A 144,179-nucleotide genomic window follows, 5' to 3' on the forward strand; every position below is an offset into this window, starting at 1 on the left:
TAAAATCACCAGTAGGTATGGAGCAGATCCAGAATGAGAACTCACACCTCTTGAGCTACCTGGTTGGAGGCAAATGAACTACAGGAACAAGGACAAAGGAAAAAAGGAGCTCAATGGCATATAACTTGGGGCATGGCATGGTGGGAATGAGATCTCCAACCACGCTTGAAAAAAAAAAAGAATCAGTGAATCAGTGTACACTGATTTCAGCCATCTGCAGTCCACTACTGTAGCCATGAAACAGAAAACGAGCCGGAGCAGAAATACCTTCTCTGAAAGAATCTGTGCATTTTGGAGCAACTAGTCTTCCAGTCAACTCTCCAAACCACTGAAAACACTGATCCCATTTGAACAGTAGCACATTATTCTTCCAAGCACTCCAGAGTCATAGAGAAGCAGTGTGTTATAAGTGGATAGGGCACGGGCCTGAGAGTCAGAAGGACCTGGGTTCTAATCCCAGCTCTGCCACGTGTCTGCTGCATGACCTTGGGTAAGCCCCTTTATTTCTCTGTGCCCCAATTACCTCATCTGTAAAATGGGGATTAATACTGTGAACGCCATGGATTGTGTACAATCTATCTTGTATCTACCCCAGCACTTAGTACAGTGCTTGGCACATAGTAAGCGCTTAACAAATACCATAAAAAATACACAAATACTTAGACTGTGAGCCCCATGTGGAACCCGATGATCTTGTTTCTACTCCAGCACTTAGTACAATGATTGGAACATAGTAAGCAATTAACAAGAACCACAATTATTAATACTTAGACCATCTGCCTCCTGAGCCACCATGAAAAAATTAATGTCACCCACCTGACTCTACAGAGTCAGTTCCTCTAGTTAAGAGAGAGAGAAGGGAAATGGGATGCAAGGAACTTGGATGTGAAAGGGTGGGGAAGCTCATTTATAAATAAGAAAAATGTCCTGAAAGGCCTCACAGAGCAATAAAATCTAGTAGGTCATTTCAGATCTGATGTACATGAGACACGAGTATGCATACTACATGTGTGAGCTATGTGGGAGAAGCAGCATGGCTCAGTGGAAAGAGCCCAGGCTTGGGAGTCAGAGGTCATGGGTTTGAATTCTGGCTCCACCACTTGTCAGCTGTGTGACTTTGGGCAAGTGTCACTTCACTTCTCTGTGCCTCAGTTCCCTCAGCTGTAAAATGGGGATTAAAACTGTGAGCCCCATGTGGGACAACCTTGATTACCTTGTACCCCCCCAGCAGTTAGAACAGTGCTTGGCACATAGTAAGCGCTTAACAAATACCAACATTATTATTACCTCTGGTCAGAATTACATGAGTAAAGTCTTATGTAAACAACTTAAAATAAATCACCTTTCCTAGGTAATAGGTCACCATAGTTGCTTTCTAACTGGAATCTTCCCATTTGCTCTAGCAACTTCCAGAGACACTGTTCACTTAGTTTTCTGAAAGAAGTTGTAATTGATGTTTTAGAAACCTTGGATGGGTTTGGTGTCCTCCATTTTAAGCTACTCAGAAAATAGGTATGCTGATATTTGTCCCTAGCAATTTGGAGAAATAATCATCCTCTTTCTAGTCTGTGTCCAGGGCACTAAGGAAGCTTCCCCAATTTACATGCTGGCCTCTTTTGTGTTTCCATCTTGACAAATATCCAAAGTGCCAAGCCTGGAAGTTGCACCTCTTGGTCAAACTAGCATTCACCATAATGTCCACTGAGCCCAGAAACTGGATCTGTTGTTCTAACCAGAATCCGTCTCAGCCTTGGTTTATTATTCCATCCGCCAACCGTCGATGCCACAAAGGGAAGGCTGCAACTGGGGGATTGTCCTTGACTTGTTCATATTTCATTCGGTTGCCCAGATCATTTTCTAAAAGTCACTGTTCGCATCTCACCAATTCCTCAAAAACCTCAACAGGTCATCCACTCCTCTCTGCATCAAGCAGACCGCTGGCTTTAAGGCACTCAGTTGGCTTCCTTCCTCGTACTTATCCTCTCTCTTTTTGCCCCACTTCCCACCAGCTCGCACACTTCAAACCCCTCAAGCTAACCTACTCACTGTACCTCAAGCTCATGTTCATCTCTTGCTCATCTCATGTGCCTTATGCTCATCTCTATCTTCTAGCTCATGCCCTCAGCCTTCATGTCCTACAACTACAAGTCTTCCCATTTTCAAAATCTATCTGAAAGCACATCTCCTCCAGGGGACCTTCCCCAGTTAATTTCTAGTGTCCCCAGGGCATATTCTACAAAATGTAATTTCAGCACTTCTACGCAGCCTATGCACTTAAGTACTCACATATCCTATTACACTATTTCATATCTGATTACTTAAGCTGCACCCCCATTTCCTTCCTCCTATCCATATTATATTTTAATGCCTGTCTCTGCTAGACCGTAAGCTCCTTGAGGGCAGGGTTCATGTCCACTAATTCTATTGTACTCTCCCAAGTGCTTAGTATAGTACCTTAGAACAGTAGGCACTCAATAAATACTAAGGTAACAGAATAAAATCTGGAACTGTATGCCTCTGTTTAGCAAAGCCCTAGTAACATCTAAGATGGCTAACTGCCAAAAGGATAATTTGGTTCTCATTAAAAGCTCCTGCAAGGTGGGGACTAAGAGTTTTTAATTATTTCTACACAGTGGTCAAGATAGTGCCACGCTTATATGGAGATTAAAAAATGCTATTTGAAGATGAGATTTTTTTTGAAAGATTCACCATGATGCAGGTGAAAGACTCACTCTTGGGAGAAGTTGGAACTGAGGAGCAATCAAAAATTGGATCAGTGTCATAGAGAAGCCATTTTCACAGAGGGAATTCTGTTGATGGCAGAGAACTTGGAGCCTGAACTATTAAAATAAACAAGAGATCATGACCAGAGGGTGATGGTTGTGGCCAAGATATAGGAACAAACTAGGAATGATTTATCAAATACTGATGTTCTAAAAGAAGATGTACATTCATTTCATAATTTTATGGCAAAATTATTTTTCTGTTTGTCTTGAAGAGTTTCTACTAAGTTGTTAGTAGAGCGGTTTTGTCTAGTGGCCTGGGAGTCAGAGGATAATAATAATAATAATAATAATGGCATTTGTTAAGCACCTATGTTCCAGGCACTGTTCCAAGTGCTGGGATGGATACAAGCAACTCGGGTTGGACACAGTCCCCGTCCCACATGGGGCTCACAGTCCCAATCCCCATTTTACAGATGAAGTCACTGAAGCTAAGAGAAGTGGAATGACTTGCCCAGGGTCACACAGCAGATAAGAGGCAGAGCCAGGATTAGGGCTCATGACCTTCTGACTCCTAGGCCTGTGCTCTATCCACTATGCCATGCTGTTTATCTGGATTCTACTACCACCTCCACTTTGTGCCTGTTGTGTGACTGTGGACTTGTCATTTAACTTCTCTGTGCCTCAGTTACCTCATCTGTAAAATGAGGATTCAAAACCTCTTTCGTCTCCTACTTAGATTGTGAGTCCTTTGTGAGACAGGGACTATGTCCAACCTCATTATCTCGTATCTTCCAGAGTTTAAGAAGAGTGCTTGGCATATAGCAAACACCTAATATCACAATAATTATTTTCTGACCTCTACAAAGTAACAAAATTGCAGTTAAGATCCCAGAAAAGCGGTCTGCCCCCTCAAATTAAACATCAACTTTTTCACTGTACTTCAATCTCTTCTGTTTTACCACCAACCTCTTCCCCATGTCTCCCTCTTGCTTGGAACTCCCTCCCCGTTCCTATTCTATGGATCACTACCCTGCTCATTCAAGCTCTCATCCTATCCCGTCTGGACTACTGCACTAGCCTTCTCTCTGATCTCCCATCCTCGTGTCTCTCTCCACTTCAATCCATACTTCATGCTGCTGCCCGGATTATCTCTGTCCAGAAACGCTCTGGACATATTACTCCCCTCCTCAAAAACCTCCAATGGCTACCGATCAATCTGCGCATCAAGCAGAAACTCCTCACCCTGGGCTTCAAGGCTCTCCATCACCTCGCCCCCTCCTACCTCACCTCCCTTCTCTCCTTCTACTGCCCAGCCCGCACCCTCCGCTCCTCCACCACTAATCTCCTCACTGTACCTCGCTCTCGCCTGTCCCGCCATCGACCCCTGGCCCACGTCATCCCCCGGGCCTGGAATGCCCTCCCTCTGCCCATCCGCCAAGCTAGCTCTCTTCCTCCCTTCAAGGCCCTGCTGAGAGCTCACCTCATCCAGGAGGCCTTCCCAGACTGAGCCCCTTCTTTCCTCTCCCCCTCGTCCCCCTCTCCATCCCCCCGTCTTACCTCCTTCCCTTCCCCACAGCACCTGTATATATGTATATATGGTTGTACATATTTATTACTCTATTTATTTATTTATTTATTTATTTATTTTACTTGCACATTTCTATCCTACTTATTTTATTTTGTTGGTATGTTTGGTTCTGTTCTCTGTCTCCCCCTTTTAGACTGTGAGCCCACTGTTGGGTAGGGACTGTCTCTATGTGATGCCAATTTGTACTTCCCAAGCACTTAGTACAGTGCTCTGCACATAGTAAGCGCTCAATAAATACGATTGATTGATTGATTGATTGATCACCACTCAGTGTTTGGCACATAGTAAGCGCTTAACAAATACCATCATTATTATTATCTCCTTCAAAGCCTTATTAAAAACACATATCCTCCAAAAGGCCTTCCTCAACTAAGCTCTCATCTCCCCTACTCCCTCTCCCTTCTGTGTTACCTACGCACTTGGATCTGTACCCTTTCAACACTTGATATCACCTTCTCTCTTCCTCTAGACTGCAGGGAATGTGTCAACCAACTCTGTTGTATTGTACTCTCCCAAGTGCTTAATACAGTGCTCTGCACACAGTAGGTGCTCAATAAATACCATTGATTGAATGATTGATTACTGTGTGCAAAGCAGTGTACTAAATGCTTGGGAAAGTACAATATTGTGTTAGAATATTAGAAGCAGCATGGCATAGAGGATAGAGCATGGGAGTGGAAGCCAGAAGGTCATGGGTTCTAATCCCATTTCCACCACTTGTCTGCTGTGTGACCGTGAGCAAGTTACTTAACTTCTCTGTACCTCAGTTACTTCATCTGTAAAATGGGGATCGAGACTGTGAGCCCCACTTGGGACAGGGACTGTGTCCAACTCAATTTGCTTGCATCCACCCAAGTGCTTAGTACAGTACCTGGCACATGGTAAGTGCTTAACAAAATACCATTATAATAATATTGTGTAGTTGAAGGACACAATCTCTGCCCACAAGGACGATACAGTCTAGAGGGGGAGACATATCAAAAGAAGTTACAGCTAGGGGAAATGGCAGCGTTTAAGGGTATGTACACAAGTGCAGTGGGGCTGAAGATGAGGTGAGTGTCAAGTACTTAATGGGTACAGCTCCAAGTTCATAGGTGATGCAGGGTGAGGGCATATAGGAGAAATGAAGGCTTAGCAGGATTAAATACGACTGAATGAATGAAGAAGACCGCTTGGAAGAGAAGTGATTATAGGAGGGCTTTGAAAGTGACCATTGTGATGGTCTGTCAAATATGAAGCAAGTGAGAGTAACACAAAGGTCCTGGAAAAATGGGCTGAGTCAGAGCACCTTTGGAGAAATGCTCTAAATTTTGGGCATCAACCAAGCTTCTACATGACATCACTGTTCTGCTGTGGCCATGAAGGGTGAAGTGGTGATGTCCTATAGAACAAACCGAGCACATGTGCAGTAGAAAGTGATGACATCTTGTGAATGGGAAGGGGAAGCAAATTTTTCCTTTCTTTACCTGATCACATATCTGAAGACAGTGAAAATTATTGATTTACCATGGGCTGCTTCTCCTTTAGGGAGGGGTTTAGATACACAAGGCGAGATCTAGTGGAAAAACCACAGGTCTGGGAGTCAGGAGAGCAGTTTTCTAATTCCAGTTCTGCTACTAGGCTGATGTGTGCCCTTGGGCAAGTCACTTAACTGCTCCATGCCTCAGTTTCCTCAACTGCAAAATGGGGGTAAAATGGCTGTTCAATTACCCTTTAAGACTGTGAGCCCCTTGAGGGAAGGGATTGTGTCTACCCTGATTATCCTGTTTCTATCCCACGCTTAGCCCATGGTAAGCACTTAGCAACTGCAAAAGTTGTTATTATTTATCGTTATTTTAGTTCTGCCTAGTTCTTTGTTTTTGAATATGTGATCATGACACGTTCACTTTTCAAGTTGTGAATTTGAGGAATATCACCTTTTCTTTTCTTCTGGGTTTATGCTTCAATCGTAACTAATAGGACATAGTCCACATGTAGAATTCCCTGGCATTTATTTCTCCTTTGCCTATGCTTCATCATTTCAGGTTATTTTTCTGTCTCTATGGCCTTGGGTTGGAAGTGAATTATATTTTCAAATAGAATATTGGTAGCTTTGATGAATGCCTTTGAGTGTTAGAATGATGATTTGTTAATCTTAATTTACATGTACAATGCATGTTTGTGTCCCCCTCGTTATGGTAATGGGAAAATAGCTCCCTGCTTTGAGAGTTCACTATTTTCAACCAATACCTGGAACTTTTTGAGATGCTTTTTTTTGTGAAGGTTTTTCCCTCTTAATTATTAACCAATCACTCTATTAGCTTCTAAAGATTGCGTAAGTGTTGACAAGTTCTTTGATTTCTCAATTAATCGATCAATAGTATTTACTAATCATTCATTATATGCACAGCACTGGACTAAATGCTTGGGAAAGTACAGTACAATAGCCTTGGTAGATGTGATCCCTGCCCACAGGAAGTCTACAGTCCACAGGAGACTAAAATTGTAATAATAATTAGTATCATTGTTATTATTATTATTGACAGATTAATAAATGTGTGCTTAAATAGTAGAGTGTGTATATCAACCTGTATACAAGCAGCATGGCATAGTGGATAGAGCATGGGACTGAGAGTCAAAAGGTCCTGGGTTTTAATCCCTGGTCCACCACTTGTCTGCTGTGTGGCACTGGGCAGGTCACTTCACTTCTCTGGGCCTCAGTTAGTGCATCTGTAAAATGGGGATTGAGACTGTGAGTCCCATGTGGGACAGGAACTGTGTCCAACCCAATTTGCTTATATCCTTTCCAGTGTACACTAGTACAGTGCCTGGCACAAAGTAAACACCTAATGAATATCACAATTATTATCATTATTATCATCATCATCAAAAGCTCTTTGGGTGGTTGAGAGTGTTTTCATCTCCTGCTCTTCTAAGACCTGCAGCTCTGGAGTCATCCTGGCTTTTTGGAATTTTCTCTCCAATTGTCTATTCCTGGTAGCCTGAGGATTCACTGCCAGGTGTTGTCATCCTAATTCTGAGGGACCCCCAAGTCAGACCTACAGGAAGACAGGAGAGCTCTCTCCTTGGCTCTTGAAGAAGTGGTTGTAGAAATGGATTCGAAGGATGCAGAGGTCTGGGTTGGGGGGACCTGTGAGAGATGGTTCTCGAGGTGGTTCAGGCTGATGAGGCAGGGGATGTTAAGCACAATAATTGTGCGTTGCTCCCCATGGTTTCGGGGGCAACTCTCGGGTTCTTACCCTCTCCGGGTCTTCGGACATCTCCGGACGCGGCCCGCACGTTCATACCAGGAAGAGTCAGCCAGAGGTTCAAAGCTTGGTTGCCGTTTATTTGCTATCAGCGGTTACATGGTTGAAAGAGAGAGAGAGCGAGAGAAAGAGAGAGAGAGAGAGAGGGAGAGAGGCGATAGAGAGCGGGTGCGTGAGAGAGAGAGCTCCCACCTTGTCTTGTTCGTCTCTTATACCCCCCGTTGCCCGGGGGATGGCGTATCGAGGCTTTGACCGCCCTCCAGCCACTAGCCTAACAACAGCTCTGTCCAGTCACGAAGGGTTTGCTCTGGCTCGCCCCCAGCCACCCATTGCCAACCATCGCTGGCTGCGGATATGGCCTTGAGGTTGCCTCCGAGCCTTGCAGGTGCAAGCTTGTTTTTCTTGCCCTGGTCTCTTTATCTCCTGTTGTTGAGTCTGTTTGGCCTTGAGCCGTTGGGTACGGTTTGTGTGCACATACTGCCTGTCTCATCGCCTTCCCCCGCTCCCTACGATTGTGGTAATAATAATAATAACTGTGGTATTTGTTAAGCACACATCATGTGCTAGGCACTGTATTAAGTGTTGGGGTAGGTACAAGATAAGCAGTTGGAAACGGTCCTTGCCCTACCTAGGGCTCACAGTCATTTTGCAGATGAGGTAACTGAGGCACAGATTAGTTAAATAATTTGCCCAAGATTACACAGCAATCAATCAATCAATCAATCAATCAATCGTATTTATTGAGCGCTTACTATGTGCAGAGCACTGTACTAAGCGCTTGGGAAGTACAAATTGGCATCACATAGAGACAGTCCCTACCCAACAGTGGGCTCACAGTCTAAAAGGGGGAGACAGAGAACAGAACCAAACATACCAACAAAATAAAATAAGTAGGATAGAAATGTACAAGTAAAATAAATAAATAAATAAATAAATAGAGTAATAAATATGTACAACCATATATACATATATACAGGTGCTGTGGGGAAGGGAAGGAGGTAAGACGGGGGGATGGAGAGGGGGACGAGGGGGAGAGGAAAGAAGGGGCTCAGTCTGGGAAGGCCTCCTGGAGGAGGTGAGCTCTCAGCAGGGCCTTGAAGGGAGGAAGAGAGCTAGCATGGAGGATGGGCAGAGAAGTGGCAGAGCCGGGATTAGAACTCAGGTCCATCTGAGTCCCCAGCCCGCGCTCTATCCACTAGGCCATGCTGCTGAGAGTGTGTAAGGTGGGCTGTGAGGCGGCAGCTCTGGTGGGGCCTGGGTATCCAGCCCCAGGACATCCAGGTAGGAAATCCCATTCATAGAGACATGGGCTTTTCAGGCCACAAATCACAATTTTGTTAATCCATCCTAATAGCAATAATATCATAAGAAGCATTGTGTTTCAATCCCTGGTTCATTCCTGCAAAAGTCCACATTTTCCATCTGTGGGTTCCAGATAATCATAAGGGTATTGCTCAAGTGGTTGCTTTGTACCAAAGCACTGTGCAAAGTGTTAGGATGGTTACAAGATATAATCAGTTTCCTTTAAATTCCCTGTGAATTTTAACTATTTTATTCTTTCCCAACTTTCCTTTATGTGAATCCTTTCAAAACTCTGCCACCATTCCTTCATTTTACAGCAAAGGAGCTAAGTACATTTCAGCACTAAAGTCAATGGTGCTCAGGAAAACAATGATTGAGTAGAGTCCAGGAAGTTTGCTTCTCATAGCAACGAGTTGCCATGATACAATCTGGGGGATGTTTTCATGAGTGCCTTCATTCTCCAGAGAACAATCTTAAGGGATCACAATCTGACATATTGCTGGTATGCCCCACCATGGCTTTTAAAAGCAAAAAAAAAAAAAAATGGCTAGCCTTTGATTCCCAAATAATCATCTTCCAAGAGATGAAATTATTTTTAAATATTATACCAAGTTTTGTTCCCACTGAATGTTAAAAAGGAAGCTTCTTTGATGTTCCTAGACTGCAAATTCTATTTGGGCAGGGACTGTTTCTACCAAATCTGGTTATCTTGTACTTCCCAATCACTTAGGACAGTGCTCTGCACATAGTAACTGCTCAATAATTACTACTGATTGATTGATAATAATTGTGGTATGTGTTAAGTGCTTACTCTATGCCAAGCACTATATTAAGTTACTGAGATATATACAAGATAATCAGGTCGGACACAGTCCATGTCCCACATGGGGCTCACAGTCTAAGGAAGAGGGAAAACAAGCATTGAATTTTATAGATGAAGAAACTGAGGCACAGAAAGATTGTGACCATTTTGCTTATTTACTATTTGAGAAGAGAGCTTTTCAAACATGAATCAATGAAAAGTTCAATTTGAGGGGGCAGATATTGTTGTTCTGAGATCCTAACTGCAATTCTGATACTTTGTTGAAGTTGGAAAGTAATAATTGTGATATCTGTAGGTGCTTTACTATGGGCCAAAAATAATTCTAAGCACTGTGGGAGATACAAGATAATGAGGTCACATATAGTCCCTGTTTGACAGTGGGCTCACAATCTAAGTAGAAGGGGGAAGAGGTACTGAGTCTCCATTTTACAGATGAGGTAACTGAGGCAAAGAGAAGTTAAGTGACTTGCCCTAGGTCACAATAACAGGCACAAGACAGAGGTGGGAGTAGAGCCCAGACCCCCTGAATCCCAGGCCCATGCTCTTCCCACTAAGCCATGCTGCTCTTCTACTAACAACTTAGTAGAAATTCTTCAAGGCAAAGAACATTTAGAATTATAGTTGATGTATTTTAGAAAATCAGAGATTTTATCCATTCTTTTACCTCTTCAGTACAAAATTGGTTTAATGAGATATTTCATTTTCTATTAAGTTTAGTTTTGCTAAGAAATCTATTTGAAGGAAACACAGTGAATACATTCTCTGGAAGGGCTAACTCATATCAAAGTGTCCTGGTGAGCCCTTAGTGTTCTGGAGTGCCTTTACCTGTAGGCCATTAAATATTTTAGAAAAAAGACATTTGCCAGATTGTATCTCTCTAAGGAGCTAATAGCCTCATGGAACTGAAATTATTTTTGAGTATCCAAAGATTATTTGCTTCATCCTCCCTCACCATAGATAGTATCACGGATCTATGAATGAATTATGTTTGTACCGTACTCAGTGTTACAGGAGTATTAAACTTCATTTGAGCCTGGACAGCATGGACAATTTCCGTAAGCAAATCAATTTGCCCGCAAACCCCTGATCAAATTAAAGAAATCTAAGTAAAAACAATGGTGAGGGAGACCAAAGCAGCACAGTAATATTTTCAACTGGAGCTATGTCAAAACCATGGCATAATAGAGAAGCTGTGTGGCCTAGTGGAAAGAATCAGACCTGGGAGTTGGAGGACCTGAATTCTAATTCCAACTCTGCATCATACCTGCTGTGTGACCTAGGGCAAGTCACTTAGCTTCTCTGTGCCTCAGTTACCTCATCTGTAGAATGGGAATTAAGACTGTGATCCCTATGTGGGACAGGGAAGTGTCCAACCCTAAATCCTTTTTTTGTGGTATTTGTTAAGTGGTTATTATGTGTCAGGCACTGTACTTAGCACAGGGGGGTCTGACCAGGTTGAACATAGTCCATGTCCCACGTGGGGCTCACAGTCTTAATCCCTACTTTACAGATGAGGGAACCAAGGCACGGAGAAGAGAAATGAGTTGCCCAAGGTCACACAGCAGGAGTGGCAGAGCCAGGATAAGAACCAAGGTCCTTCTGACTCCTAGGCCTCTGCTTCATCCAACTAGGTCATATTGCTTCTCAAATCTATAACTACCCCAGTCCCTAGTAAAATGCCTGATTTATAGTAAGCACTTTACAAATACCATAAAAAAACCCACTGATACTAGAGCCCAGCCTCTTTGCTAATCATATTGTAAGTTCTTTAAGGCTAGGTACCCTGCCTACTTTATTGCACTCTTCGAAGTGCTTAGTTCAGTGCTCTGCACACAGTAAGTGCCTAATACAGACCACTGATTGACTACCAAACTCACTCTCACCTTCTACACCCATCAGGCATTCTTCTCCATTCTTATTTAGCCCTGTGCCCACTGCCCATACCATTCATTCAATCGTATTTATTGAGCGCTTACTGTGTGCAGAGCACTGTACTAAGCGCTTGTGAAGTACAAATCAGAAACATACAGAGATGGTCCCTACTCAACAATGAGCTCTAGAAGTCTAGAACAGTCTAGAAGGGGGAGACAGACAACAAAACAAAACAAGCAGACAGGTGTCAATACCAGCTGATTCAAACTTTCAAATCACTTCTCCAACCTCTTCTCCCCCTCGCATATCCCATCTCTTGCCCTTAACGACTTGTACACATGCTTTGTCGATAAAACTTAAACCGTCAGGCATAAGCTCCCTAAACTTTTCCCTGCACCTCTACAGTCCCACCCTCCTCCTACCTGCCTTTTGTCTCTCCTATCCTTCCCAGCAGTATCTCAGGAGATCTCCCACTTCCTCCTAAAATCTATCCCCTCCACCTATGCCTCCAACCCCATCCCTCTGCACCTTATCAAAACACTTGACCTCTTCCTTCTTCCCTTGTGACCACAATTTTTAACTGCTCAGTCTGCATTAGCTCCTTCTCCACTGCTTTCAAAAATGCCCATGTACCTTCTATCCTAAAAAAAAAGCCTCCCTCAACACCCCCAACCTTGAGCAAGTTATCTACACTCACTTCCTCTAATCTAATTGTCTCCTCAGCCCCAGGCAATCTGGCCTCCCCTCCTTTCACTCCATGGAAACAACATGGACTTGTAAGTAAGAGGATGTGGGTTTTATTCCCAGCTCCGCCACTTGTCAGCTATGTGACCTTGGGCAAGTCACTTAACTTCCCTGTGCTTCAGTTACCTCATCTGTAAAATGGGGATTAAGACTGTGAGCTCCACATGGGACAATCTGATTACCTTGTATCTACCCCAGCACCTAGAACAGTGTTTGGCACATAGTAAGAGCTTAATAAATACCGCAAGTATTATTAAAGTCACTAACCAATGACTTCCTTCTTACCAAATCCAATGGTCTTGCTCAATAAATACTATTGATTGGTTGACTGTTGATTTCAAAACTCTTGTTTGACTTCTCCTTCCATGATCATGGAATAGCTCCTCCACAGAATTCCAGAAGTTTCAGGAACATACTCACATGGACCCATTTTTTTACCCCAAACTCCTTATCGAGTTTAGACACACACTATCTTCACGACCTGGAATTGGCCCCCTATGAGGATAAAGCATCTGCCTGGTAACTGCTAATATCAGAAACAGAACTTGATTTTTAGGGGAAGGTATGGGTTTTATCCTGCCAGGAGAAGACTGCAGAACGTTAAGCAAGCATTTTTCTAGTCTGACTGATGACCTTCCTTAATACCTACTTGTGGGGAAAAGCCTATATGGAAAATACATTTTCCTCTCTTTGTTACTTTACTTGGTCCGTTATCACTAAAGATGAAAAATCAATCAATCAATCAATCATATTTATTGAGCCCTTACTGTGTGCAGAGCACTGTACTAAGCACTTGGGAAGTACAAGTTGGCAACATTTAGAGACAGTCCCTACCCAACAGTGGGCTCACAGTCTAGAAGAAAAGACTAAGAAGAAAAATATTTATGTGTCCCCATGCCCCAATGTATACGGCAGATGTACCATTCCATAATACGGACTGCCACTTGGACCATTCCATAATAAGGATTTCCACTTGTAAACATTATGTTGCAGGCCCTCTTTCATCATTTGTAATCGTACATTCCTTGGCTCTGCATCCCCTCTTGAGCCACAGGGAAAAAGGATTATCAATACCTATTTGTGGGTCTCTCTGCTTTCCTTCAGATGGTGTGTGCCTCAGATATTTAGCCCTGTATGCCTCTTTATCTGTTCTTCACAGGGAAGTTCATAACAATGAGAACATTAATATTTATTAAACATTTACTATGTTCCGAAGCACTGTGTTCTGGGATAAGCACAAAATATTCAGATCGAAAACAGCCTCTCCTTCACGGGGTTCATATTATAAAAGGAATCACATCCTCATTTTCAAAAGAAGCAGCATGGCTCAGTGGAAAGAGCACGGGATTGGGAGTCAGAGGTCATGGGTTCAAATCCCTGTCTGCCACTTGTTAGCTGTGTGACCTTAGGCAAGCCACTTAACTTCTCTGTGCCTCAGTTACCTCATCTGTAAAATGGGGATTATGACTGTGAGCCCCACGTGGGACAACCTGATCACCTTGCATCCCCCCAGCGCTTAGAACATTTCTTTGCACATAGTACGTGCTTAACAAATACTGTCATTATTACTATTATTATTAAAATAAGAAAACTGAGGCCTCAGATTACTCAATGGGCCCGAGCTGGGATTAGAAACCAGGTCTGAGAAGCAGTGTTGCCTAGGGGAAAGAGCATGAGCCTGAGAGTCAGAGGGCCTGGGTTCTAATCTTGAATCCACCACTTACTTGTCTGTTGTGTGACCTTGGGAAAGTCACTTAACTTCTCTGTGCCTCAATTACTTCATCTGTGAAATGAGGATTAAGATTGTGAGCCCCATGTCGGACATGGACTGTGTTCAACCTGATTATCTTGTAGATACCCCAATGCTTAGTACGGTACCTGGAACATTTTAAGTGTTTAACAAATACCTTTTAAAAAAATTCCAGTTCCAGGCCCTTTCCACTAGGTCACAAGATGCTCAGAGTTAAAAACAATCAACCAGTCCTGCTGACTGAATACCAACTATAGGCAGAGCACAGAGTTAAGCATTTGAGAAAAAAAAAATCAGAGAAGTGGGATGATTCACTTTTGGTCTTTTCTGCTCAGGCTCTGTAAGGGAATAATTCAAATAATTCATACAATCGCTCTCTGCAGGAGAAAAGAAGGAACTCCTGGTGTACAGGAGAGAAGAAACTTGATTTTTTAAAATCTCCCCCATCCTTTTCTTATAGATTTAGTCTTAAAGCTAAGTATTTTCCCCTCATTTTGGGATAATTTTTCTTCTTTAAGGTGCAATCATTGAAATAAAAAATAGGCAATTACTTGCTAAAATATGGTGGTAAACAAAAGTAGTCCATGTAGTAATTTTGACTTTGTTTCCTCATTATAAATGCTGCATTTAACTCCCAATGTATTTTTTTATGTTTTCACCTGGAGTACTTTCTAATAATAATTATAATTGTGGTCTTTAAGCACTTACTTTGTGCCAAGCACTGTACTAAACTCTGGGATAGATACAAGATAATCAGATCCCTCATGGGGCTCACAGTCAGAGTAGGAGGGAGAACAGATATGGAATCCCAATTTGGCAGATGAAGGAACTGAAGCCCAGAGAAGTTAAGTGATTTGCCCAAGGTCACACAGCAGATATGTGAAGGAGTGAGGATTAGAACCCAGGTTGTCTGACTTTCAGGCTTGTGCTCTTTCCACTAGGCCATGCTCCTTCTCTGTGGCAATTCATCACAGTAGGGATGGAAAACTCCAGCTAAAGTTCATGCAGCTGAAATTTTAGCATTGGATTGTGGTTTTGAGAAGAGAAGCCCTGCTAAAATGGAATCCACCCTTCATTCTACCCTGCATCTTTGGGCTTGTTCTAAAGTTACTAAAGGCATCAGTGGGGTGGGAGAATTTGAAGCAGTGTGGCTCAGTGAAAAGAGCACGGGCTTTGGAGTCAGAGGTCATAGGTTCAAATCCTGGCTATGCCAATTGTCATCTGTGTGACTTTGGGCAAGTCACTTAACTTCTCTGTGCCTCAGTTCCTTCATCTGTAAAATGGGGATTAAGACTGTGAGCCCCACGTGGGACAACCTGATCACCTTGTATCCCCCAGTGGTTAGAACAGTGCTTTGCACATAGTAAGCACTTAACAAATACCATCATTATTATTATTATTATCTTGGGGGAGGAAAAGTCTGAGAGATGTGCCAAGATCAGCGTTTCTGGGTGGCTTCATCCATCTCACATGCAGGAACCTATCCCTGCTCAAATCAAGTTGATGAACTTAAATGAGCTTTTCTTCTGAAAAATAAAAACTATGTAATTGCCCCAAGCAGAAAGCACTCACAGTTTGATGTTGATAACATGCAAATTCACAAACTAAGTTGCAAATGATTGTCATTCTCTAGGTCCATCGACATGTAAAAATCTTCACTGGGAAAGCAGAAACAGTAGCTTCACAGTTTGAAACTCATCACCATATAGGAAACAACAGATATTTTAGGTCATCAATTTCCTGAAAAGGAGTGTGCAATATCCCATACCACTGCTGGATTTAAAGCTGAGCCAAATCTGTGAACGATGTTTTCAAAAATGAATATAAAATGTGTGGTTTTGCCATGTCTTTTCATCAGTTTAAGCTATTCCACATGCACACACACAGCTAAAGAATTATTTACAGGGCTGCATGTACTGCATCTGAGTATTTTCCGTTGACTTTTATTAATTATTGAATTGAATAAATTATTCAATATTTCCCTACCACCTAGGTATCAAAGACTCTTAAGTAGAAGAATCAGTCATTCCACTACATTTTTTTCTATGGTATTTATAAAGTGCTTACTTTGTACTAGGCACTGTACTAAGCGCTGGGATAGATACAAGCTAAGCAGGTTGGACACAGTTCCTGTCCCACACGAGGATCTCAGTCTTAATTCCCCTTTTACATATGAGGTAATCGAAGCACAGAGAAATGAAGTGACTTGCCCATGGTTATACAGCAGACAAGTGTCAGAGCTAGGAATAGAGCCCAGGACCTTCTGAGTTCAGGCCCGTGTTCTGTAATAATAATAATAATAATGATAATAATAATAATAATAATAATAGCATTTGTTAAGTGCTTACTATGTGCAAAGCACTGTTCTAAGCACAGAGGAGGTTACAAGGTGATCAGGTTTTCCCACTGGGGCTCACAGTCTTGATCCCCATTTTACAGATGAGGTAACTGAGGCACAGAGAAGTTAAGTGACTTGCCCAAAGTCACACAGCTGACAATTGGTGGAGCCCGGATTTGATGCACTAGACCACACTGCTTCTCTACATCGTTCCTGAATCCTGTGTAAACGAACCCCAAGGCACTCAGATACTTTGTGATGGTTCACCAAATGGTTAGGAATTCCAGTTGGTGTCAAAGACATCCTGTTCTATGACAACAGACTGCATCAATTAATCATTCCTACTGCAAATACAACTCGAGTAAATTTCTGGTTCATAGAGACATTGTTCGCCTCCTTGGCAAGAGACCAAAAAATAAACATTGCTGAATTTTCTTGGATCAAACCTGCAAGTGTGCAAAAGAGTCTCTCTCAAAGACACTCACTCATAGATGCCATCTCAGGAAAGACAATGTCATCTCTGGACTGAAAAACGACTGTTAATGTTAATAATTATCATCATTATCACCATCATCAATCAATCAATCATATTTATTGAGTGCCTACTGTGTGCAGAGCACTGTACTAAGCGCTTGGGAAGTACAAGTTGGCAACATATAGAGACAGTCCCTACCCAACAGTGGGCTCACAGTCTAAAACGGGGAGACAGAGAACAAAACCAAACATAATAACAAAATAGAATAGATATGTACAAGTAAAATAAATAAATAGAGTAATAAATATGTACAAACATATATACATATATACTGGTGCTGTGGGGAAGGGAAGGAGGTAAGATGGGGGAGATGGAGAGGGGGATGAGGGGGAGAGGAAGGAAGGGGCTCAGTCTGGGAAGGCCTCCTGGAGGAGGTGAGCTCTCAGCAGGGCCTTGAAGGGAGGAAGAGAGCTAGCTTGGTGGAGGGGCAGAGGGAGGGCATTCCAGGCCCGGGGGATGACGTGGGCCGGGGGTCGATGGCGGGACAGGCGAGAACGAGGTAAGGTCAGGAGATTAGAGGCGGAGGAGCGGAGGGTGCGGGGTGGGCTGTAGAAGGAGAGAAAGGAGGTGAGGTAGGAGAGGGCGAGGTGATGGACAGCCTTGAAGCCCAGGGTGAGGAGTTTCTGCCTGATGCACAGATTGATTTGTAGCCATTGGAGATTTTTGAGGAGGGGAGTAACATGCCCAGAGTGTTTCTGGACAAAGACAGTCCGGGCAGCAGTGTGAAGTATGGACTGAAGTGGGGAGAGACACGAGGATGGGAGATCAGAGATCAGATTCCACTTTCTCTTTCATAAATACCAGACTTATAAAACAGAGCTCATGTTTAAATACATCTCATAGTATGTGCTCTTCTGGGGATGACCCAGAAAAGTAAAGGAGTATTATGCCTGAAAATAAAATACTAATCTCCAGATCTTTTTCTTGATCCTAGAAAGGAAAGGGTTGGGTAACAGCCCAACTAGAAAAGATGCAGAGGGGTAGTGGATGGGGTTCGGGGAAAGTCAGGAAACTGGATTGTTTCTGGTTTTGTTTCTGACATGGGGACTTAGGTAGCCTAACTTTGCCTTGAGCTGAAGAATCCCAAAAGGGGGGTGGGGCAAGGAACAATCAGGGGAAAACAAAGCGTCCCCCCAATCATCCAGTCTGAAAGCACAGGGTGCATTTCAACTATCCTCCCCTCCCTAGAAGGTGGAGGGGGAGGGATACTGAGGAACGGACTTGGACTTGATGGAGAAAATTGAGCCCATTTTGTTAGTAGAAAATACCTTGTTATTTTTTATTTTTTAATGGTATTTTATAAGTGCCTACTGTGTGCCAGGCACTAATCTAAGTGCTGGGGTAGATACAAGGTAATCAGGTTGGACACAGTCTGGGTCCCAAATGGGACTCACAATATTAATCCTCATTTTACAGATGAGGTCACAGGCACAGAGAAGTTAAGTGACTTGCCCAAGATCACACAGCAGACAAGCAGAGGAGCTGGAACTAGAACCCAGGTCCTTCTGACTTCCAGGCACGTACTCTATCCACTAGGTCATGCTGGTTGCTAGCAAAAGAACTAGTGCAAACCCCAAACAAATGCAGTTCAAGTAGATGCAGCAGTCTCAGTGGCCTCACTGAAAATATGAATGTTCAGACTTCATTAGTAGGGGGGATTATGGGTCTAAGAAATGCAGTGAGGGACATCACCAAGGTCAAACTGAAACTTAAGAGTTGTGATGAAAGATGATATTCCCCCTCCATGTGAAAGGCATTATCCCTCAGGGTGAAATTTCTGTCGGTTTCTAAACATATTCATATTCCCCTTCATATTTCAGTTAAATGCTCCATTGTCTCTCATCATTCCTGAGAGTAGAAGACTAGATAATTTGATTTTGAAAAAAAAAGAAAAACTCGAATGCCTAAACTTTTAATTTCATTGAATGTATCCAGAAATGTCATTAATAATTCACAGAATCTGAAGTGACAGCTTCGGGGCTATAATGGTTAACAGATTGCTCTTGAAATGTGGCTACCTTAATTTCTTTCGATTCAAACTCTAGCTAAGAGCTATTTTATCCCCTTTCATGGTATTTGTTAAGCAGTTACTATGTCTCAAATATTTTCCAAGATCTGAGGCAGATACAAGTTAATTGGGTTGGACCCAGTCCCTGTCTCGCAATGGACTCACAGGCTAAGTAGGAGGGAGAACAGAAGAATTGAGGCACAGAGAAGTTAAGTGACTTGCCTAAGGTCACACAGCAAGCATCCTAGGCCCATGCTCTCTCCATTAGTTACTGCTTCTCAGGAGGACTTCAGTGCATGTCTATAATCATTCAACCAATCAGTGGTATTTATTGAGTGCTTGCTGTGTGCAGAGCACTGTCATCAGCACTTGGGAGAGCTCAATAGATTTGGTGGACATGACCCCAGTCTGCAGGGAGTTTACAGTTTAGAGTGGCTTCATCCTCAGACAGATTATTATATTGATTTTAACCGATGAAGTAAATTCACCAAGATGCACCTATATAGGCTGATGCTGATAAATAATTCTCATTTTTAGTTATACCAATAATGTCAGGCAGTTTAATGATCAGATTTCCTTTCTTTTCCTTGCTTATCGAAAGGCAGCCAGGTAATGACAATTCACCACAAGTCCAATATTTAATCACTAAATTGGCACACTGTTAATCTTTCCCATACTAAATACTCTACTACCAAACAGTAGAGTGAAGCTTGTTTTGGACAGAACTGCTAAAGGAGAAGTGAACGAATTTAATTTTTTTCCAGCAAATAAGAATACTCCAGGAAAGGAAATTGAGACACCAAGTTATGAAAATAGCTTTCCCAAAGTCAGGATGATACATGGAAAAATAAACTGGATAACTGACAATCATTCAAGAGGAAAAAGACTATCTCTCAAACTGTCTCAGCTTGGCTCAGTGGAAAGAGCACGGGCTTGGGAGCCAGAGATCATGGGTTCTAATTCCGGGTCCACCACTTGTCAGCTGTGTGACTTCAGGCAAGTCACTTAACTTCTCGGTGCCTCAGTTACCTCATCTGTAAAATGGGGATTAAGACTGTGAGCCCCACATGGGACAACCTGATCACCTTGTATCCCCCCCCCCAGCACTTAGAACAGTGCTTTGCACATAGTAAGCGCTTAACAAATGCCATCATCATTATTATTATTATTATTACCTCATTAATAAAAATATATTAAACACAAACGGTTGCAATAGTTTGTAAATGTCTCTGTATGACAAGAACTGTGCTGAGTTGGGCAAAACACCTTCTCTGAGCTCTCTCTACCCTCTTTGTTCACAAACCTACATGAAGATCTTGGCAGCTACGCTTTCAGATCTTGAAGTTTTAACCCACTCTCCATGTTTCTAACAGCATGATGGCTTCCTCCGAAAGATCTGCAGATCGCAATTCAGATTCCAATGGGCAGGCTTTTTTGACAGCACCAGGAGAAATAATTGATTCCTTGGCTCATTATGGGTAGGGAATGTGTCTACCGATTCTGAGAAGCAGTGTGGCTCAGTGGAAAGAGCCCGGGCTTTGGAGTCAGAGGTCGTGGGTTCAAATCCCAGTCTGCCACTTGTCAGCTGTGTGACTTTGGGCAAGTTACTTCACTTCTCTGAGCCTCAGTTACCTCATCTGTAAAATGGAGATGAAGACTGTGAGCCCCACGTGGGACAACCTGATCACCTTGTAACCTTCCCAGCACTTAGAACAGTGCTTTGCACGTAGTAAGTGTTTAATAAATGCCATTATTATTATTATGCCCTCCCTAAGGCCAGTGCTTTGCATAAGGTTAGTGCTCAATAAATTCCACTGATGATGAGGCACTTAATTCTTGGATTCCCCAACCCCTTGCATTACGCCAGTCCTGGTGGTGTTGGCTAACAATGCACACCTGATAAGATGAATTATGAAATCTCTATTCAATGGAAATGGCAGTTGGGGGTCTCCTGCTTTGATAGGGTAGCTGTACTGTCTCAGAGTTTTTTAAAGTTTCCTTAATTCTTCAGGGACGGCCTGGATTTCTATAGCATGTCCCAGGCAACCCTAGAAAAATATTAAAATGTCCTATAATAGTTCAATAAGGAGCAGTGAGACCTTGTGGCATGCACATGAGCCTGAGAGTCAGAAGACCTGTTCTAAACCTGGTTACACCACTTACCTGCTGTGTGATTTGGGCAAGTCACTTAACTGCTCTGATTACCTTCTATCTCCCCTAGCGCTCAATACAGTGCTTATGATAGGCATTTATCTAACACCACAATTGTTGTTATTGTTATTATTAGTATTACTAGTATTATTATTATCAATACCAATTATAACCATAACAATACTGTGAAGCTGTCTGGAAAGTTTTGTGACACTTTTAACGTTGGTTGACTCACAAACAATAGTCAGACCAATACTTAACACGGCTAAGTGTTCATACCATAGTTCAACCTCACTATGCTATTTTGATATCTTCTTTGAAGGGCAATAACATGAACAATTTACAAGTGATACTGCCGCACAATGGTTAAATTTTGGGAGTCTCCAAATTGTCTTTCACCTAATCAATAAAAAATAAAATGATGTTGGTTTTGAATTGGTTTCAGGTCCATTTACTAAGGAGAAAGTAAGCGAGAATGCAATATGGTCTAGTAGAAAGAGCATGGGACTGGGAGGTCCTGGGTTCTAAATGTGGCTCCACCACCGGTCTGCTGTGTGACCTTGGGCAAGTCACTTACCTTCTCTGTGTCTCAGTTTCCTCAACTGTAAAGTAGGAGATTTCAATATCTGTTCTGCCTACTACTTAACTGTGAGCCCCATGTGGAACAGGAACTGTGTCTCAACTGATGAACTTGCAGCTACTCACGTACTTAGAACAGTACCAAAACATAGCAAGTGCTCAACAAATACCATAACAAATGCAGAAGGAGAATATGTTTTGCAAATATATGACCAAATAATAAAGAGGTAGTGTGGACTAATAAAAAGAGCATGAGTCTGAAATTCAGTCTTCCCAGCTCTATCTTTGGCAAGTCACTTAACTTCTCTGTATCTGTTTCCTCATTTGTGAAATGGGGATAAGATACCAGTTCTCTCTACCTCTTGGTATGATAGTCTCCTGTTGAACATGGTCCATATCTAATTTCATATCTACCACATTTAACTCCCCTCTCAGGGTCACACCTGGAGGGTTTCCAGTACTCTACCAGTCTCGACTACAGGAGAGAAAGTCAAGCAGAGGCAGACTCATTCCATTCCTAGCTTGGGCAGTGGCTAGTGAGTGGAAAGCAATCTGCTTCAAGTCAAAACTCACCTGTGCTGGGCAGCAGCAGCACAGGAGAGAGTCAAGTGTGGAGACTCAAATTTACTGCACGCAAGGAGGCATTGGTAAGCCACTTTGGTATTTTTACCAAGAAAACTCTATGGCTACACTACCAGAATGATTGCAGATGGACGTGGGGCATTCTGGAAGACATGTGTCCATTGTGTTGCTATGGATCGGAGATGAATCAACAGCATAAGACAAGACAAAACAACTTTTAACACGGTACTTGACCCATATTAAGCACTTAATATCATTATTAATTAAATAATTCAAGAAAAAAATCTTCGTTAACAGTAACTAAGAAAAAAAATGAAGTGTTTTGCCCTGTTAACTGGAGATTTTTCTAATTTTGCCACTTTGCCAGTGCACATTTGGCCATTCTTTCAAAAGCCTGGAAAATGTACACAGATGGTTTCATTTGTTTTTTTCTGTACTGAGACCAGGGGCTACAATACTATTAGGGAAAACTTGAATACCTTGCAGTCTCCCGTGACTCTGGTTCTGAAGAACTGTAATTGAACAAGCATGCCACATTATCCACTGTTTGTTGAATTTAAGTATCAGGGAAGAGGAGATAAGCTCTATTTATTTCTCCATCAATAGTTCAGCTTTGTTAATTATGGAATTATTACAGACTGTCCTTGCAATCATACTTTCTTCTCACATAGGTAAGACTTTTCACTGGGATGGTAGAGCATTTCTCTTTTGAGGCTGTGGCTTATTAAGTGTGATTTTCCTCTTAGAACCTGGCAGAAAGGATGCCCGAGGAAGACAGCTCTCCCACCATCCATCCATCCATTCCCCTTGTCCTGGATTCCCCCAGGTAGCTGAATTGAAGCCCATCTTTCCCCAGGAAATTGCTTGCCATTCCAAACGTGCTTCCATGAGCTGATATTCAATGAGCACAAATGCATTAGAGAAGCAGCATGGCTCAGTGGAAAGAGCACACGGGCTTTGGAGTCAGAGGCCATGGGTTCAAATCCCCACTCCTACAATTGTCAGCTGTGTGACTTCGGGTAAATCACTTTACTTCTCTGTGCCTCAGTTATCTCATCTGTGAAATGAGGATTAAGACTGTGAGCCCCCTGTGGGACAACCTGATCACCTTGTAACCTCCCCAGCACTTAGAACAGTGCTTTGCACATAGTAAGTACTTAATAAATGCCATAATAAAAAAAATACAGCCTTTGATAGTGGGACTTTTCAGAGGGGAGGAACACATCCCCAAAATCAACCCCAGTTTCTCCTGATTTGGTTCTCTTGTGTCCCTTCACTGTCCATGCATAGGCTATCTAGGGGAAATTATTTCCCCCTACATGCTCAGGGCAGGTGCCAAAAAAGAAAGGAGAAATTGAGCAGCCACTGGAGTTTAGGCACTTACTGGAGTGACTTTTTTTGTGTGTGATATTTGCTAAGCATTTACATGTGCCAGTAACTGTACTTAAGCACTGGAATAGATATAAGATAATCAGGTTGGACACAGTCAGTGTCCCACATGGGGCTCATAGTTTTAATCCCTATTTTACAGATGAGGTAACTGAAGTACAGAGAACTTCAGTGACTTGGCCATGGTCACACAGCAGACTCATGATGGAGTTAGGATTAGAACCCAGGTCCTCTGACTCCCATGCCCATGCTCTGTCCAATAGGCCACAGTAGGCCCTTTAGTTTTTCACCTTCTTTAAGCATTTCTAAAATGGGGTTGGAATTGAAAAGTCTAATGTGAAAAGCAGAAAAAATCCAAGAAAAAATATTCACTCATGTTTTGGGCTCAGAGGCAGTTTTTGGGACCTGAATAGTCTCTGTGTACCTCAGTTCTTAATACAAAATAAGTGCTCAAAAAATACCACTATTAGTACTGATATTATTTTAGTTAATTGAGTAGAGTTTACAAATGCTAGAAAAATTGAAGAGGACTGACTAATTTATTTTCAAAATTCTCTAATATTCATTGTATATTTGGGGCTCTAGTTTTAAAGAGAACCATTAGGCTAAAATACAAATGGTGGTCTGTTGTTATTTCTTTAAATAAAGTTTAATAGACTCTCTTGAAATTCAATAAACAATTTTAGCAGTTTGCTGAACCTCTTACATATGGTCTCCTGGAGTTCTGTTCATTACCACACACAGTTGAAAAATATTCTTTTTTTTTTTCGATCTCTGGGTTCTATTTCTCAATCGTAATGAGTGGATTGAGCAACTCTTATAATAAATGTTCCTTTATCCTATCAACTTCAATTTAAATGGTGTTAAATTTTTTTTATGGTATCTGTGATGTGCTTACTATATGCCAGGCTCTGTACTAAGCAATGGGGCAGATATTAGATAATCATATCAGACAAAGTCCATGTCCCCTATGGAGCTCACAGTCTTAATCCCTGTTTCATAGATGACGTAACTGAGGCCCAGAGAAGTGAAGTGACTTACCCAAGGTCACAGAGCAAACAAGTGGTGGAGCAGGAATAGAACCCAGGCCCTTCTGACTCCCAAGTCCATGTCACAGACCTCTGATTCATGGATGATAATAATAATGATGGCATTTGTTAAGCGCTTACTATGTGTGAAGCACTGTTCTAAGCAGTGGGGAGGATAAAAGGTGATCAGGTTGCCCCATGTGGGGCTGAGTCTTAATCCCCATTTTACAGATGAGGTAACTGAGGCTCAGATAAGGTAAGTGACTTGCCCAAGGTCACACAGCAGACATGCGGCGGAGATGGGATACAGAGGTCTGAACTGCTCCTGTGTATCTCCTGCCCCGCTCCTCCCTACAATTGTTCTCCAATGTTAAAATCTTAATTTAAGTCTGAATTCTGCCGGTCCTACCAGCTCCTATTTTTGCCAACTTTTTCGGCATCCACCTTCACCCATTGAATTAGGAGCATCTTGTGGGTCAGGGGCTGGATCTGAACCATTTATCAGTAATTTCCCCTAGCTTAACACGTTACTCAGCACATAGTAAGTGTTTAATGAATACTATCACCATCAGAATACTCCAAAGTCCATCCACCATCAGTCAATGACATTTATTGAGCACTTACTGAATGCAGAGCATTGTAAGTGTTTGGGAAAGTACAATTCAACAGAGTTTGAAGATGTGATCCCAGGTAAAATCCCACATTCAGGAACAAGTAGAGGTCATGCAGATCTGCCTGTAAATACAAACTAAGATCCTAGCTTGAAATCTTAAACTCTAGGAGAGAGTTAAAAGTCCTGAATTGCTTCACTGAAATCGCTAAAGAAAGCACTAACTGCAAGATTGAAGATTCCCTGTCTTCACTAAGTCTAGAGCCAAGAATGAAAACCTTAGGCTTTGAATTAAACCGCCATCAGTCAAGTACAAAAGAATGCTGCAGAAAGCATATGGATTAATATGGGAAGTTAAGGTCTTAATCTGTTTCTAATCTTGCAAGAAAAAAGTTTTACAACCAAGCACGCAGCTCTCCACTGTTGAAATATGAGTATGGTGAGTCTTTCCTTATACCCCAGGAAACATATATGAAACATAAATTTCCCATTTCAGAAGTGAACCTATCACTAATTTAGCACACATGCAAGTCACCCTATACTAGGCCCAGGAAAAATACATTGAAAAATTTTAATGGACACAGTTCCTCATCTCGTGGCTTTTACCATCGAAATGGACAATCAGTTAACACTATTTAGCACCTATTGTTTGCAGAACACTGTAGTAAGAGCTAAGGTGAGTTAAACGGAGTTAGAAATGATCCTTCCCCTCAAGAAGCTTACGGGAAACTACTTCGGCACCCAGGAAAGCCATGCCAGGGTTCACCTCTTGGAATTGAATTTGGGGGCTACTACCCTATATTCCTTTAAATTGGGTATAGAGTCACCTTACTAAATTCAACACAATCCAAGGCAGATAAGAGAATTCAGAATTCCCACCCGCAACCAATGGATAAGACCATTTGTTTAGACCCCAGGGGCCACAACTGACATGTACTTCCAAACCAGGAAAAGATTACAGTCAGGACTTAATAAGTAATGCAGGTTGAAAGGCCCTAACCCAGAATGGAGAAGGAGAAGTTTTCAAGTCTGCTTTTTATAACACCTGAATGGTCTGAAGCACGAATCACAGTTCCTGGGGCTAGACTCGAGTGGAGAATCCAGAGAAATGGCTTCAGCTAAAATCACTGGCTAATTATGCTCCTGGTGGAATTAATCCAGACTAATTGTCTTTGTTTTTTTCTAGATGCTGCTTGGAAAGAGAGAAATAACTTACCATACACAATGGTCCTGGCTGGGTCTCTGAGGACAGGGAGCTAGAACTGCAGTTTCTCACTTGACCAGTTCCAAAATACCAAGCCTCTGCTCAGCACTCTCCAAAGTTCAACTCTGGCCACAGAGGGTGGAGTCTTCTATTCTATTGCTTAAAAAAACAGTCCCACACAGCTTGGCCTAGTGGAAAGAGCAGGGGCCTGGGAGCCAGCCAGAGGAGCCCGTTGTTGGGTAGGGACCGTCTCTATATGTTGCCGACTTGTACTTCCCAAGTACTTAGTATAGTGCTCTACACACAGTAAGTGCTCAATAAATACGATTGAATGAATGACCTGGGTCCTTATCCTGGTTCTGCCATGTATTTGCTGGGTGACCCTGAGCATTTTGCTTAACTTTACTGTACCTCTATTACCTCATCTGTAAAATGGGGATTAAGGCTGTGACCCCTTAATATGGGATATGGACTCTGTCTAACCTGATTAGCTTGTATTTACCCCAGTGCTTAGTACAGTGCCCAGCACATAATAAGTGCTTAATAAATACTATTTTTTAAAAAGTGGCCTGGTGGATAGAACACAGGGCTGGGAATCAGAAGGACCTGAATTCAAATCCAGGCTCTGCCACTTGTCTGTTGTATGACCTCGGGCATATTGCTTAACTTCTTTATGCATCAGTTTTCTCATCTGTAAAATGGGGATTAGGACTGTGAGCCCTATGTGGGACATGGACTGTGTCCATTCTGATTAGCTTATATCTACTTCAATGCTTAGTATAGTGTCTGGCACGTAGTAACTGTTTAACAAATACCATTAAGAAAAAAAAAACACTCAAGAGTTGGGGGAGATCTAACCTGAATCAGTCAGGTGACCAGGCTATTGAGAATGACTGATTGAGAAATTTAATACTGCCCTAGTGAAGGTGAAGGTCTCCTTAAGAAGGCCAGGCTAATTTGATGTGATTTCCCACTTCTCAGTATTAGGAATCCTGGCTCTCCATCTATCTCCAGCAGTCCCTACGATCCCCAGTCCCCACTAGCTCACATGGCCACCTTCACCCCACCTATCTGCTCTGGTGGGAGAACAGAACACCTGTTTCCATAGTGTTGAATGAGAGGAAAGAGGACATTCCATAGGCAACATTATGTTGCCAAATTGTACTTTCCAAGCACTTACTACAGTGCTCTGCACCCAGTAAGTGCTCAATAAATACAATTGAATGAATAAACATCGCCAAAGCCATCCCATAGCCATAATGTACTGGATTTTTCCAATGCAACCTGTTTTCTGGCCTGAATTGATTGGGTAATTACCTTAAGACTCCACCTCCTACCTTTGTCCCAAAGGAAAGGGATTTTGAACTAGAAAAGAAGAAATTAAAGAAGTTCTTCCCAAGACAAAATAAGTGCTCCAACACGATTCACTTCCAAGGCTTGTAACAAAACTCCCCCTTTAAAATTGGCTCCTCGGAGCAACTGTCATGCCAGTCTGGGGAAGGGAGAGGTTATGGAGCCATATGACCAGCACAGTGTGGCTCTTCTGACAGGAAAATGTTGGCAGTTGGAGAGGTTTCCAGCTGAACACGATGCTGGTTTGATTTTTCTTCATGGAAGCAATGCCCAAATAGGGAATCAGTTTGGGCTCGTTATGAGCAGGGAACAACATGGCTGCTAATTCTGCTGTACTCTCCCAAGTACTTAGTACAGTACTCTGTACATAGTAAGTGCTCCATACATGCCATTGATCAAGTGATTGATTAGGACCTGGCCCTCAGGACCCTCAGAGGCTGACCTCCAGTCTGCCCCCAATTCCACCCCTCCTTCTCCCTGCAATGTTTGGAAGGGCTATTCACCTTGTCGTATTTGTGCTCTGCCAGCACTGCTGCCTCCTCCCTTTTCCTCAGCAAGGAGTCGACAGTTATAGGACTTTGTCTGCCATCTCCTTGTAAATGTGGTGTTTGTTATGTGCTGCCTCCTCTCTTTTCCTCAGCAAGGGGTGGACAGTTATAGGACTTTGCCATCTCCTTGTAAATGTAGTGTTTGTTATATGCTATGTGCCAGGACTACACTAAGCACTGGGGAGGTACAAGATAATCAGGTCAAACATAGTCCCTGTCCAGATGAGACTCACAGTCCAAGTAAGAAGTTTTTAATCCCCATTTTACAGATGAGAAAACTAAGTCAATCAATGACATTTATTAAGCACTTGCTGTGTGTAGAATGCACATAAGTACATAAATGCTTTGGCAATGAGGGTGGCCTGAATAAAGAGTGCAAATCCAAGGCCAAGAGAAGTTAAGTTACTGAAATGAGGTCATGCAGCAAGCAAGACACAGAGCACATATTAGAATTCAGGTTCTCTGCATCCTGGATCCCACACTTTTTACATTACATTTACATCTCCCCCCCTCGTCCCCCTCTCCATCCCCCCCCATCTTACCTCCTTCCCTTCCCCACAGCACCTGTATATATGTATATCTGGTTGTACATATTTATTACTCTATTTATTTATTTATTTATTTATTTTACTTGTACATTTCTATCCTATTTATTTTATTTTGTTGGTATGTTTGGTTCTGTTCTCTGTCTCCCCCTTTTAGACTGTGAGCCCACTGTTGGGTAGGGACTGTCTCTATGTGTTGCCAACTTGTACTTCCCAAGCGCTTAGTACAGTGCTCTGCACATAGTAAGCGCTCAATAAATACGATTGATTGATTGATTGATTGATTAGCCCGTGCTGCTTCAGGCCTGATTGCCCTCTCCTTCCTAGAAATGTTCATTTTATCCATTTTGCCCTTCATTTTGGATTCTTGCATTTTTAAATGCTCCTGTGGTCTATAACTTATTTATCCCTTCTATGATCTTCCCTCCTCCATCAAGATGGTAAGACGGAGACTGGGGGTGAACGGCTTATCTTGTGTTCATGCTAACACTTAGCACAGTGCCTGGCACGGAGTAACCAATTTATCACGACCAATTTACCTAACCCCCTGCTAGTCCAGGGGAAGGGTGAGCTTGCCCTCTGCTGATCAGGGGGGGAGATGCTGCTTTTCTTGGACTGTCCATCCTGGATCCAAGAAGCAGCCGCATCAATGCTTGCTGGTATGTCTTGGATCCGGCCCAGTATTGCTCCCTCCTGTAATCTCCCTCCTTCTGCTACCACCCTACCTTTGTCTCAACCACTTCAGCTTCCCCCATGTCCACCTCCATTTCTGTATTCCAGGGACAGTCAGGGAGGAACACTCCAAGTTGTGGTTCCCCCGCAAAAAACTTTCCCCTTTAGGTCAGTTTCACATCTGCCACTAACAAAAATGCCATTAAAGAGGGGAAGAGGTTGCTGGCTCTGGGCATATATCCATTACAAAACCCTAACCACGGACTAAGGGGTAAAACACAGGTCTGAGGTTGCAGGGACTGGGTTCTAATTCCGTCTGTCATTTGCCTGCTGTGTGACCTGTTCCTCAGTTTCTCTCTTTCTCAGTTTCTTCATCTGTAAAGTGGGGATTGAATACGTGTTCTCCTTCTCTTGACTCTGAGCCCCATGTGGGACAGGGACTTTAATGGATCTGATTAACTAGTATCTACACTGGTTCTTAACAAATGTTATAATAAGAATAATGGCCAAGCCTTTACATGTATTGAGAGAGGAATCATTTGAAGTTTGTCTTCCCCTGAAAGAGTAAGCTCCACCTCTTTCTTCTGTACTTTCCACATGCCTAATGCATAATACAATAGTGGGTGTTCAGTAAATACTCAGACTAGTTCCAAGGGAGAGAAGCAGGCAGGGTAAACTGGGGAGATAATGGCAAGCAGGGAAGCTCAAGAATTCATTCATTCATTCATTCAATCGTGTTTATTGAGCACTTACTGTGTTCAGAGCACTGTACTAAGCGCTTGGGAAGTACAAGTTGGCAACATGTAGAGATGGTCCCCACCCAACAACGGGCTCACAGTCTAGAAGGGGGAGACAGACAACAAAACAAAACATATTAACAAAACAAAATAAATAGAATAGTAAATATGTACAAGTAAAATAGAGTAATAAATCTGTACAAACATATATACAGGTGCTGTGGGGAGGGGAAGGAGGTAGGGTGGGGGGATGGGGAGGGGGAGAGGAAGGAGGGGGCTCAGTCTGGGAAGGCCACCTGGAGGAGGTGAGCTCTCAGTTGGGCTTTGAAGCAGGGGTTTGAAGGCCCATGCTCTAGCCACTAAGCCACACTGCTATGCCTTCTCTTATCCTTCTTGCCTTTGAATTCAAAGCAGCAGTGTTGCTTAGTGGATAGAGCATGAACCTGGGAGTCAAAGGATCTGACTAATCTAATCTCAGCTCTGCTGCTTGTGGGTTGTGTGACTCTGGGCAAGTTATTTAATTTCCCTTTGCCTCAGTTCCTCATCTGTAAAATGGGGATTAAGACTATGAGCTCTATGTGGGAGAGGGACTGTGTCCAACCCACTGCTTTGTATCTACCTCAGCATTTAGTGCAGGACTTGGTACCTAGAAAGCACTTTACAAATACATTTTAAAAAAAGACACACGGACGAGATGATGATGGTGGCATTTCTTAAGCGCTTACTGTGTGCCAAGCACTGTTCTAAGCACTAGGGTAGATACAAGATAATCAGGTTGTCCCACGTGGGGCTCACAGTCTTAAGCCCCATTTTACAGATGAGGTAACTGAGACACAGAGAAGTCAAGTGACTTGCTCAGAGTCACACAGCTGGTCAGTGGCAAAGCTGGGATTAGAACCCACAACCTCTGACTCCCAAACCCGTGCCCTTTCCACAATGCCACAGGATGCTGCCAACACTCTCTGCCCCTGCCACTGACCCCTCACCCGAAAGTTGAGAAGGCAGATTGCATAGGCAGGAGGGAAAGGGATGGATTACATAAGGGCAGGGGAAATGGGCCTTCTCCCATCTCTTCTTGCCCCCTCACACTTTCTAAGCTCTTTCCTCTCCTTCTTCTTCTTTTTACCCTTCCCCATCCTCCTCCCCCTTCTCTTTTCTCCCTTGGATGAGAGGGGCAGGTGCCACAAAGATGGAGCAATGTTACACACATAAGAACTGCAGATTCATACCTCCTTTTCCCCTCTTTATCTCTGCTTTCTCCTTCCACTCCATTCTCTTCACCTTTCCTGATGTGCTAAGGTTTGCTTTTAAAGTCATTGACTCCAAAACACGCAGGTGCCAGGGCATTCTTGCCGCAAGTTCCAATCCCAACAGGAGATCATTTCATCATTAGGGAAACTACAGTTAAGTAAACCCTGCATTTACATTGCAGGCCATGGGGTTGGGATGTTTAGACAGGCTTGTCTCTCATAACCTGGCTACTGAAAAGATTCTCTGGCTGAGTCTTCACCACCCAAAATGAAATGGAGAATTCCCAATATCAAGGAAATTTGGACAATGCACACTCTGGATTACCCAGGCCCTATTTTTTCCCCTACATTAACAGTATTTAAGACCTGGAATATCCATATTTGTTAATATGTTTGGTTTTGTTCTCTGTCTCCCCCTTCTAGACTGTTAGCCTCCTCCAGGAGGCCTTCCCAGACTGAGCCCCTTCCTTCCTCTCCCCCTCGTCCCCCTCTCCATCCCCCCATCTTACCTCCTTCCCTTCCCCACAGCACCTGTATATATGTATATATGTTTGTACATATTTATTACTCTATTTATTTATTTTACTTGTACATATCTATTCTATTTATTTTGTTTTGTTAGTATGTTTGGTTTTGTTCTCTGTCTCCCCCTTTTAGACTGTGAGCCCACTGTTGGGTAGGGACTGTCTCTATATGTTGCCAATTTGTACTTCCCAAGCGCTTAGTACAGTGCTCTGCACATAGTAAGCGCTCAATAAATACAATTGATGATGATGATGATGAGCCCACTGTTGGGTAGGGACCATTTCTATATGTTGCCAACTTGTACTTCCCAAGTGGTTAATACAGTGCTCTGCACAAAGTAAGTGCTCAATAAATATGATTGATTGATTGATTGAATGCTTACTGTGGGCAAAGCGCTGTACTAAGCTCTTAAATCTTTGCTTTGAGTCTCCATTTCACTCAATCTGGATAGCCTAAAATTAAGGCTGCAGGGCAAAAAGACATGGGGTATTTATTTAGAAAACCATTCCAGGGTTTTCTTCCTTTGTATTTTACTAAAAAGCCCTCTTCTGATTATAGCACTCTTTTCAAAATTGCATCTTCACTGAGGATCTCTAGTCATTGACCTCCAGATTCTTGAAACTTTACCCACCTGCAGCTTGTCTCCAGTGAAGCCAAAGAAAGCACAATGAGGGCTTGAATGAGCAGCCAGGACTGGTGTTTTGAACACCATAGGAGCTCATTAAATACTATTATTTAATGGACTGAAGTCTGGTGTTCAAAAGAAAGCCTCCAACTAAAAGAAAAGAGAGGAAAGTAAGTTTACCATGGTACAGTGCATCTGCTCTGATTAGTAGCACACAAAAAACCCTCTATTATAATTTGCTCACTGAGTTACTGAGCATTCAGAACATCTTAGATTTCGACCACAACACCAAAAGACTTGACTCATGTGGGCTAAAACATAATGTGAAGGAGACCAACACCAGCGGCATTTATTGAGAGCTAACTATGTGTAGAGCACTTCACTATGCACTTGGGGGAGTACAACAGAGTCAGCAGACACATTTCCTGTCCCAAATGAGCTTACAGTCTAGGCCAACTGGACATGTATATCATAGGTGCTTGTTCTATGGTGTTACCCTTCCATTTGAATATATATATATATATATATGTATATATATATATATATGTTCTAAATGTATTTACCATTAGGTATGGACAGCAGCAGGTGAGGGAATGTTATCTGATGCTTGGGACAGATGGGGAGAGCATCTTATTTGTAGGTTGCTGGGAAGAAAACATGATTATTGGGAAGACATGAGGACTGAAGTAAGGACAGCTTTGCCTTAGAAAGTGATGATGGGGTCAGACAGGAGAAGTGCTCCCTTCCAACTGGAGATCCTAGAAAATTGGACTGGGATCTCCATTCATTTTTCTAAGAATCTGGTGCCTGGAAGGGGACTCCCTAGGGCTGAATGGGGTCTAAAGCATGAGCTCCGGAGCCTTGGAAGAGAGATTTCACCAAGACAAGGAGGGAGTTTTAATCCTCCTTAACTTTCAGGACCATTCTCACAGTGTTGAGTTGACAGATGGATTCGCTAGCCCCTTGGCTTGAGATTTGGACGATAAATCACCTGTTATATTCAGCTCTGCTTTGGACCAGAGGCTTGGGGAGGAGGGACGTTGAAGCAGGGCAGGGGAGGAAGAGAAATGACAGGAGATTGTGGAGGCCAGGAGAAAGAAGGAAAAAGAAACAGTTCAATTCCCAACCTCCCCTGGTAAGTTTACAGAGGGAAGCAGGAAAGACCTGAGCCGCCCAAGTTGAGGGGGAGATGGTGTGTATCATCATCTCTAGTTGGAAGAATCCAAAAGAAGGGGAAAAAAAAAAGCTCAGAGCCAAAGCCAGATACACAATGGACTCGTTAGATGGAGATGAAAAATCACTGCAGCAGCAACCGCTGCTACGGGAAGGGAAAGATCAGTCACAGGCGGGAGACAAGTCTCTGGCTTTGCTCACGTCGATTTATTTTTTGTTTTTGTTCCTTATGGGTGGGGGCGAGCTGGGCTGTGTGCGTTTAATGCATATGCAGCAGCCCCAGGGGTAGGTCTGGCCAGTAACAGCTCACCATGGCCGTTCATAAAATGCAATCATGTCTCTGTGGCTTCGCTCCGTGGGGTTTTGGGGGCTGGACAGCTGAGGCTGTGAGCCGTCCTCCCCCTCCCCCGTCACGCCCCTCCTTCCTCCCCAGCCCCCCGCAGGGACTCGCCGACCCAGCCGACTTTAAAGGGAGGGGAAGCGGGATAGGGGCTGCAGAAGCTGGGGAGCATCTTTTAAGGCACTTTCTCCCTACCCCATCGCAAGGGCTGCAAGGAGAGGTCTCTTTCTCCTTCCCCCAGACCGTTTTGGGGCATTTTCCACCTGGACCAAGGCCCTTTTTGGTTTCCTTTGATTGCCTGGGGGTAGTTGGGGGGTTTTTTTTGTTAATTTTTTTTTTTTTTTTGCTTTGCGCCCTTTTGGATTTCTTCTGGGTGGTCTACCGGTTCGGTGGCCGGGAGACCCCGTGGGAGAGGCAGCCCAGCCCCGGGGCGACCCCCACCCCAAACTTTTGTAGCTGGCCGGCGCCCCAGTATGTGACAAGGAAGGCTTCGAGAGACCACCCCCCTGGCCGTCCCCACGGTGAGGAGGGAGACCCCGGCCTGGGAGGGGGATGGTTGGCACGTGGTGGGGGGGGGAGTCGAGAAGTTGGGCTTGGGGGGGTCTGTGGGGGGTTTCATCCCATTTGGACATGCCCCCGGGCACTCGGGACGGCGACTGCGTGTTTGGGTGGGTGTGTATGGCTAGGGGGTTATGGGGAGGGGGTGTGGGGTCTGTGGGTGTGTATGTATAGGTGTGATTGTGTGTCTGTGTACGTATGCGCGCGAGCCTTGCTGTCAGGACTGGTCCGATGGAGGTTTGTGCTCTGGGTTTGCCCAGTGAGTGTGTATGGGGGGTCTTGGGTTGTGTGAGTTTGCCCAGTGAGTGTGTATGGGGGGGTCCTGGGAGGTGTGGGTTTGCCCAGTGAGTGTGTATGGGGGGGGTCCTGGGAGGTGTGGGTTTGCCCAGTGAGTGTGTATGGGGGGGTCCTGGGTTGTGTGGGTTTGCCCAGTGAGTGTGTATGGGGGGGTCCTGGGTTGTGTGGGTTTGCCCAGTGAGTGTGTATGGGGGGGTCCTGGGTTGTGTGGGTTTGCCCAGTGAGTGTGTATGGGGGGGTCCTGGGAGGTGTGGGTTTGCCCAGTGAGTGTGTATGGGGGGGGTCCTGGGAGGTGTGGGTTTGCCCAGTGAGTGTGTATGGGGGGGTCCTGGGAGGTGTGGGTTTGCCCAGTGAGTGTGTATGGGGGGGTCCTGGGTTGTGTGGGTTTGCCCAGTGAGTGTGTATGGGGGGGTCCTGGGTTGTGTGGGTTTGCCCAGTGAGTGTGTATGGGGGGGTCCTGGGAGGTGTGGGTTTGCCCAGTGAGTGTGTATGGGGGGGTCCTGGGAGGTGTGGGTTTGCCCAGTGAGTGTGTATGGGGGGGTCCTGGGAGGTGTGGGTTTGCCCAGTGAGTGTGTATGGGGGGGTCCTGGGAGGTGTGGGTTTGCCCAGTGAGTGTGTATGGGGGGGTCCTGGGAGGTGTGGGTTTGCCCAGTGAGTGTGTATGGGGGGGTCCTGGGAGGTGTGGGTTTGCCCAGTGAGTGTGTATGGGGGGGTCCTGGGAGGTGTGGGTTTGCCCAGTGAGTCTGTATGGAGGGGTCCTGGGTTGTGTGGGTTTGCCCAGTGAGTGTGTATGGGGGGGTCCTGGGAGGTGTGGGTTTGCCCAGTGAGTGTGTATGGGGGGGGTCCTGGGAGGTGTGGGTTTGCCCAGTGAGTGTGTATGGGGGGGGGTCCTGGGAAGTGTGGGTTTGCCCAGTGAGTGTGTATGGGGGGGGGGGGTGTCCTGGGAGGTGTGGGTTTGCCCAGTGAGTGTGTATGGGGGAGGTCCTGGGAGGCGTAGGTTTGCCCAGTGAGTGTGTATGGGGGGGATCCTGAGTGGTGTGGGTTTGCACAGTGAGTGTGTATGGGGGGGGGGGTCCTGAGTGGTGTGGGTTTGCACAGTGTGTATTGGGGGGGTCCTGGAGTGTGTGTCTGTGTGTGTGGGGGGGGGGGCCCTGAGGGGTGTGGGTTTGCCCAGTGAGTGGGGGGGGGGGGTCCCAGGGGTGTGAGTGAGTGTGTATGGGGGGGGGGGTCTTGGGGAGTGTGGGTTTGCCCAGTGAGTGTGTATGGGTGGGGGTCTTGTGGGGTGTGGGTTTGCACAGTAAGTGTGTATGGGGGGGTTCTGGGAGGTGTGGGTTTGCCCAGTGAGTGTGTATGGAGGGGCGGGGGGAGTGCGCAAGGAGACGCGGGGAGCCCTGGAAGTGTGCGGGGGCGGGGGGTGAGGCTGGGGAGGGCATTTTTACGCGGCCTGGGTTGGTAGGGGGGCGGCGGTGCCCGTGCCCTTGGCGTGGAGGGGCTGGGAGGGCCGCGAGAGCAACTAACGTGGGCGCCGTGTCCCGGCAGCTGGGCCCCGGCCGGGAGGACAGGATTGGAGAAGAGAAGAGAGGAGAGGAGAGGAGCGGGGGAGCCGCCCGCGGAGCCGGGATGCGGATCCGGGACTGGCTGCTGCCACCGCGCCGATGCTGGCCCTCGTTGCTGCTGCCCTGGGCAATGCACCCGCTCTGGGGCTTCATCCAGGTGAGGACACCGCTCCCCCGGGACTGGGAAAGGGGCTGGCGAGCAGAAGCAGGGCGTCACCCAAGTCGCACGCTCCCCCACCTGTCCCCGTCTCCCCCTCTCCATCCTTCTGAGAAGCAGGGTGACCTTAAGCTATAATAATAATAATGGTAGTTAAGTGCTCACTATGTGCAAAGCACTGGCGAGGTGATCAGGTTGTCCCATGTGGAGCTCACAGTCTTAATTCCCATTTTACAGATGAGGTCACTGAGGCCCAGAGAAGTTAAATGACTTGCCCAAAGTCACACAGCCGATAAGTGGCAGAGCTGGGATTAGAACTCACGACCTCTGACTCCCCAGCCCGTGGTCTTGCCACTGAGCCACGAGGCAAGCCACTTCAATGTTTAGAACAGTGCTTGGCACATAGTAAGCGCTTAACGATTACCATCATTGTTATTCTCTGTGCCTCAGGGGACCTCAACTGGAAAATGGGGACTAAAAATAATAATGGTATTTAAGTGCTTACTATATGCCAACCACTGTTCTAAGCACTGGGGTAGATAGAAGATAATCAGGTTGTCCCACACGGGCCTCACAGTCTTAATCCCCATTTTACAGATGAGGGAATTGAGTCACAGAGAAGTTAGGTGACTGGCCCAAAGTCACACAGCTGACAAGTGACGGAGGAAGGATTAGAATCCATGACCTCTGGCTCCCAAGCCCGGGCTCTTTCCACTAAACCACACTGCTTCTCAGCGTGGGACTGAGACTGTGAGCCCCATGTGGGACAACCTGATGACCTTGTATCCTCCCCAGAGCTTCGAACACTGTTTGGCACATAGTAAGCACTTAACAAATACCATAATTATTATTATTATTCTCTAGATGGTAAACTCCCTGTGAGCAGGGAATGTGCCTACTAACTCTGTACTCTCCCAAGCGCTTGGTACAGTGCTCCACATGCAGTAAGTGCTCAATGGAAACCACTGCCTAATGCCAGAGATGATCGTCCCAACTTGGGATGCTAGAGGAATAAAGTAGGAGGGGGGCAATCAGTGCCAATGTTGAGCTATGAAGTAATTACTCTTTTCTTTTTTTAATAAAAGGGAAGTCAGATTTTTCAGGGGTGACTGAAGTCCTGGACTGAACACCAGGTGTGCAGCCTCAGTCTTAGAGTCCTGTTGGCAGTAATGACTAAGCCTTGATGGATCAAGCATGGGCATGGGAAAACTTAGAGAAATGTAAAATGCTCTTTTTGATGGATATTTGCCTCTTGGCAAGGCTTATGGTAATCGTGTTTCAAGATGTCTTTTACACTATAGGGAACCATAGAGACCTTTCTGTATGAGTAGATTAGAAATCCTCTGTATTCATAGATCTGCCCTGCTTGAAAAAAAAAATGCACTCTTCTTTCAAGCTATCTGATCTTTAAAAAAAAAAAAGTGTTTGAGAACTGTGTAACAGAAAACTTGCCCTAGCTACCTCTCAGCTCACCTGCAGAGAATTTAAGTGACCTACCCAGGTGAGGCTAGTTTGCATGCACACCCAGCTCTGCCAAGCCAGATTCAGGTGACTGCTAATGTGTTGGCAGTGATGGGGTTGTGGGCGAAAAAACTGGGGAAGTAGATATGGGAACTACACAAATCTAATTTTATTAAAGATCCATGGCATGCTGTAATTCTGCCTTGAGTAATAATGGAGCCAAAGCTGAGTCAGCATTGTCCATTCCAATGCTGATGATAATGTGGTGTGGGTCTGCCTGAAAGGCAGAATGAGCAGTGACTATCTTACAGCTGGAATTAAAACAAGAAGCAATGGTTGCTGCAATTGGCAATCAGAGCCACACCGAACATCCCCTTTTTATGACCCCTCCTCTCCTTCTCCTTCACACCTTCCTTTTGGAATGGACAATTTAAATGTGTGAGACTCTGTCTCCTGCTGCAGTATCTGGATTCATCAGGATAAGGGCTGAGCCTGTGATGGGATTGTGTCAATTCTTGCACGGCACATTCCTTCAAGCTTTATCTTTTTTCCTTTATTATAATCTTGTTGGAAGATTGTCTCTATTGTTAAATTGTACTTTCCAAGCGATTAGTACAGTGCTTGGCACAAAGGCATTCAGATATGATTGAAGGAATGAATTTCTGAGTAAATTCTTTAGGGGCTTGAAATTGAGAGAGCAAACCTAAAATCAGTAGGGGTAATTGCAAATAAATGTATATGAATATTAGCTATGCCATTACTGGGTCAGTCTAGTGGCCCATCCTTTCTCCAAAAGTGAGAATCAGACACTTGAGGAGCATGTGATGAAGCCACCTACTACTAATCCTGCTCTGACATAAACTTGCCCAGATAATGAAGGTTGAGTATCTTGGTTTCCCCACTGTCTGGATCTCTTTGTGTTATGAATCCGAGGAGGTCTCCAACGGCTCTCCTGGTTTGTGGAGATGGGAGATGTAGAGCCTGTTTACCTAGGGTCTAAAGACCCACGAGTCAGATGAAATATAACTGATTTTAATAGAAATCTGATAGATTTCTCACTCTTTGCAATTAGGAAGGGATGATGGCCTTGTAAATTAATAGGATTGAAGAGAGGGCAGCATACCAAATTACAATATTTCCAGATCAGTCATCAATTTAGGTGCCAAAATCAGTCAGGTTTATGGATCTTCTCATAAAATGTTAGAGGTAATATTGCACATGATGAACCTCAGGCAAACTGTTAGCACTCCCCAAAGCTCCCAGGGCTACTTTGGAAGAGTCAACACAGTGCTGTGGACTGAAAGAGAACAAGGTCAGACAGCAGCCTGTGCCATGGAAACTCCACATGTGGCTGATTATCATATTTTTAAAAAATCAGCCACATGGAACCAAAAGTTGAGTTCTGCTAGCCAGGCACCCTACTGTCCAACTGTGGGGTGATGGATAAAGAAATAGAAAACTTGATAGTGAAGGAAGGCAGCATGTTCTTCTAGAGCAGACAAGGAAGAGGATCACACCCAGTCAGTGTTAAAATTAAAGGTCCTTAGAACAGCATTTTTTTCCAATCTTTTATGAAGAGCACAGGTCTGGGAGTCAGAGGCCTGGGTTCCAATTTAGTACTGCCACTTCCCTGCTGTGTGACCTTGGGCAAATCCCTTATCTTCTCTGTGCCTGTGCTGTCATTTGTAAAATGAGGGATAAATAACTTCTCTCCCCCTCACACCCATTAGACTGTGAGTCACAGACAGGATAGGGATTATGTCTCATCTGATAATACTGTATCTCTTTTGGAGCTTGACAGATAACCTCAAGTAACATCATTAGAACTATCCTATGTATCTTGTTCCTCCTTCATGCTATATCCCCCAAATAAACCTAATGACTTGGGTGGACTGAGGTACAGGACAGATGGTGGTAGTATATACTCTGTGTATAGTGAGTTGAAGTGTGTTTATGGTAAGGATGACATATAAGCCACCCTCCTGAGAGCTGAAGGATTGTTCTGGTCTTCATCTCCCCCTCTAGGCTGTAAGCTCATTTTGGGTAGGAAACATGTCTGTGAATTCTGTTGTATTTTACTTTCCCAAGTGCTTAGTACAGTGCTCTGCACATAATAAGCGTTAATACATACCATTGATTGAATCCAAGAGGACTTCCCTGATTCACTCCTTGTTTCCCCACAGTATTCCCCCTCCCCTCTTCCCTTGGGTATATAACCCTTAAGCACTTTGATAGTCTCCTCATAACATTTATGTACAGACCCCATGCTGTTTTCCCTGTCTCTACCCATCTTAATAGCTGCCTCCCGCTCTAGACTGCAAGCTCCTTGGGGACTGGGATCATATTTACTGACTCGGTTGTACTCTCCCAAGTGCTTTGTAAGTGCTTGGCACATTGTAAGCACTTGATAGTCACCACTGATTGAGCAAGGAGGACAGGCATTAAAAATGTGTAGGTGCCCCAAATAACAATTTCAAATGGGGCCCCGAGTTAAAGAGGTGGGAAACGGAGGTAAAAGAGGGGGCCCTATGGCATGGAGCCTTCTACAGTGACAGTTTCTTGTGGGGAGGGGGCTGCGTTGGAGTAAAATCAGCATTGCAAACAGCAGCAAACCAAAGGGAATGGAACTCTCTCTTTGACAACATAAATGCTGCTTTGGACTCAGAAGGCAGATAATGTGCAAAAATTTGTCCTTGGCAGTGTCTGGGGAGGTTCTTAAGGTGTTAATGAGACACCAGTTGGCCTGCTTTTACTAGCTCTCCAGTAAAGGTCAGTGTGAATTCAAGATCAAGCTCTTTTGATGTGGAAGAGATAAAGGTAGAAAATCTTAGGAAATGAAGGCTCCAGACTCATAACCATTCCATGTTGAAAAGCCATTAAAGCCACTCTGCAGCCTAGAGAAACAGGTCTTTCCAGGATAGGCTGTGGGGTCACTGTTGTCAATATGAAGTTGTCTAATTTACAGCATTATGCACGTTGTAGTAGTTCCCTGAATAATTTTGATGAGGATATCTAAAGCTCGAAAGTAAACCCAATGTTGGGGAATGGAACTGAAGCTAAGTGCAGGGCAAGGAAAGTCCAATCTGAGAGGGATCTTTCACTCAGGAAAAGAAAAGCTCAAGGGAACGTCTTACCACAGATCTGGGAAACAAAATCACCATCTTATGGTCCTGTTTAGAATTGTTAATCAGCAATGACCAGGAAATGAAACCCTAAAGCACACATGATCATGAATTATTAAACACTCTCTGCTATGTCCCACCCTTCCTTCAAAGCCCTCCTAGAAAGCTGCCTTCTCCAGGAGGCATTTTCTGACTAATCCCATCCCCTGCCCCCCACCACCAATTCTCTTGGTTATGCCAAATGGCCAGCTCCCTAGGGAGCTATGCATTTCTCTTTTCATTTATGTATTCACACAATTATTTGCCTGTAGTCTTTCAGTGCATTTGTATGTGTGCATATGTAGATATACATACATATCTTTATAAATTAATATCTGCCAACAAACCCCATTAAAGTGTAAGCCATACTTGTGAGGGCAAAGGTAGTCCAGTTGACCAGTTCTGGCTTCAAATCCCAAAGACCAAATATCAATGCACACCAAAAGTATTGTACTCCCCAGGCACTTACTACAGTGCTCTGCACACAGTAAGCATTCAATAAATATGATTGAAGTGGGTCCAGTCTCACTTTAGGAACATGGGCAGCCTTTGCCCATGAGGAGGGAAAGCACTCCGGGGATAGTGATGTGGGCAGGCTGAGCCTTCCTGAAATGGAACGTGTGCACCTTGTTGTTATTCTCCAGGTCCAGTCCATGTGGCAGACCTGTGCAGAATTCTCTCCAGATGTACAATTAATTGTAATGACAAGTAGACTCCAGATAATGATCCTTCTTGCCATTCAGGAGGTGATAATGCCTTATGAGGTTAGGAGGACTTCCAGGTGGTGCTGCTAAGCTGTCTTTACCTTGAACTCATATTTACCATTTCAAGGAAAGGCAGCAGGAGAGGCTTTTATGAATGAGCCTAGAAGTTTTAGGTCAATCAGTCAATCGTATTCATTGAGTGCTTACTGTGTGCAGAGCACTGTACCAAGTGCTTGGAAGAGTACAATATAATAATAGATACATTCCCTTCCCACAATGAGCTTACAGTCTTAGGAGGAGACAGACATTAATATAAATAAATTACAGACATATACATAAGTGCTGAGAGCTTTAGGCTCTTCTTGGGTTGCTTCATGTAATTCTAGCTTGCAATTTAGCCTCAATTTTCCTTTAATTTTTGTCAAACCTCCCCCTTGGTTCTCCCACAGAAATAATTTCCAGGCTTTTTCCTTTCAAGTTACTGTCTAGCCAAAGGAGATAGATTTGCCACTTTGAGGTCTGTCTCACAATTAACAGAGAAGCAGTGTGGCTCAATGGAAAGAGCATGGGCTTGGAAGTCAGGTCATGGGTTCAAATTCTGGCTCTGCCAATTGTCAGCTGTGTGACTTTGGGCAAGTCACTTAACTTCTCTGTGCCTCAGTTCCCTCATCTGTAAAATGGGGATTAAGACTGTGAGCCCCACGTGGGACAACCTGATCACCTTATATCCTCCCCAGCGCTTAGAACAGTGCTTTGTACATAGTAACTTAACAAATGCCATTATTATTATCATTATTATTATTATTATTCAAGCACCTAGTACAGTGCTCTGCACACAGTAAGCACTCAATAAATATGATTGAATGAATGAATTAAGCTTATGAACAGAAATATGGTCCCATTGCTCTAAACTTACAAACCCTCAATGGAAAGCCTGGGTTGAGGAGAAGAGAAGGTGAAATTAGCCACCCAGCAGTCATTTTAGGATACCCCCAACAGCTTTCTGAACAATATCAGAAGGGATCCTGGGAAATAAGATGACAGTATCTAACATCTGAAAAAAAAATGAGAGTCAAGCAGTTCAGAGTTGATCTTGTTAGCAAAATAATTGAAGAAAATGTCCGTAGGATTTCTCAGGGCACGTTATTACCAGCACAAGATAAGATTGCCTTTCAGAATTTGAAAGGCAGTCAGTACTTTTAACAACAGAAAGACAGTAAAGTACAAGGCTTTTGGCCCCAGTTGAAATTAGGTTGAGTTGTAAATCAATCCAGAATCCCTCGTACCATCGCTGGAACCCTGAACACAAATCTTTTTTTTCTGATCTGAAACCTGAGATTGAGTTCTAAGTCTTTCTAATAATTTTTCCTCTTGCTTTAGAGTTAGGAAAAATTGGACAGAGGTTCTACCCTATAACAGTGGGGAGCAACTAATGGCATGGGGTTTCATAAGTAAGAGCAGGGTCTATAATGTGAGAATCTCTTTAGTTTGGGCAGAGAACTGATGCTTTATGTGTTTCTATTTGCAGGTAATGTATGCCCATTTGTGTGTGCCTTTACAGGTCACTCATGGGGAACTCCAGAGATCATGTTCCAAGGCAGTAGTGGAAAAAGTTACCGATAGCTGTCAGCAAATCTGCCAGTGTAGACCACCTCCTCCATTACCTCCGCCTCCCCCTCCACCTCCACCTCCCAGGCTGCTCGCGTTGCCACGTGAGTAAACACTTGTTTAGCTTTAGATTTGTTTTTTTGTTTTTTCTAGATGGGTGGATGAAAAATGAAAGAAAGAGGGGTCAAAATTTTGTATACTTAAGGGAAAGTTGAAATTCTAATGGTGAAACATTCTGCAAAACACATTCCAACACCACATTAGGTTTCTAGAAAATGAAGTCGCATGTGTCCTCATCTGCACACGGGGGGAAAGTAAAATTCTATTGAATGAGTGACTCTCTGAAAAGACTCTTCAGAAGGCTGGTGACAGGGTGTGGCTCCTCTGGACCTAGTTCATAAATGGTTTTTTTTTTTTTCAAATTTATTTCCCATTCACCTGTTTCTAGTTCATATTTAAGACTCTGCCAAGTTAGACCACTGACTGGAAAAATTCATTTGAGACACACTTCTTGCCTATGACCGGAGAGGTCTGAGTTGAGTTACATTGAGAAGTAAGGTGTTTCAGTGGAAAGAGCGTGAGATTGGGAATCAGGAGACCTGTTTCCTTGTGCTGTCTGCCACTTACCTACTCTGAGACCATAGGCAAAATCATTTAACTGCCCTGTGCCTCAGTTTCCTCATCTACAAAATGGACATGAAAGTCCTGTTTTAGCTCAATGTGTGAGCAGGGACTATGGGTGATCTGATTTCGTTGTATTTACCCCAGTGCTTGACCCATGGAAAACACTTAATAAGCACCACCATTTGTTTTATGTCTGTGACTGATGAATGCTAGCCAGAAATCTGTTGCTCTGCTAAGTTTCCTAAATGAAATCTTCAATCTTCCTTTCAATTGCCCTTGCTAATATTTGGTGCTGCCTCATCAAATGCCTCTCAGTTGAATTCTTCCACACATACCTGAAATAACCTTAAATGAAGGACATATTTCCTGGCAAGAGGCCTTTTCTTCGTTTAATAAAGGTAAGAAATATTCAGAAGAAATTTTGCATCATTTCCAAATGAGTATTAGTCCCTCATGAGAATTGATCAACTGTCATTCCTTAAATAAAATCTCATTCAAGCTTTTAATGAATTACAATACCTTTAGTGAAAGATGGTTTTTGTGTGTTGTCCTTCCACAATTCCTTGACTGAATAAATCTGAGTTATTATCCAGGAGCACCTAGAATGGCCATCAATAGCCCTAGCCTGTGGCAGAGTTGGAAAGCAAGGCAATCAATCAAGGGTTATTTATTGATGATGTACTGGGTGCAGCACACTCAGCTAAGTGCTTGGGAGAATACAATACCACAGAGTTGGTAGACACATCTCTTGATTATCTCCCCATCCAAATTGTATGCTCATTGTAGACAGGGAATGTGTACACCAACTTCGTTGTTTTGTACTCTCCAATAATTTAGTACAGAGCAGTGAGGGCTCAAAAATAACACTGATTAAGACTCCACGAAGACTGTCAATGAATCATAAAAGGACCTTGGAAAATGCTAAATTAGAAGTGTGAGAGGACAATCTCTACAATGTATGTGTGAATATGCATGTGGCAGTGTTCTGAATGGAAGCATTTACCCTCTCTAGGTTGTAAGCTTGTTGTGGGCAGGGAATGTGTCTGTTTATTGTTATATTGTACTTCCCAAGTGCTCAGTACAGTACTTTGCATACAGTAAGTGCTCAATATATATGATTTAATGAATGAATACTACTACCACTATTAGTGGAAAGAGCCCAGGCTTTGGAGTCAGAGGTCAGGGTTCAAATCCCGGCTCCGCCAATTGTCAGCTGTGTGACTTTGGGCAAGTCACTTAACTTCTCTGATGGCACTTCTCTAACTTCTTGATGGCACTACCATCCTTCCAGTCTCACAAGCCCGCAACCTTGCTGTCATCCTCGACTCCGCTCTCTCATTCACCCCTCACATCCAAGCCATCACCAAAACCTGCCGCTCCCTGCTCTGCAACATTGCCAAGATCCGCCCTTTCCTCTCCATCCAAACCGCTACCCTGCTCGTTCAAGCTCTCATCCTATCCCGTCTGGACTACTGCATCAGCCTTCTCTCTGATCTCCCATCCTCGTGTCTCTCCCCACTTCAATCCATACTTCATGCTGCTGCCCGGATTGTCTTTGTCCAGAAATGCTCTGGGCATGTTACTCCCCTCCTCAAAAATCTCCAGTGGCTACCAATCAACCTGTGCATCAGGCAGAAACTCCTGACCCTCAGCTTCAAGGCTGTCCATCACCTCTCCCCCTCCTACCTCACCTCCCTTCTCTCCTTCTACAGCCCAGCCCGCACCCTCCGCTCCTCTGCCGCTAATCTCTTCACTATACCTCGTTCTCGCCTGTCCCGCCGTCGACCCCCAGCCCACGTCATCCCCCGGACCTGGAATGTCCTCCCTCTGCCCATCCACCAAGCTAGCTCTCTTCCTCCCTTCAAGGCCCTACTGAGAGCTCACCTCCTCCAGGAGGCCTTCCCAGACTGAGCCCCTTCCTTCCTCTTCCCCTCGTCCCCCTCTCCATCCCCCCGTCTTACCTCCTTCCCTTCCCCACAGCACCTGTATATATGTATATATGTTTGTACATATTTATTACTCTATTTATTTTACTTGTACATATCTATTCTATTTTATTTTGTTAATATGTTTGGTTTTGTTCTCTGTCTCCCCCTTCTAGACTGTGAGCCCACTGTTGGGTAGGGACTGTCTCTATATGTTGCCAACTTGTACTTCCCAAGCTCTTAGTACAGTGCTCTGCACACAGTAAGCGCTCAATAAATACGATTGATTCTCTGTGCCTCCGTTCACTCATCTGTAAAATGGGGATTAAGACTGTGAGCCCCACATGGGACAACCTGATCACTTTGTATCCCCCCAGTGTTTAGAGCAGTGCTTTGCACATTGTAAGTGCTTAACAAATACCATCATTATTATTATTACTGCTACTAATAATGGTACTTGTTAAGTGCTTTCAATATGCCAAGCACTGTAGTAAGCACTTGGCTAGATACAAGATGATCAAGTTGGTTATCAGTCCCTGGCCCACATGGAGCTCACAGTCTAAGAAAAATGCATTTATGACCAGTGACCAATCATGCCAATGCAGGCCATAGCACCCTAGGTCAGCAGCCAGTTGCCTTAGTAGCCACTGTGCTCTTCGATGCCAACATTAGTCAGCTACTTTGGGGGGATCCTGCTGGGCCTGCCCATAGCATGAGTTGCACAAGAAGGGTTTTTTTTTTATGGTATTTGCTAAGCACTTACTATGTGCCAGACATTGTACTAAGCACCGGGGTTGGTACTAGCTAATTAGGTTGGACACAGTCCAGGTCCTACAGGGGCTCTGTCTTAATTCCAATTTTACAGTAGTAATAATAATAATGATGGTATTTGTTAAGTGCTTACTATGTGTGAGGCACTGTTCTAAGTGCTGGGGAGGCTACAAGGTAATCAGGTTGCCCCACGGGGGACTCACAGTTTTAATCCCCATTTTACAGATGAGGGAACTGAGGCACAGAGAAGTTAAGTGACTTGCACAAAGTCACACAGCTGACAGTTGGCGGAGCTGAGATTTGAACCCATGACCTCTGACTCCAAAGCCCGGGCTCTTTCCACTGAGCCACGCAAGCTGCATCCACCCCTGTGCAGTATGTGTACTCAGTCCATTGGCTAGTTGACCCCACTAGCCTGGTCACCTCTAAAACAGAACCATCAGTCCACTCATTTCCTTTGCTCTGGGCCCCTTAGCTAGATATTGTGTCCATAGGGCCCCTCTTCAATTAATCATATTTATTGAGCGATTATTGCCTGCAGAACACTGTACTAACTGCTTAGGAGAGTATAATACAACAGACTTGGTAAACACACTCCCTGCTCATTACAAGCTCACAGTCAAGGGGGGAGACAGACATTAACATAAATTATGGATCTGTAAAGTGCTGTGGCACTGAAGAAGGGGTGAATGAAGGGAACAAATTAAGGAGACACAGAAGGGAGCGGAAAAAGAAGAAATGAGGGCTTAGTTGAGGAAGGCTTCTTGGAGGAGATGTTCTTTCAATAAGGCTTTGAAGGTGGAGAGAGTCTTTCAGATATGAAGAGGGAGGGTGTTTCAGGTCAGAGGCAGGATGAGGGGGAGAGGTCAGTGGCAAGCTAGATGAGATCGAGGTACAGTGAGTAGGTTGGTATAAACTGAGATAAATGTGCAGGCTGAATTGTAGTATGAGAGCAGCGAGGTGAGGTAGGAGGGGGCAAGGTGATTGGGTGCTCTTCCCAAGCCCTTAGTACATTGTTCTGTGCATATTAAGTGCTCAATAAATATGATTGAGAGGGAAGAATTAATGGTGAAAGGCATTGCAACTGGCAGATACAGTGGAATAGTAATCAACTTTACTTTCATGTTACCTGAGGTGGTTGGTTCTAAAGGTCTTGTGAACAACACCCGCATGCCTGGATAGGAGCTTCCTGTCAGAATTCTCATCTTTGAATTTCATTCAATTGTATTTACTGAGTGCTTACTGTGTGCAGAGTACTGTATTAAGCACTTGGGAAGTAAAATTCAGCCACAAATCCCTGCCCACAATGGGCTCACAGTCTAGACTAGGCAGGATGGGAGAGAGAGAGAGAGAGAAAGATTGAGAGAGCAAGCACCCTCAAAGTGAATCCCTGATTTCCAGGGGCTCTGATTCTCTTAAACCTGTAAATTCCTTAAGACTGCTAATGCTGAACGAGTGGGTTTGGAATAACTGTCCCCTCTGTGAATGAGGAAACGCAGAGCTTGAATCTAATCTGTAAAAGAAAAGGCTACTGGACTCGCTGCCCAGCCTTCTGGCTGGGAACGTTTAATCAATCAATCATTTATTGAGCACTTACTGTATGCAGAGCACTATCCTAAGTGCTTGGGAGAGTTCAGCACAATACAACTGATGTTCCCTGCCCACAGCGAACTTACAGTCTAGAGGGGGCAGTTTAGATGGAGCACCTTGAATTTCCCTGTTAATAATAAAAAAAAACTGGTATCTGTTAAGCACTTACTATGTGCCAGGCACTGTACTAAGCACTGGGATGGATACAAGGAAATCGGTTTGGACACAGCCTTCGTTCCACATGGGGCTCACAGTCTCGATTCCCATTTTACATATGAGGTAACTGAGGCTCAGAGAAGTCAAGAGGCTCACCCAAGGTCACACAGCAGACAAATGGCAGAGCCAAGATTAGAATGCATGACCATCTGATTCCCAGGCTTGTTCTCTACTTGCTATGCCAAGCTGCTTCTCAGTTCTGTTAGCATCAGTTTTCAATGGAAGGGTTGAAGAGTGCTTCTTAGGGCTCTCCAAGTTAAGGCAAGAAATATGTTCAATGACTTTTTAAAATGGAATTTGTTTATAATAATTATGGTATTAAGCCCTTACTATGTGCCAGGCACTGTACTAAATGCTGGGGTGGATACAAGCGAATTGGGTTGGACACAGTCCCTACCCCATGTAGGGTTCACAGTCTCAATCCCCAATTTACCGATGAGGTAACTGAGGCACAGAGAGATGAAGGGACTTGCCCAAGATCACACAGCAGACAAGTGGCAGAGCTGGGATTAGAACCCATAACCCTCTGATTCCCAGGCCTGTGCTCTATCCACTATGCCATGCTGTTTAGCATTTATCATGTGTCAAACACAGTTCTAAGCACTGGGATAGATACAGATAAATTTGGTTGGACACACTCCCTCTTTCACGTGGGGTTCACAGTCTAAGTAGGAGGGAGAACAAGAGAACTGAGGCACAGAGGAGTGAAGTAACTTGCCCAAGGTCACAGAGCAAGCAATTGGTAGAGCTGGAATAAGACCCCAGATTCTCTGATTCCCAGGCCCATGCTCTTTCCACGAGGCCACGCTGCTTAGTACCCATAGTGCAATGCATTATTAAAAACAAATAATGTGCCCTACAGTTTTAGGTTTTCAACAAGCCAGAATTAAAGCTGTTGACTGGGATGACTTCAAACTCATCCTGAATTCATTGTCATATTTATTGAGTGCTTACTTTGTGCAGAGCACTGTACTAAGCTCTGAATGCCTTCATTTTTAGTTAGACCTCTCCAATAAATTTGAGGATGTTACAGTTTGGAATGTGTGTGTGTTGAGGGGCAGTGGGGGGCAAGGTCCAATTTCATCTAATTTTAGAAAGAGAAACTCAGGTCCACAGAGATTGTCATTGTTCATCAGCATTAGAGCTCCAGATTTTTTTTTAATGGCATTTATTAAGCGCTTACTATGTGAAAAGCACTGTTCTAAGTGCTGGGGAAGATACAAGGTGATCAGGTTGTCCCGTGGGGGCGCTCACAGTCTTAATCCCCATTTTACAGATGAAGTAACTGAGGCATAAAGAAGCCAAGTGACTTGCCCAAAATCACACAGCTGACAATTGGTGGAGCTGGGACTTGAACCCATGACCTCTGACTCCGAAGCCCGTGTTCTTTCCACTGAGCCATGCTGCTTCTGCTCCTATGCCCTGTGAGACAGTTTTGAGGAATCTGAATCAGGAGCTAAACATGTCAGGCATCATGCCTCCTCTGACGTCTTCTATCCTGGCTAAATACTGGATTTGGGTATATTTGGTCTAAACATCCAGAAAGAGGAGCACTTTGTCATTGAATTGCTGCCGCCCAAACTACACATTTTCCATCTAAAGTCATGAACGTTGAAGGGCTAGAGTGGCTTTTCCAAGAAGCGCCAAACAAGGGCATTTACAAGTTCTTTATATTTACAAGATAAGAAGTCCAAACCCTCAGGCAAGATTTATATCTGGACTCTCAAAGCTTTTTGGTCAGTGCTTCTTTAGAAAGGTCACAGATGGCCAGGCACGAGTCTCAAGATTCTAAATATTCTTTCCTCAAAATTTAGAAAGCTCCTGGTGATTTTTGTAATTGCTGTGGCATATTGGGACTAATTGTCAAGGGGCTGAAATTGTTGGGTTGGAAGTTGAGTTCATTTTACAGCTGTAGTTTCAGACCTCAACTATCTTTTAACACATAATGGTGTGAGTTTCAGAGAAGGGGTTATGGGCATATAAAAGCAATTAGGGTCTGCACAGACATTTTGCTTTTAACACCAAAGCTAATGTGCTATTATGGGGCTCTGCTTAGTATTTCTTGTTATTGTAATTACATCTCAGGGGGAAAACCTCTGGTTAGTTATCAAGCACTGGGAGTTCATTTTCTTGTAGAAGTCCTGTTTTGACAGTTCCTTACAACTGTTTTAATGACAACCAGATTATAGAAACCAATCTCAAGCTGCAACTCGGTTTCCCTGAACTCAGCACCTAAAGAACCAGGTGTAGTAATAATTGTGGTATTTGTTTAGCATTTACTATGTGCCAGGGACTGTATTAATGATTGGGGTGGGTACAAGCAAATTGGGTTGTCAGTCAATTACATTGATTGAGCGCTTATTGTGTGCACAGCACTATACTAAGTGCTTGGTAGAGTACAGTATAACACTAAGCAGTTACACCTCCACAGTCTTAGAGCCATATGGTCTAGTTTTTCTAATTTTTTTTTTCTTCTACTACTGGTAAGTGGAGGCCTTCATTGTATAGGACTCTACTTGAATGTGGCTGAATTAGAACTAAGCCAGAGTAAAAGAGCAAATTTACAGTCCAGTGGTAGGACACAGTCCCTGTCTCACATGGGGCTCACTGTCTTAATCCCCATTTTACATATGAGGTAACTGAGGCACAGAGAAGTAAAATAACTTGCCCAAGGTCACACAGCAGACAAGTGGCAGAGCCAGGATTATAACCCTTGTCCTTCTGACTCCCAACCCGTAGTCTATCCACAAGGCCACACTGCTTCTCTAAAATGAATTTAGCAGAGAAAGGTGTTACTATTATCATTAATAATCATCGTATTTAATGAACGCTTACTGTGTGCAAAGCAATGTACTAAGCACTCGGGAGAGTACAGTATATCAAACACATTCCCTGCCCACAAACTCACAGTCTAGAGGGTGTTTCTTTCTGCGTGTTGACTCTCCTTCCCCTAATCTGGCTTAGGGGGCATTTTATTATTATGGTATTTGTTAAGCACTTACTATGTGCCATTCCAGCCTTTCCTTCCCCCAGCCTACTGCACAAAAGGTCCTTGGTGAGAGATTGCTTGAGACCTGACCTGATTTAATCTCTGAGTCAAAACCATTAAGCAGCAGCCTCTGATTTCAGTGAGGTTTTGATCAAGTGCTTTATTAAGTGACACACTATTGCTTTAATTAAAAAGAGGGGAAAGTGATTTATATGTTTAAAAAAAATCTGGTGCATTAGAGATTAAAATCTACCGTATCCACTGCATCTATTGTCCAGGGCCCTTTGAGCCTAGAGTGCTTTATTGCTGTCATTAAATATTACGATTACCATGATGAGACCTGCTTCTTTCATACTCCCAATCCTTATTAATCTGTCAGATTCTAACCTTCCCATCCTTAGAATCCTGAGTCATTGTAATACCTCAGTATTTTATGAACCATAGCAACCCCGGTTCAATGAGGTTTACATTAACATGGCAGAGTTTGCCCCATTTCTTCTTAGAGCTGCTATACAGGGATGGTTGTTGGAGGAAGCTGGGCATATTTGGTGGTGAAAAGTAGTATGTGGGAGTCTTTTTTGGGCTAAATTCAAGGAGTGGCTGAGAGATGGGGAAAATGAAATGTCATTCCCACTTGGCATTAGAGAAACCTGAGATTCTTGCATCAATCAAGTCCTGGGTGAAGTTCCTGGTGCCTAAGAATGTGTTTTATGGATTTGAGAAAAGTTGCAATTTGAAGAGGAGGAATAGAGTCTAGCTCCCGCTGCAATTGAGTGAGTATCATCTAGGAGCTGAGGGACATAGGTGCTATTGCTTCGCTCTGGAATGGGACTTCATATCAATCAATCAGTTGTATTTACTGAGCCCTTACTGTGTTTATAACACTATATTAAGCACTTGGGAGAGTACAATATAACAGAGCTGGTAGACACGTTCCCTGCAAACAACGAATTTATCCAACCATCTTCCATTTTCCCTGACATCAAAACCTTCCTACAATAAAATTTCCTCCAGAAGCCTTCCCAGACTGAGCCCTTATGATTTCCCCTATCTTCCCTTCTTTCTGCATCGACTCTGCACTTGCTATGTACCCCTTTATGCCCTTTGTTACTCACCTCAGCCCCACAGTATTTACGTAGATGTTCTTGTAGTTTACCATTTCCTTTACCATAATCTATTTCATTGTCTATTTCTCCCTGTAATAATAATAATGATGGCATTTATTAAGCACTTACTATTTGCAAAGCACTGTTCTAAGCACTGGGTAGACTGTAAAGCTCCTTGTGAGCAGAAATCGTACCTTCCAACTCCCTTTTGTACTCTCCCAAGCATTTAGTACAGTGCTCTACACTTAGCAAGTGCTCAATAAATGCTAATGCTATTGAGCATCAGAGATGTTGATTCTTTCGAAACTCGTATCACGCTCAAGATACCTATGTTTTCTTGTCTTCCACAGTCTTAGAGCCATATGGTCTAGTTTTTCTAATTTCTTTTTCTTCTACTACTGGTATGTGGCGGCCTTCATTGTATAGGACTCTCTACTTGAATGTGGCTGAATAAGAACTAAGCCAGAGTGAAATAGCAAGAGTTTTGAGAATGGGAGACTTATCTTTCTTTTGTTTAAAAAAAAAATTTAGTCAAAATTTTGTTCTAGTTCGATGCCTTCCCTCCACATCATTCTTCAGGAAAATTTGATTTATGCTGCTTCTTGAGTTGGCTTCTCTTTCTCAATGTAGTTTGCAACTGGAAACTCTATTTGGTTGAATTTACTGCATTATCACTGTGTTTGGTCTATTAAGGCAAGTTAAAACCTACTGGTATCCTCTATGCTGTAATTTTGCTGTCAAAGGAGTTTTAGCCAGAAAAACTTAGGTTTCTACTCCCCTTGAGATTTTCCTTCTGGTCTCCCTGATTATCTGGGGACTCTCTGTATACAGGCAGTGTTTAATTCCAAACACTCTGTAACAAGGGTCTGATTCATGTTGGTTTTCCAATTCAGGATAACTGAGTTTAGGGCCCTTATACAACCACTAATAAACTCTATCTTGAAGGCAGGGGGCATGAATTGTTAGTTCTATATGCTCATTCAGCTGCCAAATGCAAAACCGATAATCTGCCTTCTCAATGGCTTCACCATGAGAATCACCAGGATTAATATTTTTTTCTAAGTATGTCTGTGTTTGGGGAAAATACAAGGTTCCCAAGAAGAATTTATATGGCTCTTCCTAGGCAATATCACTCCTTCCCACTGCCAAGCTCTCCTCTCCCTGCCTCCCATAAAATATGCTCTCTGCCCCTTCCACCCACTTCAGTCCTAATAATCCTGTCTAACCAAAGCCAAATAACTCAGGCAGAGCCTGAGCTGAGGAAGCAAAGCAGAGCTGGGGCAGGTTAGATGAGAAGTTTGCTGCTGCTGTTCCTGACTCCTCAGAATCAATCAGTAATATTTGTGGAATTCCTGCATGCAGAGAACTATACTAAGCACCTAGGAGAGTACAATATATTTAGTAGACAAGATCCCTGCCCTTAAGGAGTTTACAATCTATGGGGGAAGACAGACACTAAAATAAATGACAGGTAGGAGTGAACAATAAAGTATAAAGGAATGCTCTGAGAGCTCCGGTGTCACAGAAATGCTGAAGTAATAATAATAATAACCTTTATTAAGCACTTACTATGTGCCAAGCACTGTTCTAAGCACTGGGGAGGCTACAAGGTGATCAGATTGTCCCACGGGGGTTAATCCCCATTTTACAGATGAGGTAACTGAGGCACAGAGAAGTTAAGTGACTTTTCCAAAGTCACACAGCTGACAATTAGTGGAGCCGGGATTTGAGCCCCTGACCTCCGACTCCAAAGCCCGTGCTCTTTCCACTGAGCCACTTGGCTTCTGAAGTGACAGAGGTGTATAAGGTGGAGAGATGAGAGATTAATAGGTGAAGACCTCCTGGAGGAGATGTAGCTTCAGAAGGACTTTGAAGATGGGGAGAGTGGTAGTCTGTCAGATGTGAGAGGGGAGAGAATGACAGGCAGAAGGGAGGACGTGAGCAAGAATTCATGCTTTCTGGCTCTGGTACCATCTTTTGCAGTTCTTCCAGGGGAGAAATGGGCAGCTGGGAGTGGTAGCACCTGCTTCTTCCTGGGCTCCCTGGAGTTGTCATGGTGCTCAGCAAGCAGCAGTGCAGCAGCAAGAGATAATGACGCTGCCTCTGCAGCCACACTGTTATGATCTTGCCCCTACGATACTCTGGAAGACCCTCAAGTGTTTGTCTATACCAGACTGAAAACCTCCACTCTAGACGGTTCCTCAAACCTAGGCTCAGAGTGTATAGATTAACATTAAGGAAAATTTGTTCTATAGTACTGCAACCTTGAATCACACCACACGCTGCTTCTACTATGGTTCCGGGTCCTAGTTAGACAGATGCATACTTTTGGAAGAATACATCCTAATCCTGCCATCCCATTACTTTCAAAAGACAAAGTGAAAACAACAGCTTTAGGAGAATTAATTCATGCAAATGAAATTACAGTAAATAATTCTTCTAAGTCAAACAGTGTTCCCTTATTTCTTCTGCATGCTTTTCCAATTCACCATTGTCCCTTCATCACCTCCTATCCAGTTTCTGGCAGTAGTAATAGTATTAAGCATAGAGCACTGTGTCCAGAGCATTGTACTAAGCACTGGGAAAGAATACATAGGTGGGAATTAGACTCCGTCCCTGTTCCCTATTGGGGGCTGATCTGCTTCTCAATATTTCTTCATTCTAGCTCTCCCATAAAATGCTAAACCCCGGAGCAAATTCCAACTGCAAACCTAGTTGGAAGAAGAGAAGGATGAGGGCAGGATTTAATAAAGTATCTTTGAAATATGAAGACTTTTTTACGGGGAGAATGCTGATCCATTGTTCTCCATCCCCACAGAAAAACATACATGATGAATTGGATTTGATTTAAAGAGGAGATGTCAGCTGGATATAATAAAGATTCAATAGAGTGAGTAAATGCTGAACTAGGTTCCCAAGGGAGATTGTGAAATTGCTAACACTGCAGAGCTTGTAAGCACTTAATAAGTGCTTCCATAATTATTATTCAGAAAAAGTTAGAGGACTACCTGTTTTGGATAGTTTAGTCATTCACTTGTCAGTTGGCAAGAGGCTGGACCAGATGACCTCTCAACATCCCTTCCACCTCTGGTATTCTGGAATTTGGTCACTTAAATTACAAACCAGGTAACACACCCATTTTCCATTGTTGTGGCTAGCAAGGGGTCAGCCACTGACAACTGAAGACAGATATACAATGCTTGTAAACAAGGATGGTGGTGGGTGGATTTTTAAGTGTCACCCAATAGTAATCTGGAGAGAACGAAATTATTTGCTCTAAGCATCATAAAATCACTGGTGATATGACTCTTACTTGAAAATCTTTATGTGTAGGTGATTCAGGAGAGATCTTGACTGGGGAGAGAAGAGCTGCCTGTTTTTGCAAATATATTTGTCCCTTACTGTGAAATGCAACTTCTGCTGTTTTAAATCATCATGGGTTCTTGATCTACACCATATTCTCCCAAACTAACATTTACACTTGAACGTTAAGTGTAACATTAAGTTGAAAGTTCTAGGAAATGCTCATAGGTAACTGAATCCATCTAAGTTCCCCCCAGGCTGTTTTCAGAACTCCCAACCTGTAATTCAGATTTAAAACCAGGAAGATATTTTCTTTCTTTAAGCATGAAAGTTGACCTTGTACTTGGATAAGGTTGGGTAGCCCAATTCTGTTAAATTAGAGCCCAGTTCTACCAAGCCTTTGCTACAAAGGCAAAAAGAAGCAGTGTGGCTCAGTGGAAAGAGCACAGGCTTTGGAGTCAGAGGTCATGGGTTCAAATCCTGGCTCTGCCACTTGTCAGCTATGTGACTTTGGGCAAGTCACTTAACTTCTCTGGGCCTCAGTTCCCTCATCTGTAAAATGGGGATTAAGACTGTAAGCCCCCCTGTGGGACAACCTCATCACTTTGTAACCTCCCCAGCACTTAGACCAGTGCTCTGCACATAATAAGAGCTTAATAAATACAATTGAATGAATGAATAAATGCTATCATTATTATTATTACATAGATGAATTTGGAGAATTTGAAGTATAGCCCACTTTCCATACCTCATCTCCATTCCTATTTCTTGTTTTCCAGCATTGGATGGGCTAATCGGTTCCCATGAAGAAAGGCAGGTTCACTCCCCTAAAATTCCTAGACCCACTTCAGAAAGTTTTCCACCTGCTTTTTAATCCTTCTTCTCTTTAAATAGACTCTCCAGTCCACAGGAGATTTGCCTATCCCTGACTAAAAACCCTCTCTGGAATCTTTCTTCCTTTCCTAGATTGAGGTTAAAACATTTTTTGGTGCATGGAAATACTCTAATGATCCCTTCTGAGCCCTTTAGCCAAAGCTAAGTGGTTGCTAGAGAACCCTTGTCTTAAAACCACAGGAGACAAGAAAATGGCCTCCTTCTTAGATGTACTGTATTATTTCCCTAGCTCCTCCAAATTAGCTGAGCTCCCATTTGCCATTTCTCCAGTTCCTGTAACTGTACCTTTACCTACGTTTTTAATGTTTCTGAATAGCATTTGTTAAAGGCCTACTATGTGCTAGGTGGTGTGCTAAGTACTGGGGCAGATACAAACTAATCTGATTGGACACAGTCCATATTGGGTTTATAGTCTTAATCCCCATTTTACAGATGAGGCAACTGAGGCATAGAGAAGTTGCCTTGCCCAAGGTTATGCAGCAGACAGGTGGTGGAGGCAGGATTGGAATTCAAGTCCTCTGACTCTTAGGTCCATGATATTTTCACTGGGCCACGCTGCTTCCTATTTTATTGCAAACCACACAGCCTCTTGAGAATTGAAAGAAAAAGGATAGGGCCACCTTTGATGTCGGACCCTTACATAATAATAATGATAATGGCATTTGTTAAGCGCTTGCTGTGTACCAAGCACTGTTCTAAGCACTGGGATAGATATAAGGTTATAAAGTTGTCCCATGTAGGGCTCACATTCTTAATCCTCATTTTACAGATGAGGTAACTGAGGCACAGAGAAGTGAAGTGACTTGCCCAAAGTCGCACAGTTGGCAAGTGGCAGAGCTGGGATTAGAACCCACAGTTTCTGACTTCCAAGTTGATGCTCTTGCCATAAAACTATGCTGCTTCTCTAAGCAGAGAAGCATATATATACATGCATACACATCTACCTATATAGTTGTCTCCTTAGGGCAGCATGATCTCAGAAGGTCTGCATGAAGCTCTCAGTTCAAATTACAATACCCACAAGTCAGTGGAAAAGTCAGAGTGAATCACATCATAATTTAGGGAACTGCATCCCTGTACTATCACTGTACTGTTTTGATGGGGTACGTGGTTTTTCCAAGAAGAAATTGTCTATCTCTGGAGCTTCAAGACATGAATTGAAACCTCAGAGGATCCAATTTACTAATGATTTATGTTGCGAAGATGCCAAAAGAAGTTCAGTAATGAAGCAGTTTTTGGCAACTGCATCAGGCAAGACGTTGCTTCAATTTCTCAAGCATGGCCCAGATAATATAGCAGTAGCAAAGGTTATAACAATGAAACTGTATTAAGGTAGATGGGCACAAAATGCAGTTTAATAGGAATAACCTTGCAAAACTCCAGGAAAAAAGCTACAAATTAAACCATAGCCATCACCCCTTTGTGCATAGTCCGGAAAACAAAAAGGAACTTTTTGGATTATGAATGTTCATTCCTTTTAATATACTTTAAGCAGAAGTGGACATTTAAAAATATTTCTGAGGCCCTCCCATTGGAAGATAGTGAACCTAAATTATATGTGGAGCTCACATTCTTAATCCTCATTTTGCAGATGAGGTAACTCAGGCACAGAGAAGTTAAGTGACTTGCCCAAAGTCGCACAGTTGGCAAGTGGAAGAGCTGGGATTAGAACCCACAACCTCTGACTCCCAAGTCCGTGCTCTTGCCACTAAGCTATGCTGCTTCTCTAAGCAGAGAAGCATATATATACATGCATATACATCTACCTATATAGGTGTCTCCTTAGAGATAGTGAATTTAAATTATAATCCACATCTCTTCCAGGAGGTCTTCACCTATTAATCTCTCATCTCTCCACCTCATACACCCCTGTCACTTCAGAAGCAACATGGTTCAGTGGAAAGAGCATGGGCTTTGGAGTCAGAGGTCAGGAGTTCAAATCCCGACTCCACCAATTGTCAGCTGTGTGACTTTGGGCAGGTCGCTTGACTTCTCTGTGCCTCAGTTGCCTCATCTGTAAAACAAGGATTAAGACTGTGAGCCCCACGTGGGACAACCTGATCACCTTGTATCCCCCCTGCCAGTGCTTAGAACAGTGCTTTGTAGATAGTAAGCGCTTAACAAATTCCATTATTATTATTATTATTATTATTATATCTCAAAAATAGAAATGATCTTTTTCCAACTTTAAGACTTTTTTGGAAATTGAAACTGAAAATTTTGATTTGCCTGTTGACTTCCTAGTAATTTGGATATTTGAAAGTTGACTGCGTTTCCATCATGTCTTGGAAGCCACTCTTTCAAAAAGTGGTTTGGGGTGGTTCCATGGCACTAGAGATGGCTCCGGTTTAGGCAGAATTGGGAAATCAGGAGCTCATAAAATCTATTTGCCCTGGCTTCCCCATAATGTGATTCAGTTATTTCATAAACTATAAGCTCATTGTGGGCAGGAAATGTCTTATATTGTCATATTGTATTCTCCCAAGTGCTTAGTACAGTGCCCTGAGCACAGTAAGTGCTCAATTAATTTGATTTATTGATAAGCAATACCATTATTGGGTTACCCAATCCAGTGTTTTGTCTCCAACAGTGACAGCAGGAGGATAATAATTGTGGTAATTCTTAAGTGTTTACTGAGTGCCAAGCACTGTACTAAGCACTGGGGTAGATACAAGATAATAGGGTGTGACCCAATCCCTGTTCCACAAGGGGCTCACAAGGAAGAACAGCTATTGAATCCCCATTTTACAGATGAGGAAACTGAGGCACTGAGAACCTAAGCCACATGACCAAGGTGTCTCAGCAGAAAAATGGCAGGGCCGGGAATAGAACCCACGTGTTCTGATTATCGTGCTCATACTCTTTCCACTGGGTCATGCTTTATAATAATGCTATTATTAGTAGCAACAGTAATACTAAATGCAAAGCACTCTATTGGCAGGGATATAATAATAATAATGGCATTTATTAAGCACTTAGTATGTGCAAAGCACTGTTCTAAGTGCTGGGGAGGTTACAAGGCCATCAGGTTGTCCCACAGGTGACTCACAGTCTTAATCCCCATTTTACAGATGAGGTAACTGAGGCACAGAGAAGTGACTTGCCCAAAGTCACACAGCTGACAATTGGCAGAGTCAGGATTTGAATCCCTGACCTCTGACTCCAAAACCCATGCTCTTTCCACTGAGCCACGTGCCACAAAGTCCGTGGGGTTTGTACTAAAAAGAATATACTTTGGCCTAAGTTAACTCAATATTTTAAGTAGGATCATCTTTTTGAAGTTCCTCTTTGTTTTTCTTTTTTATTTGTAATAACTGTAAAACAAAATTTGGCCATGTTAAGAAGAAAAAGAACAATGTTTCATTTTGCTTCCCTTTGTTTCTTCCCTCAATATTCTTGCTTTGACTAGTCAATTTGCTATGCTGGAAACACTAACTCTGCCTTAGAAGTGGTAACGATTAAAAGCAAAAGCTCTGTAGGAATCATTTTCCAGATAAATATAATTATGGCATTAGTTAAGCACTTACTGTATGTCAAGCACTGTTCTAAGCACTAAACTTAATCTCAACTACAAACCTTCAATTTCTTGGGCAATTGAGATTTTCTTGGGGGTAATTCTTTTAATCCTTTAAAAGTGATATATGTTTAGAAAAGCATTTGCTGTCACACAAAATCTGTGGTAGAAGTTTAAAGTTGAATCAAAGTAAGAGAGATTTGTGTAGCTACCTTAGATTTAGAGGGCTAAACTTAAAATAAAATTTCTACACGGAATGTGGGCAATGGGAACTCGAGTGGAATTTTGATAGTTCCTTGGCTACTCTGACCCATTATATACAGCCAACAAAGATAATTCTGATACTAAAGCAGATTGAAGGTCCCACTGCATTTGGTCAAATTAATGAGTTATAATCACTGAATGCTTACTATGTGCTGAGCATTGTAAATACTAGGATGAATAGAAAATTAACAGTTCAGACACAGTATTAATTCACCAAATGATTTTCCCATGTCCACATTACTATGTAGGTGAAGATCTTTTCACATTTTAGTCACTAAGTAGTCCATTTTGGTCCCTTGTGCATATAATTAAGTCCAGTAAGGAATGGCAGAGACAGGATTCCGCATATTAACTGTTATTAGCTAAGTGTGTACTATATACCAAGCACTGTACTAAGCACTGGGGTAGATAGATGATAATCAGGTCAGACATTGTCCCACATAATAATAATAATAATGATGGTATTTAAGCGCTTACTATGTGCAAAGCATGGAATTTGTATCCTACATGGAATTTGTGACCCACATGAAATTCACAGTCTAAGAAGGAGGGAGAATAGGAATTGAATTCCCATTTTACAGATGAAGAAGCAGAGCCTCAGAGGCATTAAAATGGCTTGCCCAAGGTCACCCGGCAGGCAGGTGGCAGAGCCAGGATTAGAACCCAGGTCTTCTGATTCCCAGGCCTGTGCACCTTCCACTAGGCTTCTTTTGGCAATCCACTCCAGTAATAATAATTAATAATAATTATTGTATTTGTTAAGCACTCACTGTGTGCCAGGCACTGTACTAAGCACAGGGGTGGATACAAGCAAATCGGTTTGCTCACATGCAGCCTATGTAAGCCACACAGGGCTCCCAGTCTTAAATCCCATTTTACAGATGAGGTAACTGAGGCACAGAGAAGTGAAATGACTTGCCCAAGGCCACCCAGCAGACAAGTGCAGAGTAGTACCATCCCATAGACCTGAAAATGTCAGCAAATTAAATTTAGGCTGATAATCATAATTATGGTATTTGTTAAAAGTGTTAATTATGTGCCAAGCACTGGTCTAAATTCTGGGGTAGATATAAGATAATCAGATACCTCATGGGGTTCACAGTCTGAGGAGGGAGAACTGGTATTGAATCCCCAATCTGCAGATGAGGGAACTGAGTGAGGCACAGAGAAGTTGCGTGATTTGCCCAAGGTCACACAGCAGATCAGTGGCAGAGCCGGGATTGGAACCCAGGTCATCTGACTCCCATGCTCTTTCGATTAGCCCTCACTGCTTGCCATGCAGCTGTAAAGTTTCATCAAGATGTGATCCACTTGCTTCATTCTTCTGTGCATTTTATTTGGCCGAAACAAAATCCTCCCTAGATCAAACTTGTTGGGTTGTTTCTGTGGATTAGCTGTTGCAACTAGCGAACTTCATTAGCCTTCCCAAAGTAAAGTACAGCCAACTCTGTTTACTCAAGACTTGACAGTGTTCTCTAACTCTTTTGCTCCTCTTGCTGTTCCCCTTTATGGCCTGCCTTATGGCTGTTTGGCTTCTTGTTACCTGAAGAAGGTCAGTGACAGAGAGGAGAAACTCCATAAATTTGGCCCCTTGTTAGAACTCTATTCACATATTTGCAGAGCGGGGTCAGAGACAGTGTTGCAGCTACTGGCTAAAATGAGGTTTGGGGTTTATCTCTGAATTTCAGTTTCCCCTGCTAACCAGGCTAACAATCAGTTATATTTACTGAGCGCTTACTGCATGCAGAGTGCTGAACTAAGCACTTGGATTGTAGTTCTGCTGTTGGTTCAGGGGCAAGAACACTGCTACTCTGTTCTGGGAATCAGGAGACCTGGACTTATTGTGTGCAGAGCACTGTGCTAAGTGTATGGGAGAGTACAGTATAACAGAATTGGTATACACATTCTCTGCCCACAGCTAACTTATAGTCTAGAGGGCAATTCTGCCTTCTGAGGCTATGCTATCATCACTGGTGAAAACATCTGACCCAAAAACCATCCTGGGCACAATAAGCACTTAGTACAGTGCTCTGCACATAGTCAGCGCTCAATAAATACGATTGATGATGATGATGACAAGCCCAGCAACAATCCTCCAAAATAGTTGGCTGGCTTGGGCTACAAAAATGGGCCATGGCTACCAAGGACCAGACCCCCACAGAGAACATGTTGATTATGTGGCTCATCCCTTTCGGTCAGACCCTCCAGAATACTGAGAAACAGCATGGCTTGGTGGATTGAGCACAGGCCTGGTAATCAGAGGGACGTGGGTTCTAATTCCAGCATGTCTTCTGTATGACACTGGGAAAGTCACTTCACATCTCAGTGCCTGTTACCTCAGCTGTAAAATGGGGATAAGAATGTGAGCCCCTTGTGGGACAGAGACTGTGTCCAACCTGATTAGCTTGTATCTACAACAGTGCTTGGCACATAGTAAGTGCTTAACGAGTACCATAATTATTATTATTGGAGGGAGATCAAAGTCGAGGGGAAACGGTGCTGGTTTCCACATTCCCTGCTCCCCCCGGCCGCAGGGACCTTCTCTCAGCAGCTACTTCCTGCCTCAACCTGTGACTATCAGTCACTCCACTGCTGCTTGTGTAGGGGTTGAAGAAGCCCAAGAAAAGGCCCCCCGTAGCTGTGTTGGTGGTAATTCCGTTCCTGATTGGGAGATTCCCTTCAGTCCAGACCCTGTAGCCACTGCTACCCCTATATCCCCAATAGTAATTCTTGTTCAACCAGATGGGATCATGCGATGACCAAGTGTTGCATATCAGTCGGGTTGACCAGCCCTCAGTAGATGGCGAACAAATGTATAGTTGGCATTTTGCAGCACGGAACAAGCGAATTTACTTAGAGGATTTTCCTGGGGAAAATATCAGTTTGAGACTAGTATCAGCATGGAGTGACTAAACCCCATCAGACTACCAGAGTTGGTCATGTTTAACATTCTTTGTGTTGGGCTTTAGAGGAAAAACCCGATCTGGGTTCTTGCTCTGATTTGGGAGACTTCTGTAACATTTGGCTGGGGAAACCTCTGGCAGCGGGAGGGTGGAGGCTAGAAAGGAAGCAGTGTTAAAAACTGAGAATGCAGCGTTATCCCAGCCCTGTTTAGAAAGAGTTGCATCATTGTTTCTAGAGTTCAGTAGGGGTAGCTGGAAGATTAATGGGCCTTCCAAAGAACTCGCTGCTGTTCAGCATGCCATCTATAAAAGCCACCAAATAGGGGAAATGATGATTTTTGGCCAGAGCCTGCTTAGAGAGAAACAGCCTTGATTTATTCCTTCCACCCCCTCCAAATGATTTGAGCTTTGTACATTCCCTTCTCTCCTAAACATTTTTTATTGATGTCACACCATGGGTAATAGATGGAGCCTGAGGGGGGAGGGGTCACTGTTTCCTGGAGATGTCTGGCCTTTCATATCCCTCATTGGGGATGAGTAATCTCCTAGTGTCTATGTGCAGAGATGCTTGGAGAGAGGGTGGGGGTGGAGAGGGAAGAGCTATCACTCTCTCTAGCCGTTGCCAGGAGAATTATAGATGATTGGTAAAATCATGCTTCATTCTTTTCTTGGACTTCTTCCCTGGAAACAATCCTTAACATTATGTTGTGGGAGAGGAAGAGAGTAGGTTTAGATAAGCTATTCGAAGGCCTTGATGAGATTCAATGATTCTGCTCTCCATTGAATATATCATTCTGGGTGTTACGGCGTGAAATTGTGGGGATTTGGTCATGTGAGATTCTGCAGTAGAATGGATTAGCTGGGGTCAGAGTTAATATATTAACATATGTGTTATTAATGCATTACTAGTATGATAGTGGTATTGTTGAAGAGCTTACTAAGTGCCAAGCACTGAACTAAGCATTGGGTAGAAACAAGATAATAGGGCCCCATGTGGGGCTCACAGTCTAAGTTGGAGGGAGAACAGGTATTGAATCCCTATTTTGTACATGAGGGAGCTGAGACACAGAGAGGCTGTGACTTATCCAAGGTCACACAGCAGGTAAGTGGTAGAACTGAGATTAGAACTCTGACTCCCCAGTGCTCTTTTATTCACTCATTGTCATATTTATTGAGCTCTTACTGTGTGCAGAGCACTGTACTAAGCGCTTGGGAAGTACAAGTCTTTCCACTAGTCAAACATTTTTGAGTGCTTACTGTGTTCAGAGCACTGTACTAAGCTCTTGGCAGAGAACAGTATAACATTATAATACTAGGCCGATGGCTTCTGCTTCAGGGACAGGAGCATGTGCAGACTTGACTAATAAGAAGTGAAATTTGCAGATTGGGATTCTTCTTCTTTCCTTTCTCTTGCCCACCCTCTGGTGGGAAATGCTGACAAATGGCAAAAATAAGCAGCGTAGCTTAGTGGCAAGAGCATGGGCTTGGGAGTCAGAAGTCGTGGGTTCTAATCCCAGCTCTGCCACTTGTCAGTCATGTGACTTTGGGCAAGTCACTTAACTTCTCTGTGCCTCAGTGACCTCATCTGTAAAATGGGGATTGAGACTGTGAGCCCATGTGTGACAGGGACTGTGTGCGACTCGATTTGCTTGTATCCACCCCAGTGTTTAGTACAGGCCTGGCACACAGTAACCACTTAACAAATACCGGAATTATTATTATTATTACAGTGACTATCAGTGATGAGAGGGAGTGTGTGTCCAAGTTGGTGAGTATGTGAGGTGGAGCGGGAGGTCGTTGGAGTTGAGGAATTAGAGGAAGTCCTTCAAATCCCTACTAAGAGCTCACCTCCTCCAGGAGGGCTTCCCAGTCTGAGCCCTTCCTTATCCTCTCCTCCTCCTCCCCTCCCCATCGCCCCCCTCTTTCCCTCAGCCCTACCCTCTTCCCTTCCCCACAGCACTTGTGTATATTTGTATATATTTATTACTCTATTTTATTAATGTATATATAGCTATTATTCTTTTTATTCTGATGGTATTGACAGCTGTCTAATTGTTTTTGTAGTCTGTCTCCCCCTTCTGGACTGTAAACCCATTGTTGGGTAGGGATCATCTCTATATGTTGTTGATTTGTACTTTCCAAGCGCTTAGTACAGTGTTTTGCACACAATAAGCGTTTAATAAATATGATTGAATGAATGAAAGAATGAATGGAGGAAGTGCTCAGTTCAGGACTCTGCCACAGGAATGGCTCACTAAATCCAGAGGAGAAGGGGGTTGATGATGATCTTGCCCCCTCCCACCCTCTTAAATTTTCCAGACTACAGCATTCAACACCCTCAATGACCTCCTGAAATCTGTGTTTGATTCACACTATCCCAATGTCATGTGAACATAGTTACCTTTCACTAGGGTTTTTTATGCCCACTACTATGCATCTGTGTATATTAAACAGAATATTAGATTATCAACTAACTTATCCTGGCATAGTCATGGTAGTATCTGTTATATCTTGTTTTGGAAGGGTTTTTTTTTGTTAAGAGCCTACTTTGTGCCAGGCTTAGTACTAAGCACTGGGGTAGATAATGAATAATCAGGTTAGACAGAGGCCATGCTCCATATAAGGCAGACAAGTGTTAGAGCCAGGATTAGAACCCAGATCCTCTGACTCCCAGAACTGTGCTCCATCCACTAGGCCACAATGATTCCCATGCTGGTTCTTTCTCTAACTGCCACTATTTGTAAGTGGTTTTCATCTATTTCCCCAATAGATAATAATAATAATGGCATTTATTAAGCGCTTACTATGTGCAACGCACTCAAACTCCTTGAAAACAGAGAACATGTGCTCCCAAGTGCTCAGTACAGTGGCTTGCACTCAGTTAATAGTAACCAACCCTCCTCCCTGAAACCAAGAGACTGGCAGGTACTAGTTGAGGAGAAACAGAGCTGCAATAGGTTGCATTTTACTCTTTGAACCACTCAATGTGCAAGTAAACCTCCTATCCTTGTTTCCAGGTTGCTAAATTAAATCCATCAATCAGTGAGCACTTACTGGATGCAAAGCACTGTTCTCAATGCTTAGGAGTGTAAAGTACAGTTGCTAGACATGATCCTTGCACTAGAAGTTAGAGTATATCAATCACTCAGTTAATAAATACTATTTATTGAGTGCTCACTGTGTGTAGAGCACCATATTAAGTGCATTAGAAAGTACAATACAACAGAGTTGGTAGACATGTTCCCCATGGGACATGGGGAGACAGTTATTACTATAAATAAATTATGGATATATACATAAGTGCAGTGGGGCTGAGAGTGGAGGTAGGGCTTAAAGGGGTACAGCTCCAAGGATATATGTGATGCAGAAGGGAGAGGGAGTCTAGGAAATTAAGCCTTAATCGGGGAAGACCTCCTGGAGGAGATGTGACCTTAGTAGGGCTTTGAAAGTGGGGAGGGAGCTTTCTGCCAGAGGGAGGATTTGGGAAAGGGGTTGGTTGTGAGATAGATGAGGTTGAGGTATAGAGAGGAAACTGGTGCTAGAAGAGCGCAGTGTGCAGGCTGGGTTGTAGTAGGAGATCAAAGAGATGAGGTAGGAGAGGACAAGCTGAGCTCTTTAAAGCCAGGTGGCAGGGAAGGGGACAGAAAACAGACATTAAAATAAATTACAGGATATGGTCATGTACCTAAGCACCGTGGGGTTGGTGGGGGAGGTGAGTATCCAAGCGCTGATGTAATCAATTAAGTACTCAAGGAAATTAAACCCAAACAAAGGGTGTGAGGTGGGATTAGTAGTTTTATTGGAAAAATGAGTTTGCCTGGAAATGAAGGGGGGGGGGGGGTCACCTCTCCTTCAAGGGGATTCCCTAGACAATGATAGACATTCAAGTGATATTATACTTTGTCCATGGAAGTCAAGACCCCTGGCCTCCCTCCTCCCTTAAATGGATTACACCAGATGAAGGGAGGAAGGGAAGGGAATGGGGAGGAGGGAGAGGTTACACAGAGAAGGGAATTAGGTGACAGGACCCTAACTAGAAACCAAAAGTAACCAAGTTCAGTGGGTATTGATTTGAGGGCTACAGGTGGAACGTGTGATGTCTGATTAAATGTTTCCACCAAATGTTACTATGATACATGTAAAAACATAATTTTCACTGTGCATTTTTATGCTGAGTCCCTTTCTTTAGTTTCCCCTCTTGTTTGTAAGCTTTTAACAAGCTTACAAGGGAACGTTTCTACCAACTCTATGTTGTACTCATACTCTTTCAATAGCTTAGTACAGTGTTCTACTCACAGTAAGCATTCAATAAATACCACCTATTGATTCTTTAAGCCCAGATTCTGTGCCTGGTTTGAAAAAAGTTTTTAAGACCCTGGGGATTTCAGCTTCTATTGGTGGGGAATTTTCAAAAGGCAACAAAACTCGTAGCAAAAAGGCAATAATAGCTATGTCATTAAATGCCTACTGGATTAGATTGAGAAGCAGCATGACCTAATGGATAGAGCACAGGCCTGAGAGTCAGAAGGACCTAGGTGCTAATCCTGGCTCCAACATGTGTCTGCCTTGTGACCTTGGGCAAGTTACTTAACTTCTCTGTGCCTCAGTTACCTCATCTGTAACATGGGGATTAAGACTGTGAGCCCCATGCAGGACAGGAATCGGGTCCAACCTGATTAGCTGGTATCTACCCCCAGTGCTTAGAACAGCGCTTGACACATAATAAGTGTTTACTAAACATCATTATATTACAAAGACAGTTCCTATTTTCAAAGCCAAAGTATTAGAAACAAAAAGGCAAAAGTGAAGCTCTCATTATCTGTCCATAAAGGGTAAATTCTAGGGAATCCTAGAAGTCAGCCGTAATACCCATTGGGATGTTTGGTTATTGAGTATTTCGAGTTTCTCATTAGAATCTCCTGCAATAAAATGTCCACCTTGGGTCTCACTTCCTTCCTCTGAAAGCACACTTGAGTTAACTCGATCTAGCTCATTCAGAGAAACTAAGGAATAATAATAATAATAGCATTTATTAAGTGCTTACTATGTGCAAAGCACTGTTCTAAGCTCTGGGGAGGTTACAAGGTGATGAGGTTGTCCCATGGGGGGCTCACAGTCTTTATCCCCATTTTATAGATGAGTGAACTGAGGCCCAGAGAAGTTAAGTGACTTGCCCAAAGTTACACAGCTGGAGGAATGTGGAATAAAACAAACCCCAAAGTATTCAACCTTTTTATAGAAACGGAATAGTCCTGTGGTCTCAAGTTTTCCCAAGAAGTGCTTCCTTTCCCCAACATCCCTCCTTCTTTGTCATCTTCCCCCTCCACTGCCCCCTCCTGAATTCTTAGGGGACCCAGGGCTGAGGGGTGAAAGTTCCTGCAGCTGGAATGGATGAACCTGCCCCTGCTGCTGCCCCAAACTCCCCACACTTCATGTTTCCTGGGCAGGGCTGCTTCTTTCTGGGCCCTAGTAATCGTAGCCAGAGCAGTTTGTCATCTCACCTGCTAAGGAGGTGGCTGCTCCACTTCTTGCTGGATTCTCTGACGTTTTCACCTCACCAGGGAAGGGGAAGCAGAATGGTCTAGTGGGCAGAGGACAGGTCTCAGTGTCAGAAGAACCTGGCTTCTAATCCCGGTTCTGCCACTTGTCTGCTGTGTGACTTTGGGGACATCACTTTTCTGTGCCTCAGTTACCTCAACTGTAAAATGGGGATTAAGACTGTGAGCCCCATATGGGACAGGGGCTAGGTTCAACCTGATCAGCTTGCTTCTACCCCAGCACTTAAAATAGTGCGTGGCACATAAGAAGCCCTTAACAAATCCCATTCTAAAAACACAAAAAACCTGGGAGCTCAGCAAGAAGCAACTCAAGCAATCCCAAGACCTGCTCCCAAGAGCCATATGCTCTACGATATTTTGAAGACTCACCAAAGGTCTCTGTCTCTGAACCTCTGGTTGAAACCCTCTAAAATAAGTGATATCATCACTCTTTCATGACCCGTGCAGTATTGCATCACCTACATGTGAAGCCAACTTCTAGACCTAATGTTATTCAAGTTATATCAATTGCATTGTTCAACCGCGTTGGCGTCATCTAAACTGTAAACTCATTTCAGGAAGGGAAAGGGTTTACCACCTCAGTTGTATTATACTGTCCCGAGAATTTACTACCAGTGCTCTGCACATAGTAAGAGTTCAAGAAATACCAGTGATTGATCAATTGATTGGGGTTAAAGAGAAAGGGCTATGGTGATTTGGGGAATTTAATAAGAGGCTGTCTCCACTATAGAGGGCAATGCAGACTCTGCTCCTAAATAGGCACTTTATCACAGAGCCAAGAGGCAGGATTACAGAACAGGGCAAAAGATTGGGAAGAAAATATTTGAGAAGTAGAGTTCATTGGATAATGGGTTAATGCATTAAAGAGCCTGAGTTGTAAGGATAATAATAATAATAGCATTTATTAAGCGCTTACTATGTGCAAAGCACTGTTCTAAACGCTGGGGAGGTTACAAGGTGATGAGGTTGTCCCATGCGGGGGCTCACAGTCTTCATCCCCATTTTACAGATGAGGGAACTGAGGCCCAGAGAAGTTAAGTGACTTGCCCCAAGTCACACAGCTGACAAGTGGTGGAGCCGGGATTTGAACCCATGACCTCTGACTCCAAAGCCCGGGATCTTTCCACTGAGCCATGCTGTTATCATGAAGAACAAGAATGGATGTATCCAGCATTAGCAAGTCAGAAGCATAATTCATTGTAACGTTCAATGACCCTTTGTTTTCTAGGTCTTGCCCCATTCTTCCATGAGGGCATAAAGCTTTTCTGTAACCGAAGTCTCTTCCTTCACTTTTTAAACTGGAAAAAATCATGGGGACATTCACTATAAATATGTGAGATGCAGATTCATAATTTCCTTTTTCAATTAGCAAGGCAATGCTAAAATGATGATTAAGAATTTATAAAATGTCCATCTCAAAAGACTCGTCAGGAAGCATTGAGCAAAATAAACAAGGAAATCAAACTGGGCTCATTGCCCAGAAAACTGAGAGAAAATAAATCAAATCAAAACAGCTCAGGAAAAAAAGGGAAGGCAAAATGGCCCAAAGTGCACCAAATCTATGGCAGAGTCCTGTGCTGTGTCTTGGGAATAGCTTCAGGAAGGAAATTTCCAAAGGCCAGGCTGGAAATGATCTTGAGGTCCAAATTCAGGTCTAACCAGCCAAGACCAATTGAGCTGAACAAGTACAGTGAGAAACTGTAAATTCCAGGGAAGGAACTGTGTTTGTTAGTAAAAGTGCACCATTAAATCAGGGCTTTTTGCTGGTGATGTGAAATTTTCACACACGCCTGCTCTTCAGAAATACAACGTTTGTGATCACAAGATCTTTCTGAAGTAAGATCCTCTTCTCTCTGTTGTGCTAAAGTCTGTCCTTAGTGTGGCCAAAGAGGCAGAGATTTAAAAACTCTGAACTCACCAATAAATGCTCCATTGACAGAATAAAGTTGGTGGCTCTTAATACCTGCTTTCTAATAAGTGGAATTTGTGCCTTTTTTTGCATTGTGTACCTAAGGACTTGCCGTAACTGTAGATACCTAGGCTTGTTTTTATTTTTTTAAAAATCCAAGGTACTGTTCCATAACTCCCACCCTACAAAGCAGAGAATTGTGGATGTTTAAAAAGTAGTATGATCTAATCATTTCCACTTTTTGTCTCATTTGTGCTTCTCATTGTTTTCCTTACCTGCTAGTCATCCCCACCCCTATAACTGTATTTCAGAACAAAATCCTAATTTCAAAACTTGTGAATTGTATTGGTTGTAAATAAATGGGAAAGTGTGGGGAAAACCCATGAGAGCAGTGTTGAGCAGCAGCCCACTCCAGAAGGTGCTTTGATCTGAGACCTGTGGGTTCCAAGCATAACCAGTAGTGTGCCAAAATGGGCCCCACATTGGGGTCCTGACGCACCATGGGAGACATGTCTGGCTTCAGAACCCTACATGGTCCCCCAGAGCTCAAGCACCACCCTAAGTTCTCATTTTGGTTAGGTGACTTGGGCAAAGGGTGAGAACAAAAGCCTAATGAGGAGATGTTCCCTCCACATTGTGTCTCCTGTTCCACAAAAGCTTCATCGGGTGAGTGGGTGGGAGGGAACAGAACACATCCTCCTCTTTCTCCTTCTTCAACCTACCCTCAGAAAACTGCATCCTTCAGCAGAAGTTCCTTCAACGGTTAAAAGTATCATGAGAAACAGTGAAAAGCCTAGTGAAAAGGGGAGTCAGAAAACCTGGATTCTAATCCTGGCTCCACCACATGCCTGCTGTGTGACCTTAGGCAAGTCACTTTCAATCAATAAATCGATGGTATTTATTGAGAGCTTACTGTGGGAAGAGCAGTGTTTTTAGCACTTCGGAGAGTACAATATAACAAGTAGACATGTTCCTTGCCCAAAAGAAGCTTACAGTCTAGAGGAGGAGAAAAACATTAATATAAATTAATTACAGATATGTACATAAGTGTTGTGGGGCTGAAGGAGGGGAAAATAAAGGGAGCAAATCCAACTGTAAGAGCAACACGGAAGGGAGTGGGAGAAGAGGAAATGGCTTAGTTGGGGAAGGCCTTTTAGAAGAGACGTGCCTTCAGTAATGTTTGAAGGTGGGGAAAGTGATTGTTGGATCTGAAGAAAGGGGATATTCCAGGCCAGATGCAGGATATGGGCAAGAGATTAGCAGCAAGATATAAGAGCATGAGGTACAGTAAGTATGTGGGTATTAGAGGAGTGAAGTGTGGAGAAGTAGGAGGGGGAAAGGTGATTGCTTTAAAGCAGTTGGAAAAGAGTTTCTCTGTGCCTCAGTTTCCACAACTGTAAAATGAGTATTAATACCTGTTCTCCCTCCTACTTTCATTCATTCATTCAATCGTATTTATTGAGCACTTACTGTGTGCAGAGCACTGTACTAAGCGCTTGGGAAGTACAAGTTGGCAACATATAGAGACGGTCCCTACCCAACAGTGGGCTCACAGTCTAGAAGGGGGAGACAGAGAACTAACAAAACATATTAACAAAATAAAATAAATAGAATAAATATGTACAAATAAAAGAGTAATAAATACATACAAACATATATACAGGTGCTGTGGGGAGGGGCAGGAGGTAAGGTGGGGGGGATGAAGAGGGGGAGAGGAAGGAGGGGGCTCAGTCTGGAAAGGCCTCCTGGAGGAGGTGAGCTCTCAGTAGGGCCTTGAAGGGAGGAAGAGAGCTAGCTTGGCGGATGTGTGGAGGGAGGGAGTTCCAGGAACGGGGGATGACGTGGGCCGGGGGTCGACGGCGGGACAGGCGAGAACGAGGCACGGTGAGGAGATTAGTGGCAGAGGGTGTGGACTGGGCTGGAGAAGGAGAGAAGGGAGGTGAGATAGGAGGGGGCGAGGTGATGTTGAGCCTTGAAGCTGAGGGTGAGGAGTTTCTGCCTGATGTGTAAATTAACTGGTAGCCACTGGAGATTTTTGAGGAGGGGAGTAACATGCCCAGAGCATTTCTGCACAGAGACAATCCAGGCAGCGGCATGAAGTATGGATTGAAGAGGCGAGAGACAGGAGGATGGGAGATCGGAGAGGAGGCTGATACAGTAATCCAGACGGGATAGGATGAGAGCTTGAACGAGCAGGGTAGCGGTTTGGATGGAGAGGAAAGGACGGATCTTGGCAATGTACTTGATTATGAGCTCCATGTGGGACAGGCCTTCTCTGGCCCGATTAACTTGTACCTCCCCAGTGCTTAGAAGAGTATTTGACCCATAGTAAGCACTTAATACCATAAAAAATAGATATTTGTGGTATTTAAGCATTTACTATGCCAGGAACTGTACTAAACACTGGGGAAGATCATTCCCTTTGTTCTTCCCCCCCTCCCAGCCCCCCAACATTTATGTACATATCTGTAATTTTTTTTTAAATGTTTGTCTCCCCCCACTTCTAGACCATAAGCTCATTGTGGACATGGAATGTGTCTGTTTATTGTTATATTTTACTAAGTGCTCAGTACAGTGGTCTGCATACAGTAAGTGTGCAATAAATAAGATTCATTGAAATACAAGTTAATCAACTAGGGCACAGTTCCTGTTCCATATAGGGTTTGCAGTCTTAATCCCCATTTTACAGATGAGGTAACTGAGGCACAGAGAAGGTAAGGGACTTGCCCAGGGTCATACAAGAAACAGGTGGAAGAGCAGGGATAAAAATCTAGGTCCTTCTGACTTCTAGGCCTGTGCTCTATCCACTAGGGCATGCTGCTTCGCCTAAAAGGTCTTTTGAACCCGTTTCAGCTGGAATCTCCTGCCTTCAGATTTAGTTCTTCATATTAAGCCTATCAAGTCATTTCTGGGAGAGAAAAGTTGCTAAAAACAGATTGAAATGTTAGTCCAACCACACGGAATAGCTCTCCTAGTTCAATTCTACTTTTTAGTGTGCACCCTTTCAGAGTGCTAAGACAGGACCAGAGAGTGAACTGGAGCGAAAGGATGAATTTTGGGAAAGCAAGGTCATTAAATATTGAGGAAGCCACTCCACTTGCCTGATGAAAATTAACTTTTTTCCTTGTGGGTTCGTTTTTATTTTTAAGCACTTAGTACCTATTGGATCTCAAAGTAAGGCCAGAGAATGTTTTTGCATGATAGAAGGAAACACACACTAGCATATGCAAGTTTTGGATAAGCTAGCATGAAACAGAAGCTGCAGGGCTACTGGAACTAGTTTCTCCTTTTTTGTCCATGTGGCCCCTAAATGCAACCCCAGCCCCTGGAATAAATATATATTATAGTCTCCCACACAGAAGATAAAAGAATCATTGTAGATATGGTGGGAAGAGGAGGAAGGGGAAAATCAGAGTTCAATTATTTATCTGTAGAGCCTATTTTGCTTCTGTGACAAAGCCTTCATTTGCCCTAATCACACTCCTGTCTGCAATGCCTTACATTTGGATCTATACTCTTTTACAATGGTTTCATTCATTCAATCATATTAAGCACTATGTACAGAGCACTTTACTAAACTCCTGGTAGAGTACAATATAACAATAAACAGACACATTCCCTGCCCACAGTGAGTTTGCATTCTATTTACTTCTGCCCCACAGCACTTATGTACACTTAGAAGCAACATTTAGAAGCAGTGTAGCCTAGTGGAAAGAACATGGACCTGGAGCTAGAGGACTTGAGTTCTAATCCTGGCTCTGCCACTTTCCTATTGCATGATTTCGAGCAAGTTGCTTACTTTCTCTGTGCCATAGTTCCCTTGTCTGCAAAATGAGGATTTAATACTTGTTCACCCTCCTACTTAGATTGCGAGCCCCATATGAGAAGCATAGAGAAGCAGCGGGGCTCAGTGGGAAAGAGCATGAGCTTTGGAGTCAGAGGTCATGGGTTCAAATCCCGGCTCTGCCAATTATTAGCTGTGTGACTTTGGGCAAATCACTTGACTTCTCTGTGCCTCAGTTCCCTCATCTGTAAAATGGGGATTAAGACTGTGGGCCCCCCATGGGACAATCTGATCACCTTGTAACCTCCCCAGCGCTTAGAACAGTGCTTTGCACATAGTAAGCAATTAATAAATGCCATCATTATTATTATAATTATATGAACCCTAACGACCTTGGATCTATCCAAGCACTTAGTAAAGTGTTTGGTACATAAGTGCTCAACAAATACTCAAATTATTATTATTACATAACTGATCATTTATTTGTATCAGTATCTCTAGCGCCACTAGATGGTAAGATCCCGTGGGCAAGAAACATGTCTACCAACTCCATTGTATTCTTTCATGTGCTTAGTATAGTGCTCTGCACACAATAAGTGCTCAGTAAATACCGTTGATTGATTTTGGTTTTGCATTTTAATAGTTGGTCAAATTTGGGTTGATCCCTAGCTTTAGGGAAGAGCTTCATGATTAAAGGCTTTGCGAAATGTTGCAAACTCTTTAATTTCCTGATGAACCGAAGAAATGAAAATGGACCTGTTTTGTTTACCCTCCTCCTTTCTCCTCCTCCTCATCATGCTCTTTTAAACAACTACTGCATACAGAGCGCTGTACTAGGCACTTGGAAGATTCCAATACAAGTCAAGGTCTTTGCCCTAAAGTATCTTGGAATAGAAGAGATGAATAAATTGAAACAGAGGGATGGGTAACAAATTCAGGATTACTAATAAATGATGACTTGCACTTCTGTATACAATGTTTGGTTAACTGTCTTCCCCGTTAGATTGTAAGCTCCCCAAAGGCAGAACCTGCATCTCTCCCAATTGCTTACTACATTGTGCTGCACCCAGGATGTTCTCACTACCTAGAGAATTAGTGATAGAAAGAGTCTAGACAGTAACCTCTTTTGGGTCAGAGCACTGTACTAAGATCTTCAAAGATTTTACATTCTTGTGGGAAGGCAGACATGATCAATTACATGTAGGGGGGAGCAATAGAGTATTAATGATAGGTACATAAGTGTCATGGGTTGGAGGAGAGTGTCGAGTGCTTGGAAGATGCAGACTTAAGTGCATAGGTGATGCAGAAGGGAGAGAGAATATGGTAGGAATATAGAGCCGTAGATTGTCTCTGTTGCTGAATTGTGCCTTCCAAGTGCTTAGTGCAGTGCTCTGCACACAATAAGTGCTCGATAAATACGATTAAATGAATATGCTGAGAGAATGTTCAGCAGAGGCACGAGCTATTGCGTTCTGAAAAAAACTGCACAACACAAAAATAAAACTTGATGTTTTGAAAAATCAAGTACCATCTACTCCCATCTTCTGTTTATCAAGCATTCTTGAAATTCCACTTTCCCTGTCAACTTTCCCCAAACTGGGAAAGTGTGTTTGCCACCACCTTTACTCACATCTATTTCAATCAATGGTATCAATCTATGGCATTTATTGAGTACAGAGTCCTGTTCTAAGTGCTTGGGAGAGTACAATACAATAGAGTTAGTAGACATGCTCCCTGGCCACAAGGAGCTTACTGACTCATGCTTTCTAGTTGCCCAGTTGAAAATCCACTTTTGGTAATCACGTTTGTAGCTGGAGGAATATTTATTTACCAGTATTTGTACAGTTGCCTCTTTGTAGGGTTTTCCTGACATATTTGTTTCTGTTGCTGCTGTCTGTTTCATTCTGTAAAGTCAGAAAGGATGAGCCCATACCTGTTCAGTTTTCTTTACATGACTATATGTTCATGTAAATACTAGAATACCCATCACTATGAAAGACATAACTGAATTTCAGCCAAATTGTACTTCCCAAGCACTTAGTACAGTGCTCTGCACACAGTAAGCGCTCAATAAATACGATTGATGATTAAAAACTGAATATGGAGACTGTTCCCGTATAGAGAAGCAGCGTGGCTCAGTGGAAAGAGCCTGGGCTTAGGAGTCAGAGGTCATGGGTTCTAATCCCAGCTCTGCCATGTGTCTGATGTGTGACCTTGGGCAAGTCGTTTAACTTCTCTGAGCCTGTTACCTCATCTGTAAAATGGGGATTAAGACTGTGAGTCCCACGTGGGACAACCTGATCACCTTGTATCCCCCCAGCACTTAGAACAGTGCTTTACACATTGTAAGCGCTTAGCAAATGCCATCATCATTATTTCAGCGCTTAGAATAGTGCTTTGCACATAGTAAGCACTTAATGCCATTATTATTATTATTATTACTTACTATGTGTCAAGCACTGTTCTAAGCACTGGGGTAGACACAAGTTAGATTCGACACAGTCCATGTCTCACAAGGGGCTTAAGGTTTTAATCCCCATTTTCTAGGTTAGGTAACTGAGGCACTGAGCAGCCAAGTAGCTTGCTCAAAGTCACCCAGCAGACGAGTGGCAGAGCTGGGATTAGAACCCAGGTCCTCTGACTCAGGGGTCCTGGATCTAACCAGTAAGCCATGCGGCTTTTCTGGTGTCTGGCATTTTAATCGTCATCACCCAGCCTCCCTCCAGTGTAGCTCTTGAATAAACTGCCCAATTCCTTGTCTGGGACATGGCTCCCAAATTGACACAGACTGGAAAGAGGCATACGATGGGTTCAACCAGATGGAGCAGGTCGGGGAGCACTGTGGGACTCACTTGAGATTCAGGCTGATCTGGGCCACATCAGGAGTATTTCCACAAAAATGGAGTCTGTATGACATCATTGTGTTATGCTATGTGCTAGTGTAACACTCATAATTTTATCAGTCAGGACCATTTATTGAGCATTTACTCTGAGCAGATCACTGTAGTAAACACTTGGGAGAGTACAACAAAATTGCCCATAAGGAACGTACAGTGTGTCTAGGACTCTGGGTTTTTTTTTCTTTTGTTGTTGTTCTTTAAGTGTCACTGCAGGCCACCCTACAGTTTTCTGTGATGTTATCAAAATAAAATAATTTGGCTTGGCCTCCAGTGCCGAAAATATAACCACATTCCCTGGGAATTAGTGATTTTGCTCAACAAGAGTCAGCTGTGGTCTGATAGGTCAGAAAATTTTCTGAGCCTGCTGGATTAGCATTCTGGCAGTTAGTTGAATATTGGGAACATCTGGAAATAGTTATTCTAAGTTGAGGTTAGAAGAACTCCTGAACCCTCGGCTTGGGCTGAGCAGGATGTGTGAGGGTAAACAAAGCCCCACCTTTTCTCAGGGAGATTTAAGCATCACCAGATCATTACAACTATTGCCAATGCACTGTCTGATTCAGTGATCCTGAACCAAGCAGGCTGAGGAGAGGGAGGATCAAGCGCTCAATAAATACGATTGAATGAATCATTAAAATAATATGTTTACATTATCTGGGCACTCAACATTTTCCCTCTAGAGAATCTCTTTCAAGTCTCCCTTTGTTTTTCAAAACTGAAGCTAAAAGAACATTTCCATGTAGCCTCATCACTGTCAACATTGATCAGGCTTCTGCTAATATTCAGTTGCCAACTCCGTCCCCTAGGAGTATAATATTTCAATCAGTGGTGAAGCCATTTACGGAGCAGGTGGTTTGCAAGGGGATCTTGGAAAAGAGTTACAAGATGAGAACCATCATGGCCTAGTGGAAAGACTGTGGGTCTTGTGGTCAAAGGACCTGGGTTCTAATCTCTGTTCTGACACGTATGCTGTGTGACCTTGGGCAAGTCACAACTTCTCTGTGCCTTAATTACTTACACTGTAAAATGGGAATTAAGACTGCAAGCCCCATGTAGAATATGGACTGTGTCCAAGCTGATGATTTACTCATTCAATCGTATTTATTGAGTGCTTACTGTGTGCAGAGCACTGTACTAAGCACTTGGGAAGTACAAGCAGGCAACATATAGAGATGGTCCCCACCCAACAACGGGTTCACAGTCTAGAAGGGGGAGACAGACAACAAAACAAAACATGTAGACAGGTGTCAAAGTCATCGGAACAAATAGAATTAAAGCTATATGCACATCATTAACAAAATAAATAGAACAGTAAACATGTACAAGTAAAACAGTAATAAATCTGTACAAATTTATATACAAGTGCTGTGGGGAGGGGAAGGAGGTAGGGTGGGGTGATGGGGAGGCAGAGAGGAAAAAGAGGGCTCAGTCTGGGAAGGCCTCTTGGAGGAGGTGAGCTCTCAATAGGGCTATGAAGGGAGGAAGAGAGTTAGCTTGGTGGATGTGTGGAGGGAGGGCATTCCAGGACAGAGGAAGGATGTGGGCCAGGGGTCAATGGTGGGACAGGCGAGAACGAGGTATAGTGAGGAGGTTAGCGGCAGAGGAGTGGAGGTTGCAGACTGGGCTGTAGAAGGAGAGAAGGGAGGTGAGGTAGGAGATGGAGAGTCTGGAAGCCGAGAGTGAGGGGCTTTTGCTTGATTTGTAGGTTGACAGACAGCCACTGGACATTTTTGAAGTGGGGAGTAACATGCCCAGAGCATTTCTGCACAAAGATGATTCGGGCAGCAGAGTGAAGTATAGACTGAAGTGGGGAGAGACAGGAGGATGGGAGATCAGAGAGGAGGCTGATGCAGTAATCGAATCGGGATAGGACGAGAGATTGAAGCAGCAAGGTAGCGGTTTGGATGGAGAGGAAAGGGCGGATCTTAGCGATGTTGTGGAGGTGAGACCAGCAGGTTTTGGTGACGTGTATGGGGTGAACGAGAGAGCGGAGTCGAGGATGACACCAAGGTTATGGGCTTGTGAGACGGGAAGGATGGTAGTGCCATCTACAGTGATGGGAAAGTAAGGGAGAGGGCAGGGTTTGGGAAGGAAGATAAGGAGTTCAGTCTTGGACATATTGAGTTCTAGATGGTAGGCAGACATCCAGATGGAGATGTCCTGAAGGCAGGTGGAGACACCACCCCTGGTGCTTAGTACAGTGCACAGCAAATAGTAAGCATTTAACAATATATATCACTGACATCGAATAGTATCTGATTCATAGAAACTTTTTGGGCATATTTTCTCCAGAATGTCCTATCTTCTGCCATAGTCCATAACTTTGCTAATAACTCTTCTGTTTTCATTGTTATGGTTTCTACCCATCTAGTTGCTGGTCTGCCTCTTCCCCATTTTCCTTGGACTTTTTATAGCATTTAGTGTCTTCTCCAGAGAATTAGCCCTCCAAATGATGTGTTCAAAGTATGCTAATCCAAGTCGAGTCATTTGGTCTTCTATATGTTGCCAAATTGTACTTCCCAAGTGCTTAGTACAGTGCTCTGCACACAGTAAGCGCTCAATAAATACGATTGATTGATTGATTAAAGACCACACCATTTAAAAAATAAGAAAAAGTAAAATTCAGTGCATTCTTAGATGCAAACCAAATCTAACTATAGATCGATATTCCTCCCCACTCTGCCCCTGACTTTGGGAATCTCTTGGAGTGTATCTGCATCAGGGCTCACCTTCAGACCAGTGCAGCAACCAGGGATTGGTATTTATTCTTTTGCAAATTCTGGCATCTTGGGAGAAATTGACAAGTTGAGAGAAATCAGTTATATGCCAACTTACTTCTTGCAGACAGATGGAGAAGCCAAACTGGAGATTTAACACTTTGGAAAATCAGTTGAGGTGTCTCAGCTCGAGAATAAAAGGGAATCCCCTTGAGGAATTCCCCTACGGCACTTATGTACATATCTGTAACTTATGTTAATATCTGTCTCTGCACCTGGACTGTAAGCTCATTGCAGGCAGAGAACAGGTCTACCAATTCTCTTATGTTGTGTCCTCCCAAGCACTTAGTACAGTGCTCTACACATAGTAAGTGCTCAATAAATGCGATGTTTTTTATGGTATTTGTCAGTCAACTGTTTTTATTAAGCACTTACTCAATGCAGAGCACTGTACTAAGTGCTTGGGAGAGTACAATATAACAAGTGCTTACTATGTTCCAGGCACTGTACTAAGCACTGGGGTAGATACAAGCTAATCAATTTGGATTGATGGATTAATTCATTAGGCCAGTATGATTCCTTGCCAAGTGGCTCCAAGGAGTATCCTGGGCTAAACTCAATCAAACATATTTATTGAGCGCTTACCATCATCAGATGGTGCTCTTAGCCTTGGGCCAAGAATCCCTTCCCTCTCCACCTGCTTGCCCCGCCAGGGGTGTGTAGTGTTTGCAATTTCACCGAAACCTGGGATTTCCTGACTTCAATATTTTCTCTAAGCTCACTGTTGAGGCTTACGTTGTGGCATTCCAAATAATGCCTGGATAAATTTGGCAGCAGCAGAATTTATGACCTCCTATTCTTAAGCACATTCCGAGGACTCTTGTGTTGTGGCTGCTAGTTTTTAGCAAGAGACCAATCCAGAATGCCAGACTCTTGGCACATGGTGAAACGATCACTAGTGGAGGCATCTGGAAAGCATCCTTTATAGTTTTAGCCATCCTCATGGCATAATTAGTTGCATAAAATAAGGATTACTTTTTCCTGGCATAGTAATATTTGCAGGAGCCCTTAGATGACCCAGTTGAATAGAATTGTGTTCAGGAACAATTTTCGTTCCAATTATTCAGAATTTCAAGAGCAAGCACCAGTACCATTTAGAGAAAAGTATGCCTCACTCTGTAGCTGAGTTTCTCTGAGTGGAAGTTTCCTCCTGTCTATCTGGGTTCACAAATAAATTCCTTCAATGTCAGTAGCACCAATTTTTTTTTAGGGAGGGAAGAGGCATGGGGGGGAAAAGTCTTTTTAAAAAATTAATAAACAATTCAGTCGTTCCTCCCACTAAATGGATCCTAACAACTAGAGAGAGACAGAAAAAAAGAGAAAGTGTGTACCAGTTCTTGGTTGCATAGTTCGCAATCCCTGTAAACTCCTCCACTAGACTGTAGGATGTCTGATCTGATTGCATTGTAAATACCCCAATGATTAGCACAATCTAAGACTATGGTAAGTGCTTAACAAATGCACATATTATTATTATTATTATTATTATTATTACTATTATTATTATTCTCATTATTATATGGGAATTCATGTAAACCCCTCCCCTAGGAAATCCAGCCCTGTAGTACCCATTCTGAATCCCTGCACATGTGCACACAACCATTTTTTTCCAACACCACAGCACATTATAACCAAGCAGTTCCCTCGGTCAGACAAATGTTCCCCGATTCCGTAGCAAAGTTCTAGCCAAAATGCAATAGTAAAAGCCTACACTAGGGTAGAACTGAGTGTCCTGGTAACAAAGGTAGGGCCATATCCAGATTTCACAGCAACAGGAACCAGGGACAGACAGTAACATGGATTGTTTCCAAGGGAAAATGCGACAGTTACGAGCCTCATAAAAAGTGATTGTTTGGTTTTTAAGACTGAGTCTACCAGGGGTCAGGCACAAATATGATTGAATCCACCCTTTATCACCATTACAAATCAAGATCAGTGCACAACCTGTTGTGTAACAGATCCCAGAACATGTGCACGCCTATTAAGGTTTCCATTCAAGCTCTTTAATTGGCTCCTGCCATCTTGCTTCTTCCTTTCTTTCAAGCTTCAATGGGGCAAGTACTTTATCCTTGTTAATAATAATAATTATGGTATTTGTTAAGTGCTTACTATATATCAAGCACTGTTCTAAGCACTGGGTTGATACAAGATAATCAGGTTGGGCACAGTCCCTGTCCCACATGGGGTTCACAGCCCCAAGCCCCATTTTACAGATGAGGTAACTGAGGTACAGAGAAGTGAAGTGGCTAGCCCAAGGTCACACAGCAGACAAATGGCAGAGCCTAGATTAGAATCCATGTCCTCTGACTTCTAAACCCGCGCTCTTGCTGCTAGGCCATGCTGCTTCTCTAAATGAACTGAAGTTAACAACAACAGTAGCAATTATGGTATTTGTTAAGTGCTATGTGCCAATAACTGTTCTAAGAGCCGGAGTAGATAAAGGTAATCAGGTTGGACACAGTCCCCGCCCAAATGGGGCTCATAGTCTTAATCCCCATTTTACAGATGAGGTAACTGAGGCCCAGAGTAGTGAAGTGACTTACCGAAAGTCACACAGCAGACATATGGCAGAGCTGGGATTAGAACCTGCATCTTCTGATTCCCAGGCCCGTGCTCTTTCCACTAAGCCGTGCTGAATGTGAATGGAGAGTCTTCAAATTTAGGCCAGTTGTCACCACACTAAAATCTGGTCTGGGAATGGCGAAGCTCTCACCGGGAGAACAGAGATTGTATTCTGAGGGTTAAACTCTGACAGGATCCCGGAGAGACGATGAAGGTTGTGGAAGGGAGAATGGGTAATGCAACACAAACAATTAATACTCTAAGCTTTGGCTGGCTTACCACCTAGGCAAGAGGGCCCCTGGGAATCTCTTTGACACTCCAGAAAGCACTGCAAGTAGGTATTCATTCATTCAATTCAATCATATTTATTGAGTGCTTACTGTGTGCAGAGCCCTGTACAGAGCACTTGGGAGAGTACAGTACAACAATAAACAGACACATTCCCTGCCCATAATGAGCTTACAGTCTAAAGGAGGGAATACAGGTATTAATATAAATAAATAAATTAGAGATTTGTAGATAAGTGCTGCGGGGCTGAGAGGGGGAATGAACAGAGGAAGTAAGTCAGGGTGACACAGAAGGGAGTGGGAGAAGAGGAAAGGGGGGCTTAGGGAAGGCCTCTTGAAGAAGATGTATCCTCAGTAAGGCTTTGAAGAGGGAGAGATTAACTGTCTTTCATTCATAGAATAGCCTATGAATGACAAGTTCCAGGCCCTGAGTATTTGAGAGAAAATTCTCTGCATCTTTTTCTTTTTCCCTACAGCTCCCCAAACTACCTTTTGCCCTACTGAAGAAACTTGGTGGCCGGGCCTAGTTGTAATCATTGCAGTATGCTGCGTCACACTAGTATTCCTCATTGTCATTGTCATCATTTGCTACAAAGCAATAAAAAGGTAAGAGTACCTATTCTTTAATCTTGTATTTTTTTTCCCTGGGCCTTGATCTATTTCTCCTTACTTGCTCTGCTTTGTCTGGCCTCTAGATTGAAAGCTTGCTGTGGGCAGGGAACATGTCTATTACATTGTTGTGTTTTACTCTCCCAAATGCTTAGTGCTAGTACAGTGCTCTGCATTCAGTAAGTGTTCAATAAACACAATTGATTGATTGACTTTATCGGGAAGCAGCTTGGCTTCCAGGAAGCAGCACTGCTTAGTGGATAGAGTATGGGTCTGAGAGTCTGAAGGACCTGGGTTCTAATCCCGGCTCTGCCACATGTCTGCTGTGTGACCTTGGGAAGTCACTTAAAGTCTCTGTGCCTCAGTTACCTCATCCAGAAAATTGGGTTTAAGACTGTGAGCCCAATATGGGGCAGGGATTGTGTCCAACCTGATTAACTTTCATCTTGTGCAGCTTTAATCTATTTGTTCTGACGACTTTGACACCTGTCTACATGTTTTGTTTTGTTGTCTGTCTCCCCCTTCTAGACTGTGAGCCCGTTGTTGGGTAGGGACCGTCTCTATATGTTGCCAACTTGTACTTCCCAAGTGCTTAGTACAATGCTCTGCACATAGTAAGCGCTCAATAAATACGATAGAATGAATGAATGAATCTACCCCAGTGCTTGGCACATAGTAAGCACTTAACAAGTACCATTATAGCAGTTCAGCCTTCCGTGCAGATAGGAACTTCAGTTCTTTTTTGCAAAGTGGAAAGGTAACGGTCCACCCTTGATGGGCATGGCGGTATTTTACTGCAGGGCACATGTGCAGACAAACTCCAAGATTATTTATTCAGTCTTTAAATTATATTTATTGAGTGTTTACTGTGTGCAGAGCACTGTACTAAGCACTTGGGTGAGTACAATACAACAATAAACAGACACATTCCCTGCCCACAATGAGCTTACAGCCTAGAGGCAGGGAGACAGACAACAATGCAAATAAATAAATTACGAATATGTACATTAGTGCTGTGAGGCTGGGAGGGGGGAAGAACCAAGGGAGCAAGTCAGGACGCTGCAGAAGGGAGTGGGAGAAGAGGAAAGGAGGAGCTTAGTCTGGGAAGGCCTCTTGGAAGAGACATGATTTCAATAAGGCTTTGAAGTGGGGGAGAGTATTTGTCATTCTGATTTAAGGAGGGAGGGCATTACAGGCCAGAGGTAGGATGTGGGCTGGGGTTGGTGGAGAGACAGGTGAGATTGAGATTATTCTTGGGTGCCTAGTCACAGATCAGAACCTTTTTCATTTCAAAACTCAGGGTCTGAGCAGATGGCAAGCTGACACATGGGCATCCCAACTGCAAGACTTGTAGGAGAGGTCACTAATCTAAGGAAGAAAACCTCACCCCTCCCTACTCCATCCCAGTTTTGACCCTTAGAAGGTTTGGGGAGCCAGGGCACCTCACATCCTACACTCATTGCATCAGTTATACCATTTCCCTCCTCATCCCTACCATGCCATGGGTTTGGAGAATCAAGCATCTCTACAAGTTGAAAGTACATGAAATCTGTCTAACAACTCTGTTATAGTCTCCCAAGTGCTTAGTACAGTGCTCCGCACACAGTAAATGCTGATTAAATACCACTGATGATAATCAATTCCCCTACCCATGCCCCCACTACCATGGGCTGCCTGCCTACCCGGGGAGCACTGGGCCCCAGTAGGGATATGTTTGAGTTATAAAAATGGCCCAGACCCCAAAACCACCTTCCCCATCCTTTAGACACCTCTACCACATTTTCAAAAAAAAAGGCAAGTTAGGGGTGAGGACCAGATGGAGATCGGTCTTGGAGGAGAGAAAGTGATGTTCTCCCTCAAAATGGCAGCGGCCACTAATAGTCTTGTCAATGCAACATGGCTCCAGGAAAGCCATCATCTTCCCCACTGTCACCAACCATGCCACATGCCCATCTCTGACCTTCTTGGGCTTCAGAAGGAGAGGGTGGGAACAGTCAGAGAGAAGAGAGTTATAGGAAACGAAGGGGAAAAATTGACTTTCATATATTTCTGCACCAGCACTTGGGTGCATGGCTCATGGTAAGTGTTTAAAAATACCACTGTTATTATTACTATTATTATTATTATTATTATTATTATTATTATTATTATTATCATCACATATCAGGATTGATCTTGTTCCTGACAGACACTTACCTACAAGTGATCAGTTAAGGATGAGAGTTGGTAAAAGACAATTATTAGGAGCACTCTACTTTGTTTTTTCTGAAGAGTATTGGGAGCTTTTCATGGTATTAACAAATCCTACCCCTAACCCTACCAAAAAAAAGATGAAAAGATACCTTGTAGTGGCTAAAAGAGAAGCAGTGTGGTTTAGTGGAAAGAGCATGGGCTTGGGAGTCAGAGGACAAGGGTTCTAATCCCGGCTGCACCACTCATTTGCTGTTTGACCTTGGGTAAGCCACTTAACTTCTCTGTGCCTCAGTAACCTCATCTGTAAAAATGGGGATTAAGACCATGAGCCCCACGTGGGAAAACCTGATTACCTTGTATCTACCCCAGTGCTTAGAACAGTGCTTGGCACATAGTAAGTTCTTAACAAATACCATTATTATTTTTTTTATTATTAATAAAAGTCTTTCCTTTCTATCCTCCATCCTGTTTCTGTGAACCATTTCATTGACAGTCTTGGGGAAAATGTATTCTATAGAGTAAAGAGTATTCTATAGAGTAAAGAGTATTCTATAGAGTAAACCTGTAAGTAATGAAGAGCTAAACTGAGAATTTCCAAAATTCACTCTAGTTTGCCTTCAGGTTCTTGCTTTGCATGTGTGTTTAGGCAATACCCACTTCATTCAGTATTCTTGAAGAAATATTACCATCCCTATTTCCTCCCCCTCCCTGTGTCACCAACATGAAATAAATCAAATAAGACAAGTCTCATAATGAAGCAACTCTGTACTGCAAGTTACTCGAGGGCAGGATTGTGTCTTTCACAATCCTGCCACATGCCCATTTTTTTGAGGGGAAAGGGCAAAGAGGGGTATGTTCTCCAGGGATGTTTGGAGGTATTTGTTAAACACATACTATGTGCCAAGCACTGTACTAAGTGCTGAGATAGATACAAGGTAATCAGGTCAGGCACAGTCCTTGTCCCACATGGAGCTCACGTCTAAGTAGGAGGGAGTAGGATTTAATCCCCATTTTATGGATGAGGAAACTGAGGCTCAAAGAAGTTAAGTGACTTGCCCAAGGTCACACAGCAGGTAAGTGGCAGATCCAGGATTAGAACCCAGGCCTGGGACTCTGTGCCTCAGTTACCTCATTTGTAAAGTGGGGATTGAGACAGTGAGCCCCACCTGAGACAGGGACTGTGTCCAACCCAGTTTGCATGTGTCCTTCCCAGCACTTAGTATAGCGTCTGTCATAGTAAGTGCTTAATGATTATGATTATTATTAATAATAATAATAATAATGGCACTTATTAAGCACTTACTACATGCGAAGCACTGTTCTAAGTGCTGAGGAGGTTACAAGGTGATCAGGTTGTCCCACGGTGGGCTAACAGTCATAATTCCCGTTTTACAGATGAGGGAACTGAGGCCCAGAGAAGTTAAGTGACTTGCCCAAAGTCACACAGCTGACAGTTGGCAGAGCTGGGATTTGAACCCGTGACCTCTGACTCCAAAGCCTGGGCTCTTTCCACTGAGCCATGCTGCTTCTCTAATATTATTATATTATATTCCCCCAAATGCTTAATATAGTGCTCTGCACACAGTAAGCACTCAATAAATGCCATTGATTGATAATTCACCCCAAATACAGACATAGAAAAGAGAGAGTGGGCTTTAGTCTTGGTGTTTTCCAAAGACCATATTAGATCACCATTTATCTGGCATTGGGGATTTCAGGAATCGGCAGTGGCTTTGCTTGTCTAGCCTGTGAAAGGGTTTCATATTGTACTCTTCCAAGAGTTTAGTACATTCCTCTGCACACTGTAAGCACTCAAATCCCCTTGATTAATTGATAGCGAGACCCTCAAATTTTCCCCATGAAGGCTTTCCACATCAACTGGGAGTTCATGCCAGCACAAAGTCTAGTCCTCCCCCTCAGCCCCCAGAACGTTTCTTCTCACAAAAGAGGGGCTAAATAAATGGTGTTAATGTTTAACAATTCTCTCTATGAAAGGAAGATGAGGTTTTCTCATTTTTTGAGTCCTTAGGGTGTGGAGGACACTAAGGTCTAGGAAGCCTCAGTCTGTGTAGCTCACTTGATTACTTTTCCTCTGATCGAAGTGGCCTAATCCACAATGACCTAAAATGCTTCCTCTCTGCTTCTTGACCTTTCCCCATCTGGACAGAATGCAAAGGTGGGCAATTCCCTTCAGAGGAACCCACCTGATGAGGGTCAAATGCCCTGAACCTCTCTGGGCCTCACTTTCCTCATCTTTAAAATGGGGGTAAGAAACCAGCTCTCTCTTCCTCTTAGATAATGATCCCCGTGTGGGACAGGGATGGTGTCCTATCTGATTACCTTATATCAACCCCAGGGCTTGGCCCATAGTAAAGCACTTAATACTATTATTATTATTGTTGTTATTTAAGAAGAAGTGGCCAGTGGGTTTTATTGCTAAAATCCCTGGTGGGTCTGTGGCCGGATCCCAAAGTGGAAAACTCTTTCCCTGTGTTTGCTTGTGCAGAGTGGCATGCTGAAGGAATGTTGGTAGGTTGTTGCCCTCAGCCCTACTCTCGGCCCTTTCCCAGTACCTCCCCGGTGCGGTTGCTTCTGGAAGAACTGCTCATTAAGCAGGGATCGTCTGGTGGGATTTCTCTACATTTTGCATATTAGTGGGCACCATCAGGATCAATCAGTCATATTTATTGCACCGTTATTGTGCACAGATCACTGTACCAAGCGCTTGGGAGAGTACAGTATAACAGTGTTAGGGAGGAACGTTCCCTCCCCAAATGGAGTTTACGGTCTAGGGGGGAGACAGACATTAATATAAATAAAACAATTATGGCTTTGTGCATAAGGACTGTGGGGCTGAGGGAGAGGTGAAGAAAGGGTGCAAATGCAAGTACAAGGGTGATGCAGAAGGGAGTGGGAGAAGAGGAAATGAGAGCTGAATCGGGGAAGGCCTCTTAGAGGAGATGTGCCTTCAATAAGGCTGTGAAGGTGGGACGAGTGATCGTCGGTCAAATTGCTATCTGCCGTAAGGGAGATCCTGGAGCTACAACTGTGCCCCCCGAGAGAGCAATTCCCCCACCTACCACCCAGCCCAGAAATTCTTCACTCTTTATCCCCAGATGATTCGTGGAGGATCCAGCTGTCATTTGGAGACTTGTTTTGAGCTTTCTGCCCTTCACTTTTTTTATAGTGCTTGTTAAGCAGCGTGGCCTAGTGGAAAGGGCCTGGGCTTGGGAGCCAGAGGTCATGGGTTCTAATCCTGACTCTGCCACTTATCAGCTGTATGATTTTGGGCAAGTCACTTAGCTTCTCCGTGCCTCAGTTACCTCATCTGTAAAATGGGGATTGACTGTGAGCTCCATGTGGGACAACCTGTTTACCCTGTATCTACCCCCATGCTTAGAACAGTGCTTGGCACATAGTATGCATTTAACAAATACCATCATTTTTATTAAACACTTTTTTTGTGCCAAACAATGAACTAGCCCTGGAGTAGATACAAGATAATCAGGTTGGTGGACACGACCCTTTCCTGTAAGGGGCACACAGTCTAAGTAGGAGAGAGGGAGTAGGGTTTAATCCCCATTTTGCAGATGAGGAAACTGAGACACAGAGAAGTTAAGTGACTTGCTCAAGTTCCCAAGCAGGAAACTGGTATAGTAGGGATTAGAACCCAGGTAGTCTTACTCTCAACCCCGTGCTTTTTCCACTAGGCCATGCTGCTTCACAGGCATTCATCCCAAATATTTCATGTCATGGGAGTCTGATCATCTTTCCTTCCACTTTCTTACTAGCCCAAAGCAGATGAACTCTGAAAACTCAGAAAATGTGGTATTCTCCCAGTCCTCTTCAGGATTGCTGACTCTACCCTGGGGACTGGAATGTAAGATTGTTATATAAGCAGCCAGCTCTTGTCTCTGATCCTTACTGCAGCACTGCTCTAGGGTAGGCACTTAAGGACATCAGAAAACCCATAAAATTAAGGGCAGGAAGAAGAGTCAGTAAGTGCGGTTGTTAAGTAATAGTGCTAGAGGAATCGTGAGAGGAAAGGCATCCTGGGTCCTTTCATCTGTTTCTGCCCCATCCACTAACAGCTTCATTGTTTTCAAGCCGTGTGTCTTAGTGGATAGAGTACAGGCCTGAGAGTCAGAAGGACCTACGTTCTAATCCTAGCTCTGCCACTTGTCTGCTGTGTGACCTTGGGTGGGTAACTTCACTTCTTCAGGCCTCAGTTATCTCATCTGCAAAATGGGGATTATGACTGTGAGCCCAGTGTGGGACAGCGAGTGTGTCCAGCCCAATCACCTTGTATCTAACCCAGTGCTTAGTACAGTGCCTGGCACCTAGTAAGTGTTTAATAAATACCACAATTAAGCTGTGCGCTTTTATGCAAGGGAAAGCATCAGCATCATTGTATTTGAGGTCATACCTAAAGTATTGAGCCAGTAGCCAGAGTCCCAGGAGAAGAGCTGACATTGCCTGTCTGGCATTGGTCCTTACCATGGGCTTGGTCAAAATCTTTCTAGCCCCCTGTAGAACAAACGGGTCTCTTCCAGCTCCAAGACTCATTAGCTAGAAGGAGTTGGGGGTCCGGGGGTGGGCAGTGTGTTTACATCAACCAGCACACTTTCTCAGATGACCCATTGACGGAAGTAATGTTTTGTGCCCAGGGAAATCTTGGCTCAGCCTGGTGCAGAATGAGGAACTCTGAGCTGCTTGCCAGAAGGTTTGCTGACAAAAAACCTTCCTGGCTGTGTCGGCAGCGGAAAGCAGATTGGTGCTCGCTCATGATTTCATATTGTGGACATTCTGCTCTTTCCCCAGCTGTGATTCTAGAGGCCCCTGGGCTGCTAGCAGGCTGCTTAGGGTGAGAGATGTCACACTGACCTATCTTAGGGCCAATGGGCCCACTGGAGCAGTAACAATAATAATAATAATTGTGTTCGTTAAGTGCTTACTATGTTCCAGGCATTGGCCCCACTGGGGTCAATACAAGCAAATTGGGTTGAATCCAGTCCCTGTCCCGTGTGGGGCTCCAGGTCTTAATCCCCGTTTTACAGATGAGATAACTGAGGCACAAAGAAGTGAAGTGACTCACACACTCTCTTTCCTCCCTTCCTAGGGACGCACTCATGGGTCGGAGAGGAGAAGGGGAACTGAGAGTCTGACTGTGTTTCTTGGAGCCCTAAAGCCATAGTTTTTTTATGATATTTAAGCTGTTACTATGTGTCAAACACTGTTCTAAGACTAAGGTAGATACAAGCAGGGAATGTATCTGTTTATTGTTATATTGTACTCTCCCAAGAGCTTAGTACAGTGCTCTGCACCGTAAGTGCTCAAAAAATATGTCGGAATGAATGAATAAATGAATGAATGAAAGTTTATCAGGTTGGACACAGTTCCTATCCCAAATAGGGCTCACAGTCTGAGAAAGGAGGATTTAATCCCCCTTTTACAGATAACTGAGGCAGAGAGAAGTCAAGTGATTTGCCCAACTTCCCACAGCAGACAAGTGGAGAAGCTTAGAACCCAGGTCCTCTGACTCCCAGACAAATGCTCTCTCCATTAGGCCATGCTGCTTTTCTTTGACAATTCTACAACTGACTACTTTACAGAAGTTGAATGCACATAGAGGAACCTCCACCAAGTCTAAATTCCTAAATCTGTTTGATTATAGCTTCCCTTCAGGAAGTGTGGTATATGACTCATATATGTCTCTATCTGTCATCTATCTATCTATCTATATGTTGCCAATTTGTACTTCCCAAGCACTTAGTACAGTGCTCTGCACATAGTAAGCGCTCAATAAATATGATTGATGATGATGATGATCTGTCGCCTAATTGTACTTTCCAAGCGCTTAGTACAGTACTCGGCACATAGTAAGCGCTCAATAAATACGATTGAATGAATGAATGTGCACACATGTGCACCCTCTTGCTCTTATATCTATCTTTTCCTCTCTCTTACATTGTTTTCGTGCCTTCACCTTCCTGTCTGTATCTGTTGCCAACGCCTCCTCCCCCTTATTCGGAGATTTTAAGCCTTGGGTAACTGCACACAGTAGACATTTAATAAATACTATTACTACTATTAAGTCAGTAGAAGCCTGAGTGAAATGTGGCCTGGAGCTACCCAGATATAGTTCCCATGGCGAATATATTTCACCTCTCTTACCTGCATCTCTGCATCTCCAAAGTGCAATCACCTGAATCTTCAGCTTTTCAAATGCATTTTCTAACTGAAGATTTGGGTAATCGCTATTCAGTGTCCCTCTCTTGGGGCTTTATTTATGGGAAAGACAGGGGACTGAGGCATTCCCCTGACACTCTTCTCAGTTATCCAAAGTTTTCAAGTATCTGAAATAAGTTGGGTCCCAAATATTTGGTGATTTAATAAGATAATTTTCTCTCTCTAAATTTACCTGAATCTGTGTATCTATGTGATGTTCTTACATGCATCATATATGGAAATATTGTTTCAGGTCCCTACCATCTGTACTTTGGTAGAGTATAATAATATCAGCCAGCCCTTTTACCGTGGTTCCACAGTGACTTCCCAAGCGCTTAGTACAGTGCTCTGCACACAGTAAGCGCTCAATAAATATGATTGAATGAATGAATGAACCATGGAAACAGAGCATGCTACAGCTCTGTAGATAAGCCTGTTTTGTGAAGTCCATGAGAAGCCATTCTTTTTGGCCAAATCCTCCAGTGTCACTCAAGGAATTCTTCTCAGCCCAGGAAGGCAGAGGGATTGGTCTTTTAGACTGTGAGCCCACTGTTGGGTAGGGACTGTCTCTATATGTTGCCATCTTGTAATTCCCAAGCGCTTAGTACAGTGCTCTGCACACAGTAAGCGCTCAATAAATACGATTAATTGATTGGTGAAATAGCACATCAGGAGGTGGTAGGGTAGGGGAGAGGAGGAGAAGAGGCAGTGTGGGATAGTGGATAGAGTGCAGGCCTTGAAGTCAGAAGGTCATGGGTTCTAATCCCGGCTCTGCCACTTGACTGCCTGACATTTGGCAAGTCACTTCAATCAATCAATCAATCGTATTTATTGAGCACTTACTGTGTGCAGAACACTGTACTAAGCGCTTGGGAAGTACAAGTTGGCAACATATAGAGACGGTCCCTACCCAACAGTGGGCTCTGCACCCCACCTTTGGCAAGTCACTTCACTTCTCTGTGCCCCAGTTACCTCAACTGTAAAATGGGGATTGAAACAGTGATTCCCAAGTGGGACAGGGATTGTGCCCATTCCAGTTTGCTTGTATCCACCCCAGCTCTTAGTACAGTGCCAGGCACATAGTAAGCATTTATCATATACCATAATTATTATTATTAGTCTCTTGTTGTCGGGATGACCTGAGCCGTATTCTTTCTCTTTCCCCACCCCTGAGTCTTTATTTCCTTGTTGTAAGTTGGAACCTGCGGTGTCTGCCGTTGCTCAACTTGGTGACATGCTTCGAGACAATCAGGAACTGTTCTGTTTTCCTGGCTGTTGATGGTATCATTTAGCGATCCTGAATGGAGGGCAGTTCCTCACTAGTGGGTTGCCTTCCTGTCTCTCTAGAAGAATGACAGTGGTCTGGTGCTGTGACAGTACTGACAATTTTACAGGGAGAGAGATCACTAATCTAAACTGGGAGTGTCGTAAACCAAAACCCTCAGCCCAACTTGGAAACTTTAGCTGGGCTGTTGACAAATGATCCATCCTGTTTTCAAATAATACTTGTTTGTGAACGCCTATTCTTGGACATGAAGTTGAGCAGAATTCTGAATTCCACATCAGATTTTCCTGCTGAAACAACATATTGGCTCAATCTGTTATTCTGATTCTGATTAGTTATTCTGATTGAGGAAAATGATTACACTCAGCCTGAGGGTCATTGTGGATTAATTGATGCCTTTTCGATAAAAGATTATATAGCTTTCCTCCCCCTTCCCCACTTTCATTCCTTTTGTCTCTGTCTTTCTCCCTCTCAGGGGTCCCAGGGTGTCATCAGAGCCTTCCTGTTGTTTGACCTTTGTGGTGGGAATACCTCATATTATGGCATCGATTTTTCCATTAAACTGCCAACTATTCACTTACTTTGAATTTACAGCATACTGGCTGTAAAACCAGTCCACATCTACAAAACTTTTTGGCCAGTTCTACAAATCATTTATTGTACATTATCAACGTGTGTATCATGACATTTATTAGCCTTTCACTGTATCCTCAGCACAGGGATAAATGAGATAATCATATGGAACATGATTACACAATCTGAGAGCATAGCAAGCAAGTGTAGCTTGCAGTTTTTCAGGTAAAGTGTACAATATTTAGGTGGAAAATAAACCCACAATAAAAAGCGCTCTTGAATGTCCTTGTAAGTAAATCTATGTTATAGGCTCAGTGGGGGTGACTTTTACATGAAATGGCTTATGTAAAAATGCACTTAACCCCAATACAATGTTGAATTAGATTCTTCCAAAGTGTAAGGCCTCAGTGCAACTTCTTAAAGTGTTTAACATATTCCCAGGAAGAGGCTAGCTTATTGGGGAAAAAAAAAATATGTAGGCCTGTGAAATCAATCAGTCAATCAATGTTATTTGAGTGTCTGCTGTTTGCAAAGCACTGTACTGTTTCAGAAAGAATGCAATACAATAGAGGTAGAATAATAATAATAACTGTACTTGTTAAGCACTTACTATGTGCCAAGCACTGTTCTAAGGACTGGGGTAGATACCAGTTAATCGGGTTGGACACCGTCCCTGTCCCACTTGGGCTCACATTCTTAATCCTCATTTTAAAGATGAGGTAACTGAGGCCCAGAGAAGTGAAGTCACTTGACCAAGGTCACACAGCAGACACTCTGTTATGTGACCTTGGGCAAGTCCCTTAACTTCTCCGTGACCCGGTTACCTCATCTGTAAAATGGGGATTATGGGACTGTGTCCAACCTGATTAACTTGTATTAACTCTCTGCCTCTCTCTGTTTCTCTGTCTCTGTTTCCCTGTTTATCTCTGTTTCTCTTTCTGTCTCTGCCTGTTTGTCTCTCTCTCTGTCTCGGTCTGCTTCTCTGCCCCCCCTCTCTCTCTCCATTTCTCTATTTCTTCCTCTCTTTCTCTATCTCTGTCTGTTTCTCTGCCCCCTCTCTGTTTCTCTCTCTCCATTTCTATTTATTTTATTTTGTTAATATGTTTGGTTTTGTTCTCTGTCTCCCCCTTCTAGACTGTGAGCCCACTGTTGGGTAGGGACCGTCTCTATATGTTGCCAACTTGTACTTCCCAAGCGCTTAGTACAGTGCTCTGCACACAGTAAGCGCTCAATAAATACGATTGATTGATTGATATAATGGAGTCAGGATTAGAACCCACAACCTTCCGACTCCCAGGCCCATGCTCTTTCCACTAAGCCATGCTTCTTGATCTCTGCCCACAAAGAGCTTACAGTCCACAAGGGACTGTACAGAGGATAAAGATACCTTGGAGATTAAAAGATGGGTTTGAAGATCTTATTTCAAAAACTGCAGCAAGGGATGAATGTTGTTGAAAGAGTTCATCTCGCCAGTTATTAAAAACAGAGCCCCAATTTTTTTTTTTTTTTCAGTTTTCTTACAACAAATACTTTAGCCCTTGAAACTTCAGGCGAGGAAGTCCAAAATGAATCTCTGTGGAAAAACAGTCTTTCCTTTGGTCAGCCTAGAAACATCCCATTGAAATCAGCAGGCACCCAAACCATTGATTCCAGCCTGGAAGGGGTCCTACAGTCATTAGATTGTCCATTTCAGAGTCCAACATAAGCAATCAATCAATCGGTAGTATTTATTGAGCATTTACTGTTCGCAGAGCACCATACTAAGCGCTTGGGAAAGTGTCATCATCGATGGTATTTGTTGAGCCCCCTACTATGCACAGAACACTGTACTAAGCCCTTGGGAGAGTACAATACAACAGAGTTGGTAAACCTGATCCCTGCCCCCAAAGAGCATTGATTAAAATATTTTAAATCCACCTTTACATGTATTATAAGCTCATTATGGGCAGGGAATGCATCCATTAATTCTGTTGTATTGTATTCTCCCAAGAACTTAGAACAGCGCTCTGCACTTAGGAAGCACTCAATAAATACCACTGATCGATTGTTTTTCCACCAAACATTCCTCTATAAGAGTCAGTGGGATTGACTTTGTTTTATTTCTTCCAATAAACCAGTCTAAAAGTCAGTAAAATGAATTGAGCATCCTCACTTTTTTTAAATTCTTTTCTACTTGTGCAAACAAGCAATTGATCCATAATATTCATTTACTGCCTACTAGATGCAGGGCACTGTACTGAGTGCTTGGGCAGAGACAATGGAATTAGTAGTCACAAGCCTTGTCATTAAGGAGTTTACAATCTAGTCGGGGAGAAAGAGATGATAAATATGGAGAGGAGAAAGAAGATAAAGGGGATACCTCAGTGAATAAGTGTTTAAGAAGTAGGGCATATAAACTTAGAACAGTGCTTTGCACCTAGTACGTGCTTAATAAATGCCATTATTATTATTATTATTATTATTATTATTATTATTATTATAAACATGTGAGTAGAACTGCTACTGGTGGTTGTGTGTTGTGCATAGGCAAATAGTTGGGGCAGAAGTACTAAGATGGTAACTGGAGGGATAAGCCCTGTAGAGAAGAGAAATTAGTCAGGGAAGGCTTCCTGGAGGAGATGTGATTTCAGCGCTTCACCTAGCCATGGTTAAACAGTTAACCTAAATGCACATAAACTCCCTGGGGTAGTATTGAGCCCATTCCAAGAGTCTGGATAGCATTGAGAGATGGGGCCATAGCTGGAGGGGGCTGTGGACCTGAGAGGGGACTTGAGTGTGTTGAAGGCAGAGGGGAAGGAGGTTTCAGAGCATGAAAGGTTTGAAACAGCTGTGGGCACAAGATGGAGAGTGGGGATGAGATAGGTGCACAGGTAGTAGGGGTGAATGTAGAGAACAGGCGCAGGACTCTCTCTTGAGAAATAACCAAATAGTAGGAGAAAGACGAGGAAGAGTTCTGAGAGTGGAGAGGGAATAAAAGGCAAGACTTGGGATGTTTGTGACCGATGGCTTCAATTTTACCATTAAAGCAGTTGGCAAAGTCTACAGGGTGGTTTAAGGAGGCAAGCTGTGGGAAGGGGCAGGGTGGGAGGACTGGGAGGGGCAGGAGCAAGTTGGAGATGTGGAGAAGTTGGTGGGCACTGGGCCTTCGGGTCAGTGAAGGAGAAATAGTAAAGTTTCTGAGCAGAAAAACAGAGGGCAATTATAGCAGCAAGACAAAGTACATTTGTAATGGAAAAAGTTGGCCCAGAGTCTGGATGGATAATCTATACTCTGTACTGTTCACAGCTCATCCTCCTCTAAATAGTCTCTCATGTATGTGGGGGAATTCATGTAAAATTTGAGCCAGTGGGGAGGGGTCTCTGGGGACAGGTTCCCCCCATCCCCGGACTTCAGTGTATACATCTTTACACTTGGTTGCTTCCCCTTTCCTGACATTTATTTTAGTATTTGCCTCCCCTGCAAGTTTGAAAGATCTTTGAGGACAGGGGCCATGCCTACTAATTCTTTGGTACTCTCCTTTCATTGATTCATTCAATCATATATACTGAGTGCTTACCTTGTGCAAAGCACTGTACTAAGTGCTTGGGAGAGTACAATAAAACAACAGACACGTTCCCTGCCTACAACAAGCTCACAATCTAGAAGGGGTTGACAGACAATAAATAAATTGCATATTTATACATAAGTGCTGTGGGGATGGGAGGGAGGATGAATGAAGGGAGCAACGCAGAAAGAAGTGGGAGAAGAGGGCTTAGGGAAGGCTTCTTGGAGATGTGTCTTCAATAAGGCTTTGAAATGGGGAAGAGCAATTATCTGTCTGATATGAGGTGGGAGGGCATTACAGGACAGAGGTAGGACATGGGCAAGAGGTTGGTGGTGAGATAGATGACATCGAGAGTGCTAAGTGCACTCTCCTAAGCACTTAGTACAGTCCTCTGCCTGGTAAAGGCTATTGATTGAAGGAGGGGTGGGTACTGCCATCAATTTGGTGCCCGATCAGAGCTGGAGCGTTATTGCGGACCCAGGATCCAGCAATTCAGGCTTCCACAACATAGATTGCAGGTGCCTTTTAAAAAAAATGTGACTTTTTACCAGCTGGGGAATAAACAAGCTGGCCCATTTTGCCCCTAGGATCACTGGTTTAATGCCTCATTGCCCTGAGACCTTTAGAAGCAGGTTACCTGGCTGATCTCCTACAATCCAGCCCACACACTTTGCTCCTCTAATGCCAGCGTACTCATTGTACTTGGTTCTTGTCTATCCCACAGCCTACCCTTTGCTCATGATCTCCCTCTGGCCTGGAACTCCCTCCCCCTTCTATTTGACAGACCACCACTCTCTCCACCTTGAAAGACTTATTGAAATCCCATCTTCTCCAATTGGTCTTCCCTGATTAAGTCCTCATTTCTCCACCCTGCTCTCCCCTCTGCATCGCCCAGGCACTCAGCTCTGAACCCCATAATAATAATAATAATAATAATAATAATAATAATAATAATAATAACAATGGCATTTATTAAGCACTTACTATGTGCAAAGCACTGTTCTAAGTGCTGGGGAGGTTACAAGGTGATCAGGTTGTCCCATGGGAGGCTCACAGTCTTCATCCCCATTTTCCAGATGAGGGAACTGAGACCCAGAGAAGTTAAGTGACTTGTCCAAAGTCACACAGCTGACAATTGGCAGAGCTGGGATTTGAACCCATGACCTCTGACTCCAAAGCCTGTGCTCTTTCCACTGAGCCATGCTGCTTCTCCTTAAGCATTTGATATTCACCCAATCCTCAGACCCACAGCACTTGTATACATAACATCACTCTGGCATTTTGCTTATTAGTAATTTAATTCAATGTCTGTCTTCCCCTCTAGACAGTAAGCTCCTTGTGGACAGGGATCATGTCTACCAGCTCTATTGCCTTGTACTTTCACATGCACTTAGTACAGCATTCTGTATATAGTAAGTGCCCAATATATATCATTGATTGATTGGGAGGATCAGGGAGAAGATGACCCCAACACAAAGGATCCAACTGCATTCATCAAGGCTGTCTATCTTTTGGAGTTCTACTATAGGCCTATTTGTTACCATTTTAAAATATTTTATTTAGGTAATGAAATTTCAGCCTGGCATTGGTAATCACAGACTAGGATTAGCGTGGCGTTCCACTGTGCCAGCTTTGGTACCCCGAGCCCCCGTTGAGCTAGGAGCAGAAGCTAGCTCTGTAATTCAGTAAAGTAATTCACTAATAGCTAAATAGATTAAAGAGAGTATTCTGAGCAGACTCATGGGAAATCTGATTGACTCGTTCTTTTTCCCTGTCTCCGTATCAGTTTCTCTTCTGTCACAAAAATGTTTTTCCCTAATTTCTGCATTTCAACATTTCCTGACCCACAGACTCAGGGTAATTTTTTAAATTCCAGAATAATAGAATAGATTGTGAACCCCTGAGGGTCAGGGACTATATCAAGTTCTCAAACATGTGCTCTTTCTCAGCACTTAGTACAGTGTTCTTCACACAGTATGCACTTAAATAAATACTGTTACTAAAGATGTTACTAAACAAAGTGCTTTTCATGACTCTCTCACTTCCTATCCTGGAATCCTAAAGCCTGGATAAGTCTTTGTGGAATTTTGAAGGCTCAATTAGTGATTCCTCTTAAATTCAACATCCTGCCAAATTGGGTATAAGATGTCAAGAGCACACAACTCTGTTTCCAACCGTGAGTTCTCACAACTTTGTCCCTTCACATCCTTGTCCTCTTACTCTCTAGATTGTAAGATACTTCTGGGTAGGGAGCAAGTCTCCCAACTCTAGTTTACTTTCCCAAGTGCTTAGTACAGTACTCTGCACCCAGAGAGCACACAATAACTACAATTGATTGGTTGGTTGATTGAAACACCATCAATCCCCTTTGGCAGGCTCCATAGGGTCCCCTTTTAAAAGATTGTAAGGGCAAGAGGATGCTGGAGGTGTGTAAGGAAGGGCCTGGCTGAGGTAATTCCCCCTCCTCCCCTTCTCCGGCCTCTCTGTCCCTCCCCAGCATGGTCTGAGTTGAGTCAATGTTCTCTTCACAAGTTCAGTTTTGGGGAGGTAGGAGGGATAAACAGCTTGATGACACTGAGTGAGAAATATGAGGCCAGAAAACCCAAGAAAGGAAAAGTGATTTAACAGGCTCCTCTGGAGGAAATCAGCTGTAGAATTTTAACAAAGAAACTGAAGTCAAATAATCTTGAACGGGCCATTAGACACCAGAGTTACCGAATATGTCTAGTAAGATGCCACAAGCAAAACCTGGACATAGAAAAGTTTGTCTACAGAACATCCTTGGACTTACAATATGCACTTCAATCGAATTTACTGAGTGCTTACTGCATGCAGAGAACAGTACTAAGCACTTGGGAGAGTATAGTACAACAGAGTCAGTAGACATGTTCCCTGCCCACAACAAGCTTTCAATTTTAGTAAGTTTTTTCCTTTAATGGCATCTTGAGTCAAAACTTCAGTTAGAACCAATTTTATTTCAGGAATCATGCTGAAAATGGGACATTAGTTCCTAAACTAAGATCAGGTGCCTTTCTTGTGTCAATATGACCCTAATTGTGATCTCCATCACCTGTAATAATAATAATAATAATAATAATAATAATAATAATAATAATGGCATTTATCAAATGCTTACTATGTGCAAAGCACTGTTCTAAGCACTGGGGAGGTTACAAGTTGATCGGGCTGTCCCACAGGGGGCTCACAGTCTTAATTCCCATTTTACAGATGAGGGAACTGAGGCACAGAGAAGTTAAGTGACTTGCCCAAAGTCACACAGCTGACAATTGGCGGAGCCAGGATTTGAACCCATGATCTCTGACTCCAAAGCCTGGGCTCTTTCCAGTGAGCCACACTGCTTCTCTCAATCAATCGAAGAATCAATGGCATTTAATGAGCATTTACTCTTTGCAGAGAACATTGTACTAAGCATTTGGGAGAGTACAGTACAAGAGTTGGTAGACCCATTCCCTGTTCATAAAGAGCTTACAATCTATGGCTATATTTGTGTATTGACACTGAGTCAGAGAGGTGGCCCAGTAGGGTAACTGACTTATTTCACCACAAATAAATTGGACTTGCGACCCTGAACATCAGTCAGGTAGCCCCCATCCCCTTCCCTCCATTCTCTTTTTCCTTGCCCATGATTGCTTTCAAAATTGCTTCTCATGGCTACCACTGTCCTCCTTCTCTCCCAACCCTCTTAGTGCTTGAGGCTAGTGCCACAAAGGGGCAAGTGTTGTAAAGCTGAAACAGGCTGTGAATTTAGAAACATCAGAAGAGTCATTTGAGACATAGATCAAGGGCTCCTTCCTGTACAGTGAAAGATTCATTACAGCGTTAGAAAGAAAAGCCTCTGTCGGGCCATTACGTGGCTGCAGGGATCAACCTCAGCTAGAAAATGGCCAGGCATTTTTTTCCACAATTTATTTTTATTTTGGTAATTTCAGAAACACCTGTTATTTTAAGGTTTCATATCATCTTTATATTGTCTGTGAGACAATGCGGTCAAGCCAGGCTGTGAGTCAGAACGTTTTGGGTTTAGTCCTAACTCTCCTCCCTGGTTGGCTGGGTTTTAAAAATGGGGAGAATGGTAGTCTGCCAGATAGAAAGGGGAAAGGAGTTACAGGCCAGAGGCATGATGTGGGTAAGCAGTGAGATAGACAAGAGTGAAGTGTGCAGGTTGGGTTGCAGAGGGAGATGAACAAAGTGAGATAGGAAGGGGAGAGCAGGTTGAGTGCTGATAATAAGGAATTTGTTCATGTGGAAATGGATGGGCTTTGGAGGATTCTGAGGAGTGGGAAGAATGTGGACTGAATGCTTTTTCACAAAATGATCAGAGAAACAGTGTTGTTATTGGCCGGAGAGGGGAGAGACGAGAGGTGGGGTGGTCGATGACGAGGCTGTTGTAATCAAAGTGGGAGATAAGTGCATGGAATAGCATGATAGCAGAAGATGGAAAGGAAAGGGTGGATTCTGGAGATGTTGTGCGGATAGGATTGACAGAATTTGGTAACAGACTGAATACGTGGGTTGAATGTGAGAAATGAGTTGAAGATAATGCTGAGGATACAGGTTTATGAGATGGAGAGGATGGTGGTGTTGTCTCTGGTGACAGGAAAGGTGGCAGAAGAGAAGCTTTTGGACGGAAATATGAGGAGTTCTGTTTTGACATGTTATATTTGAGGGGGCGGGTTGGCCGGAGGGGAGGCGGGCGGGGATGGTGGTCAGGTGTCTATGCAGGGAGTCCTAGTGGATATATTATGGGCTGGGGAGTCAAAAGGACCTGGGTTCTAATCCTGGCTCTGCCACTTGTCTGCTGTGTGACCCTGGACAAGTCCCTTAACTTTCTTGTGCCTCAGATATCTTCTGTAAAGGGGATTAGTTCTGTGAGCCCCTTGTGGGACATGGACTGTGTCCAACCTGATTAGCTTATGTCTTACCCAGCATTTAGTACAGTACCTAGTACATAGTAAGCACTTAACAAATACAAAAAAATCTAAACAAAGAAAAAAAATCCAAGTACAGACTCCAAGGCGGTGGGGGAAAATGCAAGATTGCCGAGGAGATGAGGTCCAGAGAGGTAGGTTTGGGAATCATCTATGAATGAAATCCACGTACAGGTAGGTGGTAGTTGAAGTCATTCATTCATTCAATCGTATTTATTGAGCACTTACTGTGTGCAGAGCACTGTACTAAGTGCTTAGAAAGCACAATTCGGCAACAGAGACAATCCCTACCCAACAACAGGCTCACAGTTTAGAAGGGGGAGACAGACAACGAAACAAAACAAGTAGACAGGCATCAGTAGCATCAAAAGTCTTGAGAGTGAATGAATTCTCCAAAGTGGTGGGTGTAAATGAAGAATAGAAGAGGATTCTGAACTGATTCACAGTTAGGGGATGGGAGGTGTAGGAGGAGTTGATAAAGAAGACTGAGAAAAGGTATGATTTTGGAGGTCCCAGAGTAAACCCCTTCATGTCTCAGCCTCATTCCCATAGTGTTAAAGAGAACAGGACTGGCTGTCAGGAGGCCTGAGTTCTAATCCCAGCTTTATCAGCTTTGGCCTTGGACAAGTCACTTCTCTGTGCCTCCATTTACTCATCTGGAAAATAGGGACAAAATAAATACCTGCCCTCCCTTCTTCTTAGGCTGTGAGGCCCTTGTGGGCTAGGGGCTGTGTCTAATCTGCTTATCAGGACTCTAATGGCATGCTTGGCACCTAGAAAACATTTAACAAAGACCACATTCATAATTATTAGTCACCCAGGTGCAGCCACCACCTTTTAAAGGATCACACTGGCCCTGGGGATGGGAGGGGACGACTAGAAAGTCCAAGCTTCCATTTCCAGCTTTCCTGAATCCCCAATGCCACCCATTTAGCCATCCACTTCCTGTGTCCGTTCCCTGAGATGAGGGCAAATCAAACAGTTGGAAAGTGACTGGGGAGAGGTCACTAGACTAAGCTTATTGTGGCCAGGAAAAGTCTCTTGAATTGTACTCTCTCAAGTGCTTAATACAGTGCTCTGCACACAGTAAGTGCTCGATAGATAGCATTGATTGAGATGGGCTGGAGGAGAACAGCCAAACCTTTGTAAATCAATCAATCAGTGAAATTTCTTGAGCGCTTACTGCTTGCAGAACACTGCATTAAGCTCTTGGGAGAGTACAATGTAACGGAATTGAGTTAGTAAATATGTTCCTTGTCCACAATGTATTTACAGGCTAGAAGGAGAGATTTGAATGATGAGCTGTCTGTAGTAGCAAATGTGGCTAAAATTGGAGCAACAAGAGATTCCTTCTCCCCAAAGAAGAAAATTTTGTTTTGGAGCTGACAATCACGGTGCTAGTCTAGTCTGTGAAATCTTCCTATAAATAGCTCCCCCAAAGAGCATCCAGCACATTTAGAAATCACAGATTTCTGGCCTCTGAACAAGCCAACTAAATAATCCATGATGTGAAGCACCATTAATGATTCATAAAACATGCTTTAGTTTCATGGGTGAGTGTAGTTATTGGAGGGCTTTTTTTTAACCCCTTATTTAGTCCTTTCTGTACTTTTAGGGTAGCCTAGACTCCTGGTTTTTCTTGGTTAGTGAGAATAGTATTTCTCACTATTCTCAGAAGGTGGGACTCTTCTCTTCTGGGTGGAAAAAAATCCAGTTCCAGTGGGAATGCCTCTCCCATCCCTACTCTCACCCACCCACCCCATCTACGCCTGGCACATAGTAAGCACTTAACAAATACCATCATTATTATCTATGCTTCAATGTTGTAGACCTTTCACTGGAGTATGTGTGGGTGTCTCAAAGCAGCAGAGTTTTCTTTGCACAAGTTACCTATTTTAGGCTTTATATTCTGATATGGGAGGACCGAACTCAGAGAAGAGGTAGCGCTCCTAACTTTCAGAATATTTGATTCTACAACTCTCCAGGAAAAACACAGAGGAAAATGTTGTGGGGCCTGACTGGGTACAGAGTGCCCTCTAAAAATGGTGGGGAATTAATCAAACTAACACTAATGCCACCTTCTATTTCTATAACCTTTCCAATTTTCCAAACTGCTTTTACATCCTTTTTCTCATTTCATGTTCCAACACCCTTGGAAGGTCGGGAAAGGCAGGTGTTGATATTCGTTCAGTCAGTCAGTCATATTTATTGAGCGCTTTCTGTGTGCAGAGCACTGTACTAAGTGCTTGGGAAGTACAAGTTGATATCCCCATTGTAAAGATAAAGAAACTGAGGTCCAGTGAGTGATTCACTGATACACAGAAGTGACAACCCTAGAACTGGAAGCCAGGACTAGTTTCCATGCTCTTCTCATTTGACCACACTGCCCTCATGCTTTTTCCAAGGTTACTCACTTTTTAAATGTAGCAAACCAACAGCTTTGTCCGCTGGGCATCTCAGACTGCTTCCCGTGTGTTTAGGCAACTTGCTTTTCAGATAGGGTATCAGATTAAAGAGCAGGAAATGCAAAATTTTGTTTCTTGTACACTGTTGAGGAAGTCCAGCTGACTGTGGTCCTAAAATCATGGTACTGACCCTCCTAGACTGTAAACTCTTTGTGGACAGGGAATGGATCTACCTGCTTTGTTATATTGTACTACTGTACTAATCCAAACAGTGTGGACTAGTGGAAAGAGCACGGGCCTGGGATTCAGAGGACCTGGTTTCTAATCCCGGCCCTGCCAATTACTTGCTTTGTGACCTCAGGCAAGTCACTTAACTTCATGGTGCTACAGTTTTCCCGATAGTGAAATGGCGATTAAATACCTGTTCTCCCTCCTATTTAGACTGTGAGCCCCAGTTGGGACAGGGACTGTGTCCAACTGATTAACTTGTACCTACCCCATTGCTTAAAACAGTGCTTGACACATAGTGCTTAACAAATACCGTAAAAAAAAATAAAATGAGCTTAGGTACAGTGCCCTGAATCATCAAGCACTCAATAAATACCATTTTCTGATTGAAATGAAGACCAGAGGATGGGTATGGAGCCTCTGTTTGCCCTCAATTTGTTCTCTTTCAATCAGCAAGTCTTCATTCCATCATTCATCACGACTCTTTGTTCAGTGGGTCATTGGAGTGCTGGAAATCAAGTCGTCAATCAATATTATTTATTGTGCTTACTGTATGCTGAGCACATACTAAGCGCTTGGGAGAATACAATACAACAGATTTGGTAGACACATTCCCCACCCTGCAGTATGAGTGCCTTTGCCATTCTATTCCACTCCTCCTATGACACTAGTTTTCTGCTTCTGGCATATGAGAACCAAGGTATTAACAACGGTCAGTGACAAAGGAATAGAGAAGGGAAAAATCAAGTAATGACAACCCGCAGGGGAAGAGATAACTTCTGAGATCGACAAATGCCAGAGAATAGACAGACGAGGTTAGACCAGTCTGATGCAGTTTTTAATTGCAAAGACCCCTACAGCCCTCATAACTAAGGCACACAACAGAATTGGACCCTGGAAAAGTCTCAGCTCCAATCACCACTCCAAGGGCAATCACCAGGAACCCCTCTTGTGATCTGCAAGCTACCTGCTCCACAAACTGATGAAAGACTTTAATAATTACCACATTTATTACATTATCATTATTAGGCCTGGAAAAAGCAGATGCTCTCCTCAAGGAGAAGAAAAATCTTGGTCATGGCAGCAGTGAAACACTCTTTCTACTCCGATTTTCCAGCCATTTGTCTACCGTGGAAGCAAATTCTCATTTCATTATCAGTCACTGCCCATGAATGCAAGCGATCTTGTTGATTGCCCCTAACAAACCCTGGTGATCAAATTAGTGGTTTCTTTTGCAATTAAGTGTCTCTTTTTTTCTCCCAGTCTAAATTGATTGATAATCTTGATAAATGGAAGGGAAGCTTATTTTTATCGGCCCTTCAGAAGGTCTTTGTCTCTCCTGCTTGCTCTCACAAGGGAGAGAAAGGAAAGTTCTAAGCAGACCATCTGCCCAGAATATTTTAGGATCCCAGAGGCCACTTAATCCCTCCGCCAGGCAGTCGACCAGACCAGCCAGGTCAGAGTCTGTCCATTCTTTCCAGAGAGATCTCCACAGCCTCCCTTGGAAACATGTTCCTGTCTTTATCATCCTGATAGCCAAGCAGCTCTTCCTTATGTCCTACCATACTCTCTCCCCAATAATTTAATAATAATGATAATAATAATAATGGTGTGTGTTAAGCATTTACTATGTGCCAAGCACTTTTCTAAATGCTGGGGTAGATTATCAGGTTGTCCCACGTGGGGTTCACAGTCATAATCCCCACTTTACAGATGAGGTAACTGAGGCACAGAGAAGTTAAGCGACTTGCCCAAAATCACACAGCTAAGTGCCTTCTCTCTTCTTGGTCAGTCTTCAGTCCCCCTAAGAAAGTTCCTTCACAGAACTGAAGACATCATCCTTCTGCAGGTTGTTCTCTTCTGGAGTAAGCCAGGGGTGGAAAAGTAATCTAGACTTCAGTGGAATAGTTGTTCTGACTCTGCCAGGACGCCACAGATCTCCACCCATCTGGGAGAGGATGGCCAAGCAATCGATCGGTGGCCTCTGCTCCTACGGTAGGCCCGGCTTGATGGCTGGCAGGGGCTAGTTGCCCCTGCTGGTGGGGCACCAGGGGGATTTGCAGGCAGTAAGCAGTGCCATGGGTAGTGAGCCAGAGGTGATGCTGGTACAACTATGGTCCAGTGGTCCTCAGGGGCATCTCCCCAGCATGGCCCAGTTCAGCGTGGCTTAGTAGATAGAGCACAGGTCTCGGAATCAGCAGGACCTGTGTTCTAATCCCGGCTCCACTGCATGTCTGCTTTGTGACTTTGGACAAGTCGCTTAACTTTTCTGGGCCTCAGTGACCTCATCTTTAAAATGGGGATTGACTGTGAACCCCATGTGGGACAGGCACTATGTCCAACCTGCACAGTGTTTGGCACATAGTAAGCACTTAACAGGTACCATAGTTATTATTATTATCCTCTCCTTGAGGTCCTCTTAGCCACTTGGGTACCAAGTCTATTGCCACTCCCAGACAGGTCACCGCCTCCATTTCAGTTTTGCCTCTGCATTAACCTGAGGAAACAGACACAGCCCCTGACAGCACAGAGAAGCAGTGTGGCTCAGTGGAAAGAGTGCGGGCTTCGGAGTCAGAGGTCATGGGTTCAAATCCCAGCTCAGCCACTTGGGCAAGTCACTTCTTTGTGCCTCATCTGTAAAATGGGGATTAACAGTGTGAGCCCCACGCGGGACAACCTGTTCACCTTGTATCCCCCCCAGCGCTTAGAACAGTGCTTCACACATAGTAAGCGCTTAACAAATACCACCATTATTATTATCTCTTGGTGCTTGATGCCCATCGGAACACACATGAAGTCACGGGCAGACAGATAAATTTGGGATGAACCAACCCAGTTGCTTCAGTTTCTCACAGGAGTTTTGCCTAGCCATTTTGTCATGCTTGTGGCTCTTGTTAGATCCATTTCCCCTTTAAAGTGTTGTGACCAAAACCTGCCCCAGCAGAACAGTGAGGGTCTATTCAGTCCAAAGACTAGAGGATTACCTTGAGGCTTAACACTTACAAAATGAATACCTTGATTTTCCTGTTCATGTTTCTAGTGTAAACCATCTACTGCTGTTCTAGGGGAAAAACCTGTCAAAGATCCTTAATTAAACTGCTATTAGCCCAGAATGTGCCTTATATTCCTGTTTATAAACAATGTGTATTTGATTTTCCCTCTGCTCTACGTTTTCCTTTGTAATTGTAATTTATCAGGAATGAACAAAGCTGATTCTGTGGGCCTTGCTCCCTCCTCAGAAACACAGATAGATGATAGCAGAGGTTTTTGGGTTCTGCCCTGTAGATAATAATGCCTGGGGTATTTGTTAAATACTTGGGTAGATACAAGATAGTCATTCTGGACACAGTCCCTGTCCTACATGAGGCTCAGAGTCGATGTGGGAGAGAGAAGAGGTAATTAATCCTGATTTTACAGATGAGGAACCTGAGTCACAGGGAAGTTGTGACTCACCAAAGATCATACAGCAAGCAAGTGGCAGAGCTGACATCAGAAAGTAGGCCCTCTGATTCCCAGAACTGTGCTCTTTCCACACATCCAACACTAAGGATAAAGCTGTGCAAATTCTACTCTCCTCATACTCAGAGGACAAAGGGAGCATGTTCACAGTATGGCCTAGTGGATGGAGCATGGGCCTCGGAGTCAGAAGGACCTGGGTTCTAATTGTGGTTCCGCAACTTGTCTGCTGCGGGATCTTGGGCAAGTCACTTCACTTCTCTGTGCTTCAGTTCCTTTATCTGTAACGTGGGGATTTAGACTGTGACCTCCACGTGGGTCATGGACTATGTCCAACCTGATTAGCTTGTATCTACCCCAGTGGTTTGTGCAGTGCCTGGTACATAGTAAGCACTTAAATACTGTATTAAAAAGAATAGCTCTTCACATGCTGCAAAATCCCATTTGGTAAGCTGTCATTTTGATTTAATTGAGCACACCCTGGGCAAGGCAGTGTCTGCATTTGCTCACTGAATTAAAATATGGTGGCGTTCCAAAAGACTCTGGGTTCAGCAGTGAGATTGCCGTGGTAGTCCACTTGAGAACCACTGCCAAAAATCTAGCTTGAAAATATTTAACTTACCACCATCAGTAACGAGTCCGGCTCCCTTTGGAGGCCTTTAATGGGGTAAAATGCTATTTGTTATACTGGATAAATTGTCTGCTTATTGTTTAGTGGCTGGGTCTACTTCCCAGGGTCATATTTGTTTATTAATTAGGAAGTTTGACAGAGAATCCTTATTTTATAAATGCAACCAAAGGAAATTGCATGAAATATATTTAAATTCAAAAAGATTAGAGAAATTCATGGGTGGGAGATCCATAACAATATAATAACCGTGGTTTTTTCATTCATTCAATCTTATTTATTGAGCATTACTGTGCACAGAGCACTAAACTAAGCACTCAAAGTACAATTCAGCAATAAAGAGAGACAGTCCATGCCCACACTGGGCTTACAGTCTAGAACAGGGGAGGTAGATCAGAACAAGTCAACAGGCATCAATATGAATAAATAGAATTATGGATTTATACATATATATGTAAGTTCCATGGGGCAGGAGGAAGAGCAGTGGGAGAAAGTCGAGGTAATGCGGAAGGAAGGTGGAGCTGAGGAAAAGGGGAGCTTAGTCTGGGAAGGCCTCTTGGAGGAGATGAGCCTTCAATAGGGCTTTGAAGGGGGGGAAGTATGATTGTTTGGCAGATTTGAGGAGGGAGGGCATTCCAGGCCAGAGGTAGGATGTGGGCCAGGGGTCGACGGGGGAACAGGAGAGAATTAGGCACAGTGAGAAGGTTAGCACCAGAGGAGCAGAGTGTGTGGGGTGGGATGTAGAAGGACAGAAGGGAGGTGAGGTAAGAAGGGGCAAGGTGATGGAGAACTTTGAAGCCAATAGTGAGGAGATTTTATTTAATATGGAGGTTGATAGGCAACCACTGGAGATTTTTGAGGAGGGGGGTGACAGGCCCAGAATGTTTCTGTAGAAAGATAATCCAGGCAGCAGAGTGAAGTATGGACTGAAGTGGGGAGAGACAAAAGGTCAGAAAGGAGGCTGATACAATAATCTAATCAGGATAGGATGAGTGATTGTACTAACTTAGTAGCAGTTTGGCTGGAGAGGAAAGGGCAGATTTTGGTGATGTTGTGAAGGTCAGACCAGCAGGATTTGATGACGGACTGGATACGTGAGGTGAAAGAGAGTGCAGTCAAGGATGACACCAAGGTTGCAGGCTTGTGAGATGAGAGGGATGATTGTGCCATCCATAGTGACAGTAAAGTCAGGGGGAGGACAGGGCTTGGGAGGGAAGATAAGGAGCTCTGTCTTGGACATGTTGAGTTTTAGGTGGCAGGAAGACATCCAAGTAGAGATGTCCTGAAGGCTGGGAGGAGATGCAAGCCTGGAGGGAGGGAGAGAGAACAAGGGAGGAGATATAGATTTGGGTGTCATCTGCATAGAGATGATAGTTAAAGCCGTGGGAGTGAATAAAGTTCTCCAAGGGAGTGACTGTAGATAGAGAATGAAAGGGGACTAAGAATTGAACCCTGAGGGATCCCTGCAGTTAGTGGAAGGGGTTGGAGGGAGGAGTCCGTGAAGAAGACTGAGAATGAATGGCCAGAGAGATGAGGAGAACTAGGAGAGGACAGAGTCAGTGAAGCCCAGGTTGGGTAATGTATAGAGCAGAAGGGGATGGTCCACTGTGTCTAAGGCAGCTGAGAGGTTGAGGAGGATTACGATGGAGTAGGAGCTGTTGGATTTGGCAAGAAGGAGGTCATTGGTTACCTTTGAGAGGGTGGTTTCAGTGGAGTAGAGGGGGCAGAAGTTAGATTGGAGAGAATCCAGAAGAGAATTGGAGGAGAGGATTTCAAGGTAGCAAGAGTAGATGACTTGCTTCAGGAGTTTGGAAAGAAAGGATAGACTGGAAATGGGAGATAACTGTAGGGGGCTGTGGGGTCATGGGAGGGTTTTTTTTTTTTATGATGGGGGAGATGTGGGCATGTTTGAAGGCAGTGGGGAAGAAGCCCTTGGAGACTGAGCAGTTGAAGATGGTAGGGAAGGAGGGAAGGGGTGAGAGTTTTTATAAGGTGTGAAGGAATGTGGTCTGAAGTGAATCCCTGAGGGCAAGTTAGGAATGCAGGTAGGGTGTCAGGTAGAAGTCAAGGAGGCAACCTCAGTTTGTTAATAAAAATCTTGCTCACTAGAAATGTGTGTGGGCCTTTGGGCCAATCCCCATAGATATTACAGAAGGCAGCAAGAGGAGAGGAGACCAAAAGGATGCGATTTAGGAGAAAGTACAAGAAGGGCAAACAAGAGGCAAAGAGTAAAGGAAGAGAAAGGAGAGGATGAAGGCAAGGAGAACAGAGAGTTAGAGGGATCCAGGGGAAAGCAAGGCACCACCAATGACTAGGAAAGAGTCAGGAAGGTAGATGGATAAGAGGCATGACCAGTGAATTCAGAAAGCCCAACAAAGATGGGAAAATGGTAAAGGAAAAAGCAAGGATGAGGAATTGTGTAGTGAGAGGAGAAATGAAAAACAAAAGAAGAGAAAGATATGTGGTTAAGTTCTTTTGATTTTCAGGGACCAGAGATGTCTGTTTGGCTTGTAATGAAAGGACCCCAGTTGAAGTGAGCTTTCCGCTGCTGTCCAGAAGCTCCCAGCTGCTTTGGGCTTGGCTGTTTGATCATTTGCTTGGGCCTAGAATATGCCTGCTAGTACATAAAGTCCTGTAGCCAGACCTAAATATGCATTTCAGAACCAGAACCTGAATTTCCAGCTCTCCCCATTCCTGCTGAGCTGCTAACACCTGGCCCCAAGGCAGGGATGAACCAACCCAGCTCTAGCCTGGCCATATACAGGCCTTTTTAAGGCAGAGATCCATGTCTTCCCTTTTCCCCCAAACAGAATCTGTATCATCATGTAGAACAACGTATGATACAGTCACGTGATTATCACTTTGCAGTTCACAGAGCTTCCATCCACCCCCTCTCCCTTTGAAGGGTCAGGCAGGCCAGTTCAGCAACAAAAACACCTCTCCCATTTTCTGATACGCATATGGCTCTGCCCGCTGAAGTGCTGGAGGAAGTGGAGGACACAGTCATGAAATCACTGACTCTGTGTCTTACAAGGACACAGTGGCAAAGCCAAGGACAGAATCCTGCTGCCTGAGCCTCGTTCTGGTCCTGTCCCTCTAGGGCTGTGATGCCACCAGTGCCCAGCACCAGCCCTTCATTCTTCAAGAGGACAGTGCCAGGAATTAACCCAAGTGGAAAAGGGAAAGCTGGGTTTTTCCACCGAGTGAGAGCCTAGAGCTCTTAACCTCTGAGGGGACTGGAGGCTGACAAAAAGCTTTCCAGTTCAGTCATCCCCATCAAATTGGCAACTAATTTTCTTCCTTTCAGTTTCTGCATTTTACCGAAGCTTCTTGGTACTAATGAAGAGCCACTAATAATAACAATTATTATGGTATTTGTTAAGCACTTACTATGTGCCAGGAACTAAGCACTGGGGTAGATACAAGATAATCAGGTTGGAGAAAGTCCCTGTCCCACATAGGGCTCACACTCTTAATCCTCATCTTACAGATGAGGGAACAGAGGCACAGAGAAGTTAAGTGACTTGCCCAAGGTCACCCAGAAGACAAGTGGCAGAGCTGGGAATAGAACCCACATCCTCTTACTCCCAAGTCCATGTTGTTTCCATGGAGTGAAAGGAGGGGAGGCCAGATTGCCTGGGGCTGAGGAGACAATTAGAGGGAATAGAACCCAGGACCTTCAGACTCACAGGCCATGCTGCTTCCCTCTTCAGACACTCAGCCATTCACACACCACTATGGTTTGCTTGATTTATGGGGTCAGAGTACTGTCTCCTCTTTCCTCCCTTGGGCATGATGGTAATACCTGAAACCTGACAACTGCTTGCAGAATGGGGAACTTAGGAACCAAAAACTGGATTTTGCTGATTGGGCCTATGGAACGCTTTTTCTCGATCACCAAATTGGTTTGCCTTGATCTTAAAGGGGGTGACTGGAATGAATTTAGGGTCATGAAAACCTCTGGACGCTAGAAGCCCCCTAGGTGGAAGGGGTTTCTGCAAGTGACTCCAAAGCAGAAATGGACAAAGAGAACAAAGTTGAACCCTGGAGAATTCTCTCCCACCAATGCAAATGCCCTGATTCTTAGCCTCTGTTGATAACTAATTACAGTGTTTTGTTTTCCTTCCACCACCTCCTCCCCTCCCCACCCCCCATCTCCACTAATCCTTAAATGCACGGCCCACCCCAGGAAACCACTGAGGAAAGAAGAGAATGGGACCAGCGGAGCTGAATATGCAATGACTTCTTCCCAGAACAGCAAAACCGTGGATGTGACGAACGCAGTGGTCTAGTCCCCATCACCCCCAGCCCCCGGCCACGTTAGACCTCCAAAAGGCACAAGGGAAGAAAGGAAATGACAGCATCCATGCAGCCATGGATTCCCACTTCGTAACCGGCATCCACAGTGCTGCGGGCAGGAGACAAAAGACCGACTGCTTTCCAGCCTCCCCGGCTGCCAGGCAGAGGATAAGCCCGTCACCCAGGGACAATGTGGGGCAAAGAAATGCCAGAAAGCCGTAATTAATCACTGCACGTGACATCTGGGGAAAGAAATGATGTCACGCCACTTCCAGTTCCTTCTCTGTTGTTTTTTGGGTTCAAGCGGAAGGGTTCGCTGGACGGCCGAGTCTGCCCACGTAGCATCCTCCGACTGAGAAAGCAGGGACAACCTTCTCTCAGTCCGTCCTCTTCAAGGGAAGCCATCCTGGAGGACTCCATCTGACAAAAAAACCGCAGGCATTCACAAGCAAACCCAGGAGAGCCATCCGCAGTCTGCCGACTATGCAATCTTCAAGAGCCGAGCCCCTTCCAAACCGGCGAGCAGTCCACGCAAGAGCACTTGGTAGGGCTGTGAGCAATCTTATTTTCAAAGGTGCTTCAATTTACTTCCTTCACCCTTGGCCTCTCCTTTTCCTCCTTGATTAATGCCTAGGCCTCTTCCCCTTGCCCCACTGAGTCTGCAATTGCTTTTCCTCCATGGTTTTCTGTGCTCTCGCAGGACTGACTCCACACCACTTTGAGAAAAACGTGTCTTGTTTACATTGAGGGTAGAGTTGGTGCTGGAGAATATTGAGAGAAGGACAGTGCCTGTGAGTCTTTGTTTCATCCTTGATTGGCTGCTGGGAGGGAAGGGGGGAATAGGTCACACTGCAAGCCTTCCGGACTCCTCCTGTTCCACCCTTCGGAGACATTTCTGCACCTGAGAGGAGACACTGTCCTTTGTAGAGGCAATTCATTCGGAGTGAACTCCGTCTTCTGCCTATATCTCACAGGGGCTGCCAATCATGCCAAATTCCGTGTAGTAGCTTTGTGTTGTACCTTTGTGTGGTGTCGATTTGCAGTCTCCTCATTGCTAAGCTGAGTCAACCACATTCATTTCACTTAGGACTTTGAAGTAGGGACTCTCCCCTCCATCTCTCTGTGTAAGTCCCTCTCCCAAAAAAGGGCAGCCAGTGTTTGTCCCTCACATTCCTCAGGCCAAGATACTTTCTTCCCGGTCTTTTTTTTTGTCTAGCATTCTGGGTATCTCCATTAATCACCAAGCAGAACCATTGCCAATGCAGACCAAGAGGGAGATGGCAACCCTGGCTTCATGTTGTACCGTCAGGCCTCATCTGTATTCCGGGTCTGGATCTTTGAGCCACTGCATGCGGTATTTACCATGGGTTGCAGTGCTGAGGTCTCTCCCTGCCTCTAAGTTGGATGTAGCCTGCTGATTTGACTGGTGCATCTAAACCTATGTAGCCTCCCACTGTGAATGAGCAATTTAACCCCACTGTTGGCTTGGCTTTCTAGCCCGGGTCCCACCTCTGAGGGAATTGAACTGAAGCTATGGATTTCAGGAAACTCAGAAAGAGCTGTTGCCTGAGGGAAGTTGCCAAGGGAAACAAAACTTGCCCCCTTCTCCTGTCAAAACATGATCTCGTCCCTTCCTTCAATGCTTTCCTATTTGCTCCTGTTGCTAAAACTGGTTTACGATTGAGTGGTTTCATTTTCAAATCCAAGGATTGGTTGACCCTAATGCAGTTCACAGATGTGAATTTGTGTCCCAGTATTTATCTTTTTTTTTTAATGGTATTTGTTAAGCACTTACTATATACCAGACACTGTACTAAGCACTGGGGTAGATACGAGTCAATCAGGTTGGACACCTTCCCTGTCCCACAGGGAGCTTTCAGTCTTTATGGGGATTAAGACTGTGAGCCCCATGGGGTCAGGGACTGTGTCCAACATGATTAGTTTGTATTTACCCCTGCACTTGAAACAGTGCTTGACACATAAATATTTAACAAATGCCACAACCATCATCATCCCCATTTTACAGGTGAGGAAACTGAGGCACAGAAAAGTTAAGTGGCTTGTGCCAGGTCACATGGAAGACAAGTGGCAGAGTTAGGATTAGAACCCAAGTCCTCTGACTCTCAGGCCCGGGCTCTTTCCACTAGGCCACGTTATTTTTCGTGTTTAAGCATTTATTCTAAAAATTATTTTCTTAACTATATTTTTTTAATCAGAAGATTATTTTGGAGGAACAACCCAGTGTCTGTCAGTGGCATCCATCGAGATCTTGTGAGATTGTCAGGGAGAGATTGGGGGTGGAAACTCTGAATGGCCCTGCTGAGCCAACCACAGACTCCAGCATCCCTGTTCCTTGGATGTTCCATTCTATTGAATGTGTTCGCGTTCGCTGGGTCTGGTTCTCTTTTCACATTTACCAAAGAAGCTTGAAAAGATATGGCCAAGAAATATTTTAGTTACCTGAACCCCATAAAATGTGATCATTATTTCAAAAATTAATTACGGATCGAAGCTGGCTTTCCTTGAGTTCCCTCCATGAGATAGTCCCGATGGGATGTAAGAAGGTCAGAATGGTACTCAAATCTGGGTACGTGGGCAAGGTGAAATTTTGCAGAAGCTCCAGCTGCTTAAATCTTTAGCTAAGACTCTCTAAAGTGAGATCGTCCCCTCCTCACCATCTTCAGACCCTACCAGGCCGCGAGGTACTAGGTCCATCTGCCTCTATGGTGGCTGAACTCTTATTTTCTGACCCTCGCTGCCCCGCCACGAGCTGTGCTCAAATGGAAGGTGATTGAGAGAGAAGCCCCAGGAAGAGAGCCCGAAGCTGGAAAGAGAAAGGCCATGAAGAAATGAGGTAGGGAATGATGCCTATAGGTTGTGAGATAGGGCTTGAGTGTTTCTCCAGGCTCTACCTGAGACTAGGTTTAAAGCTGCAATAAAAGAAGCTTAAGAATTAACCTGTTAGACATCAAATTAAAATACAAAAGAAATATTTCAGTTTTGATAAAGGAGTCAGGGAAAGGGTGACCCTCTGAAACAAAGCCTAATCATTTGGAAACAGACTTTCAGGGGAGTTAGAGTTTATTTTTACCCCAATTAATAAGGTGTGCTATCCTATTTTACAGGTAAACATACAAGAATTTAAACATTTGGGCTTGAACACCATTTTTAAGATCTTGACTATTCAGCCGTTCTCTTGCCCATTTTATCTTGAAGGAATTTATCTGCAGCCCATAATCAGGATTAGACAGTCATATTCTCAGAATATTTTGTTTAACTCTGAGGTCCAGAATGAAAATTGATTTTATTCTTACCTTTTATTAAATAGATATTTTTAAAAATATATATCATAGTTGAGACCAACTTTAGAATTTAATAAACAGACAGCAGAGTTTTCCAGCCCTTTCTTAAAAGCTGAAAGTGCAAGCTCTGGAGTGAAGACCTCTAGTAGATTTAAAGTATAGAAATATATATCTATATATTTAAAGAGAGAAATCTATGAATATAAGTATATTATTCTCTGCATCTGTACAAAAGTATATGATTTTAAATTGCAAACATAGTATGTGAAACTAATGCATGAATGTAAATATTTTGAAATCTGCCTTCTTGACTGTATGCCACATATACAGAAGAAAATGACTGTTGTTTATAGAAATTCTGTACCAGTGGTTAAACTACAGAAAAAATATCAGAATTAATGTTGTCATGTCCTCAAACAAGCCATTAAGTATTTAAGAATATTGCACAGTAAATATGCTCGGTATCCAAAATGGCGACATATGCATACTGTGCCATTCCCTACTTAAGAAAAAAGCACCAGGATTATTTTTTTTATTTTAAATAAAAATGTACTTATAAAAACGGGTGTGTACTCTCATTTTGTGAAAATAAAGTCCAAATGAAGGCAATGGAAACACAACAGGTAAAGTACCAAATTTAGGTGGAGAAGATATGTCTCTTTCTGTCAATCCCAGAGAAACCAAAAGAAAAACAAGAAAAATACCACTGAATGATAAGCAGCATTTAAACTACTAAACCTGAGTCCTGTCTGGATGAGAGGCAGCCTGTGAGCTGAAAGGTCATGGGCTCTAATCCCAGCTCTGCCACTTGTCTGCTGCGTGACCTTGGGCAAGTCACTTAACTTGTCTGTCCCTCAGTTGCCTCATCTGTAAAATGGGGATTGAGACTGTGAGCCCCAGATGGAACAGAGACCGTGTCTAACCCAATTTGCTTGTATACACCCCAGCACTTAGTAGAGCGTGTGGCACATAGTATGTGCTTAACAAATACCGTTATCATTATTATGTTCTGACACCTTTAAAACAACCACCTGGATTTTGCCACCAGATTCTTTGTTAAAAAATAAAATAAAATAACATGTTGGTGTCGGGGGCTTTTCCAGCAGCCCCCATAAAGCATTTTAGTGAGGCTGTTAGTTTGGTGCTCCTTAAATACTTACTCTGGGCAAAACGCTGTGCAGTGCTGGGGTAATTACATGAAACTCAAATCAGACACAGTCTTTTATCCATCAAGGGGGAGTGATGGATCCAGACAACAGACATCAATTCATTACAAACTCACCAGTCCACCATAGTGGTGTTGAAAGCAGTGGGTAAAATGAGGGATTGGAAGGTGCACTGCCCAGGCTCCTTTGCACTTTAACAGTATTTTTAGTTACAACCACCACCACCACCAGCAGCTGTCCCAAAGCTCATGAAGGGAGCTGGTCTGTTGGGCCTTTGGGGATTGTAGCTGGCCTGCTACAAGAGGGCTACTGTTCACCACCTCCCTTTCAGGGGCATTGGTGAGATGGTGGCCCAGTATGCTGGTGTCAGCAAGTCCCCCCTCCCTCTTCTTCCCTGCACCCAACTCAACTCTGCCCCTTCCTCTCACTACTCTTGGCAGTCAGAGACACAAATGAGGACAGCCTGCCATTGCAAGAGCCCAATCTCTTCCTTGGGTCAGGCTAAGATTCCCCAAAAGGGAAGGTAATAATAGTAATGGTATTTGTTAAGCGCTTACTATGTGCCAAGCAGTGTTTGTACGTATTTATTACTCTATTTTACTTGTACATATTTATTCTACTTATTTTATTTTGTTAAAATGTTTTGTTTTGTTCTCTGTCTCCCCCTTCTAGACAGCCCACTGTTGGGTTGGGACCGTCTCTATATGTTGCCAGCTTGTACTTCCCAAGCGCTTAGTACAGTGCTCTGCACACAGTAAGCGCTCAATACGATTGAATGAATGAATGAATGTTCTAGGCACTGTGGGGGAGAGAAGGTAATCAGGTTGTCCCATGTGGGGCTCACAGTCTTAACCCCCATTTTACAGATGAGGGAACTGAGACACAGGGAATTGACTTACCCAGAGTCACACAGCTGACAAATGGCGGGGCTGGGACCCATGACCTCTGACTCCCAAGCCCGTATTTTTCCACTGAGCCATGCTGCTTCCCAACAGATAACAGGTAGAACAGATAACACTTAGGAGAAGGTGGACAGAATGGGAACCTAAAGGGATGCTTCTGGGCATGAAAAGAGTTAATGGTTCACATTTCCAGTGAGCAAGCTATTGCTTTAGAATTTGTTGCCATTTCTCCCTCAGACTGATATGCACTCTATGTTTTGAGTTTCTTTCGAAAACACAATCATGGTCAGACTCCAATAGGAGCTGAAAAGGAAAGGAGGATGACACAGCCAGATGAATGTGCCTGCAAATCAGACAGCCTCCCTCTTTCCATTGGTAATTTGAGGATAATTCACTGAGACATTTCAAGCCATTTAGACATTCATGCATTGTCCAGCATCAAGACCAGGCCACTCAGCAGCAAACCCGATTTGACAGGCTTAGTTGGCCCCGGAAAATTCCAGTGTTAGAAATTGAGAGATCTCAATCAGTGTGTCCCGGAAAGAGAAGAAAAGCAATATCACAAGAAGGGCAGTCCCAGAAATAAGTTTGCAACTCATCTACTATCATTTGTTCAGTCTTGTAACTTCCAAAATGCCCAGGATCCCAGAAAAGAAACATCCTTCCCCTGTCAAGGAAGGGTGGCACATCTCTTCACAAGACAGTTGAATGAAAACCCAATAGTGTTTCAAAGTCCTGCACGAGGGAGTCAGGATTTAATCAATCAATCAATTGTATTTATTGAGCGCTTACTGTGTGCAAAGCACTGTACTAAGCGCTTGGGAAGTACAAGTTGGCAACATATAGAGACAGTCCCTACCCAACAGTGGGCTCACAGTCTAGAAGGGGAAGACAGAGAACAAAACCAAACATACTAACAAAATAAAATAAATAGAAGAGATACATGACCTACAGGACAGTTAGAATTACAGATCAAAGGGCTCTTTCTACATTATGCCTCCTTAAGAAGTTGAGATGGGTTAGGGTTCTTATTTTGGTTCTGTGGCCTCTCTTCATCCTGCCCACCTGCTCTGCCCACCCCACTTCCAGTGATCTTCCTAGTTTGCCAGAGCACGAGGAAGGCGATCCTGCTCTCATCTGAAAATTTAGGTAATAATTATAGTAGTGGTTAACAGTCATGATATTTGTTAAGCACTTACTATGCATCAGATACTGAAGTCAGCACAGGTAGATACAAGCTAGTCAGGTTGAACACAGTCCATGTCCTACATTGGGCTCACTATCAATCCCCATTTTACAGAAGAGTAATGAAATGCTTTCTGCCTAGGGACACTGAGCCTGCCCAAACCAGTTGATGTTCTGGGGACTTTGGAAAATCTTAAGAGCCTTCAGGGCAGCTATGGAAAGACTGGGCAGGGATTGTCTCTATTTGTTGCTGAATTGTACTTTCCAAGTTCTTAATATAGTGCTCTGCACACAGTAAGTGTTCATTAAATACGAGTGAATGAATCAAAGATGAACCCACCTAGCCAGAGACCCAAAACTAAGCCCTCAGGCTCATCCTGGCCCCACCTGAGCCATTGCATAAGCTGCAGGTGGCTCTTGGAATACGATAAAAGAGGAAGTGGCCTGGTTGATAGTTACAACTGGAGAAATCAGGAACTGCCGCGGTTTATCCACAAGCCCCTAATGGTAGGTTCAGACCTCCTGGGAAGAGGTGGGGTGTAGGAACCAAGAAAGTAAACAGGAGGCAGGCCAAAAGACATTTCTGAAACTGAACCCACCTGCTTCACCCACCCAAAGGTGGATGTCCAATTTCCGGCAGAAGCATTTCCAGACCACTGTTGGTAGAGATGCTTATTCCCTCATCATCCTCAGCCTTCACATGTCAATGGGCCGAAGAAGCTGGCTGGTCTGGGTGTCCCAAGTTCACCAGGTAATAGCCGGACTTGACAAGTTTTGGTTGAAGCCTTCCATGACTCCAGTCCCAGAGAAAAGGCAGCAACTCCATTTTTTAACCCATGAGTTATGGCCTCTGTTTCCCAGCTGCCAATATGCTGGCAGAAGGGCCAAGATTGGGCACCCTTTGGCTCAGAGCTGGTAGTATCTTGGTATTAACTGTCCCTCCCCAAGACTCTGTCTTAAACCAGGCAGCCTCTCCTTTCCCCAGATGACATCATATGGCCCAGTCTCTCTCATTGCCATGCACTTTTCTAGGCAGATCTGTGGGCACCAATCTATCAGTCCTGAAATAACAACTCTGTAACCACAAGATCCAGGCTGTCTATCAAATCCATCAGGAACTCACTGGTAATGTAATGAAGTTTGCTATTGGATGGGCTGGGCTTTTTTGTTTGATATAATGCTAAAATTCTGGAGTTTTCTCCTGAACAGATCATGCCATTTTGCATTTCAGAGGGGCTGTATTTTAAAACCAAGCTTCTCGAGGGATTTCTAACCTCTGGGATGCAAACCAAGGTGGGAAATCAATCAATCAATCACTGGTATTTTTTGAGTGCTTACTTTGTGCAGAGCACTTTACTTGGGACAATGCAACATGTGGTAGCAATGATTGTGGCCTATTTTAAGCCCTTACTATGTGCCAAACATCGTACAAAGTGCTTGGGTAGATACGATTACTAAACTTTGTGGTAGATACAGTATAAAATGAGACACAGTTCCAGTACCACGACGACTCACAGTCTTAAAATTTAATAGCCCATGGTGGTCTTTCTGGATGCATTTTGGGAAGAGTTTGTGTGGGATTCACCTTTCAAGGGTATCAGATAATTTTACCTCCAACTAGCATGACCAATAAGGCCAGGTCAAGTTTCCCAGCCCGCCAGATTGCACTAAAATAATGAAGCATCAGTTCAGCCATACTTTTACCGAGGGAAGATTAAGGAAGACAGAATTGCATTTCTAATCAGCATAACAAAGAGGAGCTGAGATGCATCTAACTCACACATAAAGATCCCGCATTGATTTCCCTTTACGGCTTGCCCAGGGTGGGGGACTAGGTGATTCCAGGCCGTGCCTGGCCCATCTAACCAAGTCTTATCCCTTTAATGTGTCACCAAGTCCTGATGGTTCAACCTTCACAACGTCACTAAAATCCACCCTTTCCTCCCCAACCAAAGAGCTACGATGTTAATCCAAGTACTTTTCCTATGCTGCCTCGATTACTGCATCAGCATCCTTGTTAACCTTCCTGACTCCTGTCTCTCCCCATTTCATTCCATACCTCACTCTGTTGTCCGGATCATTTTTCTACAAAACTGCTCAGTCCATGTTTCCCCACTCCTCAAGAACCTCCATTGGTTGCCCATCAACTTCCACATCAAACGGAAGCTCCTTACCATCGGCTTTAAAGCTCTCACTCACCATGCCCCCTCCTACCTTACCTCCCTGATTTCCTACTACAACCCAGCCCAAATGCTTGGGTCTTCTAATCCCAACATCATCAATCGTATTTATTGAGCGCTTACTATGTGCAGAGCACTGTACTAAGCGCTTGGGAAGTACAAATTGGCAACATATAGAGACAGTCCCTACCCAACAGTGGGCTCACAGTCTAAAAACCTAATCCCAACCTACTCACCGTACTTCTGTCTTGCCTATCTCCCTGCCAAGCCACTGCCCACATCCTGCCTCTTGCCTGGAACTTATTCCCTCTTCATATCCAGCAGACAATCATTCTCCCCACCTTCAAAGTCTCCCAAGCGCTAAGTACCATTCTCTGCACATTGTAAGCACTCAATACCATTGATTGGTTGATTATTAAAAACATATCTCCTCCAACTCCCCCAACTAAGCCCTCATTTCCTCTTCTCCCACTCCCTTCTACGTTACCCTTGCACTAAAATTTGCACCCCTTCACTAACCACTCTCTCAGCCCCATAGCACTTATGTACATATCCATAATTTAATTTGTTTATATTAATGTCTGTCTCCAACTGTAGACTGTAAGCTCAGTGTGGATAGGGAATGCATCTAACTCTTATATTGCACTCTTCCAAGCACTTAGTACAGTGTTCTGCACATAGTAAGCACTCAGTAAATGCAACTGATTGATGACACTTTAACAATGAAATCTTGGTCCACATCTGAGTGTGCTATTGAGAAAGAAGACACCATCTTGCTTTTGACCCTGGTCTGCCAAACTCTTCCCTTTCTCAGGTCTTTACAGTCAACCAAATGGCCATCAACTCCCAGGAATCACTTGGGCCCCAGTTAGTGTTAGTCAGAGAGCACCAGAAATAATCCAAAAACCTCATTTTAACCAGAAGCTTGAACTTCCAATGTCACCAAATCTTTTCCCAGACTCGCTAACTTCATTTCACCTCCCAATTCTGAAAGTGGAGTGAATAAAGATGGAAAACAGAACTCAGAAAAGAGAAGGGAAGCAAAGAGCCTGATCAACCATACCTCAAACGCAGTCAGCCCCTGAGCAACCAACAGAAGGCTGCTTAGGACAAGAGCCCTTAGGTGTAATCGATCAGTCAATGGCATTTATTGAGCACTTACCAGGTGCAGAGCACTGTACAGCGTGTACTAGTCAGTCGGTCAATCATATTTATTGAGCGCTTATTGTATGCAGAGCACTGTACTAAGCGCTTGGGAGAGTATGATATAATGAAATAACAGACATTTTCTGCTCATAATGAGCTTACAGTCTAGATGGGGGAAGACAGGCATTAATATAGATAAATCAATTACACAGAGTCTGTAGAAAAGTTTCCTGCCCACAGTGAGCTTACGGTAGGTGCAGTAACAGTCCTAGACTGTCTGAGGACAAAAAGTCCCAAACACTGCCAGTCTCTGATCTTCTCCTGGAAAAGGTTCATCTTACAAAGGTTATAGCAAGGAGCACAAATACATTTGGCTGTGGCAGCCATAAAGGGTGGCTAATCTAAGCCTGGGACACCAAGCATCATCAGTCAGGCTTGCTGTGACTGGCCAAAAGTTGATGTAGAAAGGCACTGGTAACTTCAACAAGCATTGCAGCTGAATCTTGCACCAAATTTCCATTCCCCAGAAAACAATGAGGTTACAGCAGTATTGATTGGATTCCTGCTGGGTGCTTTGGGAAGAAACAGAAAAAGTCTACAGTCCAACTTGTACTTCCCAAGTGCTTAGTACAGTGCTCTGCACACAGTAAGTGCTCAATAAATATGATTGATTGATTGATTGCAATCCCGGCCTCAGAGGAGAATCAATCATATTAATAGCAATAATGCTATTAAAGTGTTAACCATGTGCAAAGCACTGAGGCAGAAACAAGGACTAAACCCTGTCCTCCCTATCACCGTAGACAACACCACAATCCTCCAAGTCTCACAAGTCCATAATCTCGGCATTTTCCTTGGCATTCAACCCACATGCTCAATCTGTCACCAAATTCTGTCAGTTCAACCTTCTCATCGCTAAAATCCATTCTTTCCTCTCCATCCAAACTACTATTCTGCTAATCCCATCTGGACTACAGCATCAATCAATTCTATTTATAGAGCAATTACTCTATGCAGAGCACTGTACTAAGCGCTTGGCTGAGTACACTATAGCAGAGTTGGAAGATATAATAGTAATAATTATTATTATTATGATACTTGTTAGTGTTTATTACGTGCCAGGCATTGAACTAAGCACTGGGGTAGATACAAGCAAAGCAGGTTGGACACAGTCCCTGTCCCAGGTGGTGCTCACAGTCTCAATCCCCATTTTACAGATGAGGTAACTGAGGCATAGAGAAGTAAAATGATTTACCCAAGGTCACACAACAGGCAAGTGGTGGAGCTGGGATTCAAACCCATGTCCTTCTGTCTCCCAGGCCTGTGCTCTATCCACTATACAATGCCACTTCTCATATCATGCTGCTTCTCCACTAGGAGCTCACAGTCTAGAGGGGGAGACCGACATTTAACTAAATTACCTAAGTGCCATGGCACTGAAGGTGGGAGAAATGAAGGGTACAAATCCAAGTGCAAGGGTAAGGCAGAAGGGAGAGGGAGGAGGGGATTCGGGGGCTGAGGAGGCAGATGCAGTAGTCAAGGTGGGATAGGATTAGTGCTTGGGTCAGGGTAGCAGCAGTTTGGATGTTGAGGAAAGGGTGCATTTTAGTGATGCTGTGAAGATTGAACCAACAGGATTTAGCGTCAAATGGAATACTGCATCAATGCCTCCTGCTTCTCCCTACTCAGTCCTTACTTCAGTCTGCTGCCAGGATCATTTTTTCTAAAAAAATGTTCAGAACATGTTTCCCCACTCCTCGGAAACCTCCACTTGTTGCCCATCCATCTCCACATCAAACAGAATCTTCTTATCATTGGTTTTAAAGCACTAAATCAACTTGGTCCCTCCTATTTTACCTCACTGATTTCCTACTACTAGCCAGCACGCTTGCTTTGCTCCCCTAAAATCAACCTACTCACCACCCCTCAATCTCATCTATCTCACAGACGACTCCTTGCCCCATGTCCTCCCTCTGACCTGGAACTCCCTCCCCCTTCTTATCTGACAGATCACCACTCTCCTCACCTTCAAAGCCCTATTAAAATCACATCTCTTTCAGGAGACCTTCCCCAACTAAGTCTAGTCTCCCCTAGTCTCTCTCCCTTCTCTGTTACCCTTGCACTTGATAGTCATCCCAACTTCAGTCCCACAACACTTATGTATATATCCATAATTTATATTAACAACCGTCTCCCCCTCTAGACTGCAAGCTCATTGTGGGCAGGAAACATGTCTACTGATTCTGTTATATCGTACTCTTCTAAGTGCTTAATGCAGTGCTCTGCACACAGTAAACGCTCAATAAATACCGTTGATTGATTATCAGATCGGACATAGCCCCTGCCCTGCACGGGGCTCCCAATCTTGATTTATTCCCATTTTATGGAAGAGGAAACTGGGCTCCAGAGAGGTTAAGCAACTTGCCCACAGTCACCCAGTAGTCCAATAGCTGGGACAAGATCCTTGGTCTCTTTATTTCTGATTCCCATGCTATTTCTACTAGGCCTCACTGCCTAAAGAGACAAGTACCTGACAGTTACAAAATAAGAATAGATTAAAAATAACAAGTACTCATGGAGAAATAGTTTCATGACAAATAAGTAGATAAGCTCTGTAGCCAGTGAAATTCAAACCCCAAGCCAGAATTTTTGTTCTACCTTTCACCAGTGGCTTGAATGGAAGCAGCCTCCTGAACATTGTGCAAACAATCCCAAACAGAGCTTAATTTTACCTCTTTTCCACCTGCCCTGGAAAAATAGACCCTAATTTGAAGCTTCAAGGTGATCGTTTAAACCTTCTGAAAGTTCTCTGATAATGTTCCCACTTCCACTTGACTCAAATCCTACCCAGGCTCACTATTTGAATTTTTCTTTCCTAATGATAATTTATTCTTCTTATGTAATAACCCTCCTGTTTAGCAGCATTACAAGTGCTTTACAATGCTAAACCCTTCCCAAAGGGAGGAAGCGGGTTTTTTTTTCCTTTCAATTCAGCTCTCACTTTGCTACACCAAGTTGCATCTCAGTGTTCAGAAATGTCCTTTCTACAGAAAAGAGTGTCAGGATTTGAGCTTTTTCCAAAGCAAAGTTATAAAAATGATGTTTGCTTTCTGCAGCCCAGCCTAATGAGAAGCTGCATGATCTAGTGGAAAGAACACAGTCCTGGGAGTCAGAGCACCTGGGTTCTACCCCCAGCTACTCCTCTGGCCTGCTGTGTGACCTTGGGCAAGTCATTCAACTTCTCTGGACCTCAGTTTCCTCATCTGTAAAGAGGGAATGAAACTCTTCTTCTCCCTCTCCCTTAGACTGTGAGCCCAAAATGGAACAGGGACTGTATCCAATCTGATTGTGTCTATCCCAGCACTCAACACAGTGCTTGACAGTCGGCACTTGAGAGATACCACAATTATTATTATTGTCACATCCCTTCAGGAGAGAGCGGGGAAAGGGAATTTGGGGACAAATGAGCAGATTGTGACCTACCTGACAGTATTATCTCAGGGTTGCCAAACTCGATGCTTTATACTATTTTCTGGAGCAGAAATGAGCTTTATCTTCACTGCACATTTCCCGCAGAGATCGATTTTCTTTGCTTTCTTCAACTGCTTCAGGCACCCCCTCCCTGCCCCTGACCGTTTCTAGCACACTGGGCAAATCCACCCCATTCTACCTCCTCGCCAGCACCCCATGATTCTCTCTTCCATCAGGCTGAGGGCTTAGGCCAAGCACCTTTCCCTTCCTGCCATGAGATCCTCTGCAGCTGTCTCATCCAGTGAATCGAATCAGAGAGCTGCAGGGAGTTAAATGATTACCATTGTGGGGCTGATTGAAATCAGTGAGTAGCAACACTTGACTCTGTTTGGAGATGACAAGACTCTGAATATTTAGCCATCCAGTAATCTTCCCAGGGCCTAGGGGCATGATGGTCTGAGGTCTCCAGGATATGGTTTCAGCACTGGATGAATTAATAAGACATTTGGTAATGGAATCGGAGACAATCTGCCACTGCTCCAGAGGTTGCCCCCACTCATTTTATCTCTGTCTATGGCCATCACACCAGTAAACACATCCCACCTGGTTCTAGTCCCTGCCACTTTTCCTGATGTGTTACTTAGAGCAAATCACTTAACTTCTGTGGAACTAAGTTTCCTCATCTGTAAACTGGGGACAAAAATATCCACTCTTCCTCCCTCTTAGAATGTGATTCCTATGTGCGATAGGGAAAGTGACTGATCTGACTATCTTATATCTACCACAGTGCTCAGAACATTGTGCTTATTAAATACCTTCTACGTAATTATGATTATTGTGAGATCCTTTCCAGGGGCACTGGTGTGGCTGAAGAGACTGATACCCATCTGGCAATCCTTTCTACTGGGTAGAAAGAGCACAGGCCTGGAAGCCAAAGCACCTGGACTCCACTACTGACAGACCCCAGCTCCACTACTTCACCGGCTATGAGACCCTAGCTAAATCACAGTTTCCTCATCTGTAAAACAGGGATTAAATGCCTGTTCTGCTTCACCCTTAGACTGTGAGTCACACATGGCACAGGGACAGTGTCCAACATAATTTTCAATCTACCCCAGTGCTTAACACATTATAAATGCTTAACTAGTGCCACCATTCTTATTATTTATTGTTGGCAATCTAGTCTCTGCTACAAACTCAAGCTGTGGATTCAAACAAAACATCAAGATGTGAACTATCAGACTCTTGGAGAATAAAGAAACCTTTAAGGTGCACTTGCACGTAGTCTCAGCAGTCTGATTCCCTATAGGAATGGGGAATCCCAGCTCATACCTAGTGAACAGCAAACAGTGATTTTGCTGACACAGACCACCCACAAGACCAGGGATGAGGGAAGGAGACACCACCCACTTTGGTGTGATGGAAATGACAAGGAGATTAGATAACTTTTTTGAGTCCAACCCCACCACTTCCACCCCCATAAGCAGTTAAAAATGGCCTAGAAAATTCCCAAATCATCAAGAAAAGAATGGGTGGTGTCCAAGTACCGTGTCTTTCTGTCCTGGTGACAGAAACCAACTCACCTATGCAGCATGAAAGCAGAGAGCTCGGCCGACACGGCACCACTACAGCGGGTTTAGAACACTTGTTGGGAAGAGCCCTCAATTACACAAGGCTGTCAGTGGGCCCCAATGCCCCTGCTGATGATTCAAGACATCTTACCCCCAAGTAGTTCCACGGAGTAACTACAAGGGTGATGCTGACCATTTGTTCTGGGTCACAAGTTAAGAATGGAGCCCATCTTAAATTGCAGGCGTGGGGCTTTAGATTAGATACAGCCAAAGGTTGTTGGATGCTGGACTGGGTTGCTAAAGGAATGGGGGATTTCCTTCTCTGGAAACCTTGCAGAACACACAAGACAGCGACCATCTGTCTCAAATAGTACAATCCCATCTAAAGGCAGGAATATGAACTGGGTGACCTCTCCAATTTTTTTTTCTTCTAATCTTGGCTGCTAACAGCTTTTATGAATCCCTGGAGCATCTGCCCTCGTGCATAGGGAAAGTGATTTAGACTAGAAATAGTTCCCCTTACTTTTTCTTTAGAAAGTCCAAAGCTATTTTTTGTCCTCTTTCCCATTACCTCATCCCAGGCCTCAGCACTTATCAGATTGTACATGGCTGACCAGTTGTTTAATGTTGAGTTAAACTGAGCCATTACACCACGACAATGGAAATTTCGGGGGTGGGGGGGGGCTGTTGAAAAAAAACTCTAAGACGACAAGTGTGACAGCAATATTTTAAAGCCCACCAATGAGAGAAGGGGTAAATTACACACTCAAGACATGAAGAAAAGAACTAAGGCTATGAAGAGCTGCAAGGGGGTGAAATGCCGGGTCCCATGGGTCAGAGATGGACTCCCATCTAAAGGCAGGAATATGGGTCAGAGATGGACTCCTGACCCACTGAAAACAGATTCAAGCTGCTCTCCGCCAACCACCCTTCCCCCCTGCAGTTCCTAGATCAACCCCTCTAGCCACGGGTATGGGCAGTAACCTATGACCCAACAGCTACTTTGAGGCAGTGGCCAGGGGTAGGGACCAGCTGAAGTGAAAGCTGACTCCGAGGCAGTGACCAGGTGCCTCCTACCATCTCTTCACTATCAGTTAGATGGCAACCACTTACACAATGGGGTAGGTGTCCTAAGGCCAAAATGCCTGCTCAGGTAAGGTAAAGGCTGAGAATTTCCTGCTTTTTCTTTTTCCCTTTTGGTATTTGTTAGGCACTTACTACGTGCCAGGCACCATACTAAGTGCTAGGGTAGATACAGGGTAATCAGGATGGACACAGTCCATGTCCCATATGGGTCTCACAGTATTAATGCCTAATTTAAAGATGAAGTAACCGAGGCATATAGAAGTTAGGTGACTTGTCTAAGGCTACATAGACAAATGGTGGAGTCAGGATTAGAACCCAGGTCCTTCTGACTCCCAGGCCTGTGTTCCATCTAACTAGGCCATGCTGCTTCATTACATCTTTTTTAAAAAACTTTTTTGTAACCTCTGTCTTGGCATTTCTTTGAGTTTTTCTAAGAGGAAAGGAAACTAAATAATTATAATAATAATGATGATGATGATGGTATTTGTTAAGCGCTTGCTATGTGCAAAGCTCTGTTCTAAGTGCTGGGGGAATACAAGGTGATCAGGTTGTTCCACGTGGGGCTCACAGTCTTAATCCCCATTTTACAGATGAGGTAAGTGAGGCACAGAGAAGTTAAGTGACTTGACCAAAGTCACACAGCTGACAAGTGGCAGAGTTGGGATTAGAACTCATGACCTATGACTCCCAAGCCCGTGCTCTTTCCACTGAGCCACACTGCTTTTCACATCCACAGGTGTCCCCAGAGGTGCCAAATACACTCACACGCACCCAAAGCTCTGTAGACCCGATATTCCTCCTTTTCCCCAGATTTCCCCAAGAATAAGCTCTCTGAAGGTTGCACCTCTGCCAATGCAAATGGCCAGCCTCAATGCCCCTTCCTCTGCAATATTCCTGGAAATCCATCATCCACAAACCGAGTTTAAGCCACAAACCTAATTAGAGGGAGAGAGAAAGAGGGATGGGAGATGGAGGATAGAGCAAGCAAAGCAAGGCTGGGGCCGGGAGAAGGGCGGGAAGGAGAACTCTTGCAGGGGTTGCAGCATCTCTGAGCTGGCGGCTGGGCTGTGGTCATGCTTCAGAAATTTAATTCACCATAATGTTGTTTAGTCTAAAAAAATGAGGCAAGTGATGGAGTGCTTTGTTTAACTTTTGACAGATCCATTCGTCTGAAGTTTTGTTGGTAACGGCTGATGCACTGTACCTTCCTGTCTCCCAAAGATTTAATGATGTGGAACAAGAGACAGGCAGCCAAGGGGACCAGCCGAACCTCCAGCTCTCTCATTCCCCCTCCCTGGAAGGAGCCCAGTTCTCTCTCCCCAACTGCCCCACCTGCTCCCCAAGAAAGGTGCAGACACAGATAACTGAAAATTTGTTTTCAGTCTTTCAGGCTTAATGACTTGCTGACTCTTCCCCCCGCCCCCCACACCGCAAGAATAACATATCACTGAGCTAAAAATCACCCCGGCAGGGAGGGGAGTATTTTTACAAGATGCAAAAAATTTATAAATCAATCTATGTTATTTATTGAGCACCTACTATGTGCAGAGCACTGTCCTAAGTGCTTGGGAGAGTACAATACAACAAAATTAGCAGAGACATCCCCTGCCCATACTGAGCTTACAATATAGAGAATTATTTTGGTCTTTCTCTTAGAGGACAATGCTTATCTGTCTTGCTTCCATAGTATGTACACCCCTAAGCTGGGAACAGTGTCCTGCACTCAGTAGGTGCTCAATAAATACCATCAATGAGGAAAAAAATTTAAATGAGAAGTCTAAAATTAGGGCTCAAAGGTGGCAGCTCACAAAACCTCCCAGAGTTAATTCCTGCCAATCCTCATTACCATTCCCAAACCCACCAACTCCCTTCTGACCTCTGGAAAACTCTACACCCCCCCTCTGCCCGGAGCCTGGAAAAGGAGGCCAATTTTTGAATTGATTTTCATGAAATTCTCAGCAGAGTTTCTCTCTGGAGTGGTACATACTCCAGCTAGAGGCCAAGTACAAGGACAAGCAATTCAATGAAAAAAGCCAGGGACAAAAGCCACTTCAGCAGACCCACAGTGCCAATATGGTTCCAGTTTCTTCCCCTGACCTTGATAAGGGGCAGGGACATTCCTGTACTTTCCCTTCCATGAATTCAATTTCCAAAAAAATCACCATTGTCAAGATGTTTCCCATCACTGACTGATCTCCAATATCCCTCCCTGTAAGTATCCTCGCAATTCAGGTTATCTGAATGCTGGGAAGGCAAGAGATACCAACTCTTTCTACTTCTTAAACAAGCAAGGAGTCCCACCCAGTAAAATTCCTGGTGGCAAGTGAGCTCAAAAAAAGTGGGAAGTGAAAGAGGGTGATGTTGGGTAGCCTGGAACAGACCAGATTGGTTACTGGAGACACAAAGAGACTCATATGATTACTGAATACATGTAAAGCCTCTTTCCAGGGAGCTTCAGATCTAATCAACTCTAAACAGCAATGATTTCTCCTTTTCTGACAATACTACAGTTAAAATTAAATAAGGAAAACAATTCTGTGGAGAGTTTCCATAGAAAGGAGTCATTGCTAAAGAAGAGATGTGGTTGCAATAGTAAATGAAGTACAAAAGTTTTACTGAATGGAGAACAATTCAAATCCCATGTCATCATGTGGTTTTACTCAGCTACATTCTTTTTCAACAGTCACTTTTAAGTCCTGATTGAGCACCAGTTGGGGAGAGAACATTATATTTTATTAGAAACTAAGAGGGTTATCAGAAGAAAAAAGGAGACAAGAACACTTGGACCTTTATCAATCCCGTGGCAGAGCTTTCAGAGCTGTAAAGCTAATCAGGCAGTCTACTGGAAGAAGAACAAGCTCTTGTTTGTATTAACCTGAACCGTAAAACACAGCATATGGCCAGAAACGCTTACTAGCACATCCTTGAAAATGAACATCAAATTCCACTATCCTGGCAAACTGGAATCAGATGATACCGAAATACACAGTACACCAGACAAAAAAATCAAGACAGCTTAACTTGCAGGGAGTTGTGGCATCAACCTGACATAAGGATCCAGATCAAACTACACGTCAACATAGCAGAGTCAGTTACCTAAGCCGCTTTGAATTCGATTCCTCAGTTCCACAGAGTTGGGACTCAGCTCAATTTGCATCATTTACAAATCTGAAGAAAGTGTTCTGAATTCAGACCATGGAGACCTGCAACCCAGAAGAGAAGATGTCCAGAACAACCTCCATCAAGACTTACCTTCAGCCCCTGCTCTGGCCTGGTACAGAGTGAAGCCTTCTCAGCCCTCAAGTCCTGGGAAGGCTGGGCTGTGGCTGCAGATGTGATTGTGTGTGACTGTTGGACTCAACCTCAAGGTGTCTGAAACCCTGCTGCTCAAGCCACAATGCCCAATTGTTGTGATTCTATTTATCATTCTCCTTGTCTTACACATTCTTGGGTTTTTACTGTTTTTCTTTCCTTACACGTCTGTCACCATTCCACTCCCCATCCTCATTCTTGGATTGTGAACTGGGGGCCAGGGTCAGTGTTTTCTTCTCCACCATGGCTTGGTTACCTCATCTGTGAAATGAGGATGAAGACTGTGATCCCCAAGTGGAATATGGATTATGTCCAACCTGATTACCTTTTATCTACCCCAGCTCTTAAAACAGTGCCTGGCACACAGTAAGTGCTTAACAAATACCATTAATGATGTGTATATAGCTAAAATTCTACTTATCTATACTGATGGTTTTGACACCTGTCTACTTGTTTTGTTTTCTGTCTCCCCCTTCTAGACTGTGAGCCCATTGTTGGTTAGGGGCCATCTCTATATGCTGCTGATTTGTACTTTCCAAGTGCTTAGTACAGTGCTTTGCACACAGTAAGCACTCAATAAATACGATTCAATGGATGAATGAATGAATGAATGAATGAATGAATGGATGAAAGAAACCCAACATTTTTTTTTCTTTTTTCCCAGTACTCAGTACAGCATTTTGCACTCAGTAGTGCTTAATTATAGTAATAAAATTACTAATAAAAGAAAGTACCCTCCAGATACTCTCTAAATTACTAGTAATACCAACAATAATAATTCTGATAGTTGTTAAAAACTTAGTTTGTGTCAAGCACTATGCTAAGTGCTGGGGTAGATGCAAGATAATCATGGGGCTCACAGTCAAAGTAGGAGGGAAAACAAGTATTGAATCCCCATTTTGCAGATAAGGGAACTGAGGCACAGAGAAGTTAAGTGACTTGCTCAAGGTTGCACAGCAGGCAAATGGCGGAACCAGGATTAGAACCCTCTGACTCCCAGGGCCATGCTCTTTCTATTAGGCCACATTGCTTTTCTGCATGATTACCCTTTGGACCTAATCCTTGATAGAGCCGTTCTTCCACCTAATACAGTGTGGTCAAGACCAAACGTCCCCAGCTTGTCGGCAAGACTGCCCTGTGGGAAAGAATCAAAAGCCTCTGTGGAGGAAACAGACTGTTCCTCTGGCTTCTCCTTAGCGATTTTCATAGTAAGGGATTGAATTTCTCTGGGAAGTTTTGCTCTTCAGAAAGCCGTTCTGGTTACTTCCTGATAACATATGCTTTTCTAAATGATTGCAAAAGAATCTTTAGTAGGAAAGACCATTGTAACAGTAACTAGATATAATGGCAAGTGTAGCAACTGATAATTTTCAAATAAACTCTAAAGGCTAGGCCAAATGTCAAACTGGGATGTCTGGGGCCTCTGTTCTGGCGGTTGCTGTTCTGGTGGAAAACTAATGTAAAGGTCAAAACTTGCAAACTTAAAATTTTCACCCAATTAAATTGTCTGGGGAAGACCAAAGTGCCCAACCTCATCTCACTTTCATTTTTACCTTCCTAAATGACAAACTTCTGATTTGGAGAAATAAAAATTCACTGCTTCCTTCTGCCAAAAATACCCCACAAATAAGTTGTGAAATATCCTCACTCTCTTAAAGATTAACTGTTGGTGCTCAGAATAAATTGCTTCCTAAAGTCAGGCACCCAGAGGGGTTGGAAAAAAAATTGGTTCCTTAAAGCCATTTCTCCAACTCTACCAAGCATTTAATACAGTGCTATGCACACAGTAAACACAATTATAGAAAATAATAATAATAATGGCATTTATTAAGCACTTACTATGTGCAAAGCACTGTTCTAAGAGCTGGGGATGCTACAAGATTATCAGGTTGTCCCTCATGGGGCTCACAGTCTTAATGCCCATTTTACAGGTGAGGTAAATGAGGCCCAGAGAAGTTAAGGGACTTGCCGAAAGTCACACAGATGACAATTGGCGGAGCTGGGATTTGAACCCATGACCTCCGAATCCAAAGCCCGGGCTCTTTCCTACTGAGCCACGCTGCTTGTGCAACATGGCCTGAGGAAAGAGCACAACCTGGGAGTAAGAGGAACTGGGTTCTAATTCTGGCTCTTCCACTTACCTGCTGTGTGACCTTGAACAAGTCCCTTAACTTCTCTGAGCTTTAATTTCCTCATCTGTAAAACGGGGAGTCAATTCTACTCCCTCTAACCTAGAAGAGTGACCCATGCAGGAAAATCTGATAACCTTGTATCTACCTCCATTGCTTAGAACAGTGCTTGGCAAATATTTAGCGCTTAAACAAATATCATTAAAAAATAAAGATAATTGATTGTTCCAACTTAGAGACCTACAGTGTACCGACCCCCACCCCCACCCACCAAGCCCCAGAAAATTCAGAAAACATTAGATATTACGTTCTGTCTCCAACCACAATCAGGACGAAAACAGGAGCAAATGAGAATATGCTCTTGACCCCTGAAGTGGTGGATTCGGTGATGTTCTGACCTGTTCTCATACAATACACGCTGTTCCAGTTTGGTTTTGGAGTAAACATGATGTTTTTTTCATGGAAGAAAATATATCTACACCATCAATGGCTCAATTTCAAGCTCCTGGAGAATGAAGATACCTACAGTGAGCTTCCTGGAGAGAGGCTTGGAGGGCAAACTCTACTGTCTCTTCTGAGATAGTGATCTTGCTAAGACAGGGTTGTTAGAAGACTTGTCCATCTAACACCTCCAGTACTAATAAATGGTCCAGATTTCTGGATGGGTGCAAGCCACATGTTGGGAGAAAAGCTTAGGGTAATTGACTTTCATGTTCTCACGGAGAAAGAACAAACACTTGGATTGCACAATTTATGGGATTCATTTGAAACTCTCTATATTAAACTAGTGTGAGGCAGGACACTGAAAAACATGACATTGGATAACATACACCTCTGCTCTGGGTTAGCTAAGACATCAACCATGCTAGACAGAGGGATCAAAATTCATCTTTATAGGAATCAGAGGCCTATTAGTCTGAGAAGTATTAAGTTGTTCCAAGTTGAAAATATGAAAGGAGAAATACAAGTAATTGTCTCAGGTCTTTATAACTAATCTGAAAACTTGTGGCAAATTAATGCCTAGTGAGATGAAACAAATGATGAGGTGGGAGGAAGATGGTGGATTTCTTGTGGCTAGTTGGCAGGAACCCCATTCTGGATACTCCCACACCTCTACTAGGGAACTGAATTTTCCAAGTGAGTTTGTACTTTTGACCTCAGGTTTGTGTCCTTGAACTCCAGCACACAAATGTGGGCCCAGACCCCTCTCTATATATAACCTTTCTAAAAATGGACTCTCACCCACCAGTTGTTTGGGTTTTTTTTATCATATTTGTCAAGCACTTACTATGTGTCAAGCTGGGGTAAATAGAAATTAATCAGGCCAGATATATGCTAGTCAGTCTGCAGAAGGATCCTGGGAGACGGACTCTTCCCTGATTCATCAAAGCACTTGAAAACCAATAGTCTTGGTCTCAACACTCCCATTGTGGCAGACCAGGTCATTTGTGATTGAACGGCTTTTCTTTTTGAAATTTAAGGTCAAGGTTTAAAAAGAGGAAAGTAGAGGATCTTCTTCAAATCTATACAAATGCAAAGGTCAATCTCATGGCTCCAATCAATCAAATCATATTTTTCGAGTGTTTGTGTGCAGAACACTATACTAAGTGCTTGGCAAAGTACAATATAACTGAGTTGATACACATTCCCTTCCCACAAGGGGCTTACAGTCCAGAGGGGGATCCATAGGGAAAAGAATCTCTTTATGCAGTCTTTTGATATGCCTCTTTCACTTAAACTTTCAATGTATTTAATTACCCACCCTAAATGGAGATTACAATTTTTTTGACCGAACTTCAAATTGTCTCATTTTATGATATGGGATCACATCCATAAAACCTTATTGAGCTAAACCCAACAGAATCCAACAGGGTACAAAATAATAGTAGTAGTGAGGCTAGAAAAGTTCCAGAGCTTAATATGGCATTAGCATTCTGGTTCAAATGGAAATTATTAGCAGAGGGGTCCTAGAGGGAAAGAGGGTCTCTCTTTTTCCAATTGGCTGCCAATCCCAACCTTTGGCAGAGAATGAAGAGGTTATTTGAATTTGTATAGTTCCTTCAATCTGATAATGATAAAACCCAAGGGATGGGGATAAACAGGAAAGAAACAACAGAATGCAGTACAATGACAGGTCAGTTTTCTACATGTAAAAATCCTCGGAATTCTTAATATGTTTGATCTTTTCAAAAGGGGCAATGCCACACTGGTAGCATTCTACACAGATCATCTACATTTGACAGCTAATCCTTTATTTCGATTGGTTTGTTTTCCTTTACTTTTCTGACAGCTCTGTGACTTTCAGGCTGAATCAAATTAGCTGCTGTGACATTCAAGGTCTTTACAAGAGTCTTTCTGAACCTGAGGAAATGTCAATCAGCTGCATATAAATGACCCATATTTTAAAAATGAATTATTCATTTGCAGACTTTACCCATTTTGGACAACAGGATACCCTGTCTACATTTTGAAAACATTGGGATTCATTAACAGGAAGATTGAATGAATGCATTTCAGTGCCATCTGGTGTCATATTGAAGAAGGCAAAGAGTTCCAAACCACCCATGCAAGAACAAGAAGGACAAAAAATCCTTCCCCAGTCTCCCCCAAATACCCTCTGAGAGTTCTCACCTTTGGGAAACCCCTTTGGTCCACAACATCCATTCACCATCAGAAACATATCATTGCTGCACTTATCCATTTCCTTCTTCTCAAATGACAAATGGCAATATCTTCTCCAGGCAAATGACAAAGACTTATTTAGTAGAGTTGGAGAGGGTGATTCTGGCAAATAGGGCCAGAGCCAATGCCAATTGGCTTTATTTAGCCATAATTTATGCAATATTGAAGCAGAGAAGTAGCATGACCTAGTGGATATAGCACAGTCCTGTGAGTCAGAAGGACCTTGATTGTGTCACTTGTGGTACCTGTTCAGTGTTTACTATATGTCAGGCACTGTACTAAGCCCTCGGGGAAGATCCGAGGTAATTTGGTTGGATGCAGTCCATGTCTCACACCGGGCTCATGGTCTTAATCCCCATGTTACAGAGGAGGTAACTGAGCCTCAGAGAAGTGAAACAACTTGCCCAAGTTCACACAGCAGACAAGTGGTGGAGCCAAGATTAGAACCCAGGTCCTTCAGGCCCATGCTCTATCCACTAAGCCACACTGTTCTGCTGTGTGATCTTTGGGCATGTCATTTTACTTCTCTGTGCCTAAATTACCTCATCTCTAAAATGGGGATTAAGACTGTGAGCCCCATATGGGGCAAGGACTGTGCACAATCTAATTTGCTTGTATCCACTCCAGCGCTTAGTACAGTGCCTAACAGATAGTAAGTGTTTAACAAGTATTACAATTATTGGTTCTTGTGCAGAACTAAGACTAACTGGGGTTTTCAACCTGGGTCAGTGCAGCTGCTCTTCCTTCCTAGACAGATATACTGAAAAAACTTTCTGTAAACTGAGGGCCCAGATTGTCTTTCTGTGTGACTCTGGTGAAAATTTTCAGGACCTGAAAATCTCCTTGTAAGGTCATTAAGTGATCAATCACCCTAGCAGAATAGTCTAGCCAATGAAATAATTGATGCATGAATGAATGATTTCTTACTCTTCAGGGAGGTCACACTTGAAATTCATTCTGTGTTTTTCCACCAAAATTGCTAGGAGTCCCCTCCCCTAATCAAACTCTAGAGCAAGTGTCTCTTTAGGAGAGTTTGGAATAGGAATTATTCTCACCAGGAACATCCCTCTGGCTTCATAAAAAGATTAAAAATCACCTCATGCCCATAATGATAATAAAGAATATGCCTTTAATAGTTCCTTTATATACAGCTTAAGTGGGCATCAACTCTTTTTTTTTGTTCAGTGCATTACAGCATTAAAGAAAAGAAATACCAGTTGTGAATGCACAGAGTCAAATGTTAATTACAAATGGTGATAAATTTTGGTGTTCTGAACACTATTAAAATTCAGTTTTATGAAACATATTTTCATAACCAATCTTATATGAGCAGGCTATAATGTATGAGTCCATTATGCAATCTGCATTTTTTCAATCGAATTGTATACAACTGGATTAACAAAAGAATAAAATTTATTATTCTCAAAACTAAAGTGGTTATCATTAAGCTTACAAGAAAGTACAGCATAGAACAGATGAACTGAAAAACTAGTTTCAAAAATAATAAACCTTACTCAACAGTTTTGAAAATTATATTATAAAAAAGAAAATTGGCACAGTTTAACCACCTAATTTCTAAGTGCACTTTATAATGCTCCTTGCAAGCTGCCACTTTTCCCCAAATAATGACAAAAAGTTTCATTACAGTGTCACTTTTCATGGTGACAGGCTTTATTGCATTGCCAAGAGTGATTTTTAAGAAAAACCCCTATGAAGGTTTCCAAAACCCTATTTATTCCCTATCATCATCAAAAATAGCAACAATGGGACTTTTACAACTGTCTCTGGTGTACCCACAAGTCTAGTTAAAAAAAATAGAAGTCAACGAAAAATGATTTTTCTCTCTCTCTCAAAAATAAGGTCAGGAAACAATCAGCGGTCTATTCCAAGAAGTCATCAGAAATGCAGGGAGGCGGGGCAGGAAAACCTCAACTGGTTCTCTGCGAGCCTTGACCCTACTTTGCTCAACTCTAAAGGGTTCAGATGGGACTGAGTCATTGATTCCCAAACCTGCTTTCGTCTTCTCTCTTCCCACCCCGTTATTGCTAAGCCGGAGAGTTCCCATGGAAATCAATCAGTACCATTCACAGAGGATAGAACTGGGAGGCAGCTTCTGAGGACTGGATCTCCACCTGAGCCATTTTGAACTGGGTGCACTGCAGCCACTTGCGGAGGGCAGAGGAGCTGTTGTTCACCGGTCCCGAGCCCTGCACCATCCGCAGGCTGTGGTGGTTGACGTTGTTCTGAATGGCCTGGAGGCGCAGTTGGAGGCCGGCCGAGAGATGCTATTAAAAACCAGAGAAAGACTCAGTTCCTTTCTTCCTCTGATTCCCAAAGTCCAAGCCCTGGCTTTTCGTCCAGGGAAAGCACCTGCCCACTAGAGTGGCAGTGTGGCTTCCAGACCACCTCCACCAGGGCAGTGGCTTCACAAAAGTAAGCCACACTCAGACCTTAGGCAGCCCATCTACCTGGGAGCAGATGGAGGCATCAAGAAGCCCTGAGCACCCTCCTCTCACCACCACTGCCCATTCCTCAAGCTGGTGAGCTCGGGAGCACTGTCCCGTCACTTCCCCGTGCCATAAAGCAGCCCAACCAGGCAGTATCAAAGAGAGAAGCAGCGTGACTTAGTGGAAAGAGCACGGGCTTGGGAGTCATAGGTCGTTGGTTCTAATCCCGGCTCCACCACTTGTCAGCTGTGCGACTTTGGGCAAGTCGCTTAACTTCTCTGTGCCTCAGTTACCTCATCTGTAAAATGGGGATTAAGACTGTGAGCCCCATGTATCTTGTATCTACCCCAGTGCATAGAACTGTGCTCAGCACACAGTATGCACTTAACAAATACCACCATCACCCACAGGGAGGCTTGGGGAAATGGCAGGGGGTTGCGGTAGGTGGAGATGAAAGAGCTAAAAAGGGGTTTAAGACACCCTTCTGAAGCTTTACAACAGCTACACACAACACATCCCACTTCAGCTTCCCCTTCTAGGAGAGGAAGGGGAAGAATTAGGCTAAATAATTAGAACATTAGAGCATTGTCATCACTGACCACGACTGATAACTTCATTATTCTAAGTGTTAATTTACCACAAGGCAATTATTTTCAACCTAGGGTACGACTATCATTTGTGGTGCTTACAGAACACCGAATAGTACTTGGCCTTCTTTACTGAGGATGGAGGAATGTTGTGCACTCCTTCAAGTGTTTGCCCTAGGTGAAGGATAGATCTACTGCTACTACTAGAGTAGAAAGGGGAGAATCTAGGAAATTCGCAAAGGTCTTTCAAATAAGGGACATGAACCAAATGAGAAAGGCAAAGGGAAAGCTTACCTTTAGATTTGACTGAATCATTGGCAACCACATAGGTATTAGCTGTGTGAAGAAATATAGAAATTTAGTAATTATGCTACATTTGGCCACGTGTCAGCAATAGTGAAGTAGCGCTGGGCATGTCTAATTCCTTCAACTGTATTCAAAGATGCCGGCACCTGCTGAGGACTTAATCATAATTGCAGAAATGCTTTTTAAGCCTAGCACCTGCTGGGCCTGTGGCAATTGGAAGTTAATAAATCCCCAGTGATTACCTGTAACCTATTCCATCTGGGAAATTACTGATCATTTTTTGAAAGCTACCATGTGGGGTGAGTTAAGTGTAAAAGCTTTAATTAAATACAAGGAAGCCAGGCACTTTTTTCATTATATAGAATTTCCTAGGTGTTCTCTTTCTCTCCAGTATGCAGTACACACTCCAGTAAGCAAGGCAGGCACAGAAAAGCCTAATAATAATTGAGGTATTTGTTAACTACTTACTATGTGCCCAGCACTGTACTAAGCGCAGTGGTGGATACAAGCAAATCAGGTCAGACAGAGTCACTGGCCTACATGGGGCTCACAGCCTTAATTCCCACTGTACAGATGAAGGAACTGAGGCACAGAGAAGTGAAGTGACTTGCCCAAGGTCACACGTCAGACAAGTGGCGGAGTTGGAATTAGAACCCAGGTCCTTCCGACTTCCAGGCCTGCACTCTATCCACTAAGTCATGCTGCTTCTCCTAGTGATATAACATCTCAGTATAATAGAAATAATATTTGTGCTATCGGTTAAGTGCTTGCTAACTGCCAAGCACTGTACTATGCACTGGAATAGATACAAAACAAGTTGGTAAGACACAGGCCCTGTCCCTCACGGAGCTTGCCATCGGCCAATCAATCAGTTGTATTTATTGAGGACTTACTGTGTGCAGAGCACTGTACTAAAGTCTTCGTAATCGAAGATGAGGCTACTGGTGTGGAGGTCCCATCCAAGCATGCAAATGTGGCTGAAAAGACTGATGTGAGAGGGTGTATCAATAATAAGAATAATAATCGTGGTCTTTGTTAAGCACTTACTATGTGCCAAGCACTGTACTACATGCTGGGGTAGATACGAGATACAAGACAATCAGGTCGGACACAGTCCCTGTCCCACATGGGGCTCCCACTCTCATGGGGAGTGAGAAGGTGAATTATTGTTGTAGTGAGTGCCCGATTAAAGATCTCCAGGTAGGTGAGGTAGGTGTAGGTGGCATGGGACAGCCACCGGGTCCCAACGCTCAGGGACTGTACATGACAAGTTGAACTACAGTGAGAGAGATCTGTTAGCATGGAAATAGTCTCCATTTTTTTTAAAGGCATTTGTTAAGCACTTACTATGTGGCTGGTACTATAACTAAGCACTGGGGTAGATACAAAATAATCACATTGGAAAGACTCCCCCAGTGTCCCACAGGGGGGCTCGCAGTCTTAATTCCCCTTTTATAGACAAGGTAACTGAGGTACAAAGAAGTTAAATGACTCACCCAAAGTCACATAACAGCCCAGTGGTGGAGCCGAATTAGAACCCAGCTCCATCTGACTCTCAGGCCCGCGTAGGCCATGCTGTTTCCCTATTCTTTCCCATGCATCTAACTAGTGATCTCATTATTCTAAAATGAACTTTTAAGTGACATCCAGGTTTGTAATTTCCCAATTACAGCCTGAGGACTGTAGGCTAAACTTAATTATTAATGACAGCATTATATAATCCACCATCATTCATTCAATCATATTTATTGAGTGCTTACTGTGTGCAGAGCACTGTACTAAGCACTTGGGAAGTACAAATTGGCAACATATAGAGACGGTCCCTCCCCAACAGCGGGCTCACAGTTTAGAAGGGGGAGACAGACACAATTTGGTTTATTCGTTTCAGTTTCTTTTTTCTAGTGGCTCACACCAAGCTGTCAGTAAGGATTATATGTAATTTGGGGGATTTGGAATGACATAATAGAGTAGGTTGGGTGGATTTTTTTTCCCAGAACAAAATCTAGAAAACTTTCAAGAAAAGAAAGGCAGGTTATTTTTACCTCAAAAACAAAATTAAAGCCTTTCTATTACTGCTGTTCTCTGCTCCTGGACCCTGTTTTATAAGTTGGAGAAAAATTTTTGACTAATAAAATTAGTTTAATTTAATTTCCCACAGTAAAGTCAGTTGGGACAGACAATTTTCAGTCTTCTAGCTGCAATCGTTGGCTGCCTGCATGAACAAGCTGGCTTTTAGAAAAGAAATTTCCAAAGAAAATTCCAAGCCATTTAGTTGAATCCCCAGTGAACTTTAGTGGAGCCTGAGCCTTGGAAGCCCTTAGAATATACAAAGCAACATGATTTTCTTCCCACCTGCCCCTGACAGGGTCAAATCCTGTTGGCACAGGAAAAGGGCCAGCATAAGGAGAAGTGGCATTACACCTGTAACAATGGACAGAACATTAGGAAGGTTGTGATTTTTGGGTAGGGGATGACCCTGATTAAGGACTACCAGACCTAAGGGCATGGGCATCACAAAGGGGAAGATGAAAAGGGTGGGGAAATGAGGAGTTAGTCAGGGAAGACCTCTTGGAGATGCGATTTAAGGAGGCCTTTGAAAACAGGAGAAGAGTGGTGGACTGTCAGATATGAAGTGGGAGGGAGTTCCCAGTGAGAGAGGAGAGATAAAGGTGCAGAGAGAGGGTTGG

At 43.6% G+C, this 144,179-nt stretch overlaps 2 protein-coding genes and 1 non-coding gene across 4 annotated transcripts in view; 2 read left to right on the forward strand and 1 right to left on the reverse strand.

Annotated features, from left to right (window-relative positions):
• Nucleotides 1–22,089: 22,089 nt before the first annotated feature.
• On the forward strand, nucleotides 22,090–22,227 carry LOC119938640. The gene has a single exon (XR_005454478.1). It is a non-coding gene; the product is annotated as a small nucleolar RNA SNORA7 (small nucleolar RNA).
• Nucleotides 22,228–33,854: 11,627 nt separating this feature from the next.
• On the forward strand, nucleotides 33,855–115,840 carry PRIMA1 (proline rich membrane anchor 1). Of its 2 annotated transcripts, XM_038747359.1 has the most exons (6): nucleotides 33,855–33,867; nucleotides 34,702–34,766; nucleotides 36,640–36,813; nucleotides 43,701–43,851; nucleotides 84,100–84,229; nucleotides 113,911–115,840. In XM_038747359.1, exons 3-6 carry the CDS (start codon nucleotides 36,721–36,723, stop codon nucleotides 114,011–114,013), a joined length of 477 nt encoding a protein of 158 aa, XP_038603287.1. In that variant the 5' UTR covers nucleotides 33,855–33,867; nucleotides 34,702–34,766; nucleotides 36,640–36,720; the 3' UTR covers nucleotides 114,014–115,840. The 2 variants fall into 2 exon arrangements, with proteins under 2 accessions (XP_038603287.1, XP_038603279.1); XM_038747351.1 differs by lacking the exon at nucleotides 33,855–33,867 and having other exon boundaries at nucleotides 34,467–34,766.
• Nucleotides 115,841–139,282: 23,442 nt separating this feature from the next.
• Nucleotides 139,283–144,179, reverse strand: part of UNC79 (unc-79 homolog, NALCN channel complex subunit) — a 172,979-nt gene continuing 168,082 nt past the window's right edge. The window contains exons 51-52 of the mRNA XM_038749857.1: nucleotides 141,481–141,522; nucleotides 139,283–140,437 (exon numbers count right to left, since the gene is read on the reverse strand). Coding sequence (XP_038605785.1) covers nucleotides 140,237–140,437; nucleotides 141,481–141,522 — 243 coding nt within the window. The 3' untranslated portion in view covers nucleotides 139,283–140,236. The remainder of the gene's footprint in view (nucleotides 140,438–141,480; nucleotides 141,523–144,179) is intronic.

Source organism: Tachyglossus aculeatus, chromosome 1, assembly GCF_015852505.1.
Source record: "Tachyglossus aculeatus isolate mTacAcu1 chromosome 1, mTacAcu1.pri, whole genome shotgun sequence".
Taxonomy (NCBI): domain Eukaryota; kingdom Metazoa; phylum Chordata; class Mammalia; order Monotremata; family Tachyglossidae; genus Tachyglossus; species Tachyglossus aculeatus.

What these genes read in the sequence shown, in the direction of transcription:
- PRIMA1 (XM_038747359.1), top strand. Translation starts at nt 36,721, where the DNA reads ATGCGGATCCGGGACTGGCTGCTGCCACCGCGCCGATGCTGGCCCTCG. An exon ending in CGCTCTGGGGCTTCATCCAG is followed by an intron (nt 36,814 to 43,700) that starts GTGAGGACACCG and finishes GTGCCTTTACAG; the next exon opens with GTCACTCATGGGGAACTCCA. An exon ending in TGCTACAAAGCAATAAAAAG is followed by an intron (nt 84,230 to 113,910) that starts GTAAGAGTACCT and finishes GGCCCACCCCAG; the next exon opens with GAAACCACTGAGGAAAGAAG.